The 144,179-nt window shown below is 39.2% G+C and overlaps 5 protein-coding genes across 5 annotated transcripts; 1 reads left to right on the top strand and 4 right to left on the bottom strand.

Annotated features, from left to right (window-relative positions):
* Window positions 1–65,141: 65,141 nt before the first annotated feature.
* On the bottom strand, window positions 65,142–72,767 carry dsc2l (desmocollin 2 like). The gene is made up of 16 exons (XM_004542737.6): window positions 72,332–72,767; window positions 72,105–72,195; window positions 71,788–71,996; window positions 71,591–71,695; window positions 71,096–71,251; window positions 70,701–70,845; window positions 70,459–70,613; window positions 70,198–70,332; window positions 69,878–70,063; window positions 69,484–69,731; window positions 69,244–69,386; window positions 68,527–68,745; window positions 67,733–67,954; window positions 67,416–67,531; window positions 66,962–67,291; window positions 65,142–66,589 (listed from the first exon to the last, which is right to left on the bottom strand). Exons 1-16 carry the CDS (start codon window positions 72,368–72,370, stop codon window positions 66,392–66,394), a joined length of 2,697 nt encoding a protein of 898 aa, XP_004542794.3. The 5' UTR covers window positions 72,371–72,767; the 3' UTR covers window positions 65,142–66,391.
* Window positions 72,768–78,841: 6,074 nt separating this feature from the next.
* Window positions 78,842–83,870, bottom strand: LOC101483295 (desmocollin 2-like protein). Its single transcript, XM_024806046.2, has 10 exons — window positions 83,731–83,870; window positions 82,835–82,925; window positions 82,520–82,728; window positions 82,323–82,427; window positions 81,828–81,983; window positions 81,432–81,576; window positions 81,190–81,344; window positions 80,954–81,088; window positions 80,622–80,807; window positions 78,842–79,700 (listed from the first exon to the last, which is right to left on the bottom strand). The coding sequence occupies exons 1-10, from the start codon at window positions 83,767–83,769 to the stop codon at window positions 79,506–79,508; spliced, it is 1,416 nt and encodes a 471-aa protein (XP_024661814.2). The 5' UTR covers window positions 83,770–83,870; the 3' UTR covers window positions 78,842–79,505.
* A 2,890-nt stretch (window positions 83,871–86,760) lies between these two features.
* Window positions 86,761–94,540, top strand: dsg2l (desmoglein 2 like). Its single transcript, XM_004542738.5, has 14 exons — window positions 86,761–86,939; window positions 87,464–87,586; window positions 88,221–88,376; window positions 88,453–88,594; window positions 88,710–88,873; window positions 89,142–89,276; window positions 89,409–89,594; window positions 89,684–89,964; window positions 90,071–90,213; window positions 90,310–90,531; window positions 90,787–91,017; window positions 91,307–91,434; window positions 91,527–91,865; window positions 91,970–94,540. The coding sequence occupies exons 1-14, from the start codon at window positions 86,886–86,888 to the stop codon at window positions 92,981–92,983; spliced, it is 3,318 nt and encodes a 1,105-aa protein (XP_004542795.2). The 5' UTR covers window positions 86,761–86,885; the 3' UTR covers window positions 92,984–94,540.
* Window positions 94,541–96,716: 2,176 nt separating this feature from the next.
* On the bottom strand, window positions 96,717–101,266 carry LOC101473957 (tubulin beta-2A chain). The gene is made up of 4 exons (XM_004542740.5): window positions 101,044–101,266; window positions 100,532–100,640; window positions 99,324–99,434; window positions 96,717–98,109 (listed from the first exon to the last, which is right to left on the bottom strand). Exons 1-4 carry the CDS (start codon window positions 101,098–101,100, stop codon window positions 97,025–97,027), a joined length of 1,362 nt encoding a protein of 453 aa, XP_004542797.1. The 5' UTR covers window positions 101,101–101,266; the 3' UTR covers window positions 96,717–97,024.
* A 779-nt stretch (window positions 101,267–102,045) lies between these two features.
* LOC101474448 (solute carrier family 22 member 23) lies at window positions 102,046–140,051 on the bottom strand. Its single transcript, XM_004542741.4, has 10 exons — window positions 139,272–140,051; window positions 131,420–131,523; window positions 131,165–131,319; window positions 114,741–114,909; window positions 112,619–112,746; window positions 110,787–110,889; window positions 109,062–109,297; window positions 108,122–108,154; window positions 107,206–107,329; window positions 102,046–106,501 (listed from the first exon to the last, which is right to left on the bottom strand). The coding sequence occupies exons 1-10, from the start codon at window positions 139,704–139,706 to the stop codon at window positions 105,109–105,111; spliced, it is 2,880 nt and encodes a 959-aa protein (XP_004542798.2). The 5' UTR covers window positions 139,707–140,051; the 3' UTR covers window positions 102,046–105,108.
* Window positions 140,052–144,179: the final 4,128 nt, after the last annotated feature.

The raw sequence follows: 144,179 nt of genomic DNA, 5'->3' as shown, positions 1-144,179 counted from the left end.
ATGACACATGGCATACCCTACCAATCATCTCCTGTTATAAATGACTCTGTCCTGTGAAACAATGCCATTTATATGCCTTAACATGAAAGTCCACATGGGATTAAAAAGAAAAAAGAAGAAGAAATTAAAGCAAGTAGTTACATTGCCTTGCTTCTTGTCACATGTAATGATGGTTGAATAGCTAGACTGTGTTGGTCGATGGGCTTGCCCAAGCGCATGCCAGCTCTGGCCTTAATTGGCTATGATTATAACTAATGGCTATATTGATGTACATTTTCTCCCCAGCAAAATTGTTCAGTTAGGATCAAGCAAATTCTGTAGCTCCTCAGGCAGTCCCCGAACCCTCCTTTTTTCCACACTGTATTTAGCCAAGATAGCGCATTAGTGCACATCTGCTGTGCGAGTTTGCGTTTGTGTGTCTGTGCCAGTGCATAAGACAGAGAGAGAGAGAAAACAAGAAAGAGTGTGTTTATAATAGGGTTTAACTGTATAGCTGGTCACCTGCTTACCTTTAACCCGCAATCAAAACTCATATAAACCTTTTTCTCAAAACCAGCTTTGAAATGACTTCCTACATTGTGAAACCTCTAAAAATGAGTGCTATTAGGTTTGTTTACAACATTACAGGGTTATATATTCTCTCATTAGTAATGCTAGATCATACGCAGTACTGAAATGATACCTTTCTGGTGTTTTGTTTCTCCATAAATGAAAACGCTGATGTTTTTTTAAACATTTAGCTCATACAGCCCTGGCATATTAAAATTAAGAGAATCATGTACAAATATGTGCTGTAAGGATTTCACCAATTTTGTTAGATGGCTGCATTATTCATCAAACAAGAATTGCCTCTGGTAAAATTCTCAACCCTGCAACTTTGAAAGTTGTTTTTGTTTGTGGAAAAACCTCTCTATCGCTTACAACCACATCCTCTCAGGCACTGCTTGCTTTGGGCCAATAACACAGTGTGTCAGATTCATAGTGTGTTTCATTGGATCAATTACAGCTCTTTGGGAAAAGAGTTGAACAAACCCGTATTGTATTAAAATCAGCATGTTGCCGTTATTGGTATATTGTTATTGGTAATTCTTATCATATAGAATGGGTATTTAAACTAATAAAGGTTTTTAGGGTTTACTTTCAGCTATCTCTCTTTTCTACTAGCTTCTACTCTCATAAACATATTCTCATGTACACACAGATATACACATTGTACTCATCAAATCAAGCCATGTCTCCATGGAAACTGGAGTTGAATAAAGAGATTGCCTTAATCACTTGATAAGTAGTACAAACTCTGCTCTCGTCTTGCCAAAGACATTCACTTTCCAATATAATTTCAAATTCACTGTGTGAAATATGTGGAGCCATTTCATTCTATTACCCAGAGTTATACATGGTGACATCTGGGACAGCTCTCCAATATGTTGTACTTGAGGTTAATTAAAAATGTAATGGTCAAGTCTGTATTTCTAATAGAGCTGACAGGAGCTCATAATTCATTCAGATTGATTAGATATTAAACCATTGATCTGTATAACAGTAGTTGCAGATTAGGATATATATATATATATATATATATATATATATATATATATATATATATATATATATATATATATATATATATATATATATATATATATATATATATACATATATATATATATATATATCCTAATTGTGCATTAGTATCTAGTTGTATATAACAAGATGCTTTTCAAGTAGTGCCTGCTCAGGATTTTTGCATAAACGTTCACCTCCAGTTTAAACCACAAACAAAGGTACTTTGCATAAAATTGCTTCTTTGCATCTACTTTAGAAGCTACTTGATGTTGAACTTAGAGGCTAAAAACATACTGGTAAGCAATCAAGACAAATTTCTCCAAGGCCCCAGATGGCAAATTGCACTGTCAAATCTTTAGGTATAAAATAGTGGTTAATGATTTGTCACATTTCTATTGTGCTGAGCTGATAATTGAACAGAGCTCTCTGAATTTAACTGACTGTTACAAATGCTTATTATGAGAAATGACAACCTAGGTGCTGTTGACCCTTTTATTAGAATTGTTAATGTGCAAGTGTGTATTATGAGAAAGTAACAAACGTGATTTACTGCTTTTAGCAGGCAAAAAATAAAATAAAAATAAAAAAACACTGATTGATGTGCCAGTTTTTAAAGTCTTTCTACACATCACAAACAGAACTACACAGACTCTATCTGTGGTACCCATCTCCCTCCCCTGAGGCATTGCTCTGATGTGGATAAAGTGAAGAATTATCACTTGCCTGCTGTACCTGGGTTTCATTGCATATTTTCATTCCGGTGTGATTTATTGCATTAAAAGGAGAAAGAATGACAAGTAATGAAAAGGGAGGGCTGAATTTCTGGTTTGCACATTAACAAAATTTCGCAAATCCTTTTCAGACATAGATAACAACATTGGGGTAATCCTAAAACCAGTCTCAAAGATTTAGAAAGGCAATTCTGCAAGTGTCTTCACACTTGTTCACCATGTTTGCTTGTTTTTTTAACTATTATACATTTGAATATGGAGAATGCAGCAGAAGTCCATTTTTATTTTAATTTACCTTTTATTTGTAATCAAACTGTCAAAAGCCCACAGTAGTTTTTTTCATTCTTTATGCTTGTGAATGGTTATTGTTTATTCTGAAACCAGATTTAACACGACTTGATAAACCAAAGGATAAGATATGGAAGTTTGAAGGCTAAAATTAATTCCTCTTTGAAATGCTGTGCTTCTTTTCTTCTGAAAGGCAAAAGAGAAAATATCATTTGTTTCATGTAAACACTGCAAGACACATTTCCTTCTTCGCCACTAAGATTTAGTCATGGAAGCTTGCACTTCTGAGCAGAGTGATTTCAGGCACAAGCTCATATTTTCTTCCGCTCATGCTTTGGCAAAAGACATTATACCTGTCCAAATATAAGTAAAACAACATTTTACGTGTATGGAAAAACTAATGAACAATAACAGGGAAAATACCTCCACTAAAATCCACTAAAAGCATAAATATCAGGCCACATTTCCAAAGTGATTATAGCATTGTAAAAATATGCCTTTTTCTTCATGCTAGTGGCAAACACTAGAATATTGTTAACGCTTCATTAAAATACTGTCCTGAGCATAGACCATTTAAAAGATGGATGTAGCTAGTATGAGTCACCCACTGGTTTGTGAAATCCCATTTCGAAGCATTGAGGTGAACGTCTTCACTGCTGCTGCTTTTGGTGTTTCGATGTGATGAGAAGGGGAAAGCCTGAGTGTAAAACTGCGTGCTCATTGGTTAAAGACTTGTTAATCACAAGTTGTTACCCAGTGGACATACCCCGGATAGTCCTCCTTTCCAAGACACAATATGACCAAAATTTTAAAATTAGACTTTTTATGACCTGAACTGAGCAACTGAACCCACAAACTCATTATAAGTGTTTACCACATGTATCACCCACTGGTGATCATTAAAAAGAATATAGGTTTAAGGCACATTCTTGTCAAGCGACCAGATCAGTTCCAGAGTTTGAACTTCCTGGGATTCTGATTAATAGATTTTACAGTCTTCATGTAAAGAGTGTAAGAAATGAAGGCCTGAGTAAAAGAAAAAGTAAACTAATTACTAACTAAAAGTATCATATTTCGAAAATCGGGCTTATAGTTCATTGAAGCAAACTATAAATTCACCTCTAACTTCAGTTTGTAGGCAGCACTGCAAAATTTGAGGCACATACACCAAATTTTAATGGGTTCTTTCCCTTTCTCATCTCTCCATTAACTTCCATGTAAATAAGTTGAGTACTTTTTGTGTAATCCTACTAGAAGTCAATGTGGCAAACAAATAGTAATGCAAACATAACCTCCTTGGCAGAAGCAATAAAAACTCTCATTAAGTCAAGGAGTGAAATGGATCTGCAGCACTTAAGCTTAAACCCGAAAAAGACGGAAGACAAATCATGAATAACAAGTAATATCGTAAATAACATTTGGGAATGAATGAAGCTGTCCGTCTTCACTAAAAGTTAGATGAGCATAAAAACCAAAAATCTAAGCTGACAAGCTTGAACAGGTGACACATTTTACTTATGCAAAGTGTTCATTTAGTGGAATAATAGGCAGCGCCTTCTCAGTGATCTGATCCTGTATTCAGCATGTGTCTACAACAGCGTCACTTTGCAACCATGCAAAACATTTTTAGTTCTTCATCAATTTTTTCAAGTGTCTGCACCTCAAGCAGCCCAGTGACAACAATGGACTGAAATGAGAGGTAAGTAACCTTTTTAACTGTACATACCAGTTTTCTAAAACTGAGGTACTCTGTGATCAAACCAGGTTCAAAGAAATGTTAATCAGTCTTATCAAACACCTCAGTTATCTCAAATCATATTAAAATGTTCAGTGGCATTGTCACTGTCACTGTAATTTCATTATGCTTGTATAATGGCACTGTAAAGTCTTGATCATAATCTTTTTTTGTGAGTTTTTGCCATAATTAAAATGGGCACAAATGATCTATTACCATCTGCACGCCACTGTTGTCCCCTCTTTGTTCACAAAAACATGTCCGAGTTATCTGTTATTCCTAAAGCTAGCAAATTTTTTTCCCCTGAACAACACATTTGTTGCCAAATTGTTGTGGCCAAAATCATCTCCAAGATGCAAGGACAGCAAAAGTGTCTGCATGTTGTGTGCTTATCTTTTTATTTTATGTTGATGTGATTTTGCTTAGTTGTTTTTTGTGGCATGTACATATGTCAGGTGACTTATGTTGCAAGCCAATTTCCCCAAGAAGACAAATAACTGTAACCATCTATCTGATCGTCAGACCAAGATTAAAGAAATCTACTACTTCTTACAAGCTACACTCAAATTCAAATGCATGTATTGCGATACTGACTATTTTATTTATTAATAAATCTACGTAGAGTGCACACACACATGCATTCACAGCAAAAGATGCTAATGGTAATGACAGTAGTCTCTATATAATCCCACCTAGCTCACATTTTGTAACATGTCTATTGCTGCACTGACAAGATTTGCTTTTGAGAACACTGTGTTTGGAGCACTGCTACATTATTTTCAGACTTAGGGGTGCTTACAGATGCAAGGCAATCCCCAGTTTCCCACTCTCCTGCCCCCACCATTCATTTGAAAGACAAACAGACTTTCCATCTGTCTAAAAGAAGCTGTCCACTCTAATCAATGTCTATGTGACACCTTCTCCCTCTTCTTAGCTTAGTCTTAGCAAAGACAGGACATCTGTGAGAAAGAACAGGTGGAAGACACAGTAAATGCCCTCAGGGTGGAATCAAACCCCGGACTCTGCATTAGCTTCATGGCATATGGCTAATGGCCACTGGTATACTTCACCCCAGTGAGCTGTACCAGTGCCCATGAATATACATATTAGGCCATAAAACTATCCAATAACTTATTTATGCACATATTACAAAATGCAGCACCTTATCATTAAGGTTCTCTTAGGGAACTAAACCCAACTGTATAAAGTTAGTCACGCTAGGCTATCCTACTAGCTAAGTTAACTAAAGTAAACAAAATAAACAATGTGATGCTACTGGGAGTCACAAAGTTCGACCGTTTGGGAGTGATGGGAAAGAGAAGAGAGCAGGGAGAGACAGGACAAAATAGGAGAGAGACAGAGCCAGAGTTTCATAATTGCTAATGATTAAATACAGCAGTGGTGTGTAAACACACAGGGAGTGAAAAGAGGTAATGGCTTCACGAGAAGCCCTCCCAGCAGCCTATTGCAACATAACTAAGGTATGGTTAAGGGTCACCTGATCCAGCCCTACCTATAAGCTTTATCAAAAAGAGAAGTTTTAAGCTTAATCTCAACAGCACAGAGTGTTTGTCTCCTCAATCCAAACTGGGAGCTTGTTTCATAGTTAAGCCCCCTATAGTTAAAGGCTGGTTATTGAACTTTTACAAACTCCAGAAATCACCAGTAAGCCAGCACTGTGAGAGCGATTTGCTTTGTTTGGATTATTATAATGTACTGTGAGGTCTTTAAGATATGAAAGGGGCATTAATATTCAATCTTTTATATGTGAAGCTAAAGATATTAAATTGAAGTCTGAATGTAACGGGGAGCTAATAAAGGGAAGTTAACATGGGAGATGTATGATCTCTCTTTTTAGTCTGACATAATACTGTCAGTGTAGCATTCTGGATCAACCAAAAACTTTTCAGGAAACTAAATAACTAATCTTGACTGGTTTCTCTTTTTTTGTTTTACTGCAATCATACAATCAATTCCTTTTGAAGGGAAACCTCTTGCAGTGGCAGTTACAAAGTTTCAATAAAAAAATAAATAGCTATATTTAAACACATGGAGACACAAAAGTATATAGACACTCAGTCACACAAAGTTTCCCCTTTGTGTGAAAAATTATTCCATATTACTAAAAATGTAACTAGCTCCTGTGAGCTTTTCAAGGTTTGAAGGCATTCTGAAGATTTTAGGATCATTTTTGCCTTTTTCATCAGTCTAAAATTAAATCCAAGCGCAGTCAGCTGACTCATGCTTTCCTTTACAAATCACGCAAAGCAACTTCCAGCGTGTCACCATGCATGAGTACATCAGCAATGTACATTCTATATTTTCTAAATCACAAATGTTTAAAGTGCTTTAAAATTTGTTCAGTTTCAAACACAAATGTTTGACGCGAAGCTTCAGCATATAAATAACACCAACATAACACTCGCAGTCTGCTACGCAGCAGCTGTAGTAGCAACAGGACACAGCAATATAGCTGTAAGTTTAGACAGGTCATTTATCACATGTAACACAGCATGTGCTCGTCATCTGTATGTGGCTGGTAGAGTAATGGTTAGAAAAAGATATTGCAGCAATTAAGAGCTTCTTTTATGTAGCTGAAAATCACGCAAGCCTCAAGGCACGCTCACAATAAGTTCGGGTCTTCCAGTCAATTCCATGGCCACAGGTGTGAAAACCAAACACGTAGGCGTGCAGACTGCTTCTACAAACATTTGCAAATGAATGGGTCGCTCTCAGGAGCTCAGTGAATTCCAGCATGGTGCTCTGATAGGATGCCACCTGTGCAACAAGTCCAGTTGTGAAATTTCCTCGCTACTAAATATTTCACAGTCAGCTGTTAGTGGTATTACAACAAAGTGGAAAAGACTGGGCCAACTCAGCCACAAAGTCATAGGCCATGTAAATCACAGAGCGGGCTCAACGGATGCTGAGGTGCATAGTGTGCAAATTTGACCAACTTTTCCAAACTTCATGTGACCTTCACATTAGCTCAATAACAGTTTGTAGAGAAATTCATGGAATGGGTTTCCATGGCTGAGCAGCTGCATTCATGCCTTACATCACCAAGTGCAAGGATAGCGTCGGCTGCAGTGGTATAAAGCACTCTGCCAAGGGACACTAGAGCAGTGGAGACTTGTTCTATGGAAGGATAAATCATGCTTCTCCATCTACTCTAATCTGATGGCCGAGTCTGGGTTTGGTGGTTGCTAGGCAATGGCACTAGTCTGACTGTATTGTGCCAAGTGTAAAGTAAGGTGAAGGGAGATTTATGGGGTTGTTTTTTTAGGAGTTGGGCCCGGCCCCTTAGATACAGTGAAAGGAACTCTTAACGGTTCAGCATACCAAGAAATTTTGGACAATTTCATGGTCCAAACTTTGTGGGAATAGTTTGGGGATGGCCACTTCCTGTTCCAACATTACTCCGCACCAGTGCAGAAAGTAAGATCCATAAAGACATGAATGAGAAGTTTAGTGTGGAAGAACTTGACTGGCCTGCACAGAGTCCTGATCGCAACCTGACAGAACAGCTTTGGGATGAATTAGAGCAGAAACTGAAAGTCAGGCCTTCTCGTCCAACATCAGTGACTCACCTCACAAATGTGCTTCTGGAAGAAAGACCTAAAATTCCCCTAAACACTCCAAAATCTTGTGGAAAGCTTTCCCAGAAAAGTTATAGATGCAAAGCGTGGGCACACACCATATTAAACCCTATGGATTAAGAATGGAAGTTCATATACATGTAAAGGCAGACGTGTATATGAACATTTTTATTTATGTAATGTTTTCTGTGGGATAGCGTTCCTGTCTGAAGTGATGGGAAAATATTTTAATAACCTGTCTGAGAAATGTGGTGGTAAAAAAACGCTTAACTTGTAGTATGTGAGAAAATATCTGAGTAGCTTTATTCTGTGGAAATTCTGCCAAATTGAGTTTTATTATAAGCTTTGGTATCACCTGGGAAACGAGGGCTATCTGTCGACTCAACAATTGGTTGTTTTAATTGGTATTCGCCCAACAGCGCTGTCAGACTCAAGGATTTAAAAGAGAATCACAAATCATAATCCTGCTTTTACAAGATTTTAAGTTGTTGAAAGCCCCGGTGATTCTTTAAACTTTCTGTACAAGCAGACACCTCAGTGGATGCATACTACGCAGGGCCTCGAGAGCCCTCGCCACAGGGCTTCGACAGCATGCGCTTTGATGTGTGGTTAGATGCATAGACACTGAGAGAAGAAGACAGGCAGAGAGAGGGAACAAGCAAGTATTAAGTTGAAGGCCATGTTAGTTTGAATCTACACTCTCAAGCCTGAGAAAAGCCTTTCAAGTAAAGGAGTACTGAAGAAAAGTCACTGGAGGAAAAACTGCACTATCAACAAAGTGTAATCGGGTCATCTTCATAATTAGTCATTTACTGGTGTTTAGCAACCAACAGACAACAAGATGAGCCTTGCATAGCCCCTAATAATGTGTATGCTCTAAATAAAATGCTTTGCATTTGGGGGGGGGGGGGGGGGGGGGGGGGGAGGGGGGGCTGCCAGAGATTCAGTGTATTAATAAGGAAGAGTTATTTTTTTAACTTGCAACATTTTTATTTTTAAAAATCTATGAACAGCTAATGTCTATTCTCTGTAAAAAAAAAAAAAAAACAACCAACCAAACAAACAAACAAACAAAAACAAAACCCCGAAAACTATTTAATAAATAAAAGTAATAAGTGAAGAAAAAAAAGCAGTAAAATATTTTGTGATTTGTAAACAATCGAGAATCCAAACGTGTCCTCTCTTCAATATGTGGCCTGAAATATATAAATATACTGTTTTTTGTTTTGCTTTTAATATATGATTTCTTAATATACAAACATCATATGAGTTTTAAGAGATGATGCATGAGCAGCATAGCTAAGCAATGACTCCCCTAATTTGTGAGACATATGTTCCACTCACTCACATTTATAGCAATATGTCACTGCTAGTAGGACAGGTCTTGCCAACCCTTCGAGATAAAAAATATGAGGAGGGTGATTTTATTTAAAAGCTCATTTAGCATTCATGTATAGTACCTTTAGCCCAGGTTCCTAATGGCCTGTATCCCCTTGGATTTGTAAGAAGATGTATGAAAATGCAAATATATCAGCAGGAAGTGCACTCAGCTGTCTTGGCATACAAAAAGATTTGATAGAATTGCATTAAAAACTCAGACTTCAGGGGGGAACCTTTAGCTTATTTTAAACATTTAACCACTGGTTGTGTGTAATGTTAGGAGAATTGAAAATTATGACTATTCAGTACTGTTTTGATTTTATTCTAACTGATCATGTCAAATTAAAATGCAACATTCTTCTCTGACAGTTCTTTACATATCGAAAACGCCTGCAGAAAAGCTATATAAGTGCACTTTTATTTGCAACAGTACCCTTTAGATAGGCATGCAATCTATCTATCTATAAGTATTCAAGGAGAAGCTAATGCTAACATGTGTATAATGATTGAGACAAAACTCTGGAATGGAGATGCTTGAATATGAGATCTCATTATCTAATTCCTATTTCAGGCTGTTTGCAAAGCTTCTTTGCTACATTTTTCAAATAGTTGCTGTGTGGCCAAAACACACCGATTATTCCTCCTTTTTCCCTTCTCAACATTTCAGTTACCTCTAAAGCACCTAGTGCACCACTACGATGTGTGCTGGGGTATTTAAAGAGAGAAATTAATTGTTTTTCTTTCATTTTGGTGAATTAATGAAGTTTGCAGGAAACAAAGAAACTCCAGAGAATATATGTTCACAGATTATGTTATTGGGTTGTAATATTCTTTCTGACATGGAGTTTTACAGAGACACACACATCCAAATGCACTGTTCCTCCACTTTCTGTGTTTACCCAATTCAATAATGAACCTCCAGTTATATGACAGATTAAAATTGTGGGTATACTTTGCTGTGCAAAACCAGTTTAACCCTTATATATTGTAAGTGATCCAAAATACACAAAAATGAAAATATGTTAAAGTTCTAGATTGCTCTGCACATAATACAATTTTTTGTACGTTGAGGGTGTTTTGCTTCGTATTTCACAAGTATCCATTCATATGGATTTTTGATCCCCCAGACCAGTGATGGTTTTTTGTGAATTCTGAAACACTGTACATGTCATATGTGTATTTTTATGAGACAGTGGAGACAGAATTCAAGGATGAACTTGGCACTATCAGAAGACAGTGTTTTTGTTCCCATGACATTTGCCCAGATTCCCACAGAGACAGGCACCTGCTGATCTTTGAAGGATCACGGAGGAAATTTGAAACAGTGAAAGAGTAAAACAGCATAAAGGATGCTTCACATGCAATGCAACAACAGTATCGCTGCACTCTGAAACCCATTATTTCCTACGGTTTGCCCCACCCATGCACAGTTTGCACTGAGCAAAGCATGGAGCAGTACAAGCATGCTGTCCAGAGAGCACTCACACATTCAGCGACTGTGGCACACTGTGATGCATGACCATTTAAAACCAAATGTGCAGAGGCCATAAGAGCGATTATATATGGTGCATCTGCACTTAAAAGAACCTGCAATTTAACAAAATAGCCTTAAAAAAGAATGAATTTATTCTGACCTAACTGAGATTAAACCAACTGAGAGCTAATTGAGATTAAAATAGACATCAAAAGAGGGGTTAGAGGGTCATGAGAGTATAAAGGCAGCTGAGAAGCCATTTCAATGAGTGTAGGAAACCAAGTCCCACATACACACAGAGTTTCCTACCACTGCTGCTGCACAAAACAAGTGTTTCATTAAGTATTTTTTGTTTTCTAAGTGTTGATTATTACACATGATATTTATGATGACTTTTATGATATAGCAGTTAGAACATCACTGTAACGGTCATACATGATTGTATAAAAAGATCCAACAGCTTTAGAATTTGTTTTCCATTTTCTTTCAAATATATTTCAGTCATCACGGCAATTATCTTTTCATGTCTTAAGTAAAACAGTACATGTATGATAATAGATGTTTTACCTCAAAAATTACCGTTCCAAAGCCTAAAACATAGACTCTCCCAGATCACTAATGCATTTATAGATTATAAATCAATATATAGTTTAAAATTTGGTATAGACACATGACCTGGACCTATACTGTGAAAGCACTGAGTACTTATCAGGGTTATAAATGGTACTAGTGTACTAGTGGCTTGTTAAGGATTTATCCCAGAGTACTCTCTGGCTTCATACTGCTAATTACTCCAACCCTAACCAGAGGTAATACAATCCCAAATGATTTCCTTTGGACAGCTGGGACCGAATGTAGGAAACACGCTTATCAGGTGCTGTAATGTGTCTTCGCTAAGAGTTGGTTCGTGAATGTGTGGAAGTCCACTGTCTCCTTGTCAGCAGATGTCAGCTGGACGTCTGCCAAGCCGGCCCAAGCAAGCCTTTTTGTTTTTTCCTCTTTTTCTTTCTTGTTCCTTTTCACAGCAATCTCACTGTAGAGCTATGCAGAGAGAAAAAATGCAGTATTATTTCAACATAAGTTAACTTTCTTTATTGAAACAAAGCTACAAGGAACCGCTATGCATATCCAGAGTGACAAACAGACACGGTCAATTGTTACAGTATATGACTCATGTCGGAAACTCACATATTTAATGTTTTCTTGTGAGTGGACTTAAGTTAGCAAAGTAAGAGTGAACATACACCACAGAGAGCCTAATATTTGCTTGAAGTCTAGAGTTTCCCACGGTTTTCACAAGCTGTCTGATAAATGAGAGCACGCTGTGGGAGGCATATTAATCACTAAAGCTCAACACTGAGACACAAAATCCTCTTTTGTTTTTATACTCAGCCCACCTAGCTAGGTTTTATAGTACTAAGGGTCAGTCTTTAGTAACACCAGGCACACTGTTTTTTGGGGATTTCTTTTTATTTACAGCACTCAAAGGATGAGCATGTGTGCATATGTGTCTGTGTTTGTGTAAAGTTCAGGCCTCGGGTTTGTGAGCTTAAACCTTTTTCTTCTTGCACACATACTGTCAGAAACTCTGGTAAGATAAACACCTTCCATGCCTGGCAGATATCACACCTTCTGCATCGCATCTGCACTTCTTAAAGTGGGAACTTGTAAGGAGAGATGAGCAGTGCAATAATGTATAATAACCCATTTAACACTGGTGTAAAGGATCATTTCCTTGTATTTAATTTGCTGGAAAGCTGCACCAGATAAAAAAAAAGATCAGAACCAATCACCACAGGCCAATACATTCAATTTGAGCACAACTCAGTTAGGGGCACGCTGATGTTAACTGCAGAGTTTAACCTTCACCACAGATGATGATTATGAGCTGTGATTACTTATAATTCTTCAGCGGCTGATTCGAGTGCTATAAACATATTTTCCGAGTTTCTCTAAAAATAACCGTGCACTTTCTTTTTCTTCCTCTTTTCCTTCCCTTGTTTTGTCAAGTAGGAGGACCTTTACTTTCTTTTTTTTTGATTGCTTGAGCATGGCCCCTGAGTTGGGAGCTTGCTCAACTTGATCCGCTTTTTTATTCTCACTGCTTGCCAATTTTCCTGACAACTGAAGCAGAATACAGACGGAGAGGGAGAAAAGGAGGTTTGAGGCTGACGCAAAAGCATGACAGTCTGTCTCTGCCCTTTGTGATGGCTGTGGTCACCCTTTAAGCAACACCCCCAACATCCCCTCCTTTTTTCCTCCCGCTAGCCTTACCAGAACAGGGTTTATCATCTGTGATGAAGTACCCGTGGTCTGGGAGGGATCAGCCCTGGATGTTTATTACATTAGGTCAGCATGTACTAATGGAGAAACTCCTGCAGACCATGTCATCATCACAGGGCAAAAACCGATACTAAGCAGTATTACCTCTTCCTCTTCTTGCCCTTTCTGTTCTTTTCTTTTTTCTTTTCAAAAGGTTAAAAAAAGCGCACACATACACACACACATTCACATTAACACAAGAAGGGTCATAAACAGAAACAATTTTTTTATATTACAGTGTTTACTTCTGTAAATGTTTCATTATATATGAATATATAGTCCCTTTCTCTCATATGCAGTATTGCACAAAGACTTTATTTCACTAATTCATATTTTGTTAGAATAATGATAAACAGGTTTTGTGTCATGGTCCTGGGCCATGTTGGCCCAGTATTCTTGGTTCCTTGTATTTTCGCTCCTTATTTAGGCCAGGTTTTCTGAGGTGTCCTGTTGTGGTGTTCCCTAAGTGTTTTCCCTTTGTGACTCTTACCCCCTTTGTGCCCCTCTGTGTATTTATGAGCTCTCGTCTCTCTTTGTGTTTATTCCATGTTTCCCCCAGCCTGTTATGTCTGTGTTCTCCCCATGCTCTCTCTCCTCCTGTCTGAACCTCTGTGTACTTCCTGTTTTACTTTGACAGTCTCTCGTCAGTATGCGTCATGTTGTGTTCACTCCTGCCCTGTCTCGTTATGTTTATCAGTGTCACCTGTGTTCCCCACCTGTGTGTAATCTCCCTGTGTTCTCTGAGTGTATTTAAGTTGTGTCTTCTGTCATGGTAGTTGCTGGTTCGTCTGTGTTGTTTCCCCTCGGTCTCCCTGCGTCTCTCCATATGTTTTTCCCCGGACCTCCCTGCATCTTCGTTTCTGGTTTGTCTTATTAGTTTACCCAGTTTAGGTTTCTAGTTTCATGTTTTGCCACCCTTGCTGTTTGTATTGACCCACTATCATAAATAAACACTCACCTGCACCAGAACTGCCGCCCTTTTGGTCCTTACTACAAATCCACACGGCTTGCCCCGCAAACCGTGACATTTTGGGTCATTCTTATAAAAAAAATAATCATGATGCCAGTCAATCATTTTCCAGATTCTGTTGTGCAGTGGATCAAAATCTGCTCTGCATTCATCAGTTTTGATAAGATCCCCTCAAACAAGCCTCAGACCATGACAGAGCCTCCACCGTGCTTTATAGATGGCTGTAGACACTCACTGTTGTACCTCTCTCCTGACCTCCACACAGAGGGACAGCAATTTCAAATTTAGATTCATCACTCAATCTAAATTTCCATTCTCATCAGGCTTCAGCAAACAGTAGTTCTTAAGGATATAATTTTCAGATGCCGTTCATAAATAGTTCTCACTACTTCATTGGTCCTCCTTATCTGGTTTCCTTAGATTTTTTAACGACACAATGTACACCGTGCTGAGAAGTTTTTGTTAGGTGTCTTTTTATGCTAGAATGTTTCATAGGTCAGTGTTAAGTGGCATAACAAACAGAAAACATGATCAGGTACAAGGACTAGACTGAAAATAATATTTAAAAAGAAAAAAAAAACACCTAATGTCTAGGTGAAAGTGCAACTAGTCAAGACCACGTCAAAAAAAAAAATTTACAAGAAAGTGCTTAGAAGTAACACATAAACTCTATATGGTCTACTATAGACTGTCTATTATAATTTTTCACAATACTCTAAGATTCTAAATATTTGGCATGAAGTAATGAAAGAATCAGGTAAAATATTTTAAAAATCAGTGTTTAGTATACTATTGTGTTTGTCTGCTTATGTTAAATGAGAATGCACCTGTATAAGATATGCATGTGCTTTGCTCCAGCAGTGACTTTACTCTGACTTGTGCTGTTCAGGTGTTTGACAAAGAATAAGCTGCCAACTCACCGGAGGCCCACAATTAGCGCTGAGCAGCTGCTAAGCTTTCTGTGCCATAACAATTCACACTCTGTGGACACAGACTGTCAGCCTTGCAAGATCAGCTGTACAGAGCCATAAGCTTACTTGTCTTCGTTCCTAGTTTCAGTCTCCTCTCCTAGATTTGTGAATGTATGCAAAAAGGCAGTACACCTTCTACTTTTATGCTGAATGCTAAGTGCCAGTGATCCATCCCGGAGCAGGCCACACATTAAAGTGACTTTCATTCATTTTCATCAGTGTGCCTTAGGATGGACACACTCCTTCAATTTCAACTGCTTGTTGACCCTCCGCAGAACTGGCCCATAGGTAACCCTGGCCAGTGCAACATCAATAGCCATGGTGGCACCATTAATGAGACACGCTAGCTGTGTGTGATGTGAATCATAGAGAGGGCTGTAGGGTGCCTGCGCTGTGCTAGGCACACCATGTTTAATGAATATTAGGAAAGTCAGAAAAAGCCTGGACAGATGGTATCTCTTGAGGCATTTCCTGTTGGGAGCAACTGTCACAAGCAAAACTAGTTACCTTAAATCATCCAGTCAGATACTGTGGATCTGCACCAACATCATTATAAAAGTGCACAGAAAGGCATATACAGTAGCCACATGAATTTTTCTCCTGCTTAATTTAGCTGTAGTCTTTATAATATCTGACATTCTTTCAAGACATTTAGAAAGCAGCACCTCAGTTAATACGTGTAGAGTCCAGCGCTGTGGCCAAGCTGTCTCCAGGGTTACAATTCTCTCTGTTAAGAGTCAAGTCAGAATAATCCTTGTCCATGTTTCAACCACTAATACCATAAAATAAAGTAATATATTTTAAGTAATAAACAGGAATGACACTGTTTCTTCTGAAAAAGATTTGAGATGCTTTGCAAGAAATGTTAACTAGCTTGTCCAGTCTGCTTTGGTGGATGAAAGTCTGCTCAAAAGAGCGAGCACACTGAGCAACATGTCTTTTTTTTTTTTTTTAAATATGCAGTCGGCTTCCACACAATCATCTACAATAGCAGAAGCTAAGTAATCCCAAAAGCAGCTGAATGACATTTAATCGCTGGTGAAGGTACGATGCAAAACATTTGAGCTTTAAATATGCCGAAATGTATTAACAAAGACTTTATATTCAAATACCGCTTACACACACAGACATTGGATTCTGTGACACACACCGGAATAACGTGTAGTACCAGTGAGCCCGACATCATGGAGCATGAGTTACAGTAGCAATTTATGCTGGCGCTGCCAGGTGTTACTGTATAAGCCAATGTTTACATAAGTGTGTGGTGTGGAAATATCTTCAAAGCAGAACAGATAAAGGAACGCGGAATGTGTTATGCACTGTATATTGCGGTGAAAAGTATTTCCTGGAAGCAGGACAAGTACCTGCCTCGACGCCTCTTATTTTCTGTGAATTTTCTCTCGAAGGTGTGAAGGTGCGTATCTGCTCAGAGAGAGAAAACATGTTGCTACCGTAGCAAAACAAACAGGATAAATCTCACCAGCAGAGGCAGTCGTGCAGAGACGAGCCTGACAACAGCCACAGGGCCCAGCGACTACTGCACTCTGCCTAATCAAGCAGTCATTTGAAAACGTTATCACTTGTAACATGGTAAAAAGAAGAGTGTGGAAATACAGTTTCGGGTGTCCTTGCAAACAATAGAAAGATATTTAAAAAAGAGTGAGGGCTTTGTTTGTTTCTTTGTTTTATGAGCAGCAGCAGAGCAGAGCTTAGAAAAGAGGAATACAAGCATGATTAGTAGAAAACTGGGCCCGATTCATTGCAATGAGCATTTCAAGAAAAACAAAGTGTGCAAAGTTTTGAATGTCGTCATGTGACCACTGAATAGCAGTTTTCAGGGCAATTAACAGCGCCTCTGCCAGTTAGTGTAGACTTACCCCGTCTCTTTATCTACTGTAAAATCTAAATGGCAACGAATGAGCATCGGAATATGCCAAATGTGGATTTAGACAAAAAAAAATGTTTAAAACCTTGAAAGCTAACCTTAGTGACCAAAAATCCTCAATATGGCTCCAAAAAGTATTCTTAAATGACTTTAAGATAAAAAAAAAAAAAGAAGAACTTGTGATGAAGGACGGTCATTCTTTTCATTGACATGTCCTCTCTGTAGCCATGAGACGAGGTTCAACCTTTCATCTTCAACACAGAAATAATTCTCTACCTTGGGGAGATATTTTATTTTCGCTCCCAAACACATCACTGAGATGTTCATTGTAATGTTATGGGAAGATGACTGGTTCAGTCATGTGCTATTTTGTATATTATCACCGTTTAGAGACTATGAATTGGAAAAAGGTCCCATACTTGGCACAGAAATATATAATGAAGATTTTAAAATAGATCACATTGACTTTCCTGACGGTTTAAAAACAATACCACTGTTACAATTCTGCTTGAATTATTTCATTTCTTTTGGTACACCTGCATTCCTGTAAAGCATTTATTCCTTCAGTGTTTTTTTTTTCTAGTGTTGCATGATGCAGTGAGACAGCAATAGCAAATGACCTTCTACTTTTTTTCTTTCCCCCCAGTTAAGGGTCTCATAATTACTGGCCTTTACTGCCACTGCATTTCAATGACTCTCTTTCAAGTCAAAATAACTCAAGGTTTAAGTTTAATCATTTATTCTAAATAATTTCATTAAACCCATCATGGTGAAAAGTCCACAATTACATTAAAAGGAAGGAAATTCATTGAAAGAGAAAAAGAAATAGTAAAAGTGGGAACTGTGGAAGAATGTTCAGTACAGTCCACCTTCTTTGAATCTTAACAATAAAGCTTTAAAGTCTGTCTGCTTCATATTTTGCTACATTCCCTCTTAGCTGTAGTATTGAATCTATACACTTTCATAGTCTAAGACCAAGCCAAGAATTTTCTAACTTGTGCTAAAAAAAAAAAAAAGATAAATACAAAGAGGATAAGCTGGCTGTAAACCATTACTTAGCCAGCTGTCTAAGCCCCAGTCACACAGGCCTAGAGACCAGTCGGTGACCATCTGGTGGCCACTGGTTACGATGTTAAAAATGTTTATTCCCCAGCTGATTAGCGAGTGGTTGCTAGAAGTTGTTGGCAATTTCTAGGGTAAAATTGGTCAAAAAGAGGTACATAGTGCTGCACTGAAAAAATGTACAATTAATTTGGTTGCTAGCAGACAACTTGTATGTAAACTGAATCTGTGAAAAGTGTGATGCAAACCAGAAACAGACAACTGCTCTCAAAATAAAAGCTGAGCAACTAGCACTTTTAAAAAGACACAACTTTTAATGTGAAGGAGAGTGGTCTTTTAGTTTGTTAAGCTACTGCTCAGAGAATTAATGGCAAGCGTTTTGTAGACAAATAGGGGTCTTCCATCAGATGACCCTGAGCCACCTTTGGCTATGCTGCTATAGGCTAAGGCTGCTATGGGACTGCCCATGATGCACAGATATTCTTCTTCAGTTAGGGATATTCAAACACTTGGGGAGTGAAAAGATCTATTGCCATTTTTTTTCCTTCTCGCTCCTGTTGTTTGTTTCTCCTTTATTTCTTTCCCCTCACTCCCCAAGCAGATAACTACCCCCTCACTGAGCCTAGTACTTGCTCACAGGGTTGTGCACCACTGTTGTTATTTGGTGCTACATTTTAGCATTTGTTATGCGAAGCACTTTGTGATATTTATCCTGAAGCCTATAATATTTTTTTCCCTCAATTACTTACTTTACTTGCTATGTAAATAAAAGTATAGGGGGCAGCCCACATCATATCCAAATAACACATTTATTTGGTTTAAAAGCAGGCACTGGGATATTTCAATCTCATTTGAATGCCATTCTCCTTGCCTATAACCAAAGCTAGCATCATAAGATAAATCATTCACACGATAAAATGTTGTCAAAAGAGCAGCGCTCAACTTGGGGACATGATGTTGCTGACACAATATATGAGGCCAAACCTCTGCATGTTGTACTCATTCATATCTTAATTATCCATTGAAGAGACCGTATTATACTTTTTTATTATTGTATTTTCTTCTCTTTCATGCAGCACACTCTCTTTGGAGTCAAGAGATTTCCCACTTCCTTTCTGCAATGTATCCTTGTGCTAAATGAAAAAGAAAATTACTTTAAATAACTATTAGCCATCATTAGCAATCAGCTAGTAAGTAATCCAAAGGAAACACGTCTGTTAGAATAACAGACATTGGGGAGAAAAAAAAATCTTGCATGTGTAGATGCATTCGCCAAAGCTGAGGACTTAATGGAAACCATGTTTATAGCTCCCAGTTCTTGTGTCTGTGGTACCAGTGTTTCCATCAAGTACGCCTCTCTGCAGAAAATCCTTCAGCCTTACCAAGCTTTGTAGGGCAAATTAAACAATGTTCAAATTTAGCCTCTCCACCCTCCAGCTGAAGAAAGACGACTTTTGTTCTTCTCCCACCCATGAAAAACGTAGAGCAACAAACTTGCTGTGAAAATAAAAATAAGGTTCATGTGAGGAGATGAAAGAAAAACTCGGGAACATCTGGCAAGCAGATGATGGCAGGTTAAGGTAAATAGAATGTCCTTTTATGGTAGTACTCCTACTCTCCTCAGAATCAGAGGTATGATGTGGAACACCTTCAAAGGAGCGAGGGGCCAGCACATCTTGTTTCAATTTTTCCTCTCACTGGCAGACATGCTCTTTGGCCATAATACACCCCTCTAAAGAGTACACTAGACATAGTCTCATACAACTGTGCACTTAATAGGGAGCCGTGCCTGCTTTTCCCCAAAACAAACGCTTTAGTCAAAATATGCATGTGATACAATGCAGACATTCCCAGCCTTGCATATTTTCAGTGTGACCTTCTGAGGGACCGGAGCGGGAGTAGATTAATTAGTTCACGGCCAGCCCTGGAAACCTCATGCCAGACCTGCATGTCAGCCTGTACAACATCTGGCAGCAGGCATCTGGTGCCATACATCAAACTAGCTCCTCCACGTTCCACGCCCAACACACTGAATGCTGGCCCGATCAAACTAACTTCTAAAACTAACATTTGTTTTACAGAGGAAAAGGGGCACTGAAGGGTCCAGAGGCAGAACAAGAATCTTTTTAAAGGTCGATGCCAGTCCAAGAAGTGCAAGTCTACTGCATCTGCCTGGTTTTAGGCGAAATATTGAAAAAGAGGAAATGTGTGCATAGGAATGCTTGTTCATCTAGTTTGCGTGTGTGCGTGCATGTGTAGGTGTGTATGCAACCAATTCCAAGCTAAGGCTCCCACCCCGATACCCCCAGCTGCTCCGTGTATCCCCCGTGCCAAAGCCTTTGATTTGACTAGCAGAAATGTCATGAACCTACAAGCACTCCAACCGCTTAGAAAGCTCTAATGAACAGAATAAAAACACAACCCCTAAATCAGTGAGCAGGCAGCAGCATCCCTGTAGCTGTCACACTGATATCAGAGCAGGTCTGCCCTCCATGCCGAAGCTGCAGGAGAAAAAACCCTTCCCCTGTGATAATAGGTAGCAGGCTTAGGGCTGTTAAACTGGGTCATTTAGTGGCACGTGTAACAGTAGAGTTCTCCTCTCCTTTGTCTCATTTTTCTCATTTTCGCTCTTCACCCCATAGTCCTTTTATTGCTTCAGCAGAGCAACACCACCCACTATCGCCCCCAACCCCTGATAAAATTAACTACATTCCTCTCCAGTGATACCACCAAGTATTGCTGCTGGTTATAGAGAACATGTCTGACTGCCGTGTTTTTTATCATCACGAAGCGCCGTGCTGAATGGAGCGGCCTGTCTGTCTCCTCGTGTGTGGTATTCCATTATCATATTCCATTGAGTTATGGCTTTCTTATTCTGTAATGGGGGAAAAAAGAGATTGTTACCTCTGCTGCTTTTTCCTGGTGTGCATGGTGCTATACTCAGCGGTGGAGTATAATTGAATGATTTTGTGAGGGGATCAATGAGATTAGGGATTGTGTTTATTCCTCTGTCGCTCTGGATTAGTGGTCGTTTTATATCTGTCTTGAAGAATACTAGGTACAGTACACACATTTAACACACACATACACATATGTACAATGGTTGATAGCAATGAGGTGCTAAAGCTATACATGTGCTTTTCAAAGAGCAAAGGAATTTCTTTTTAAATTACAGCAAATTATGAGTCATCTTCATGTTTATGTAAGAAACCTATACATTTTTATTTTGGTTGTATTTGTACGTCGAGGCTTTCCGTATGCTTTGTTATTGTGCTTGTATGTACCTTGGTACACGTGTTAGCATTCTCCGGGGTATCAAAGCAGCTTTAGAGAGAGCGTTCTGGGAATTTTTCTCATGGACTGCATTCTAAAAGACTGGGGTAGGCTCAGACGTTTATAATGTAGGGAAAGCCCCGAGGCCGGTCTATCTGGTGTTATACGGGTAAAAGGAGAGTTTGCTATTATTAACCTTGCTATGAATCACTTTCCTTCTATCAATCCACCAGTAATCCTAATAATCCAAGCTTGTGCTCCCATCCCTGTGTAATAAGTGCCAGATGCCGATAGTACAGATAAACAGCAAACCTGTGTTTTTATCCAAGAAAAATAAAGCAGAGAGGCCCACTGGAATCCACATGCTGTGATGAAAGAATGTGAAAACAAAAGCACGCATAAGAGGAGAAAATCTCTCAATACTGAGAAAATAACCCTCATAACACTCATGTGGACAGATTTGTTTTTAAGTGGCACTAAATTATTTGAGAATATTTTGGTTTTTACAACCCCAGTTTCTGGGAACCAGTGATGTTAAAGATCATATCTTAGCAATAGGCATCAGCTCTTACTTAAATAGCATTCATTATGTTTAAGTAAGCAAGTTATGGCAAGTTAAGAGAGTTTAGCTGAAGTTGGACCAGCTAAACAAGGAAACCTAAAGGGAAAAAGAGGAAAAAAAGAGGGCACATTTGCACTTTAGGCAAAAAATGTGCGCATTAAGAAACATACTTGATGGTGCTTAAATATTATAGTGATTTGTGTGATTCTGTACTGCAGGCACTTGAACAGCTACTCAGAATCTACAATTTAAAGAGACAGTATTAGCCACAAATGTAACTGATTATCACCTGGGTCAAAAAAGTGTAGGTAATGTATTTGTGCAATTTTTGTGAATACGGACGCTGATTTTAGGGCATGTGGATTTCTGGCTTAGCAATCACTCACCTGCTATGTCCTTTGTCCTCTCCAGGGTCTGGGGAAATGTGTCCCTGGGGGTCTAACCGTATTTAAAGATCATGGGATAAACCAAGTAGGAAGTTGGGCGGGGGGAGTTGCTTGGCATTTCTAAGTGCTGTTTGAGATTTGTAGGATTATATTGTTTAAATGAAAATATAGGGTTTATGGGTGCTTTTGGCTGATTGTCTTAATTATAAATTATAATATACAAAATGGTTATATGGCTTAATTGCCTGTTTGGGAATTTTGGAAACACCCCTGGCATATTATGAGCAAAATGTTGCCCATCAGCAGCAGGGTATAAAAGGCTGCCAATTACAGCGGAATTTCTTTTTTGCTGCTGGTATAGGGCACCAGTGCTCCACAGAGCTGTCATGTTAAGCTTTGTAAATTAAAGCTTTGATAAATAAAATAGCAAACTTGGGCTGTATTAAATCCTGTCTTTGCCTGCAGTGATTGTAGCCTGGCTGCTCAATGTGGGTGTAACACATCTAATGCTTACTATAATCACATTTTCCAACAATGCAAAAATGCATTACTGTACTAGATTTTAGTAATCACAATACATCTACACTTATGTCACTCCTGGCAGTACAAAGATTCTTCAGTTATATGCACAGTGGGTAGATAAAATACATAAAGAAATAAAAATAAAGAAACCAAACATGCCCTTCTCTTCCTTCTGACTTTCACTGCAAACAGCTGATTTCAGCTTGTGTGCAGGGAAGAGAAAAATAGTGCAGTGTCTAAAACTTTTGAGGACGGGAGATATGGGCAATGTTTTTTTGTTTTGTTTTGTTTTTATTGCAGGAAAAGATAAGAGCACAGGGGTTGACTGCAAAGTGCATCAAGTACAGAAAATTCAGTCAGAGCTGAGCATAAGCCCATCTCAGCTCAGCACCCAGAGCCTGATCGTCATCAGGTAACAAAGGCAATAATGAACAGCTTGTGGTATTGCGGCCTCCATTTCTCCCTGTAAATGTTGCTATGGTAGAAGCATCACTCTGAAGTCTCTTTGGGCTGGATTTCAGCTTTGCTGAGTGTTGTCAGCTTTGTCTTTAAACTAAAAGAAACACTACAAAAAAGACAGTTTTTATGTCCTCATTAGGATAGTGATTTGTGTAGGTGTGTGGGACTAAGGTTCATATTGTTAACTGGTAATTATGTGCAAGTGCATTTCAGCGCATGTTACAGAGTAATGCAAAAGTATTATAACAGGTAGCGTAACAAATTAACTTCTTCAGAGAGCATTTAAGTCCCATAATGCATTACTGCATAAAAATGTAATGTATTGCATTTTTTTTGAGTGATGACCAAAAAACCCCCAAAACATCTCAAAAAACGACTGACTTGTGCTAGCGTCAAAACCCTGGCACCAGCACAACACCATATAATTGTCAGGGCTAAATTTGGAAAGTTGGAACCGCTGACGTCAGTAGCAACGGGAGCTGCTACTGCAATAAATTCACCCGTAGTTAACAGATGCAGCCTGCAGTTTTTGTCTACCATGATGTTCTTTCCACGGCAATTATCCCAACATCTACTCTGTATGTAACATTTGCTTCAAGAAACTCCAAGTGAGAGTCTCTTGGTTCTCAAAAGGCACCAAAGCAGAACTAGTTCTGGTATGGGCACTGAGTCAGCGCAAAATAGGTAAGACAGAGCGTAAAGCAGTGGAGCATTTTTCAGAGGTCTTTTTGGATTGCATGTACTGGAGTCCAGTGGGATAGAAGTTTAAAGAGAAGAGTACTTGGGGTGCAACAAAAAAAGAGGACTTTTCTGTTCATATAGCTCACAAATGCTCAACGAGGAATCCTGATGCACAGCTTGTAAAGACAGCGCTTTAGTTCAGTGGAATTCTTTTTGGTTTACACTGAAACAATGAAACATTTCAGTGGGAAAGAAAAAACGAAATGTTGGCTACTTTTATATGGGACCTACAACTAAGTGACACTTTTTCAAGTGAGCCAGTTAATTAAACTAATTCTCAGAAACGTCACTTCAGGAGCACGTCTCAGTAGATGTTATTGAATTGTTTCTTTTGTCTCTTCTGACAGTGATTCATTTTGGGAGGCGAAAGAGGCGAAAGAGTCCATCTGACCCACTTAGAGGAATGCTTTGTTTCCTTTTTCCTTACAGCTGAAAAATACTTTGGCCTTGACTAATACTCCCACACAGTACCTTGCCTTTAAGGTTTTTACATGGCCCGTGCTCACACACTGTTCAGCGCTGTCTTGTGATCTGAGACACGCCAACAATGCATTTCCAGCATTTTTTTTTCATCCTTCGTGAATTCAAGGCCCACTGTGTTTAAGGTGAAATATAAGAATTTTAAGTTGTAGAAAGTGCAGCACAATATGGGCGAATTTGCATAAAATAGCTACTTCAAAGTGGGTTGAAGACAAGTTTGATTGCAGTGATGAAGAGGGTAATAATGACATCCAAGCACTGATGTCTATGAAGATGAAATGCAGATGTCTTAATAGTCCCACCGCTGTTTTAATTCCAAATATATCTTTTTAACACAACAGAATGCTAAGTCGCGGTCTTCAGTTTGCATTGTTTAAGCATTAACTACGCCTTTGTTTACCACCTACCAGCCTATCAGCATCCTTCCTCCATAGACAGGAAAAACAAGAGAACGGATAGCGAGGAAGAATCGATCATAGTAATGGTTTTTCCCTGTGGCGAGTGAAGCCCGGGCAGGTGACATATCCACCCCCATCATACACATCACAGCACTCCATCACCTCTGTCAGCCACAACACCAGACTGCTCATTCTATCCAGTATATTGGCCCTTTACCTTATCTCTCTGACCAATCCTTTTTGGTCTTTATCCCACCCCCTCAACCAATTTAAATTCTCAAGCTTCACTTTAACCAAGTCAGAAGCCCTTTATCAAACCAAGCGGTCAAATTAATAGCCGCTACCTTTACATATAACATCAGAAGGATAAGCAAGGCAAGTGGGACAAAGGCATGCCTCCTGCTGCTGTTCTTCAATACCCTTCAAGCACAAGAATCATTTGCACGGTTAAAGAAACATGTAATATTATGGTGTTTTCTTGGTGGACATGGAGTCCACATTGCACTCATTAAAACTCTAAAGTAATTAATCTAGTTTCACATTTTCACACTTTTGCAGCGCTTGTTAACGCTCAGTCATCCTAATCAGCTGAAATAAATTACATTAGACTTGAAAAGAAGTTGTGCAATTAATTCAAGTCGCATTTGGTCCTTTTTATCACATAAGAAAAAATAATCAAAGCAACTTTCTGTCGCTTAAGACATATTTTCAAATAAAATATCAAGAGCTAAATAACTATACTCATTTATAAGATGTAACTTCTCTTTGATCTCACCATTCTGTTAAATAAAATGTATGAGTATGACCGAGCACCGTCTGCTTTGTTGAACGGATGATAATGGCGATGACTTGTTCACATGGTATCTTTATGTCTGGCTAATGGTGGCCCCCATTAGTCAGAAATGTGTAATTGCATGAGTCAGAAAGCTAACAGCTTCTTCATGTCTCCCTTCTTGTCAGTCTGTATATCACACCGACTACAGAAGAGGGCAGTCTGCCAGCTCAAACTGCAGAGTCCTGATTCTTTATCTGATCTGTGTGTGTGTTTGTGCGTGCGTGCGTGCGTGTGTGTATGTGTGAGGGCGCCTCTGTAATTGTGTGCATATGTGCTCATTTCATGCTCACTTCTTATTTATTGATCTTTTTGTCTCATTATTTGTATATTTGTCTTCAGTCCAGCATTATTGCTAATAATTGCCCTCTGGAATAAATCATCCAGGAGGCTATAAAGTAGTCAGCCCATGTACTGTACAATGAAGCATATCTCAGATACATATTAACTAAATTGTGATTAGCACAGTAAGGATAATTGTATAAGCAGCTGACCAATGAGATGAAACCAAACAGGTTCAAGCAGCCTCACAAAGACTGAAAGTGTGCTGAGATTATTTCTATAAGCAGCAGTTTTAGTGACTTTTCAACGGAAAACAAATGAGCTCATTTGTACTTGAAAGCCTCTCTCCAATATTACAAATTACTGGAGTAAAAATAGCATTTATTCATTTATCCCTTGTGAAGATGCGAGATATTACATAAACCTTTCTCAAAGCACATGTAACTGGAGAAGGAGAGCTGCACTCTGTGTTTGTTTGTTTTTTTAAGTTTAATTGTAATTTTAATCAAATGTAATCAGACATCATATAGTGAAAACAATTAGCATGAGTATAACTTTTGTATGCACTCATAATGTGAAATTTTGCTTTTCTAAAAAACATTACTTCATTGCTGCACATTAATCAGTCAGAAAAAGAAACTGTAAAGTTTAAAAGCTGCTCGGGTCCTTTTTGCTTGTTCAGCTTGTGAACGAGTGGCGTTCTCTCTTTTCATCTTTTCAAAGTCCTTTGCAGTTTTGGTCATGTCACGTTACATGTTATTTGGCACTCAGACACAATGGCACCAGTGTCTGCTTACCTTCAAAAATATAGAGGTTGGCATCTACGCCTACTACTTCATCTTATCCCTTCTTAACCCAGTGGTATTGTGAATACTCCTATTACAACCATGTCAGTTACACAAGGAAGCCACATCTGACAGGAGTCCCTATGCAGTTTGAAATAAAACTGTCCCTTAGCTAAAATATTGCTGCTTATAAATAATTAATGTGATGGCATTTCCTATTTTTTTCCTTGTTTTTCTTCCTTTTTTTTTGAGGCATAATTAAAATCTCAGGAGCCCTCTGACTGTGCTGGGGATTAATCTCCCATGGCAGGTCTCCATCTGCAGACTGGATCATCAGCCATCCCTCTCTGCATTAGCCCCCAACTGTGCAACTGTCTGCCCATCCCTTTATCATCAGGCTTTAGCGTGATGCAGAGGGGCTCACTTGGGAAAGGAGTGGGAGATGCGAGAGAAGGTAATAAGAAGGCAACAGAAAGAAGGAGATGTTGATAGAGGTTGCTGTTGAACAGCAGCAATAAGTCATTATTTTTGAGCTTCATTTTCCCCTAAATGACCTTCTCCACAATGATAGCTTCCTAATAGTAGATACATTTTTTAATGCAAATAGTTGAGAGTGTGATTGTAAATTTCTCTTTCTTGTAATGTTACTCTTAGGGTGGTGAGGCTGGAAGCCTTTCAGAAAGTCCATCTGAACTTGCTATGAAGATATCAATACACCAATAGGGCAATTATTTATTTATCTTTTTTTTAATTGAAAAAAAAAAAAGATAAAATGGAGCAAATTTTGAGTAAAATGCAAACTTTATCGGTTGAGCTAATTGAGCATAGCATTAGTTCAGGCAGACCACAATCTCAGTTCTTCGGCTGATATTCATGCTGGTGATTGGTACATTTGTGTATTTTTAGTGGCTGAGATAATATTTTTTCCCAGTCCGCTGCCAATTCCTCTGCCGGGCAAATTTGGACTCGTTTGGCATCAAAATACACAACGACAGGTTTGCTACATTCAAAACATAGCTACACAATAGCAACAAGCAGTATGTAGGTTTGGTAAATATGTGTAAGTGGAACAGAAAGCATTCCTTAAATGAGCAATGCAATATGACAGCAGTCAGTCACAGGGACTCATGGGTTTATAATTCTCCCAGGCTTTGAATTGGAAACCGTCTCTTCATCTAAATAGCCAAGTATTTGGCTGCATCACAGTCCAGGCGATTTAGCAAGCCCTGGGCTCCAGCATGCAAGATATGGTTGATCCAATTTAGGCCATGCTCAATCAACCTAATTCTACAGGGGACACGGTGGCTGGATACTGCAGTGTGTGCAAGAATGGATTGCTCAACAAAGCAGCTTTTAAAGGTCATGTTTTCGCTGCAGCCATGCCTACAAGATCCTTATAGAAGGCACATTTTGGAAACCGAGTCCTGTATGTAAATTCATTTTAAGTCTCTGTATTAACAGTGATTTATGCTGCGAGCCTAAGGGGCCTCAGTTTTGACTCAGAAAGAAAGTGTGAAATGCTGTATGACATCAGCAAGGCCCCGTTTATGGAAGGCGCACGTCTCTGCGAATAACACTGACACTACAAGTATCCGAAGCACTTCTGAATAAATAAATAAAAGCAGCAAGCTCTTGTTTCCCTGTTTACTCTCGCTTTCTTTCTCCTGTTGACACAACGTAATTACTTGCTAATGCTGTAACTTGTCACAAACGTATGCATGTGCGCACGTCAACAAGGTTTCCACGTTTCTTCCTAAGATCGTCATCTTTCTCATGGGGAGAACGGTGTCATGCTTTTGCTTCTGCCATACAAGGAGCCAATTATATTATCAGCGTGGGACCTCGGCTTGACATCGCATGTCCTGATGGTATAATGAAATAAAAGAGGTTTCACATACATGCCCCCACTGTGTCCTTGACGTTTGGATATGTCTACTTTGCAGTTTCTGTAATTTGCGTGAAAGGTATGTTTTCAAAGATACCGTGGAGATGAGCGTTCTCCACAGGGGAGCGGCGACCCTGGCAACCAATTCGAGGGGCAGCTTGTGGAGGCAGAGAATGCTATACTCCACATTTTGAAATTCGCTTTTGTGGTCCATATTTTTTTTTTTAAGTTGAATTGGAAAGAATATTGTAGGAATGGAAGAGCTGCATGATCAGTATTGTCCTTAACTTGATCTGCTTATAAAACTTAAATAGTCAGTTTAAATAACAAATAAAGAAAGAAATACCTAACATGAACAACAACATATGACATATTACACTGTGTCACATAACAAATATCAAGCCATAATGCAAAAACAGCCTTTGAAAAAACCAAGTACACTCCTACTGCTCCATAGGAATTAAGAGTGTAAATAGCAGCCAGGTACTTCTAATCAGAAGCACTTGTTTAACTGATCATCAGCAAGTGTGAGCACGTCTATAATAGCAGATGTTTTGGCAGGTCTGGAACATTCAGGTGTGTGCCAACACAATGCTAAGGTTATTTACTCATTAAAGACATCAACAGTCGTAGATGGGTTATAAGCCTGTTTCCAAACAATTTCGAGTCCGTCATTCTAAATTGAGAACTATTATTCACAAGTAGAAAACATTTAAGACAGATGCCGATCTTCCTAGGAGTGGATGCTCCAGCAAATTCACCCAAATATCAGACCATAAGAAGAAAATGCAAAATACGAAAAAGCTACATATCAGACTCTACAGGTATGTTAAAATTTAAATTCTTTTAATTTCACAAAGTCTACATATTTGTGGCTTTTTTTGGAAGGTTTATAAGGAGAGTTGCAGCTGAATAAAAAAAAATAACAACTCATAAGATACATAAGATTCCAACTGTCAAGCACAGTGGAGGAGGGGGGATGATTTGGCCTTGTTTCCGAGCCACAGCCTTTGAGACGACTGTAAACCAACGTATTTTAGAGTCAAATGTGAGGCCATCTGTCCAACAGCTAAAGCCGGGCCCAAATTGAGGTCATGTTCTCAAGGACAGTGGTAAATCAAGAACAGAATGGCTAAAAAGGAAAATAATCAAGCTCTTGCAGTTGTCCAGTCAAAGTCCAGACCTCAACATAACTGAAATGCTATGGTTTTAATCTTTAAGACAGCTTATGTGCATAAACGAAAAACTTGAAAAACTCAATGAACTGAAGTGACACCGTAAGGAAAAGTGGGCTAAAGTTTCTCCACACTGATATAATAAGACATGACTAATAAGGTCATGCAGGAAATGATTACTTCGTTTTATTACTGATAAACATGGTCTACAAACTACCAGGCTATGGGTTATACCTAGATTTCCCCAAATAAATTCAGTTTGACTTTCTTAGTTAAATAAATGCCATGGTGTAATATGTCATTTGCTCATTTGAGGTTGTATTTACCTAATATTAAGACCTGGTAAGATACTGACTGGTACTTATGCCAGTCTATGTATTCTACTTTTCTACTGCAGGCTTCATTCACCCAATCACACGCACACAGTCCACAGTTACAGAAGTGCTTTCCTCTATGTCTAAGCACTTTTTTATCTAACATTCACACACACACATATTCAGCCTTCATTTTCTTCCCCAAAGATACTTTGACATACAGACTATAGAAGAGGGGGATTGAGCCACTGATTGGTGGACGATCTGCTCAAGCTCCTGAACCACAGCTGCCCCTGAGCCAGAACCAGATGATGTTTCATTATGTCCTGATATGTAAAACCTTATTTTTACCATGATTATAATATAGTGCTCTAAATGTTATAAGTCAGTAGGAGTTTCCCAGTTCTGTCCTGCTTTCTGATACTCACTGTTGGATGTTTGTCTTCCTGCAAATTCATCCACTTCACATAGTTTCTGCATTTCTCTCAAAGGTGTCATTCCAAAATTGGTCAATCTCAGCTCTGGCCTTTTTATTTTCTGCCCTTTTTCCCCCCTTGCAGCTGGGAGTTCACCCAAGATGTTTCTTCTTTTATTTTCTAGGCCCCAGCTTTTTGCATGTATTTTTTCAGCCTATGAGCCAGAGTATGGAGTGCATTTTTGGCTGTTTCTAAAACATCACTGATAAACATCTTCCTGTAGTTCGTATCCATCCTGGAACCAAGAACATGTCTGTTTTCATCCCTAGTTTATTTACAGTTTCAATTTGTCACTTGCAGAGTACTTGGCTTGCATCTTTTCACAGACAAGTTGTATCTTATAAGGTAAAGTACTGCATAGCAAATCACATTGGCAATTTGAATTTGCAACGTGAAACAAAGGTTGACATCGAAATCATCGTCTTGATGACAAGGAGAATTTTACTGACTGTTGGAAGTCGTTTAATCTAACATACAAAGTTTTACCGCAGTCAGGAATGTTTGTTGTAAATGTTCAACATGCTGCTATAAAATGTGCCAAGCAGTGCTTGGTGCTGGCGCTTAAAACATGCTTGTTATAATGAGATCTCCCACCAACAAACAGATGTGGCGAACCAGCATTATGTGAAGTTAACATCTGTAGATAATTGGATGGTGTAGCTTTTTGTGGAAAACATATTGTGGGCCCCTGTTCCTCAGTGAGAAGTCATTATCAATGTTTATGTTAATAGCTTTGCCATACCAAAGCAGCATGTGTTCTTGGACTGAAGGGGGTTTGGACGACTATTTTTGTTTTCCATTTCTTAGTCATAGGTGCATTGCTGCTTAGATTTTCAAAAGTGCTGAATATCAAATTTCACTTCACTCACTAGATGGCTTGACTTCAAAACTAAACTTACAATTTTAAGTCTTTTTAAAACAGCTATATTAACCTATACTCAAAATGTATGAGGACAGAAACTATTTTAATGGACAGCATCACCCATCTTGTATCCTCTTTTTATGTCTTTCTCAATAAGGTTTGCACTCGACTGTAGTTTTATCACATTTACATTCAGCTTGATGGTAAATTCAATGCATCATTCATCCATTTCACATAATAAGAGTAACCAAGGACTAGGCATGAAACATGAATGCAGCACGATAGGCAATTGAAAATGTTTGCGGTTGAGCTTGGAATGAAGGTAATTTAACATTTCAAGCAATGAAAATGACTTGAAGTGATGAAGGCTGCAATAGGTAATCATTTGTTTTCAGTCTCCTCCTGAACACTAACAGCTCACACATCCATCCAGTCATTTCCTTGTAAATAAACCTCAAGTATAAAGCGTGCAGACAGCTGTGGCCAGTTCATTTCCTGCTTGACTAAATGTTAAGATGGGCAAGTTGTGATATACTGTAAATGATTCAAACTTGTGTTGTGTGTGTAGAGAGGTGGCCAATATGCCTCTAGCATCTCTGAATACTCTGTGACCTCAAGCACCCTTGGGGTTTTCATGCAGCAGATCTTTTAGAAAAACAGAAAAAGATGCCTGAGAGAGAAGTCCTGCTTTGGTGTAGGAAACAAGGGGGAACCGCAGGGCACATTTAAGCTAAACATAGGTAAATAGCTTCATACGCTGATGTTCACAGTGGCAATGTGGAGAAGCCAGAGTGTTATTTTGCTTGAGGACCAAATATGCAATTTTGTATTACTTCATTCAGTCAGTCTGGTAGTGTGTGCACATGCCATTAGCAATTTAGGAGCTTTGTTTCTACTATTAGCTTTAACAGAACTGACCTGTGTGTTGATCACAATGATATCTTGCTATACCGGTAAAATAGAAAGTCATACAACTCTTATTTCAATCAATCCAGCACTCTTAACAGAGGGAGGTAACATCGCAGATTTTACTCCTACTAAATATAAAGTTGGGATCTGGGTGCTTCCCAATCGTGTGTGAGCTAGAAATCCATCCTCAATGCCTCCTGTGTTTATGCAGAGACTAAACTGCTGTTCTTTTGCAGAGATCATTCTCAATCTATGCTGTCTGTGCACACACCCCGCCAGCAGAACTCTTCTGACCATTCAAGGTAAACTAACTGAAAATGGGCACACCACCAAACCCATAATTGTGGGACAAATAAAAAAATAATCTAAGCTGTGATTGAGAGCAGATGCTTTAGTCTACTCTGTGTTAAATATATACAATGGAAGGATAACGCATTAAAACAGGTGTCATCCAAACAGAGTTAAAGACCATGGCAGCAACTTTTGTTTACTCCTTCCCGGCTCACAATCTGAATCCATGCCCGGAAGATTTCAGCCTGTTTTGTAGACAAATGTTGGTTTACATCTTTACCATTCGAAGTAACAGGCGAGCTAATTAAAAGTGAGAACAAGAGACTCCTGAGCTTCAGTGGTTGCTGGCATACTTGAACATGCTTAGTACTCATACAGCTGTAAAGTGTTATTTAATATGGTTCCATGTATTTCTGATAAATGAAATCAAAACCCTATTTTATGGATTGACAGGCAATTACAAAGATGTGAAGGACAGATTTTTTTTTAACTAGGTTCAAAGTAAACACATTTAACACTTTTAAAAAAGTGCTCCAAATTAATTAGATGTATTAGACAATATATTCACATCAGGTACCAGCCCATCTGGTACCAAGAACCATGCCATGTTCAAAGTCACAAATCACCTTTCTTCTCTATTCTGGTGCTCGGTTTGGACTTCAGTGGGTCATCTTGACTATGCTGACATGCATAAATGCATTGAGTTGCTGCCATGTGTTTGGCTGATTAGACATTTGCATTAACAAGCAGTTGAATAGGCGTACCTAACAAAGTGACTTGTGAGTGTGTGTAAGTATACTGAGTCCGAGTGTAGCTTTAGGTTTAAGTCAGTCTTTAAAGTCTTTCAACAAACTGATACAAAATGACTATATAAATAAAGCAATGAAGTCATATTTCAGTGTTTATCCGTGGTGTTTACACGTTTCATAGTAATGTCATAGAATACACTAAGAAAACAGAAAATTAACAATTTAACAAAAATAATAAATAAATAAAACATTAAGCAGTCACTCAGCCCAAAAGAAGGCAGTACTGAGGTAAAAAAAAAAAAAAAAAGAAAGAAAGAAAAAAAGGTAGTGTTTCTACTGAAGATGTGAATATCACTGGATGAAAATCTAGGTATGTTTAGCTTTTGTGTTCAAGGCAGCCTTTGTGTTTTGCCTAACTTATATTAGTTATATACAATAAATGACTTAAACTTAGTATTTTTTTATTGTAGTGAAAGTTTCTTCATAATCAGGAATGGGTCATATAGTCATCTGCTTTGACACCTATGATGCTGTAACTTGTTCTAAACAGGCAAAGTTTTAATTGTTTTCAACATGAATTATATTGACAGAAGTACCTGAAGAAATGTTTTGTAATGGCAATAGAGTGATAGAGCATGTAATTATCTCCCACTGTCTTGGGCTGATAAGGAAAAAAAAATGCCAAGTGTCAAAAATGTTAATCTGGGTATTAGACGAGAGGGAAGATGCATGTCTCAGTCTGGGAATTAATTTTCAAACACTTTCATTTGGGCGCTGCGATTGAAATAACTCCCTGACTGAAAAAAAGAAACTTTTCAACGAATTTCACTTGTTTTAATAGCAAAAAACACCCAAACAAACAAACTCAGCAGTGTTTGCACTGTAACTGTGTAACTTTATAGTGGTAAAAACTTGTTCAGATTGCAAAGAGTGCAGAGATTGCAGTTTTTGGATATAAACAGGCCATAACTGCTATCGTGGAATATCTGAGAAAATGTGTTGTTATCTGTTAAAGCTTTTAAGCCATTGTCTAAAGCCAATGTTTAATGGCCAAATAAAACTGGAAGGGCAGATTTGAATGTTTTCAGAATAATGTGGTATTACTGATGTATTAATCTTATTTGACAGCAGTTTGAAAAAATCTCAATTAGGCAACACAAAGTGCTTCTGTTAACAAAGAAAGACCACTGAACAATCTGAACAAGCATAAGAGCCTACAATTCAGCAAATGTATTCTATTTTATTCCAGATTTTCTCTCCATGATTATGACCTTTCTTTGGACTTTTCCTATAGCTAAGCAAATAAAAGTATATAGCAATATTTTCTGTGAAGTCTTGCAGTTTTTTTATGCAAGCTATACAAAGCGCATAAAAAAAATTCTGGCCATAAAATTTATTATCGCAATCGATATCAAAGGGCAGTCCTGGGGGAATACAATGCCAACTGGGAACAGGTATGACTTATTGCCGGCAGCGTAGACCAAGCTCTCACTACAGTTGCACGGGGACTAAATAGCCAATAACAGCATTCCCAGTACTCCATACTCCCATGGCACTTACCACAGGACAACCAGAGTGATACGGTTGATGCTTTTTTCAAGACCACAAATCAGACGGGTTCAGTAAATCTATATATTCCCTCAAGTGTCCTTGAAAGGATAAAGAGTTGCTCCAGTGTTAAATTCAGAACCAGGTGATGATCAGCTGGCAGCTCACTTCCTTTCTTCACTGAGTGTCCAAGACATACAGCTACAGATGTGAAGATATGATTTCAAAATCAGTCATCAGCCTCTGACCTAGGGTGTCCTGGTGCCAACTCGAGACGGCACGATACCACTTTTTAATGTCCGATACCGATTCCGATATCATAAATTTGGATATCTGCCGATACCGATATGAATTCGATATTTTGTAATCAATAAAACAGTTTTTTATATATATCTTGATGCATTTATATAAGTTTATTATCACGTTTTAAAAAACAAGAGACTGAAGCTATTCTGGCATAGCTGTATGCAAAACATACACTGCACCCAAAACATTTTATAGTTCAGCAACACTGATCAATCTGATTGATTATCGTGGCTCAAGAGTTGGGAGTTCGCCTTGTAATCGGAAGGTTGCCGGTTCGAGCCCCGGCTTGGACAGTCTCGGTCGTTGTGTCCTTGGGCAAGACACTTCACCCGTTGCCTACTGGTGGTGGTCAGAGGGCCCGGTGGCGCCAGTGTCCGGCAGCCTCGCCTCTGTCAGTGCGCCCCAGGGTGGCTGTGGCTACAATGTAGCTTGCCATCACCAGTGTGTGAATGTGTGGATGACTGGATATGTAAAGTGCTTTGGGGTCCTTAGGGACTAGTAAAGCGCTATATAAATACAGGCCATTTACCATCAATCTACTAAATTTAAACCTACACCATTCCCCCTATTCTGGTATTTTTCTGGTATTTTAAAGAGTACTTAGTGAAAATATTAAGCAACCTATCTAATAGGGTTGCCAACTCCCAGCAAAAATATTAGGGAACCACCCCCCGCCCTCATCTCATGATGCTTAATCGATGTAATCAACTTTAATTTAATGCAAGTGTAAAACAAATGCACAGGAATGAATTAATTTTCTACAATAATTAAATATATTCAACATCTTTCTTCAACAGAATTGCAGACTACACAGATGGTACCTTCCCAAAGAAAATAGTACTATAGCTTACTGAGGTGTATATATGACTTATTCCTTACTATATACAATAATGGATTTCTATACATTTAATCAGATGACCACTTTTGTTGTAAGATTCAGATAATTATTTATTCAAAGTTTTTAAATGACATAACAAAGAAAAGTATTTCTTTGTGCCCCCCTTTCCCTGTTAATGTCCAACCTGGCCCCCCTGGCAAAACTTTGCTAGACCCGCCCCTGCACAGTTACCAGCTGTCAGGTTAGTGACTCCTGAGATTAGGCACAAAACAGGTTTTAATTTTCTAAAATATATTTTTGGGTTTTTCAAAAACATATTTATATATAATTGTTACACAAAGTTTTGGCTGTCTCACCATGTTTTGGTACAATCTCCCAGGTGTAACATTTTTTAATAATTTATGTTTTTGCTGGAGAAGAGCAAGGTTTTTTGTCAACACCGTCAGACACAAAGAAATGCAAAAATATATATTTTAAATTAAGTTGTTTCAGCTATTTTGGCTATTAGCAGCTTCTCTATTCTATTGTTTATGCACATATGTTTTCAAAGTAATTATACCACATTTAAAAGTAAGATTGTTTTGGGTTTTTATTATTAGAGTTACAGTCATACATATTTTCAGAAGCTTGTATTTAATCTCTATAAGAAACAATCATATTAAGCAGAATGGAAATTACACATTTACTGAGAAAATTACGTATTTTATTGGGAGATCATGAGGGAGGAAACTATATGGTTCTCCAAAAGAGAAAAATAAACCAAAACTCCATATTATGGAGTTGACAAGGTGCTGACGATGGTGACACAAATCTGACGGTGGTGACACACTAGTAGAAAACAAGATATTATTTCTTTCAAAATGACCATTAAACCTTAGCAACCTTTGTAATATCACAAGACATATAATAACAATTCTGTTTTTGCACATGTCAAGTTCTACACCTTAACAGTTCACCAGCAAGTAGCTACCTACTACTCCTTGATTCCTAAAGTACTCTGTGGTTGTGTGTTTAGACCCTGCTGGACTTTCTTTCCTTTTGTCTCTCTGTGCTTTCTTCCAAAACCTTCTCTTCTGCCTTTTTTCTCTTTCCTTCAGATCACTGATGTTCTTTATTTTTCTCTTTTTCACTCTATTTCTCCATCTTTCCCTTTCCTTTATGAGAAACTCTTTCTTCAACTTGGGCTGGCTGTTATTTTTTTCTCTCCTTCTTTTTTGATCATCCCTGTTCCTTCTCTTTTGTTCCTCTACTGACAGGTTCCCCTTTGCTATTCTAGCCTGAAATGTACCATTTTGTAATTACTATAATTTTTTGAACCTTATGCTTTTTTACAGATTAAGGATGAATATTCACAACACAATTATGCATTAAGCAATAGAGATGCTATCCGGTCTTTAAGTCTGATGTCATTAGCCGTTTCCAGGTCCAAACTCCGCTGCAGATCCCAAACTCAAAGGAACTCTGCGGCATCACTGAGAGTTACAATCTGTCTAAATTATTTCATCTTTAATAAAATGATCAGTGTGGCTGCTCTACCAGGTGTAACATCCAGGCATCCATGAAAACAGAATATATGAAATTTAACAGAGTTAGAAGGTAGATTGCTTGTTTCCACCTGAACATGATATACCAGCTCTGCTACCACTTCCAACATAAATGGAGACAGAAAACTAAACAGCAGTGACTATTGTCAGGTTACTGAAGTTGGGCTAACTGGTATATAGTGATGTGCTACATGATCGCTAGCGACACAGCTATGTTAGCATAATATAAACACAGTGAAGCTGGAGGATGAATGCTAACTTTTTTCCACTTGATAAAAGTTAACGTGAGGGTTCCCAATGGTTAGGCTGACAGTGATCGCTGACTGTTTTTAGGGGCTTGTTCAGATGTAATAGAACAAGATAAAAAGCATTAAAACATTTTAACAGCACAACAGGCTTGATAAACACATGTAGTTTAGGCCCGGAAGCAGGAAACATACATCATCACTTAAAGACCAACTCTCGGGGCACAGCTAGCTCAGTAGATGCCACATGATCGGAAGGTTGGGCGTTCAAATCCAACGAACAGCGGCTATCCTGGATTTGTAGCTGCCCACTGCATCACTGAGTGAATGGGTTAAATGCAGAGTACTAAGCATTTTCCTACAGGATTAATAATGTATACATAAACAATGAGATTCAAGATTAGACAAATTTGATAATATTTGACACATCTGTGAAGCAGAAATATCAGTAAAATACACAGGAAGTAATATATCTGAAATATTAGTAAAAAATAACTTAATATAAATGGTGAATAGCACACTTTGGCATTTGTCAACAACATTAGAAAAAGGGTCAACACCGTCAGACAAAAATCCTGATGGTGTTGACAAAATACCCTACTTTCTCTCATAACACAGGTTTTTCTGACAGAAGCCACATTTACAAAAAAAGCCTTTTTACAAAAAAAAATAATTAAATCTTGGATTACATCGACTTTGGTGTTGACGCACTATGGTTGTGACGCAGAGTTTTATCAGAAAGGTGTGCAATAAATGAAATTAAAATTAAAAAAAATTATCACAGCAGTGACCTCATGGCATGTGTATGAAACAGGAAGTGGTAAAGGGGTCCTCAGAGTGTAAGCTACCCACAATAATTCCTGATTTTTTTGTACTTTTAAAAAAATCTGATGGTGTTGACAAAAACTCTGGACACGATTTTAATCACTTAAAAAATATGTAAAAATACATTTTCAATTGCATATTTTGATATTATATAAGGTATTGACTTAAATACTTAGTGACGAGAGCCATGATGTTAAATTTTACATTACTTTTAATTTTTTTTCTGTATTTTAATATTATCACACCTGCTTCTGGACAATGGATTTTTAAGGTACTGGTAATGTATTGTACCATTTAAAATAAATATATATGTAAAAAAAAAAAAATGCAAAATCATACTTTTGTTGTATAAAAATTGCCTTGGTTTGTCTTTTAGGCAGTTGGGTTAACACTTGTATGCATATTTTTAACCACAAAATTGGGTTTTATCTGCCGGACATGTTTTGTCCCTTATCTCAAGAATCACTGAGCTACACAGAAAAGGATCCTGGTGTTATTTGTCTCTCAGAAACAGTTCATAACTTCCCTTCAACTCATTCGTGTCACCTAAAAGGTAAACCTGTTTCTCCATCATTGTTCAGCTCTGATGATTCAGTAAGGACATCTCCTGGTTTCATCTTCATGTTTCCCTCTCATCACATATCCAAACCAATGTCATGACCAGCAGCTTTTACAGCCGTGGCTCCAGCAAACCTCAGCTGATACTAGGAAGTAATATTAAATACATTCTAACAACAGCTTATCAAGCTTAAACGTGCTGCTGTTGTTGTGCTGAAGTACGGGACAAAATCGCTTCCTTTTCACCTCAATATGGAACTCCGATGGCCAGTCCAGCTGTGGCTCAATATATCAGTTGTTAAGCTTAACGTGGAAATACTGTGCAAACATTCAGGGATGAACTTACACACTTGCTTTACTTCTCTGGGACAGTTTTCGCCGAGATGAAATGCCGCGGTTAGGAAGTATGTAGCGAGGCTCCAAATGCTCCAAGAGACCGCCGACAGGTCACGCTCTATCACGTGACACATACTGCTCCGATGCGCCGAGCTGGGTTGCGCCGAGCTGGGTTAAGCCAAGTAGCGCGTTTTGTGAGGTGATTTTGTGATACTTCGGATCGGATTACATTTTTGATTTCTCTCCAATATCCGATCCAGTAATTTAGGTCAGTATCGGACCGATACGATACGTAATATCGGATCGGTCCATCTCTAGTGCCAACTGCACTTATGAACACCCTTGTGCTCAAACATGCTGTACAGGTAGGGGGCAATGAAGTCCTTACAAGGGGCAAGAGGTGGGAAGTAACAGAGAAGATATATATATATTTCATTTAAGCATTCTCTTAATATCTTTGAGCATTTCCTTTCTATGAAAGTAAACAACTGATCTATAAAGCACTCTTTAGCAAGATTCTTCAAGAGCTAATGAGCAGTTGTGAGGTACCAAATAATAGTATGGCACAAGCAAGAATTTAGACTAGTTGAACATAAATAGCAGTAATCTTATGCTGCCTTTAATTAGACTTAGACAATTTTATACCACCAGCAGTGCTAATAAGTGTTACCGTGGTAAGCGTCAATGTAGACTACATATTATCCACCTACGCACTCTTCATCAGCTCACCAGCACCCTCCACCTACTGATGAAGCTGTCACAGCCACTATCATTGTTTTTTGTTTTGCAACAGTGGGAACCTGTGGGAACAGCTGTGCATGCTCATGTGAAATAAAGGCTATATATGTGCTTGTATGTGAGTGTGTGTGAATGAAAAAATCTAAAGCTCTGTGTTGGCGTGATGAATTAGAGTTGCATGATCTTATGTTTAAGACCTTAAGAAAATCCTGTCATACAACAACGCAGTCTTTTTTTTTAATAATCTCCACACTAAGTCATGACAGAGAGATAAAATTAGAGATCCATTATGTGCGGATGTCTCTTTTAAATACTTCTATCTTACTGATGTGTACTCAGCCCGCACTATCGCCCCACTCACCCCGACCCTCCACTCGCACTGCTTCTCTCCGTCTCTTTATTAGACTTAATGCTGATAAATGAGCCGGTTCTTACCCATTTCTCATTCTGAGCAGCTTCGTTGGATTTACTTCACAATATCTTTTCCCTTCTTTAGTTATGTACTTGATCATAAAAGGTTTTCTTAATTTCACCAAAGGTCATGTGTTATACGCCTAACAAGACAAAAATTAGCCTTTTTATACTAGAAGCTGGTGCAAGACAAATCAGATCATTTTAAAAAATATTTTTATTACACAATAGTCTTTTTTTTCCCTGTATGTAACTGTATGGCATGATCATCAGAAAACATTTCAAAATGTTAAAAGGAAAAATACTGGAGTAGTTGCAGATTAGAAAAGAACACTACAATTGCTAATTTTTACCTTGGAGACCTAAACTCTTTAAAGCATTCCCATTTATGTAAATGAACACTATTATTCTCCCAACAGTTTTCGAGAACATTATTATAATTACCATAATTATATACTGTGGAAAAAAAAGGGGGGGGGGGGGGGGGGGGACTGAAGAAGTGTCTCGACTGCCTCACTGTGCAGTGTACACTTGCACAATTTTCTTCAGATACACTAACTCTTTTCAAAAACTTCTTCTGTCTCTCTGCAGCGTTTTTCTCTGTAGCTCTACAGAAGGCGCAACGGTAACAGAAAGAACTTTGTTCAAGCAAGAGAGAGGTGACGTGCTTTACTGATGTTGCTGGCTGCTGCTGTGTGATGCTGGGATGCCATAACTAGGTCAGGCCTCCCAGCCTGATTTAGGCATCATGTGAGATTCCACGGAGAGTTCTCTTTAATACTAACATGGGTGAGAAGAAGATGGATTTGTGAGAACATCTTGTTCTGCGGGTGTGGCATGGTAGATAAACACTTCCTGGTGAGATAGCTGAGCAGAGATTCATCAGCAGCTCAGTGGGTCTAAGACATTCACAGTCCAGCTGGTATTCTCTCACAGCTAGTGATGCCACAGAATTACACTTGAAATCTTACCACTTGTGTCCACCTTGGTCGGTAGTTTGTTTCTAACACAGATAAAAGGCGGCAGTCTACAACCTTCACCCACCCTACAGCGCCTTGCCCTTGGGTTACCTCTGGGTTGCAGAGCTGTTCATGTACATAGTTTAATCAAACTGGCAGGGCAGCTACTGCTGACAGGGTTGGTTATTTGAGCACACTGTGTTCTGTTGCTGGGTATTCAACTCTCTTCGTTCCTTAACACTGGAATCAACGTTTAGGGTTACAAAGACAGATTAGCTACACCTTCGATCACAGAGTCAAGAGTACACGACAGGAACGTTCTCCTGCGCTTGTTGATCTAACATTTCAGGAAGGTTTCTGCTTCATTACAGTCATCAGACATAGGTGATAGTATAAGAATTTAAACTGCGGTCGCATGCAAGAATCTTCTTTGATTAAAGCTCCTAATAGCATTTTGTCTTCTGTCACTGAGTGAGAATATTTTAGACCTCAAGCACTTTAATTTAAAATGTCACGATTCCTCTCAGTGGTACCTCGAGCTTCTCGTGCATTCAAGTGGAAGCATTTGACTGTATTTGCAAGCAGGCACAGTTTCTGCGCATGATCTGGGTGCCTGCACAGTGGGGAGTGGAAATGTGGGAGAACACATTAACCTATCATGTGTTAGAGCTTCCTGCTGAAGCTCATTGGTAGCAGGTGAAAGGAAGCTGCTGATAACGCCACGTGTCACGTAAATAGCACATGATCGTCTATAGCTCTGCTACAATTACTGCAGGGCACGAGAGACGGAGCACACTTAGAGTGAAACTCTGTGAAGAAAACTGTTTTATTCCTCACTTGTGGGTTGACTGAATGCTGTAGCTTTCCATGTGTTGTTAATTAAAAAATTCTGCTTGACCTTGCCAAACAACAGATTTTGAGAGGAAAAACTATTTCAGAGGCATTGCTTTTTTCCCCCCTTTTTTCAGAAGGGAATGTGTGTGGGCCTTGATATTTATCTGAACTTTAGAAACAGAGGTCTAAAAATAAAGCTAAATGTACTTAGAGCAGAACTGTCATGCATTAACGTATACCCAGGAAGCAAGCTAGGCTATAACTCAGTGTAATCATGTTTGAGGATGTGTATATACAAGCATGTCTCTCCTCTGCCTTTGGGAAACTAGCTTTCTCAGCAAACTGCACAATAAAGGGAAGCTGCTGTTGCTAACAGTTAACACTACAGAATGAGTGGAATGCCTTTCAGTGAAGATGTAACATTTAGGACTAAAAGAATGCAGAAAACAGGCTACTTTAGCTGTCATCCTACCCACGTATTACCAACTGAGGTCCCCAATGTCAAAAAAAAAACAATTTACTGTAAGAAGCAATCATAATAACGAAATAATAGAATAGGAAAACGTATTTCTTCTCAAGCAATATTATTTATGAAGTTAATTCCATGTTAAAAAAAAAAAGAAAGAAAGAAAGAGGCTACTGTTATTATTGCAAAGTTTAAATTAATTAAAATCTAGATTTTTCTGTAATAGAACAACCCACATTATTATTTTGCATTATATTTACGATTATTTAGCTCTAATATCACTTAGATTTCAAGTAATTTCAACTAAACATTATTTATCTTGCATTTAAATGATGAAACCAATCAGGGTGATTTTGACCTCAATATAAAATGACTGAAATAAACACACAGCCAGCCCAGAGATGTGTTTTCTCCAGCATGTTCTGGGTTTGCCCCAGGGTCTCTTAGGACATGGCTGAAACCCCTCAACTAAGAAGCACCCGCGAGGCATCCTGGTCACATACTCAACCATTTCAACTGGCTCCTTTTAATGTGGAAGAAAGGAGCCAATTCTGGCTCAATTCTGCGGCCTGGAGGAAGCTGATTTCAGACGCTTGTACCTGCAATCTCCTTCTTTCAGTCACAGTTCACAGCTCGTGGCCATAGGTAAGAGTAGGATCTTTAAATCAACAGCCTCACTCTCTCTTCATCACAACTGACTGGTACAGGGTCCACATTACTGGAGATGTTAAACCAATCCATCTGTCAATCTCCTCCTCCACTTTCTCCTCACAAGACGGAGACACTTAACTCCTCCTCTTGGGGCAGCAACTCGTTTCTGTTCCAAAGCGGCCACTCCGACTCTTTTAGTTGAGAACAGAGGTGTTCATTTTCATCCAAGCCGCTTCATACCACCCAGTGCCATCTGGAGGTCATTTATCAATGAAGCCAAGCAAACCAAATCATCTGCAAAAACCAGAGATGAGAAAGCCCAATTATCTATTTGCCACCCACTGGCAGTGCCTAAAAAATCTTTCAATACATATTATGAACAGAATCTGTTACAAAGGGCAGAGACCCTCAGCAGAGTTATTGACTTTGACTTATTGCTGGCAACGCAAACAAAGCTCTCACTATAATTGTATAGAGACTGGAATCAACTAACAGCTAAAGCTAAACACACACTACAGGCAATTATAGCACAGGATTCTCCTTATGCTATGGTCAGTCCGCGCTGGCATGTGACAGGAGGAGAAAACAGTCACTACCTTCCTATCAAGAGCAAAGGTAATACATCTTTTAAGTAGGTTTTTCCAACCAAGCCTTAGTCACAGCCAACTCACTCGTAGGAGAGTCATTGCTGTTCAGATTGGAGTTTGCAATGTAGCTCTCCTTTTCATATGTGGCATGACCAAGGAAAGCCCCAGCTTAGGTAGATGTCTCCAATGTCCTGATAACTTCCAAGTTCTCTATCTAGAAGGTGAAGGCAGCGATGGTATTTTTGCTTCTTTAAAATGACAACGTGCCCCTGCCATGTTTGATACACGGTTACTTTAATTTAGAAACCAAACATCAACAACATTATTAGTTAAAATTATTTGTGTATGTGCACTGGCTTTTCACTGGGATTCCCTGGGACTGCAAAACATTTCTATTTTTAAAAAAACATGGAAGCAGAAATAGAGAACAAAGGTGATATTATTGAATATTATTGAATTTAGAATTAAATTAACTGATACTGGTATCGGAACAGAATTTGCAGGCCCTGTTCTGTCTTATCTGCCTTGAAATGGCAGATTAGAGGGCCTATTTGAAATTATAAGATATTTTATTCTGCTGTATCATATAGGGCAATTATTTTCTCTATTGTTTTGCAGGTTATTTAGGTAGAACTGCAAAAGTGGCTTCCTTTTTTGCTATCACACCGAGGGGAATTCTACCACGCTGTAGATGAGCTTCTGTTCATTTTTCTATTTTAAGCATACGCTCCAATGTTGTGCAAGCTGGTGATCTCTGATAAACACTTTTCTTTGGCCAGACTATTAGCTCTGCTTTGTGCTTTAAACTAGTTTTAGCTCGTTTCCTGTTAGGATCATGAGTCACAAGGCCTGATCAATGAAGCCTCATACCGGGTAGTGCACAATCATTTCAATCAGATTCAGGGATGGTGGGTTGAGTGGACTGAAGAAAATCAGCACACTACCACCCACTATGGTCACCCTGCCTGGATAGCCTCTGGATGCTGGTAAATGGGCATGAGTGTGGACATCCACATGGTGAGTCAGCTTAATAAGCTTTGTAAGTGGGTAGGCAGCAGTTAGGTCATCTCAGCAGGGCTCAGATAAACATGCAGCAAAGTCTGAGGACATTACTCCTTTGGCTCTGTAATCTAGTATCGTTTATCTATGTGTCGGTATTGTAAGAACAGACAGTACAGTGTCATCCAAAAGTTTCATTAGGCATAATCGTGAGAGATTATAATGTCAAGCAATAAAGGCAGTTCAGGGGTGCAGAGTCTCTCCCTCTCTCTCTCAGACACACACTCATACAAAGAAAGGGAAATGTGCATTACAAAGGTTTCATCATCTGGTTAGCTAAAGAAAATTCTTTGAACAGAAAGGTCATATAAAACATCAACAGTTTGTGCCTTCACTGGATTTTCAAATATAATACACCTCAATCAATACTCCAAACTCCTTCCTTCCTCCTGCCTTACTTCTCTTACTCTCTCTGTATCTTCCTAAATGTACCCACATTTACAGACATGCACGCATGCATGCTTGCTCATCCCTTTTCTCCAGGACTAATTACTTTAAATGAAAAAAGCTCTCCTTTGGGGCACCAATTTCACCCAGTGTCTGATGAGCAGAAATTACATGTCTAATGGAATGGAATAGTTGTTCAAATTGAAGAAATGAAACACACTTTTTTATCTTGGTGCCACCTTAAATTAGATTTTAATTTGGACCACACTCACGCATAATAGAGTGCTGCAAGCCTTCTTTGGCACCTCTCCTAATTGCTCATGGCTTTCTTATTTCTGCAGATCGCCTGCTGTATCCGTTATCAACTCCACTGGCTGCCATGTTAAGCAAGATTGTGTGTGTGAGGCAGAAACGGGATGTCGAGACACTGGCTGAAGCAGAACCACTTCCTGTGTCCAAACCTTTCTTGAAAGTGGAACTGTGACTTAAACTGTAAGAGAAAAAAAATCACTTGGTATGACGAACAATCTGCTGATCAGAGAGATGCAGAAATATTTCCCTGCCTGTGAGGCAGAATCCTTCATCGTGGAGGAAATGCTGTATGGTCCTGCTTTTTGTTGAAGGGCCTGCCTGCTGGGTTGTACCCTGCCGACCAGAGCAATTTTGGCTTGTTTTTGACTGAATCTCTAGTTTTATGGGGAGGGGGGGGGAGTTCACCAATTGATAGCGGCCGATTTCTGCACTGCAGTGTGATTCTGCATGTTCAGAAGTGGATAATATGGCCATTTTATATTTCTTTATTTTTGAGAAATTTAATTCGTGGACAGATGTGCTTTATACACATAATGAGCTGAGATAAGGAGTATTTTAAACTGATTGATTGTAATCTGCTTGTCACATAGGCACACAGCCAGTCTGTGGGAGACGGAATTCCATCTAAGTGCACAAACTTACAAATTCAGCAGGTGATCAAATAATGATTCCCCCCACTGTAAATGTTGGACTTCACTTTGCCTTATTGCAGCTTAATAATAATAAAGCTGTTGACACATATCAGCATGAGGTAAAACTCAATTATTTGCTGGGTTGCAGTCGTATAATTAGGCAAATAAAATGCAATAAAATGCATGGTCTGTACAGTGCTATTATTACTTACTATATGTACTATATATTGACTTGTATATACTGTCAACGTTGATTCTTCACAGCACAAACTCTCTTAGTCAAGCATTCTTGTAATTTCTTTAAATTATTTTCAAGAATAGTTCTGCGAGTGTCTTGAAAGACATTCACAGCTCTTCTTTCCATTCTCTGTCAAAATGATCCCACACTGCTTCAATAATATTGACACCTGGGCTCTGGGGAGGCTCATTATGACTGCTAGTATTCCACTGTGCGTAATTCTAACCAGGTATCCTTTTACTGCACTGGCACCGTGTTTGGGTTTATTGTCATGCTGAAAAATAAGATCAGATGTACAGTGGATCAAAATCTGTCTACACTTAGAAATCATAGCGAAATGTCACTTTTTTTTCAGCCAATGATTTCTACTGGATTTAACCAACAAAATTGGAATAAATTATATGCACTTAATATGATGATTTGGTAGGAAAAGGCTACTAACACAGTGCCTAAGGATACATTTTAAAACAGGTTCTTTCTTTTTTTTAAACTAAGTTGTGTGTTTCATTAATTTGGTTAAGTTACTTGTTTATGCTAGAATTAAGTTAACAAGCAAAGAAATATTCCTGTAATCATACAACAATTGGACACAAAAATAAGAAAATTTGCTTCCGTGGAAGAAAAACATAAAGAAATGACCTCTGCACAGTGCTCTATATAGAATATGTTATTAGCCACAAAGGGTGCATGTATCTAAGATAGTAGAGCAGGTCGACTACCTACCGGAAAATCAGTGGACTGATCCCTGACTCCTCCAGTCCACATGCCGAAGTATCCTTGGACAAGACACTGAACCCTGAGTTGCCCCCGATGCATCCATCAGAGTGTGAGTGTGTGTGCAAATGTTAGAAAGTGCTAGGCATCGATGAAAGCATCGTATTAATGTGTGCGTGTGATTGGGTGAATGAGGCTTGCAGTAGAAAGCGCTTTGAGTGCTCAACTAAGTAGAGGGACGCCATATAAGTACCAGTCCATTTACCATTCAAAGCTGTGAAGCCAGCCATTAGTTGGTGAAGTTTTGACTGCGAATAAATTTTAATGAGTCACTAAAATGCACGAACAACTAGCAGCAGGCATTGGTAAGACAGTTTTAAAGCCGTTATCTTTTACAAGTTAGCTTTTGCACCCATATGGTGGCCATGAAGTAGATTGCACATTTTGGCACCTTGGGGTTAAGTTTTCAGCCCCAGAGGCTCCCAATTATTCTAAAAACATTATGCAAACCACAACATGACATATAATCTGCAATGCTTAATTATAGTAGGAAAGGTTTAGAATAAACTTTAATTAATTATTTATTTTGTAGAGGGGGGTGTTACTGTTGAGTGCTGGTCAGTAGTCATTTTACTGGATTTACTTGATTATCAGAGGTAGTGAGCCATCTGTTGGTCGCATTTCCTGACTCATGGGTCTAGTTAAGCAAAGAAGAGTGACCCACATTGTGTGAATATATTGGTAGTCTAATGCTTGGCTTGTAAATGCCTGCACTATTACCACTCGCAGCAGCACAGTGAAACACAAGGCTGTTAAATTTTAACAGGATTTCTTTTTTTCCTTGCTCTTTTGGGGGAGGAGTGGATGAAGCTGAGGAATGTTTGCTTTGCCTCCTCCATCTGAGCTTATCTGAAAACATGTCTGAGTTACAAAAAAGGGCGAAAGGAAAGACAAGATACAGATGCCAAAGTTAAAAATAAACAGAAACTGCACTTACAGGAAGAGAGCTGGAGAGCTTTATAGAGGCAGCTTCAAGAGGCTCTGACCTCATGGCCTAGAGGTCGCACTGTGTGTGTGAGAGACAGAGACAGAAGAGAGATGATTTAGAAAGTCTGCAAATTTTGAAAGTTCTGAACAAACTTTTCCAGCACAAAAGGCTGCTAAAGACAGAGTTCTGATTGAATTCAACTCATATTTTTTTCATTCTTGTATGAAAATATACAACTTCCACATTAAACACATTCAAATAGTGTATTTTATATAATATGTGTTTAAAATACAGATGATGTGCATGTGAATAAACATCAAGTTACATGGAATAAAAACGCAACAATACAAAAACATTCATTCAGTTGAATTCTTCCCCATTTTTAATGTTCATCTCCACTCAGGATTGTGGGTAACCAATTTTAATACCAGCACACTTTCAATAATAAATGAAAAATGTCTTTATCTAGTCTTATTAAGATTCTGCTGCAACCCGCTATGGGCTGGTGTATTAAAAAAAGATAGAGGGAGAAAAAAGCTTTTATGTCATACATGAGGGAATACTGGCAGCTGTCAAGATGCTTCTCTGATAATGTGAGCTGGGTAGACAAGGCAGATATGTTGAAAGAATTGCAGTAACAAAAGTAAGTTATCAACAGCACTATATCCTGGCTCTTTAGCTACACCACCTAACTGAATTAATGCCCCAGTGCTCTCTTTTGTACATTTTCTAGTTGAAGAAATGTGAAAAAATATCATACATATTGTGCAAGCAAATGAAAATTGAGTTATGTATAACTTTAACTTTAACTGTTTTGTGTTGTTTTGTGCATGTATGTGTGTCAAAATGTGATTACACAAGTCACTGAGAAAATATAATGGGACTATACTGGATAAATAGAAAGCATTCCTCTGACTCAAACACCTCCAGAAGCAAAAGTATATATTTTCGGCTTTGAGGAAAACCTCAATAGAAGGAAGATGAATTTTCTTATTTCTGATTTGGTGGTAACGTGACAGCTATATAGTGGAAAATTTGTCAACTCATTTTCATTAAAATTTATTCTGCCTCTCTTTTGGTTAATTAGTCCTCTCATTCACTTGAATTGGGAAGGTATATAATAATCAGGGAATCAGATGTATTATTATTGTTATTAATAGGAACAATTTATCCATACAACATATAGTCGGATTATTGTTTTTGGAACAATCCCAACAATTATCAAGACACCATTTTTACTAGAGGTGGGAATCACCATACATCCCACGATACGATATCATCACAATACTTAACGCATGATACGATATTATTGCAATTTTTTTTTTAATATTTTGCGATATTCAGATTCTGTACATAAAAGTAAACTTTATCAATATTCATTTTATCTAATATCAAAGTCTCGCACTCAGTCTTTCTCTCATTTCAGTCAGTTTTATTGTTGACAAACTGAACGGTTTGTATTACAGTCTAGTCCAACTTAACTGAATGCAACCATCTGGTACAATTATAGCTATTCTGAACTATGCAATTTATGAAAACTATGCAGCCCATTCAGCAACTGAAGAATTTGAAAGTAAATTAAAACAAAATATAATTTTACATTAAATAAAAAAGTTTTGAACTTAATTAAAATAAAACATGTCTTAAATTAAAATAAGTAAACTGTCATGTTTATTGCTGCCAAAAAAAAGTTAAACACATTTGGACAGTGAAGGAATGTCAGGATTCTTGCTCAGAAAAAGGATCAACATGCTCTGAAGTCAGTGGTGTGGACCCACACAGAACTTTTTTTGTAACAAAATATCGATTTCTGCTGTCCCTGTATCGATACATTATTAGCAAACAAAATATCACGATACTACACAGTATCGATTTTTTCCCCCACCCCTAATTTTTACTGTCATTATTATTATTTGTGTCCCATCTTCTGTATGAGGTTGGATGCTAGAAATTGTTTAGATCTTCACTGATTACTATAGTACATTTTACATAAAATTTGTGCGAATGTTAAAAGTATTTTTCAAACTCACCCATTCATAATGCAGCTGTCCACACGGACCATGTAATTTTACTGCATTAATTTCCAGTATTTATTTATTCTTTGTGGCTTAAGCTTGATTTTTCTTTTTTTCTTTTCTTTTTTTTTTTGCATGAGAATAAACAGATCTAACCAATCAGATGGCTGCATTTGGCAAAAATTGCTCTCAGAATTCAAAAATTGCATGGATACTAAATATACTATACTTTCAGCTCTCTACTTTTTCTTCTGCCTCCTCAGATGTGGACCGAACTCTGTCAACAAGAGCTCAAACTGCCCCGCCGACATTCTGAAATGTGTATGAAAGCAGTCGTGATACAGCTTCAACTCCTTCAACCATGAAATTCTCCCTGCTCTGCTTTCTCTTGAGAATGAGGTGGATGAACCCAGAATCTCAGTTTTCTCCTATTCTTCTTTAGAAACATCCGAACCAGCTCATCAACTCACTCAACGTAAATTTCTTTTTGCAGTGTGTTTTTTGAGTAGCAATTTTTTGCGTGTACGTATGTTACACAACACATTTGTAATTTCATGTTGTTTTTTCGCAACACATTCAGTGTCCGACTGCTGCACAATGCTTTTCTCTTCAAGTATCATCAGGAACAAAGCAAAAGGTAAACTCCTGCTAATAACATGTTATTTAAAACTTAAATCCCAAAATAATTCACCATTGTGTTAGTTTGTCATATTGGACCAAACATCAGCTATAGGATTGTAACCCTAGAAGCTGAAATGTTATTCTCAAAATAGAAGAATTAGGCTGGTGCAATATAAGCATGGGTGGAGAAGCAAACATCTTGTTGTGGTAGAGAGAGGTAAGCCACTGAGATATTGTTTCATGTGAGTTTTAATACCTATAAATAAAGTGCACATCAGGCTATTCTTTTTTTAAGTTTTGCTTCAGTTATGTGTTGGCTGTAACATGAGAATTTCATTTCCTTTATATCAACTGATTGTTTGCCCAGCTTACCTACACTCCTGTCTGCCTACATAATTTCCCCAGCACAGTGAAAAACGACTGGCATTTTCAGCCATATAATGCTTGCGGGATGAATGCAGATGCTACTCTAAACTATTTGGTTGAAGGACAAAAGAAGAAATGCATTACATTTACAAATACAGAATAAAGTGTGTTGCATGGAGAATTACCTGCAATAAATGAAAGTGCAAGCAGGAGAGGAAGAGATAAAGTGAGAGGGTAAAAATAGAGGAGTGCTCCCACCATTTGCAGATTTGTTGTGTGAAATAGCGGGCCATTATCTGGACAGCCAGGAAGGTTTAGCACAGTGTGAGGAATGCGAAGGTGAGTCCTGGCGTGTAATTAACAGATAAAACTGTTGGTTCATTAAATGCATATGCAGTGTCATGCATTTACTATGCCAGTATTGATCGTCCGGACATCTCCACGCACCTCCCTGCTCACCGGACTTCTGACACACTACATCCATCACGCCACCTACCTCCACCATATTTATAGAATTTTAATTAGCTCTGAGCTCAAGCCAACATCATTAGCTTTTCTGTCTTGTTTTCTTTTTTTTCAGCAAACAGCCGTGCACGGTAATAATGGTGCTCTTAAGAAGTGGGTACAAGGACACAGCATCACAGAGATATAGCACAGGAAAAAAGGTTGACAGTTTAAAATGACTATGAAAAATGGAAGCTATAGAGGTAAAAAAAAAAAAAAAAAAAAAAAAAAACCAGCATGTGGAATGCATTCAGTAATGTCACCTTGGAATAATTTCAGTATGATTAAATGAGTAGCTCAAACAATACCTGTGTGATGACAGCATCTAAAAAAAGTAAAGAAGCTGGGCGCGAAATTCTTCTATCTCCACCCTAAAAGACAAGACTGTCATGTTTAGCCTTCAAACATGACCTGACTTACATAAAAAGATGTTGGAAACAAACTATATTGTACAGAATACATCTTCTAAACAATACCAGTTCTACTAGTACACGTGTTATGCATTTTAAAATCCATTTTTGCACGTGAAAAAAAAGAAGACAGGAACACAGTCTTTGGTTTAAGTCAACTTTTTTACTGTAATCACGCTCAGCTATTGAGGTAATGCAATCAGAGACCACCAAAGAGACAATCACCAGAAATTTAAAATATAAACTTGCATGTTACAAAAAAAAAAAACCTTAGTCCTCAGTGTTCTATCATATGCACCACAAAACGATGAAAAACAGCTGTTGACTCATAACTAATTGTGTGCGTGAAAGCAGTCTCATTGTGTATGCTTTCCTAAATTTGCCCTTGGCCGTACAGAGAGGCACTTTTCAGCACCCCCACTGTACATTCACTCTGATCCTGTGATTCATGGATATGACCCCGTGGTCTGTTGGGAGATAGTTTTCACACACACACATTCACTCATGGCCATTATGAACGCATACTATCACACAATGCTCACTTAAGGGTGACCTAATTAAGCCCGCAGATAGGTGTAATTACTGGCAACCTTGATCTGCCCCATTTTCCATTGTTGTGGCTACTTGCTGGCAATGGACTGAGTCACTGCGTGCCATTGCAGCTTTCGCTCAGACTTCTTTTTTTGTCCATTAGATGCACGAGTCCACGGGCACACAAATAACAGCTATAGATAAATTTAGCCCTGCCATGCTGCCTTTCATTGACTGTTTCATAGAACTCTGTATAAGATTGCATGAGGGCCTCTTCACTTGATTTGATATTGAAAAAGTTCTGAAACAGTTATTCAAATAAATTAAGGTTCCCTTTTATTTGCGAGCAACTCTTGTTTCCCTCTTCTCTGAGCATGTGCATTATGTGCGTTTGAATTTAATATGCTGATATATTGTATGCACAGATTTGAAATAGGTACCAACCTAGAGCCTGGTATTGCATACTTGCTGTTTACACACAGTGGAGCTCTTCAAAGCTACATATCTTGCTCTGGCAACAACCTTGAATTTCACATTCTAGCAATGATTCCAGAGTGTGTACATAAAATACTGATATCAAGTCAAAACTGAATATTTGACTCTCCTTAAGATGCGGAGCTAAAAGTCAAATATTCAGTGGTTCTTATAGAGAGCATTTCTACACTGAGCACTCGAAACACTTTATACAACTTGTTTCATTCACCAAAGCAGTTTTTTTCTAAGGTTTTTGCTTTCTATGTAATATTCATACACAGATGCATTTTTTACTCAAGGATATTTGGCATGCAGACAGGAGCAGCCAGAGATCAAACCACCAACCTTCTGATTAGTAGACTACCTGCTCTACCTCCTGAGCTACAGCCACCCCAGACAGACAGATGGATTTTTTTTTAATAATCTGCAACTGATTGCAAGTAGTTGTTGCAACCAACTGATCACCCAGATGTTGAGTGTGCAGTCCCCCATCAACCTCTGGATGACCACTTTCAGATGCAAGGTAATTCCACAGGTCACTTGGTGGGAGGCAGCCTGATTCCAAGCAATCCCAGTCTAACATGGACTGCAGTCGTTCAGCGTCAGAGCCAGTCTGTACCAATGAGAGCAACTTATCTATGATGCGCCTCTTTTCAATGGGGGACTTGACTTGATTGTTAAGAGCGGACAGAAGGACGGACCCACACTGGACCCACACTGGAATGTTTTCACAAGTTTTCACTGCTATCTTGGCTTACAGGTCTCTGGATTTGTGAAGAGGTGTGGACAGAAAGAGTGATTAACCCAGGGCAAGATGAACAGACAGACAGAGCAGACTGAGGCCAAGCATGTTACCTGGCTTATGTAGCAACATGGCAATGACCAAGTCTGTGCTTCACCCTTAAATAATCTGCTTCCAGAGCCACTGATGTGTTGCAGGTGAGTTCATTACTAAATGCTTACAGGTGAGTGACTTACTGGGAGGCGGTTAAAAAACAGGAAGGAGTCACTTCAAAGGTAAATAACACACACCCATTAAAACACATACACACACATACATTTAGACAGAGAGAGATAGAGAGAACAAGAATGAGCAAAAAACCAAGGGCACGAGGAAAAAGAAAAAAACAGACAGGACAACACGAGAGACCACAGGGACCATGACAACAATGGGTTGTTAGCTGGTTTAATTTGGGTTAGATCCCTGTATAAAAAACAAGATCACCAAGCACCTGTGACATATAGCAGTGAAATTGCCATTCTGCAGCAACTATGTCACTATTTGCATCACAATTTCTGAATCTCTGTTTCAGATATATGAGGTTTTGGTTAGACTGAACAAACGCAGTTAATGTGAATTTCTATTTGAATTAAATTCATGTGAATTTAGACAAATTTGCAGTTTACCCCAGTTTATCACAATTAGTCACTGTAGGCATGTAATTGCTGACTTGACCTCATTCAGTCACAAACTAATAGCAGCCTGATAGGAGACTGACTCCATCATTTTGTCGTTTTCACGCAGTGCACAAAAGAAGATGGCATCTGACTGCGAGCGGTCACAGGGACGGCCTCTCCCTTTGAAGCAACCATTTCAAAGGCGACAAGACTGCAAGTTCATTCCACACAATCACATTAATTGTTGGTGTGTGCGATTTATGTAAATTGCGGATGGGCTGAGGGAGATCGCCAATATGAAAAGTTATCACACAAGCTGACATCTGTGGTACCTATTCGCTGTAGGCCCTGCAAGTAATTAATCACAGGCACCTGGTAATGTATTCATTCAGTGACAGTGACCCTCAAAAGGTGAAACTTCCCAAGGTGCCGGTCACTCTTTGAGATGTGTATTTGCACTATGCAATGAGTGCTCCTCACTCAGAACCACTTAATCAATATGTACATATTAAGAAGGTCCCTTGCAAGACTGAAATTTAATGCGCTTAAAAGAACCCTATTAATGTACAGAAATTATTCACTGGATAACTGGCAATCTACAACATTTAAAAGAAACTATTTACTTTCTTACCAATCTCTTATTTGCTTCTTATTTTTAAGCATTAAATGTTTTATTAAAATAGTTTTTCTAGTTTTGGAAAAGAGCCACATGCAGACACATTTCACACCACTGAGTAGAATTAAAGCAAAATGCTACATTCATTCCCTACTTGTTGGAACTGCTGATAGCGATGCTTTGATTTGACCTCTTGGTAGAGAGGATGAAAGGTTAGAGAAAAGGAATGACTGCCAAATGTACTTGCATTGATTTCTCCTCCTCCATTATTCGTCTACCTGCCACTCACAGTGGATGGAGTGATTTCTGGGATGTTGGTCTGGCAATCAATGAAAGAAGAAGAAGTACCTCTTCTTCTTGGTGTGCAGGAGAAAAGGGAAAAAAGGAACCTTGTCCCTGTTTAAAGGGAAAGGCACAGACAGAGAGGAACAGCAGGGGAACAGGTGATCCTGCATGTTAAGCAAATACAATAGGTCGAGGTTGCCTCTTTGCAGAATGAGATGTGTGTGGTGAGCAGATGTGGAAAGTGAAACATTGTGACAAAGGGTAATTACTAAGGCTGACAACAGCACTGCATTAGATTACCTTGCGGCCAGTGAGATGGAGGTTAAAATGACCAACCAGTAGCAGTGCAAAATCCCCACACCAACACAAATCTGTTCAATTCTGTTTATCCATATAAAAAACGATTTGCCATTTTCAGAGTTATGTCACAGACTGTTTCTGAGCAACTGCCAGACATCCTGTGGAGACTCCAGGAAATTACTGCATCCAGCCAAGAAAGAGTCCGGCACACAACCCCGTGCAAAATGGCAAATTGTCGTCCGTGCACAACCATTGAGATTTAGAGAGCTGCTGGTAGACAGATTTTGTTCTCTCTGCAACATCTATACAAAAGGCATAGCGTGTGTGTTTGTGTGCTTGTATGTGGTTGTCTACGTGTGTGTATATGTGCATGACTTCATAGTGGGGGATCACTCAGAGAACTGGGCTACAGGTCACCTACATTTTGGCATCACTGTACACACAATTTCTGTAAAGAAGTGAAGAAAATCGAGGGAAAACTGACTTAAAGCATAAAAATACACTTTTACATACATAAATCACAGATGAATTGTGAATCGTTATATACCACTCTATCGTTACCACTCTATGCGGCTGCAAGGATTTTAATATAGACACAGCTTTAAACAGAGCCTGAATAGCAGTTTTGCCCTATTTCTAATCTTTGTGCCAAGCCAAACTAATTGCCTGCCTTTTCTGCAGTTTACACACCACAGATGTGAGAGCAATTTCAATCTCATCATCAAATTCTGTAGCAGAAATAATTTTATTTGTCCATTTTTTAGTCAGTTTTTGACTTTTATTATGAACAGACCTCTTTTTTAAAATGCTATAAAGCAGCGGTATGGAGGGGAATGTTTGTGCACATAAATGGTTTCTGGATTTGATAAACATAGTTGTTAAAATTGATTAAAATCCACCAAACTGACCTTGCTGGAAGATGCTAAACTTTCCAGAAAAGAAGATGCATCTGTTGAAGTACAGTGCAATACTCTGATTCTTTTTTTTTTTTTTTATCAATTGATTATTCAATATAGCTATTCCGTTGAATCAGGTCTTCACAGACATCTATCACTTGGTTGTCAATCGTCTGGGAACGCAAGATGAGTGAACTCAATGGGGCACCGCAGATTTTAGTGATGTTACTACTTTTGAGTCACTTTAATGAGATATGGGGTCAAACCCTATGTTTTCCTCAGTAAACATCATCATTTTTCTCTATCTCTGCTCTGCTCCTTATCTGATGGCACTGCTGTTACATTAAAAGCCTTTGGATAGGAGGATGAAGGCTGACAGCAAATCAATAAATTGTATACTGTTGGAATCAGTGTTGGTGGATTTATATATATATATATTAAGAAAGTCTTTAGAGCTCAGTTTCAGAACATGAAAGGGATCAACATGTAAGGAGTGTTGGTGTGCTTTAACTTCTCCAGACTTTGGTATAAAGAAACAGCAAAGTGGTCACAGGGCTTAGTAGGAGATTTGCCGCTGTGCCATATTGGATTTTTTGCTACCATGGTGGATATATTTATTCAAAGATAATGAAGTTGCAAACTTATGCGTCCTTATATGCATGCTGTGTTTGCAGCTTTTACTTATTTTGTCCCACTGAGCCTTGTCAATAACCTCAGAAAGGGTCAGTCCCAGTTGATGCTCATGTTTGGCATGGTATTTTCAGAATAAGTGGAAAGGGATGCGTTTGTTTGAAAACACTAAACAAAAGGCAAATTCCTGAAATGGTTAATATTTTATATTTACCTCAGTAATCTTATTTATTTTTCTTTTTTTTAATTTGAGTAGTTACTTATGGCTTAAAACTTCCTCAAGTATCCTCATCAATATGTAAATTTTTTGTTATGGCCATTGAGCTTAGAGATTTGAGGGGGCTGAGATTTGGCTGCACGCTTTTTGCTCATCCTGTTTTGACACCTACGGTGTCAAAATACTCCCCGAGTAAAACGCGCAATGCACCAATTAAATTCCACATTAAAACTGTGTGGTTATCAGGGCATAACCCCTTGGCGAGATTATGTTTTGTAGTCAGCTGAAGTCTCTTTCTGCATCCAGCTAAGAGACAGGCGGTGAGGCAAGAAGTAGCAGCTCCCGCAGAAGGTGGTCTGATCAGCCTTATAGATCTTCACTGCAGGGGTTGCGCACTGAGAGCCTAGTTAGACGAGTCTTTGCACCAACTTAATGCCTAACATCAGTCCCCGAAATCAACTCACTCCCATGAAAATTGTCTCCCCTCTTCGGGTGCGTATGTCAGGCACTCTGCCTGTCTTCTTTATGCTCTTAATCTACCTGTTTATCCTCCCCTCCTCTGCCTGTCTGAACCACCTACATCTAATTCTTTTTACTCAGGCAACTTGCTCAGTGCTGATCCTTGCATGTTCAGCTGTTAAATTCTAGCAGTTTGTCAAACACGACACCAAGATTTTGCAGAGGGCTCACTTTGTTCGTGATAACTACACAAGAAAACACTTTGTCAGGTCCCCTTTTTTTCCATTTCATCAAAGCAAATGTATCGGGGCCACTGTACTAATATGCGGCGCTTTTGACGGGCAGCATCACACAGAGGCTTGGTTAGATGTTCCTTCTTTTCTGGAGTCTGCCTGCACTAATAATGCCCTACTGATATTACATTTATTGTCTGTGTTTTGTGTGTGTGCGGGGGCAATCATGAAACAGATTATGACGTGCTGACTTTTGAAAGACAAAAGTTGTGGAAATGATTTCAGCATCATACCAGCAAGACCAAAACAAGCTGTGAGTTTCCCTCAGAACATCGTTCAAAGCTTAACCACCTATCCCAAAGTGAGATGTGTGTATACCTCAGCTGGATGAACAGTAATGAACAGGAACCACACTTTATGATCATCATGCCTGCTGCTGCACTCTAGCATTCGACTTATTGTACTTCTGTATTGTGTTCAACAAAGGCCAACACAAGCAGGATCCTCAACCACAAATCTAAACAGTAATCTGAGTGTGGAGCTTAAGGTATCAGTTTGAGGCTTGTTGCTGTGATGGACACCTAAAACAGTTTATTCTCACTATCTTATTACTCACTATATTGTTGTGTCACTAACTGTTTTGAGGGGAAAACAATTTGTCACCAAGCTTAACTAATTACTTCACCATATTCCCAATACGAGTCAATGGCGTCCTTGTGTCCACTGATTACAACAAAGCAACAACCTGCCACAATGGAAAATTAAGCCAGCATGAAAATACCAGAAACTGCATCCCCTTTGGTGGCCACTTATGTGCGGCTCCAAAAAGTGAGTCAATTCCCACAGACCGCCCAGGCAGTTCAATAAGGAGAGATCATTTGGAAGAATTGAACATGATTTACTGAGATTCAGAATTCAATTAAGCTGCCTGGCTATTAGACTCCGATGACTCATCACAGCAGAACAGAATCGGCAATAGGAATTAGGACAGGACCCCTCCAGAGTCTAGACGCTGGTGGTGGTGAAGATGAAGATGGAGGCTTGGCGATGGGGAGGAAGTGAGTTGCACAAAGGAGAGTCTAAAAGGCAGAGTTACAGAAGAGCAGTGAGATTTAAAGTACCCAGAACAGAAGCTGATTGACTCAGAGCAGGAAGGCAGGAAGATGGTTGACTAGAGCAATGATGTCAGCGCTGAATTTGAAAGCGTGGGAAAGGGGAAGTGCAGAACACCCAGGAAAGCAGGCAGGGGAGCTTCATTATTAAAGTTAAACTGAGCAACTTCATCATCGCCATCTTGGTATTTTGAAACTGGACTTTAACCAATCAGTATGCACTTTACAATGTTCTTTACCTGAAGTTTTATTTTGTATGGCATTAGTGTGTAAAATAGAGTAAGACCATAAACTCATAAGTATTTACTGAGATCATCCACACTCAATAGAACATAATGACAAAATCAAAACTAATTGATTAAAAATTAAAAACGAAAGTTTCCCATTGATCAGATCACCTGATCTAATGATTTGTAGCAGTCTCTATGGCAGATATTACAGCTTCGGGCCCTCTTGGGTAAGTCTCTATCAGTTTTGCAATCCTGCATTTTTGCACTTTTTCCCATCCTCCTGGAAGAACCTGTGAAGGTTCATAAGTTATGAAGTGAAGCATCTGCGAAGTGTTATCTTCAGGTCTCTTCACAGATATTCTGGAGCTTTCAAGTCTGCACTTGGCTGTGGTACTCAAAGACAGACAGTGACTTGTTCAGAAGACATTCCAGAATTGCCTTCACTGCACACTTTGGTTCACGATTGTGCACAGAAAGAATCTCAGGTCAGGGAGGGGGGGTTTTCATCAAAGACTTCTCTGTTTTTGGCTGCATTTATTCTTTCTTCGGTTTTCAGTAACTCAAATTGGCTGGCCTCTCATCTGAACAGGGAAGAGCCTTGGTGGTTCAAAGCCAGTGTGCTGCTGAGAACACCCAAAACTATATAAAACAAACAAGTTTTATATCTTTGTCATGATCTAATCCTTGCCCATTTCTATTACAGGGGTGTAAATAGAATTCCTTGGACTTATAATTACATTTTTGTCCTGGAATCTTTTATGAATAGCCTACAAAAATATGTTTCTCTGTTCTTTTTCCAGATAATTCAATTTACCACAGGTTTACTCCAAGTATGGATGCATCTCAGGGATATTTAAAGCCAACAAGATGCATTTAAGAGAAATTTTGTAGTTTTGTTATTTTGAGCTATTTAGTGTGGATTCATGAAAAAAGAATCCATATGGCACTGTTGCCTTCCACCAAGAAGATTCTGGGTTTGAATCTAGCAGCCAGCTGAGGCCTGTGTGGAATTTGCATGTGCTCCCTGTGCCTGCGTGGGTTCTTTCCAGTTATTCTGGCTTCCTCCCACAGTCCAAAGAGATGCAGGTGTGAAGGTGAACATGACTGGCGACTTGTCCATGTTGTACCCCGCCTCTCACTCTGTGACAGTTGGGATAAGCTCCAACACCCCCATGTGACCTTAAATTTCATGAGCAGTTAAAATATAGATGAATAGATGGATGGTGTTTCATACCTTAATTAACTGTGGAGAAAGTGAATGAATCTCAGTACTTTCTGAAGTAACTGTAATATTGTATTAATCACAGATTAATATCAGCACAGCAAATAAAAAGTAAAATAAAATAACTGATTTTGTCTTGCAATAAAACAAGAGAATGAATTCTGTGTAGGTACTCTACTGTCAGTAATTACAGGTTCATTTCAATTAATTAATATAGCATTTTTACATATATTCCTTAGACTGCTTTTTATTTTAACCTTTTTGACTAATTAAGACCAAGATATCTCACCGAGGCTTTCTGCTGCCGGGCAGAATTATCTAATTAATATGTAAGTCGCACAGTGCACTTGAGTTTCAGTGATACAGAACTCCAGGAAGAAAAACAATACCTCAAGCAAATAATGTAACAAGTGCTTTAGGGTCTATGAAAGTACAAGTTTAAATCAGCACATTCTGCTCAATTGTATTTTAAAATAAGAGTTAAGATGACAGTCAAACCCACACATAAAAATATTTAGTAAAAATATCTTCTCTAATTATCTTCTCTCTAGGAAAATCGATATAGTTATTAGAAATGTACATACATTAAAAAATAGCCATACACATTTTATGCCATGCCCACCATCCATACACCACTAACAGTGGTAAAATGTCTGAATCAGTGAAACTACGAGCTTTAAATAGACTATAATTACTTTAGTCGCTTTCACTCACTCCATTGGCAGAGAATCTTGTTAGGTTAAGTGACACCAAATAACATTAAAGAGTGTATACAGTCTGGCGCATGCCACATCAGAGTATGATGAGGCTTCTGCCACAACTCCTCAAATCGTTTCCCTATCGAGACCTCAAAGACTAATTGAAGTGATTTCAGGTGTTCAGTAACACATGTGACAGACAGCGAGGAGTCTTTACAAAAATCAGCCATCTTCTATAAGTAGTCCCCAAAGCTGCCTCTTCAGGTGGTGCTTTACTCACATAAAGGGAAAGTGTGACATCTAGTGTCTCTCATAGTAATAACATCTTGGATTTGTGCAGCTAAATCATACATGGTTATTCTATCTGCACTGGGATGCACATTATTTCAGTCTGGTTCTAAATGATACAACCAAATCAGTACCTCAGGAAGTCTGTTTCTTTTCTTCACTTGAGAAGCTATGCATCTTCATGTCAGGCTCATGCATTCACAAATAGCTATATGTTCAGCAAGAAATATATAGATGCCCACCCAGAGAGCTTCACCCAAGCTTAGATGGTATGGAGGCATTTTGCACAATATGATGGACAGGCTACTTACAGTGCTCCATGTTCTCGAAGATGCTGCTAATGGGAGAAGTGGGGAAAGGTCTGTGGAGGCTTGGGGCTCTATCAAAAGCTGTTCAGCTTGTTGAAGTACTTCAGGACACATCTCAGAATTAAAAAGATGACTCAGTTTTTGATGAGTTATGGAGAGAGGTCTTAGGCAGCTCACAAACACAGTATTAGTATTGGAATAGTGGGGGCGGAAAGGCATCAGATGACCAGCACCAGACTAAAAGGCTCAGCTGTTGGTAAGCGTGACCAATAGGACAAAGATGGTTTAAGAAATTGCATCTTCAATCCAATCCTTGACTCTTTGACTGGTGACTTGCAGAAGCATTTCTTCAAGCCCAACTGCAATTTGAGAGGTGTTCAGACACTCCATCCTAACAGTGACAGCTTTTTATAAGAACTTCTGTTTTGTTTTCTTATTTGCAGAGATATATGACTTGGATGATCTCAAACATGAGCTGCACACAAGTCAAAAGGATTTTGCAAAAACTGACCAGGATACTGGAAATACTTTCTTTCTTGAACCTTTCAAAAAGGCGTAAGTTAATCATACAAGTAATTTGATGAGATTATGTGGTCTGTAGACTTTTAAATTATGCATATCTACTGAGCACTTGTATTTATGCACAACACAACAGAGGAACTATTAGCACTCTTGCAGCCCTACACCTTTTTGAATGTACTGCGACAATACATACAAAATGTATGTACAGTGCCCCAGGAAGGCACTACTCCATATTGAACTCGGATTTAGCCAAGTGTCCTCAGACAGTCTGTTGGAAGGAGAAAACATCCTATCTGGAAAGATTGTTTTCACAGTATGACAAAAACTAATTACAAGCAATAAATTAATTTCACGCTACTGCTTTAAAATTAATTGCATCCTTACAGAAGTAACTGGAAGTGATGGTTCAAACGGGCCTGATAAGGGTGGACACACAAAATAGTCTATTGAATTTTGTGGCTTATCAGTGTCATTGCTTTGCGTAGGAAGGCATTTCATAGCAATTAAAGAAAATTATCTAAAATTCTCTTTGTTGTTATTTTAATTGCTGGTTGGGTATTTTTGTCATGCATTTCCAGCAGCACGTATTGCATTAGGGCGGCTGTGCATGCTGTTTTGTACAGCAGGCCCTTCTTATGTTTGTTATGGGGGGTTTTTGTTTTGTTTTTATATATAAAAATGTGTGAAAATAAAATCTTTGTAGTGAACTAGTAAGGCAGGATGAGGTCTTTTTCATTTTGATGAAACTGCCACGTCAATCTCTCCCACCCTGCTTCTCAGTTTAAACATACTTGAGACATATCACAGTCATTGAGTGGTCAGCACCTATAATTAAACTGTCAAATGATTTTGCTTATCAGCTATCTTTCACACCCTTGACCTCGGGGCTTAGTCATCACTGTGAGCAATTCCAGAGTCATGAGTTCATGACAGCAAAAGAGTTGCTATATTAGCAAGTTTTAAACATCTAAACTGCTTGAAAAGAAAAGAATCAGGGTTATGGCTTTAAAAATACTTAGGAATCTGAAATAAAGACACTTTTTATTGCAGATTACTACAAGATCAGTCATCAACAAAAGGGTTTTACCTTAGTAGAGAACAGTTCCTTTTTCAAATATGGGTAGAAGAGCTGCTATCTCTGCTTGGATCGCATTCTTCAGATTTTTGGGTTAAGCTTTTTTTTTTTGTGGAGGGGGGTCATTATTTTCAGTTAGGCGACTTATGTTCAAGATCACCTAATTAGTCCCTTTGGGATTTTGAGCAAAAACCCTTCATGTTCACATGTTGTTCACATCTTCCCATAATTGTGACAGTATTATTTTAATCTGTACAGATATTGTTGCGTTTCTAACAAGATTTTACTGTTTGATCGGGGTGACATTTTTTCCAGGAATTAATTTCACCATTTATTCTTCTCTCTGCCATCATATTTTATACTCATCATCACAATGTGACAGATGGCCCTTTCCAGAGCCTGCGATTGCATATTTCAAGCCTCAGGTGTCCTTTGTACGTCATCATATTGATAAATTGCATCAGAGACTGGTGACTTGTTTATAACTTCAGTGCGTATTTACATTATCTATAAATTAATCCAAAGTGTTACGAGAACTCTGGGGAATTTCAGTTGAGGTTTCAATACATTTTTCATTGAATATTATTTATTTACAGAGGTTTTTGAATAACAAAGCAAAGTCTGTTATCTATACTATCTGACAATTTAAAACTAATTATTGATAATTGTTAAATTACACTAATTGGGCCATTGCATAAATTTCCTGTAACCGGAAACTTTATGTCTAAAGAAGTCATTTACTGTTTACAAAATAGAGTTTGTTACCATGATTACAGTTAGAACATTTTAACAATAGGGTAGAACAATGTTGCCATAATAACACCGTGCACCAACTGGATCTGCCAAAGACTGAAAGTAATTATTAGCCAAGGAGTTGGAACATTGAACTCATTGTATTACGCAAGCTATCTGTGCCCCACCCTGTAAAACATTCACCAGGGTGCACACAAAGCCCGAGCACAATAAGCAACCAGACTGCGACCTTTCTGTACAACCAGAAAAAAGAATAAGGAACGTTTTTTTAAAACAAACTAAAATTTAAATAAACAGTGAAGACTATAAGCACAAACAGTAGTGCTTACAGTTGTACAGCTACATAAATGCTTATTGCATGTGTGCTATGGTATTTTATAATCTTCATCTTGCACTTATAGTTCCTTTAAATGTAGAAAAAGAAAAAAAAACAACTGCTACTGTTGCAAAAATTAAACAACACTCTTTAATGTTAATGTCAAATTACAACTAAAACCACATAATATACATATAAGGTATACAGTTTTTGACTGGGTTTTTCCTGTGCAGCCAGTTATATTTAGTTTCGGGCAGTGTCAGTAACACCTTACCCCTCCGGTTCACACCCTTGTGCAGATTTAAACAGGACTACTGTTGGGAATGTTGCAATAACCTGACTGACAAGCGAGCTCAAACTGCACCCGTCTGACAGTCAGGGAGTTGAAGTAAATCATGGTTACACACAATTTCTGTGGCACTGGGAAATTGTGCAGAAGTAAATCAACACTGTTTAAAATAGACCATTATAAATGTGTAGTTTTACATTAAATATTGTGAAATATTAGAAAAGATTATTTTGTTTCATTATTTGTTTTACTTCAAATATATCGACAAAGCCTGAAATTCAATAAGGATAAAAAAAAACAGCAACATGACTGAAATAGAAATGCATTCTTTTTTTATACCAGACAACGATTAATAAACAAAGTTGTTTTTTTTAAATACCGAAGTTCCTACTAACAAACATGTTAATACTCAGTAGCCGCATTTCAACCCAAAATAACAAGAAGTTCTAGTCCCAAGAGCTTTTTTGTCTGTACTCCCACCAATGTATTCAGACCCACAAAGCTTAAGCAGACGTCGTGCAATTAAATATGAAAAAGCAACACCAGTTTTGTTGTTCTCCATCTCCCTTCACTGCTCTCTGATGTAAGTTTAAGTTAATGATTACCAACAATTTATGTGGTAAACCTTGAAGGCAGTGTGATTTTTATGAGAAGTTGCTTTCCAACCAGAAACAGTGCAATCCCTGGACCAAAGGCTCCTGAAGTGTCACAAAGTGCTACCCTCCAAAAATATAAAGATATGAAATCACTTTTCCAAGAACTTCATTTAGACCTTGGTTCCTGAGGTACAAACCTCCAAAAGACTGCAGTCCCTGTGGTGGAAACGCGGCTATTGACATACAACATAAAGTATGCACAACCAACAGCATCTACATCATTTTCAGTGCAAATGACTTTTACATAAAAAAAACTAAAATAACAACAACAAAGACATAAAGCAACTAAGAGCAATAGCATATACACACCAGCACCACCTGCCTGTTCTTTTTTTATATTCTTACCCCAGTAACAAGCCAAGCATTCAAGCCCAATCTGCATCTTTTACAGCTTTAAAGTAAACAATATTATCTGGAGTGTCACTTTTCATGTCTTTCTGCAGACCTCTGCAAGAGTTTTGAACTTTGGTCCGAGTGTGTTCAGAAAGTCAAGGTTATCATTGTCATTATTATCACTGCAGCATCCGACAGAGCCAGCTACAGAGCCACGTCCCTCGAACCCGTAGGAGTGGATGATATCATCTGCGTATCGCCCATCCTCCACTGTTCCCATTTGGATCAATTTCTGGAAGACACAGGCAGTTTGTTATTACTCCTTGGACTAAGCCTGGATGATAGGAGCAAGCATACAACACTTTCAAAGCTGCTCGGGATATGACTGACGGACGGATATTACACATCGAGCAAACAGATCTCCAACAGGTTAGAGAAATAATATCTTTCACCAAAGGTGAGAAATATTGAGGTTTACACAGGATGCTATCACAGCTTAGAGAAGAAGATAATATTACAAATAGGAGTTAACTTATCTGTAACAGGTAACACATTATTAAACCGCAGAAAAAGAAACTTCTGCTGCTCTCTTTTTGACTTTTTATGCAAACTTCTGCCACTAAAACAAATAAATAATATGTTTGTAATCATAAAATAACAATACCTGATGTAGATAGCGGCCATTTGTTTCCCAATTATACAGAAGAGCTGGGTCCATATTGTGTTGTCTGTAGTCAAAGTCTACACCACTACCAACAAGCTGACCATAGGATTGACGATCTATGGTCATGTCATACTGGCCGGTATAGTAATCCTGCATATTAGCTGCAGAAATATCAGTCCTTCCATGCATCCCATTCTCGTGAACACCAAGGGTTCCAATAGTGCTTCCACTCTTGTTCCCGATCCATGAAGGATTCATCATTACACCCTTGACAGAACCCTTTACTGCTTGGTCAATCTCAAATGGGGGACCATTGATGAGACTTGCATCCTGTCAATCAAAGCAAACGTGGCAATTAAATAAATGAAGCAGAAGGGGAAAAGAAAAGAAGCAAATATGGTTTCCTTGTGAGTAACGGTAAGCCAAGGCAATGCTTCCGCATTACTGTCCTTACCACTTCGTCCCCTGGGGCCTCCGTGTTGGATTTGAGTAGGATTCCTCCAGTGTCTGTTGAGTCGTCAAGTTGCAACTTCTCTCTCTTTGTTAGACAGAAAAATGCAAGGAGCAGGACTGCAACAATAAAGCAAGCGTGTTCAAAATGATAGCTCACAGAGTACTTTTATGTGCGGTAAGCGTCACAAGAATGAGCATAGCAGCATTATACACTACACTATTGTATGCAAAATTGCTTTTTGCATATTGGAAACTGAACAAACTACGAAAGAACCTCCAGCTAACCCTTACTACTTATAATTACAGTGGAAGACTCACAGAGCAGTAGGAGGAGGGCCACAGGCAACAGCATAGTCAGTATTCCCAGCGGTCCGAGCGACACGGACCTGTCCTTGCCAGGGCAGACGCCATTCTTGCACTTGCAGACTCTCAGATTCACTGTCTGTGTTTTGCCACTACCCTGAAGATCTGTAACAGTCAGGTCAACGGTGTGCATCCCCAAATAAAGCGGTTTGAGCTGCTCCAATGTAGCTGCAGTGTCTAAGAAGGAAACACGTGATAATTATAAAGAGACTCAAGCTTAACCAAGAAAAGCACCAAAAAAAGACTGAAGAATATTGTTTCAGGCTACATCATGTGACTTTAACATATACTTAATACTAAGATTTGTAATAAAATATTTATACTTCATAAAACAGAGTATTACTGTGTGAATGTATGTGATTTATGATTTTACTGTCCATGCAGTAAAACCCATGTCCACATTTTTAGCCCCCAACATATACTAATCTACTCGTTTTAAAAAGTGCACAAACAAAACAAAAGATGCGTCGACAAGTTCACGCAGTTCCAAGTCTTTTTCTCAACTACATTTGTTCTTCATTACATATTTACTTCTGAAAACAGAGTATTCACAGAGTTGTGAAACAAAACAACTCCACAACACCCTCACATATTTGTTTCTTTTCTCACCACTGGAATGATACCATGTCACTTTTTGGATCATGCTGTACATAGGGTACTACAAACATTTGTAAAAAAAAATCTTTTCGTTCACATTTGATTAAAAAGATACACTTTGCGCTTCATCGTGTACAAAGACAGCCACTTACCATTAAGACTTTTCACAGACCATGTGCCATCATTGTTATTTGGTAAACTGAAGGTGAATGGGGAAGAAAAGGGACTCTGATCTTTGTCTTCGGCCACCACCACCACAGAGCCGAGCACTCCATCCTCCTGACAAAACGTGAGCTCACTAGGAATCGTAGGAATGTTGTCGTTTTCATCCTCCACCCAAATGACAACTGTTCCTGTTGCTGACTTGGAGCCTGAAACACAACAGCATTACTGGTTCTCACGTAGTCATGTGGACATGTTGGCACACAGGAACAATGGAATACACCATTTTCATTACAATAACGCGGTGTCACCTAAGTGCAAGTTTTAAGTTCTGCCAAGCACTGGGATATGTGCCCAATTTCCACAAAACACTCAAAGGAACATGAGTCATTGTAAATGACTAGCCACTTGATTTTTTTTCCAACAGGTTTTATCTTGTCAACAGGTGTTCTCATGAAAAATAAAGCCGCTCAGACAAACAGCTCAAGGTGGAGCTTGTACTTTTAACAACTTTCGGATTGTTTGACACACCGCAAGAAGAAATGAAGGAACGGCAATAAGGTTTATTTAGTCACACAAGGCACTACCTCAAATGATCTGGCAAATATCCATCAGGTAATATAGAATTGAGTACAGAAAGGACCACTTGTGTATTGTTGAAGGTTGTGTTTTCTTCATCAGTACTGAAGTGCCTACAAAAAACTTACTAGCATCAACAGCCCTCACTGTGATGTTGTAAAACCCATCGTGAACAAGCGGTGACTCTCTGTCAATTGTGTTTGCCACCCTCAGCTCTCCCGTGTCTCTGTCAACATTGATCCAGGAGCCCGGGTCTGTGATCTTGAAATACCTAAGAGACAAAAAAGTACTTGTGCATTACTCGCATGTTCACTCTTGTAGTCCAAGTCACGAGAACAAGTGTTATTGGGGCAAATTGAAGTCCTTACTTGATGCCTTTGCTGCTCTTGGTCTCAGGGTCTGTAGCTGTATAAGTTCCTATCACTGTGCCATTTGGTGTGTTCTCTTTGACATTGAAGCGGATCGAAGGAGCAGAGAATTCTGGGCCTTCATCGACATCGGTGACACTGACCTTCACAGGGATGGAGTTCCAACTGGCGCTGCTGCCACTCAGCGGTGCTTGATTTTGTGCCGTGATCTGAAGCTGTACACTGTTCGTCTTCTCATAATCTAATGGCTGAAAAAAAAAGAAAGACATTTAAAAGTTTATGACTATAAATCAGTTTTATAAAGGCGGACTTTCCGTTAGATGTGATCCATGTAAAATGCTACTACCAACATTACTAAATGATAATAACGAATTTAATAAGAAGTCAGTCTCACCTTTGAGACGTACAGAAGCCCTTCATTTGTTTGGGGGTCAGTAACAATCCTGAAATTTCCATTTTCATTTCCTTGAGTAATGACAAACTTTGATATCCAGTTTGGTGTGTTTATCAAATCTTTATCTTGAACTGGAATCCGAAGTAGAAGTTTTTCACTTTCATTCTCTTGCACAGCGACATCATACTAAAAGAAAAAACACGTTTTTGGGGGGGAGGGGAGATTACTAAACAACCAATGTTCATGGAAAATAAGTATGACAAATGTAAGTATTAGTTATTCAGCCAGATTACATACTGACAGTTTTTTCAAACACTTACAGATGTTTTCATGAAGGTTGGCGGGTTGTCATTGATGTCACTCAGAACAATTGTTGCTGTTGATGTGGCAACCAGACCACTTGGTGCACCATTCATATCCTGGATTTGTACAACCACCAAATGGATGTCTTTTAACTTAAAAAGAAATGTTGCAAAATATCATAAGGAAAATATGTTGGAAAGCACTTGTATCATCTTCTTCAAAGCTATTTTCATTTAAATAAATTTCACAGGTATCACTGATGCAGAAGCAGTGCTCACCTCTCTGTCTAGGGTGTTGGTTTTTGTTGTGATGACACCTGTTTCCGCATGAATGGCAAACATGGCTGTTCCAGTTAGGAGTGTATACCTAATCTTCACATGGTCGGTGCCAATTTGGTCTTTGTCGGTTGTATTCACCTTTCCCACCACAGTCCCTGTATTGGAAACCACGATCATTTAGAGCAACTGCACTGAGGCCAAACACCACAGATTTATCTGTTACTCTATTTTGCTTTTCTCACCTACACTACAGTGCTCAGGAACCATAAACTGTAGAGGACCTACAAACTCCGGTGGATTGTCATTTACATCATCTACAACCACTTTCAATGGCAGATTCTCATCTGTCTCCTTGTTTGTGACCGTGTCCCAAGAACGCACCACAAACTATAAACGAAAAAGACAAACGTGTAAGCAAAGTTAAAGGCAAAAACATTATAAGACATATATAAATTGTGTCACTTCCAGGTTTGAGTGAACAATATAAAAAAATGCGTAATAGAGAATCAAAACTCAAAACTAACAAGTTGACAATCTGTCATTATTTTATTTAATGATAAATCGTTCTTTTTGAATGACTGCTGAACAATAATGCAACTGACTAAAAACCTTAAATCATTTTCATGTTCACACTCACACTATATACTGGGAACGCCTCACGGTCCACTGCTTTGAGCAAGAACAGATCCCCTGTGTCTCTGTTCAGGTTGAACACTCCAGTTGGATACTTATCGAATCCTTCTCCTTCGACAGTGTAGAACAATTTATATTTGGCTGAGGTATCTGACACCAGCTACAGGAGAAACCAAATAAAACACACATATTAAAGAAAACAAAAACAACAAAAATTCTGTTATTCAATTTTCATAAAGCAGCCTACTGTGAGCTCTTTCAGCTCGTAGCGTTTTTAAATAGATCAAAACTGTAGACAGTTCCCAATCTGACATGCTGGTAATGTAACTTAAAAAAGAACATCAAAGGAAATAATCACTGAATTTAATTAACAGGCGTGACTCCTGAAATAATCAGATAATTTGAGGGGGGAAGTGAGAAAAGAGAACAATGTGTACTGAAAATAAACATTTGAATAGCACAGTGCTTATAAATGATATGAATTATACATTTAATTTACCCTTTCAATTAGTTTTGGATAGGGTCCTACGTAATTCTCCACTACGGTGAGGTTCGGAGGTGCCCAGCGTCTTTTAGACCGAATCAGGAATCCTTGGCCTCGTTGCTGTGACATTCCAACAAGTCAGGATATGTTAGAAAAAAACGCATCGTGCTTTCTGAGCTGTATAAACGGCTCACAATATGCAGTTGTCTTACATGTTTTGTCGGCATTGTACTGCGGACAAGGTGAACTTTCATCTTACTTTCCGGTCTACTATTGTCCTGAGCGCACACAAAAAATGTCCGTCCTCTTTCTGCCACTGAGACAGACGTTAAAGCTACCACTGCTCCATTACTGTTTATTGTAAAACTCGGGTCCTTCACAGTTAACAGCGTTGATTTGGCATCACAGCCGACGGTTTCAACTGAAAACCGAGAAAGGGAAAGTTAAAAAGAGCCATAAAACACAAAACAGTCGGCCTACAACACTTTTTCACACAGACGGAATGAAAAAAAAGTAAGCAGAGCAGCACCTTTTGCTACTTGGTATTCAGGTGGAATTGTTTCAGGTACAATTACGTAGAGAGACCTCGGGAGAGAGCACGACTCCACACAGGACAGGATCTGAAGGTGAAAGTGAGTTTCAAACGGGCTTGTCGCGTTTAAATGTTGCTATAGCAAACAGCATTGACAGAAGTAACAGACAGCAAAGCGTATTGGTGATGTAGGAGTGCTTTAAAACCAAACTAGAAGCACTTACCAGCATTAGGCAGATGGTGGAAATTAAAACTCTCCCCATCTTTGGAAGAAAAAAACAGTAAAAGGCTGACTTTGTCCTGGGTCCAAGTGGGGAGAGTCCGGTTAGTGTTTCAGAGAGTAATAGAAAACAAATGCGTCTAGTCTACTCGAGAGTTTCGTCTCTTGTCTGTTGCTTCACTTCTCTGTTAATGCGAAAAGGCAGGCGTTTCTCAGACGGCTCTATCTGTCGCTGTTGGGTGAGTCAGCGGACACACCTTTGCTGACACACCCAAGTGAAATTTCAAACAAGCGAAGTACCTTTGGGCTGTGCTCGCTGGTGTCTGCTGAGAAAGCCAACTCCCTCAAAGCTGCTGATATTCGCGTTTTTCCCGCCAGCAGGGGGAAACATTACTCTTTTACTGGAAGACATTAAACCGCTCTTTTATTTCCAATTAAAGAGTTTTAGCAGGAGCATAAGAGCTAAAATACATGTAATTAAAGCTTTAAGCACTATTTGTATAAATCCATGCATATAACGCAAAAACAATAGTCGTATAACACTAGCGCATGCTGCAGGTACACTTATTTGAAGAAATACTGGTCTGTCTGCCTTTTGTCAAGACTTGTCCCAGGTCTACACAGAAAATTGACCCCTACGTCCTCCTCTCTCCTTTAGCTCTCCGCTGTAGGAGGAGCACATTTGAGCTCCTCTCTGCACACCACAGGAATTTGAGCCGAATGAAACCCTGGTATGGGAGAGGCTGTGGTTCCCACAGCAAAACGCTCACAATCTTTATAAACTGCTGATAAAAGTGAAGAGACAAAAACGATGGACCTACGTTTTTTTAAAGTATGTCCATCTGGATATACTTTAATAGTTAGATTGTTATTAAAGGAGCTTTTTGAAAGCAGGGTATATGGGTCTGTAACAGGAAAGGTGAGAAAAATGTCAGGAAGACAGTGGGAGTCATGGGCGTGGACATAATGAAGACTTTAAGGCTTTAACGCTTTACCAGCAAATACAAAACAGACACAGTAAAACCCCATGTGATGTTATTCCCGAGATAAAAAAGTAAAAGCTAACTGCTGTCGTACTTAGGCTTCTGTGTGTTCCCAGAATTAAAAGTCTAAACAAGCCTATGTGTAACAAACGTATCATATTTCCAGTTATTCAGCTGGTTTAATCATTACTGATGAAACATCCCCCACAGTATCCTGATAAGATTACTCATAACTGATGTTTTTAGATTGTACTTTTGCTTTTGCAGAGTTGTGCAGTGACGAGAAAGCATAAATGTAACCTTTCTCTGGAAGACATTTTCTTTTTTTTTTAGCTTCAAATGAAATTCCTAAGATGTCTTGGTGTCATTGCCATATGACCTCATGCATTTTACTCCCAAAGTGCAGTTTTCTGTTAGTTTGAACTCATCTGTTATGAAATGGTGTGTTTTGCCAAGACTCCACGTAAATGCTGGGGAGCTATGACAGGATGTTGTGAGATGCAGTGTTTTAAAGGAAGTGAAAATCTTACAGAGGGAGTATAAAGGTATCTGAGCTGCCACTTCACTGGGTGTGGACAACACATGTTCAAGTCCCACACATGCAAGGTTTCCTGCCACTGCTTTGAAAGCACACACCAGTATGCATTAAGCAGGTTTTGTGTTCTAAGTGCTTATTAATGTTGCATTAATGCTGATAATTAGATGCCAGTTATGAGGATTCTTCAATGAAATTGAATATTTTTATTTCATTTGTTAACATTTAATCCCAAAAAATACTCTTGCCATGCAACCCTGCTTTAATTAAAGATTAATCTTGTGTTTATTAATGTCAGATAGGCTTGCTATATATTCTAAATAGTTCTATAGTTCAAAATTTAATATAAAAACTTAATATCAGCAAATTATTGACTTGAGTCAAGTTTGATCCTGAACATACTGCGAGGACATGAAATATGAACAGTACACAAGGGTTAATTCAGCGGCTCGGTTTATGACTGTGACACACGTGCTTGACATTACAAAGTTTCTGGATCCACCCAAAGCAGCTACAACACCCAGCTTTCTCCACCCTTTGCATGAGTATCAAATACAGTACTCGCGTCATCACGTGTACGAGAGTAGTATTCTACTGAAACCATTTGAGGATTAATTCACTGATGCCAAAGTCATTATTACTAATACCTTTGTGATTTGTAGCATGTACTCTGTAATCTAGACTGGTCATTCTGAAACGTGAAATGATTTCCTCAAAGATTTTCCTCTAGAGCAGTCATGCGTGTCTACATAGACATGTTGAATTAGTCTGTGTTCATAAGAACTAATGCATCAACCAGTTATTTGATCAGTGCATAAGCAAATATCCTTCTTTATGTATTCCTGAATGTGTACTGCACTCAAATCGGCCAAAGAAGTTTCAGTGTTGTTGTTTTTCTCAGAGTTTCAGTGTTGTCAGCTTACTTCTGCTGCATTTCAAAACTCAGTTTTAGTTTGGCACCGCATAATTTGAGAGCCTCGTTTTTTTCTGTCTCCTGCTTTTCATGATGTTATAAATAATCTGTCATAAATCATGTGACACCATCAAAACCACTCTCTGTTTTATTTAAATGCTAAGAAAACCATGAAATGAATGATTGATTGCTTATAAAAATTAAAACAAAACAGCAATTGCATAATTCCCCCATATTATGTGATATATTGCCTCCGTGGTGCTCCCTACCACCCAAAAGTCATTGGGAATTCTTGGTAACAGCCAATGGTTTTTCAGTCTGCTGCTACAGATCTATCAGCATTCAGAGTTGTGGCCAACCAGCACTTGTATCACCACCAAGATTTCACTTAGACTCCACCAAGAATTTCCGATCTATTCACAAACTAAGACATTTAAAAAAAAAAAAGTCAGTTATAATATTTCTCATTGCAAATAATACCAGCATAAGCTATGTTTGCTACTTGTGATACCATATATCACAACCTATTGTATAGCTTGTTGCAAAAAATATGCGTATATGGCACAAAACATCAGGACCGACATAACAAGGTGGTCATGACTAGATATAAATGGTGATAATATAATATACACAGGTGGCTCAAGCCAAATTCTTGGAAGTTTTCTTTTTTTTCTGGCATTTCTTTCTCACCATTGTGGTTGTGAATCTTACTTCATGGGATAGGTAGTCTAAATCGAAATCAAGCAAGGTTAGAGAGAGCAATGAAGGAACGCCATGGCCATAATCCATGATGCCAGAGAGAACCCTGAATAGCATAAAAATGTGTGAAAATGAAAAGAAGAAGACCACAGATTCATGCATATATATATAGGAGGACATGCAGAGGGTGTCATGGTCCTGGGTCGTGTGACCCAGTGTTTTATGTATCTTTTGTATTCATTTATGCTTTAGCTTAGTTAATTTCTAGGGTGCTGTTTAGCCTTTTGTTTCTTAGTTGTTTATGTCATCTCCCTGTACTCAGTCTCCCTGGTTCGTGCGTCTACCTGTCATGCGTCATGTCTGCGTGGTTATGTTTAGTTCATGTCATGTCTAATCTCCATGTTTGCTGTTTTAGTTTGAAAGTCTGTATTCAATGTCAGTGTATTTAGTTTCACTTCTCCTGTCCTGTATTTAGGTTCATGTGTGTCAGCAGTGCTCCCATGTGTGGCCACTTCCCCTGATCATCCCTCATATGTATTTAGTCTCTGTGTTTCATGCAGTCTGTGTCGCGTCGTCTGTGTTCCCGCCCTCCATGGGCTCACAGCCAGTCTTTACAGTCATCGTCATGGTTTTCTGAGTCTTCATAGCTTATCTGCTTCCAGTTTAGTTTAAGTTCAGTTTAGTCACGGTATTTCTGCTTTGTTTGAAACCTGTCATCAGCCATAATAAAGGCTCGCTTTCAGTTTAAGTTTACTCCGGTCTACTCTCTTGTGTTCGCACCTGGGTCCACCACACACACCACCACATGGTCTGTCTCCTCAGATCGTGACAGAGGGCTTGTGTGTGAGAGGAGGATAACAGGGATAATGTGAGATGGAGGCAGATGATCCATAGTGGCGACCCTTAAGGGTACAGTCAAAAAAGAAGATTATTATTTCAACCTGAGATTCCTTGCCTTTGGCCCATTTTGTGTGAAGAACATATAAAATATTTTAAGTGGCTTCAAACTCTCACCGACCCACCCAGCCCTCACATGTTTGAGTCCACTGAACCGAAGGGTCATACAAGGCTAGAAGCACTTTCACCCTGTCCTCCTCCTAGATCACCTGCTATTAGCATTTCTGTGTAAATTTGGTCCGTGTGTCTGTGTGAGTGTGTGTGTTTATTGTTCTAAGGTGAATCTACCTTCACATCTCACCTACTATTGTTAAGTTGTTGCCATGGTTTAACTGTTGTAAATTTTAAGATGGTAAACAATACTGAGATATATAATCACAGCCCTAAATACACTCCATTTACTTTATATACAAACTAGTGTGGCTTCAGGGCAGTAACCAGCTAAAATAAACAAAACAGCAATGAACCAGTTAAACCTACTGTGCAATCCTACGACTGACTCCTTATCAAAGTGAAACTGGAAAAATGACAAAACAAACAAAGTCTACACAATCTCTTAGGGCAGCAGATCAGCACGTCCCTGTAAAAAATAAAAAGTAAATGAAAATTGCTGTATGGCAGTTGTAAACCTGAGTTAAGACTTGTATTGATAATAGCAATAACAAATTGAAATTTGGGTAACTGTCAATATTAGAGATATTTTTACCCAGAATCCATTTTGCAGAATATCGACTGCTGGATTTTTATTTGTGTTCTCGATCTTTATTGTCACAGTGTTAATGCCTTTGTGGATGTTTGGTTCTCCAAGCTCACCACTTTTACACTTTAAGAATTTAACGGGCAGTTTCTCAAAACATATTACCTGGAACCCTCCAAACCTCTTCGTTTTGCACAGTCTTTGTTTTTAATAAAATGCTGACTGGACTCGTATGATTCTCCACCAGAAGGACGACAGTTCCTGTTGTTGTCATGGAGCCTGCAATATAACAGTAATGTAGAAAATGTGTACATGTTGGCACACAGGAACAATTGCAATTACGAAGTGTCACCTACAGTGCCTCCTTCTTGATTCCATATTTTTTGCACACATGTCACAATTCCATGTTTCAGATCATCAATGTTGATTTAATGTTCGACAAAGATAATCTGAGTAAATACAATATCCTGTATTTTGTTTTTGTTTTGTCTTGTATGTTGTTTTTCATTTATTAAGTGAAATATGTTATCCAAACCTGTCTGGCCCTGTGTGAAAAGGTAATTGCTCCTAAACAAAATAATTGGTTGGGGCAATTATCTTAGCACCAAGAACTGCATGCAGTCAAGCAACTAGAATAACTGGGATTGAGTCTTTCACATCACTGCGGAGAAATTTTGTCCCACTGTTCTTTGCAAAATTGTTTTGATTCAACCACATTCGAGGGTTTTCAGGCATGAATGGCCAATTTCAGTTGAGAAAGCTAAGACTTTGACTAGGTCACTCCAGTCAGAGATGGACTTGTTGATGCGTTTCAGATCATTGTCGTGCTACATAATACAAATGCACTTGAACTTTATGCAACAAAGTGACAAACGGACATTCTCCTTCAGGATTTTCTAGTACAAAGCAGAATTCATGGTTCCATCAATTACAAGAAGGCATCCGGGTCCTGAAGCAGCAAAGGAGCCCCAGACCATCACAGCATGGTCTCACCATATTTGACTGCTGGTATCATGGTTTTTCTGGTTTTTCTTAATTGTGTGTTTGATGCTAGATGTAAAAGAACTTAAACCTTCCAAAAGATACTTTTGTCTCGTCAGTCCATGGAATATTTTCCCCAATGTCTTTCCAGAAGATGTTTTTGGAAAATATGAGATGAGCCTTTGTGATCTTTTTGGTCAGCACTGAGTTTACCTTGGAACTTTCTCATGGATGCCATTTTTACTCAGTCTCTTTCTTATTGTTGACTCATGAACTCTGACCTTAACTGAGGCAAGTGAGGCCTTCGGTTCTTTAATGTTGTTCTGGGTTCTTTTGGGACCTCCTGGATGAGTAGTCGATGGACTCTTGGAGTAATTTTGGTCGGCCAGCAATTCCTGGGAAGATTCACCACTATTCCAGGATTTCTCCAATTGTGAATAACGGCTCTCACCGTGGTTCTCTGGAGTCCCAAAGCCATAGAAATGGCATTGTAAGACTTGCTGCTTCTTTAGGTGGTGAAACAATGTGTAGATTTTTGAGGTTTTTAGCATGCTTTACTTTGTCAGAGAGGGTTCCATTTAACTCTTTAAGACCTACCATAGAACCAAGTCCGTCAGAGCTTATATTATATTTTTACATGTTGTAGAGCCATTTTGGGGAGCATTTCAAGTTGATATACATCAATACAACCATTATAGCCCACATTTTAATAATATGTCTGCATTAAGTGCATAGTAATTACATAAATTGCAAAAATTTAAGAAGCTTATCCCTCAAAACTTTAAATACAAAAAAGTTGCACAAAATAGTTTCCCACCACAGGAAATTTATTTTAAGTGTCTTCATAGTTTTATTTTTGAAATACACCAATTTTTATATACTGCAGGAAAAACGAAAATGAATATTATAATGCAAATTTGCAAAAAAAAATAAACAGCATATGCATCAAAATAAACTGTTTCCAGCAGTGCAATATGAGTCCTCAGCATCCCAGAAACGACACAGAAAGTCATAAAGTCAAACATAACTTAAAAACACCAGTATAGGCTCATAAGGCCCTGATGAGTAAAAAGCTACATTTCAGCAAAATGATGTCACTTTTGGTTTCGGGCAGGTCATGGCGGACATGCGATAGTTTGCGCTGATGGACGTAGGAAGTGTTACGAACAGCTGATCGGCTCGGCAAAGCGTGTTTCTGGAATATTATGTTTTTGTTGCTGCCAGTGCTTTTTATGCAGTTTTTGCAAAGCTATATGTGGAAGGAAACTGTGACCTAGGACAAGCTGATGGCATAAGATGTAAGTACAACTCCTCCGGTTTCATATGCAAAAAAAATTATTGCGCTAGCTTACGTGGTTGCAGTGCTACCGGGATTTAAAAATAGTTAGCAAAACGGAGCGTGCCCGCTCCAACCGGCTTTAAAGGGTTAAGGGATTTGCTGCTCTTCGTCTCAGGATCCGTAGCTATATAAGTTCATATCACTGTGCCATTTGGTGTGTTCTCTTTGACAATGAAGCGGATCGAAGGAGCAGAGAATTCTGGGCCTTCATTGGTGACACTGACATTCACAGGGATGGATTGCCAACTGGCACTGCTGCCATTCAGCGGTGCTTGATTTTGTGCTGTGATCTGAAGCTGCACATTGTTGGTCTTCTCATAATCTAATGGCTGAAAAAAAGAAAGACATTTAAAAGTTCATGAATATAAATTAGTTTTATAAAGGCGGACTTTCCGTTAAATGTGATCCATGATCCATGTAAAATGCTACTACCAACATTACTACAACCATTCGCACTCACATTCACACCTAGTGGCAATTTGGATTATCCAATCAACCCATCCCCACAACTTGCATGTCTTTGGACGGTGGGAGGAAGCCGGAGTACCCGGAGAGAACCCACGCAAACATGGGGAGAACATGCAAACTCCACACAGAAAGACCCCGGCCTGATGGTGGAATTGAACTCAGGACCTTTTTGCTGTGCAGCAACAGTGCTAACCACCTTGCCACCGTGCTGCCCCGTACTAAAACATTTGACAGATTTTCGAGCGCCGTGTACCGCATAAAATCGTTTCGAGGTCAGTAAACACAACCAGAATTCATACATAAGTCCCACAGGATTATAAGGGGCACTGTCGATTTTCAGAAAAATCAAAGGATTGATTTTAAGTGTCCCGTATTTTCCAAAAAACACGGTAATAACGACAGACCAAAAATAGTGCTTTGTTGTGTCTCGGATGGACGAAAGCTAAACCAGTTCCACACCACTGAAGTTGCAGCATTTTTACAAACCAATTCTGGTTCATCCGTTTCATTCAACGATTTGCTTTCGCCGCCATGCTTTTTCCGACGTGTGGGTATGAAAACAAAGGCACTGCGCATGCGCGTTTTACCCATATTCTATCGCGATATTTCATTTTTCTATCGTTGCCCAAAATTATACCGGTATTACCGTGAAGGGTATGATATAGCCCAGCCCTAGCGCCAAATCACAACAACAGTCGCCTCAAGGCGCTTTATATTGTACCGTACAATAATATAAGATTGTTATAATGATAATAACAAATTTAATAAGAAGTCAGTCTCACCTTTGAGACGTACAGAAGCCCTTCATTTGTTTGGGGGTCAGTAACAATCCTGAAATTTCCATTTTCATTTCCTTGAGTAATGACAAACTTTGATATCCAGTTTGGTGTGTTTATCAAATCTTTATCTTGAACTGGAATCCGAAGTAGAAGTTTTTCACTTTCATTCTCTTGCACAGCGACATCATACTAAAACAGTGAGGATGTTATGTTATCAGACAACAAATGTTCTTGAAAATTAAGTACAAAAAAGTCCTTAAAACGATTATTGTTCAACAAATATGATTTCACTTATTCAGCCAGATTACATACTGACAGTTTTTTCAAACACTTACAGATGTTTTCATGAAGGTTGGCGGGTTGTCATTGATGTCACTCAGAACAATTGTTGCTGTTGATGTGGCAACCAGACCACTTGGTGCACCATTCATATCCTGGATTTGTACAACCACCAAATGGTTGTCTTTTAACTTAAAAAGAAATGTTGCAAAATATCATAAGGAGAACATGTCAATGCTATTGTCATTTAAATAAAGTTCACAGGTTTCACTGATGCAGAAGCAGTGCTCACCTCTCTGTCTAGGGTGTTGTTTGTTGTTGAAATGACACCTGTTTCCGCATGAATGGCAAACATGTCTGTTCCAGTTAGGAGTGTATACCTAATCTTCACATGGTCGGTGCCAATTTGGTCTTTGTCGGTTGTATTCACCTTTCCCACCACAGTCCCTGTATTGGAAACCACGATCATTTAGAGCAACTGCACTGAGGCCAAACACCACAGATTTATCTGTTACTCTATTTTGCTTTTCTCACCTACACTACAGTGCTCAGGAACCATAAACTGTAGAAGACCTACAAACTCCGGTGGATTGTCATTTACATCATCTACAACCACTTTCAATGGCAGATTCTCATCTGTCTCCTTGTTTGTGACCGTGTCCCAAGAACGCACCACAAACTATAAACAAAAAAGACAAACGTGTAAGCAAAGTTAAAGGCAAAAACATTATAAGACATATATAAATTGTGTCACTTCCAGGTTTGAGTGAACAATATAAAAAAAATGCGTAATAGAGAATCAAAACTCAAAACTAACAAGTTGACAATCTGTCATTATTTTATTTAATGATAAATCGTTCTTTTTGAATGACTGCTGAACAATAATGCAACTGACTAAAAACCTTAAATCATTTTCATGTTCACACTCACACTATATACTGGGAACGCCTCACGGTCCACTGCTTTGAGCAAGAACAGATCCCCTGTGTCTCTGTTCAGGTTGAACACTCCAGTTGGATACTTATTGAATCCTTCTCCTTCGACAGTGTAGAACAATTTATATCTGGCTGAGGTATCTGACACCAGCTACAGGAGAAACCAAATAAAACACACATATTAAAGAAAACAAAAACAACAAAAATTCTGTTATTCAATTTTCATAAAGCAGCCTACTGTGAGCTCTTTCAGCTCGTAGCGTTTTTAAATAGATCAAAACTGTAGACAGTTCCCAATCTGACATGCTGGTAATGTAACTTAAAAAAGAACATCAAAGGAAATAATCACTGAATTTAATTAACAGGCGTGACTCCTGAAATAATCAGATAATTTGAGGGGGGAAGTGAGAAAAGAGAACAATGTGTACTGAAAATAAACATTTGAATAGCACAGTGCTTATAAATGATATGAATTATACATTTAATTTACCCTTTCAATTAGTTTTGGATAGGGTCCTACGTAATTCTCCACTACGGTGAGGTTCGGAGGTGCCCAGCGTCTTTTAGATCGAATCAGGAATCCTTGGCCTCGTTGCTGTGACATTCCAACAAGTTAGGATATGTTAGAAAAAAACGCATCGTGCTTTCTGAGCTGTATAAACGGCTCACAATATGCAGTTGTCTTACATGTTTTGTCGGCATTGTACTGCGGACAAGGTGAACTTTCATCTTACTTTCCGGTCTACTATTGTCCTGAGCGCACACAAAAAATGTCCGTCCTCTTTCTGCCACTGAGACAGACGTTAAAGCTACCACTGCTCCATTACTGTTTATTGTAAAACTCGGGTCCTTCACAGTTAACAGCGTTGATTTGGCATCACAGCCGACGGTTTCAACTGAAAACCGAGAAAGGGAAAGTTAAAAAGAGCCATAAAACACAAAACAGTCGGCCTACAACACTTTTTCAAAAAAAAAAAAAAAAAAAAGTAAGCAGAGCAGCACCTTTTGCTACTTGGTATTCAGGTGGAATTGTTTCAGGTACAATTACGTAGAGAGACCTCGGGAGAGAGCACGACTCCACACAGGACAGGATCTGAAGGTGAAAGTGAGTTTCAAACGGGCTTGTCGCATTTAAATGTTGTTAATGCTTCTGGGCATTAACATTTTTGCTATAGCAAACAGCACTGACAGAAGTAACAGACAGCAAGCATTAAGAGAAATGTATTGTAGGCGAGACTGAGGATGACTGCAGCCCTTTGTGTATATGCAATTACAGCTCACAGAATATTTGTGCTGGGATTGTTACATATTGACATTAAAAATAGCCTTGTGTATCAACTACAAATTGGCAATATTTATCAGTATATCACAATTATAATTCAGTTCATTTCCCTCTCACAGCGATAATGCTTTTATCACCGACTGTCTTGAAAAGCTGAAAAATGAGTAGTACTGGGAAAATGTAGTTATTTGTTATCCGTAGGATAGCTTTAACACTTTTTAATATGATTTTACAATCCTCCCTACCCCAGTCATGCATACTTAAAACTAGTTGTAGCAGTATAGTGGTTTAAAGTTAGCATAGTTGGAATGCCTTAAATTTTACCTAAGACGTGGCTCTTTAAAAGAATACAGGTTACACGACTTAACAAGTATCAGTACTAATCAAAGTAGACAAGTGATGAAATAAAATACTGGAAATCATCGATTTTACTGTAAACTCTGAATTCTTCTTCACACAGCTTTGCAATTTCACTTGCAAGGTCAGAGTGAGTTTTCGTACATGGAACTAATTACATGTTAGGTAATCCCTACTTACTTAGCTTTTGCGTTGAACCTTTGTTATAATACCCATGGTCATCCCTAACAGTGGAATAAAGAAAACTAGAAACACTTACCAACATTAGGCAGGTGCTGGAAATAAAACATTTTGCCATTTTTGAATAAAAAACAAGGAGCTTTGTCACTTGTCTGTGCCCCCGCTTCTAACAGGTGGTCATTTATCAGCTGCAGTATCTGTTGCAACAAGTGAAATTTCAAACAAGCACAGTACCTTTGGACTGTGCTCCTCATTGCCAACTGTGAAAAACAACTCCTCCCAAAAGTTCCAAATATTTTTACGATATATATATATATAGTTTTTTCCCTGAAACATTACTCTTTTACTGCAATACACAACTAAAAATGTAATTTTCCCTTGCTACAAAAACACGTGAGACATGTTGCATTTATCAAAGTGACCAGGTCTCCAAAAAAGTAAATGTGAGCCAAACACTGTATTTGTGTCTGTCAATGTGGGACATGTCAGAAATGACAGGGGGTGGACAGTTTGGTGTCCAAATTAAAAAATAAAAAGGATATATATAAATGTACCAGTATACCAGATTTGTATTTAGCATGTAAAGGTCAAATAAACGATGGTCAACTCCTTTGCTAAGTAAGGGTAAAGTGAATTTGTTCTTGTGGTCTCATTTGATACTCTTTATATACCCCTCTATTTTTTTCTAGTTGCTTAACTGTCTGGGAACCATCATTGGACTTCAATATGCATCCATAGACTATCAGTGTACTTCTTTTCTTGGTCTCATCCTCCCCACATGCTGTTTAAACCAGTGTTCTGTGTTTCCCCTTTAATTTCCCAGTTTGGTGTCTTTGTTTCATATTTTCTGTAAGCTCCAGCAGTAAAGCTGTGTTTTTTTAGTTTAGTTCTGCTTCTGAGTCTTGCATTTGGATCCATATTATACAAAGCAGGACACTGTTGACAGTGCAGTTACATCAGATCACCCCATGCATTTTGCATATGAATGCATCAGTACAAAGCAATAGTAATGGTCTTATAACACTATGGCATGCTACAAGTATAGGCGCTTGAAGAAATACTGGTCTGTCTGCTTGTTTGTGGTGGCTTATCTCAGGTCTACACAGAGACTGACCCCTGCTTGCTCCTCCTCTCTTGACTGCAGCTCTACTGTGTAGGAGGAACAAACTTGAGCTCCACTCTGAACACCACAGGAATTTGATCTGAATGAAGCCTGGTGTGGGGGAGACTGTGTAACCACAGCGAAACACTCATTATCTCTATAAACTGTTGATAAAAGTAAAGCAGCAGAAACACTGGCCCTACGTCATTTAAAATACGTCCAGTTCAGAAATACTCTACTGGCTTGACCTTGTTTATGAAAGCATTTTGAAGGCAGGATATATGGGCCTGCAACAGGAAAGGTGAGAAAAATGTCAGGAAGACTTTTGGTGGGAGTCATGGGCGTGGACATAATGAAAGTGCTTACCGCTTTAACGCTTTACCAGCAAATGCAAAACAGACACAGCAAAATACCATGTGATTTTATTATATAAAAAAAAAGGTTAATTATCGCTGTGCTCAGGCTTCTGTGTGTTTACAGAATTTAGAGTCTAAGCGAGCCTGTGTGGAAGAAACCTATTGTACTTTTGGTTATTCAGCCGGTCTCCCTATTTCTGACTACTTTTTCCCTACAGTATCCTGGTAAGATTAGTCATAACAGATGTTTTTACATTCTAAAATAACCAACTTTTTGCTTTTGCTGAGTTGTGCAGTTTGGAGAAACCGAAAATGTGAACTTTCTCTGAAATATTTTCAGCCATTTTTCTCACTTCCGATTAAATTCACCCAGTGTCTTTTCTGTCATTAAAACATGTCTTCATCCAGTTAGCTCTTCTAGTTTGAACACGTCAATTGCAAAATGATGACGAAGAAATCTCCTTGTTTGTTTGCCAGGATTCCACCCAAATGCTGCAGGGCTGAGACCAAATGTTTTGAGAAGCAAAGTTTTAAAGGTACCGAGTGCTAGCACTAATTGAACAGCTCACTTTGCAACAGTGACACACATGTCCCCGAGGTAAGAAAGTTCTTCAATCCACCTAAAACACCTACCACACCCAACTTTCATCACCCTTTGGATGAGTGCCAAATGAGGCATTCACGTCATGTGTAGGAGAGAAGTATTCAGGTGAAACTAGATGCTTAAGAGGATTGAATCACTAATACTAGTGTATTATTACTAACAACTACGTGTTTGGGAGTGTGTGCTGGACAAACTGAAGAATGTGAGGTGTCATAATCAAAAATGTTCCTCAAAGACTGTCACATGTGTCTGCTTAAAAAGTTGAACTAGCCTTTGTTCATAAGGACTACTAAATTAAACAATTATTTGGTCATTATCTAAGATAGAACCTTTATTAGCAGGTATTAGCACCCTCAGACTTTTTATGATGTTTTTTGTCATAAATCATGACACAATCGAAACCATCCACCTCTGTGTTGTGTTTTTAAATGCTCACCAAGAAAGGTATTACATAAATTTTAGTCTTAATTAAAAGAAAGAAAGAAAGATTTTTGTAATTTTTGTTTTGTAATTCCAGTATTATCAGAAACATGTCTGATTCATTCGTTAATGCAAAATAAGTAATCCGATTAAATTCCCATTGTACTGTCGCAACACGCCTTGACCATTCAGGATAAACCTTGCGTGTAGCCTGGCAACCAAACTGTGAGTGTGCCAACAGCTAGTCGAGCTGGGAACCCAGAAACTAGCGGTGCACTCTTTAGGAATTTCACGGGCACTGGTAAAGTTTTTCATATAAGTGGGAAAGCACGATAGCCAAAAGGACTGTGATACATTTTTAGGTGCACAAAAAAGGAAAGAAAATAAAAAAGAATGTAGTGTGGAAGTGGAAATGTAAAATTGCAGTTTTAGATGGTCAAACGTGAATAGTTTGGATTCACGCGGTCCATTTTGGAGACTTTCATATTGTTTTTCATAACAAACAATGGGCTGCTCGGAGATATTACAGACCAGAACAAAATGGACATAGGACTCCACCTTTCTCCGCCTGCTATCAGCAGTCATGAGTAACCTGAGTGGGGGGGGAAGAACCGCCCAGCGCTGTAAAACTTCGTCCTACCCCTCGGACGGTCAAAGTGTAAACGCAGTTAACAATAGGCTGCAGATGCAGTCAAACTGAAGCCGAACTCTTACTCGAGGATTGACAACGTTTTGTTTTATTTCTAGACGCGATGGGATCACTACTGAAAAGCAGCATTTTTATTCTCCTGGCGTTCTTTCAAGCTGTAAGTAACACATTCAGTACGTGCAATGTATTGCTACGCATTTAGTGTCGAATGGAGAAAAGCGGATCTATACAGGTGTGGCTCTGGCTTGTGGTGTGTATGTGAGCGCTAAAGATGCCGAAGATGATATGTCCTTAATCTTCCTGTTAAAAAAGAGAAAGAAAAAAAGAGAAGCGTTTTCATCACTTTTATTCGAAAGTCACAGGACAGTTCATTTGGTTTATTTCGCCATACGGGACGTGGGAGGAAAGTTTCGGGGAACAAAGTCTTAATCAGGTCCACTTGTAAGGCAGACGTAATGATTACATTATTAGATATTCTGCTACATCATAACACAGTGGGAATAATGTGCAGCAAGTGGGGTGGACTTCACATTAGATAGATAGATAGATAGATAGATAGATAGATAGATAGATAGATAGATAGATAGATAGATAGATAGATAGATAGATAGATAGATAGATAGATAGATAGATAGATTTGTATAATAATGTCCCTTTTCCTCGCTTTTTGTTCATTTGCAGCTTGTTCCTGTGGGAGCAGAAGGAAATGGACGACTGCTGCACAGGCAGAAGAGACACTGGATCGCACCGCCCCGAAAGCTAATTGAGAACTATGATTACACCGGCCTTGATTGCGTTGCTAGAGTGTGTATTTATTTTCTGAAGAATTCCATTGTAAAATTAATGTTTTTCATCTTACAAATATAAATATACATATTTATATGTATATTATTTTCCACAGTCATACAAATATATTTTTTTATGCTGGCAAAGCAACAGTTTAATGTGTTTTAATGTATTTTACTGTGTGAAACAAATCATTTTCAAAAGCTGCATGTCCTTCAGCCACCTTTGCTTTTCACTTACTTGCATATGTGAGAGTTGCTTCAGAGGCAGACACTGGCAGACTGCCATGTTCATAATGAGTCAGTTCAGACACAGAGACAAATGACAGATACTGCTTTGTGTGCTGCTTTTTTTACACAACCCTGTTTATTGTTCTAAAGTGTATTAATCTTCATAACTCACCTACTAATGTTAAGTAACGGCAGAGTTTAACTGATGTATGCACAGATGGTCTCAAAGCAGTCTGAATGAGAACCTGCAATATTTGTCATGCTTATATTTATCATAAATATATTCTACTATAATTATGATTTTAAAAATACAACTTTTTAAATATATGGTATAATATGTTCAGTAAATGTTTTCTTACGTTGTTAACTGAAGGTTTTGGCCTTCCAGATGGATTCATTCTGTTTGTGTATCTGAATTTCAGATTCGCTCTGATAAGGAGGAGTATGCGAAGATGCTCTACTATATAACAGGGCCTGGCGCTGACCAGGACCCTATTGGTAGATTTCGTATTGACCATAGCACCGGCTGTTTGAGAGTCTATTCCATTCTGGATCGAGAGGAGATTGCCTTCTATCGTGTAAGAGTCAAATCCTCTTTATAAAGAGCCATGAGTTACAAAGTGAATCAGTTTTTAATACAGTTGTGCTTTATAGTTAAGAGGTGTGGCAAGATACACCAATGGGACCCAGGCTGAAAACTACATTGACCTTAATATCACCGTTGATGATGAGAATGACAACGCGCCAGTCATTCAATTACAGCAATTTGGATATGTCAATGAATCTAGTCGATCAGGTATGTTAAGATTTGTTTGTGTCTTTTTTTATTTGATGGATCACAAAAACAATCCTGTCCTTAACTGAATTCATTTACCGGAGTTGCTATTTTTCATTTACCTTCGATTTCCTAGGTGTTGTTATCATGAAAATAATCGCTACTGATGCCGATGATGAGAGAACAGAGAATGCCCAGCTCTCATACAGCATTGTTGAGCAGGCTAACACAGCTGGGTTGTTCTGGATGAACTCTCGCACTGGAGAGCTCATGGTTCAAAGTACCTCACTGGATCGGGAGGTGAGCTCATTTATGACCTTTTAGGTATTGTGAAAATCATCTTGTGCCTCTACAATTATTTAATGGAAAAGCTTGCAACTCACAAGACTGTAGTCAAATCAGTAACAGTATGTAGATTTTGTCACAGCCCCCAAGTTCATCGTTATAGTACGACCTCATATTATAAACGTAATTTGTAAGAAATTAGTCAAATTTTATTCACCACACTGCATGTACATATTCCAACATATTCATCTGTGAAATAATCATTTCTAACTTTTGTTTTTAGAAACAAGATACATATAAGTTAATGATTAAAGTCTGTGATTTAAATGGACGCCCAGGAGGACGAACGTCAACTGGAGAAGTTGAGATCCGACTTCTCGACATAAATGACAACATTCCAACGCTGGAAAAAGAAATAGTAGGTCTTCCACCTTTACCACATCCAGCCCATCTATTCTTGTGTAAAGTTTTTCTTGTTTTTTGTTTTCATAGTGGTCAACAGTAAGCTTTTTTCAAAAACAGTTGTTGTTCATGTGCACTTTATTTGCAGTATGAAGGGCGTATTGAAGAGAACACTGTCGGTGTGGAAGTTATGAGGATAAAAGCCATTGATATGGACCTAATTCACACAGACAACTGGCTGGCTGCTTTCCAAATTGTTTCAGGCAATGAGGGAGGTTATTTCGATATCACTACGGATGAAAAAACCAATGAGGGAATTATCATGGTTCGGAAGGTAAAGAGTGCTGTGTAAATTAGAGGTAAAAGGAAAAATGTGTTTCGACCAGAAGAGTCAAAATTCATGGATTACCCTTTTATATACAGGCTCTCGACTATGAGGAACTGAAGGTGATGAACTTGCGTGTCATGGTTTCCAACAAAGCAGCGTATAATTTTGGCAGCAGTCAGTCTGTGACAGGGGCAACAGGTATCAAAACCTACCCAGTCACAATTAATGTGGTCAATCAGAAGGAGGGACCTCGTTTCCAACCAAGTGTAAAAGTGGTGACTGTCTCAGAGGAGTACACATCCACCTCCCTCAGCAAAATCATAACTAATTACGCTGCTATTGACACTGACACACAAAAGATTGCCACCAACGTGAGGTACAGTTAAACTGAAAGTGTCGCCTGCGCATATATCAACCGATTCTTACACTGAATATGAAAAGTTTATTTTTGTTCTTACATTAATTTACGTGTGTTCTTCAAGGTATGCCAAACACCGTGACATTGACAACTGGTTGATTATCGATGAAAAGACAGCAGACATCAGGCTGAGTAAACTCCCTGACCGAGAGTCCGTGCACTTGATCAATGGAACATATTACGCAGAAATTATATGCATCAGCAATGGTGAGTTCTGTTAACACGGCAGCAAACATCAGTCTAATCAGGAGTAATATCGTGCCCAACAGATTAATATTGATCTTACATTCCACTGGCTTTCAGATCTGCCCTCAAAAACTGCTACGGGGACCATAGCTATTCAGGTGGAGGACTTCAATGATCACTGCCCAAGACTGACCTCTAAAACTCAGACCATGTGCCTTCAGGATAGCGTGATCTATGTCACTGCTGTAGATGAAGACCACTTCCCCAATTCATCACCATTTGAATTTACTGTGGTTGAAGAGAGCACCACAGGGAAGTGGAGAGTGGAGCATTTTAATGGTAATGCCATGTAAACAATCACTGTACGGCAAAATCCAGCAAACGCTTGTTAGATCAACCGTCTGAGCTTCCTTTGAGAGTAAAGGCATTTATGGACAAATTGTATATTGTGTTTTAGAAAAAAAATTGTTTCTTGCTATTTTTTTAAGCATTTATTTTGAGTGTTATCCATGTGCACTTCCTTACACATTGCAAGACAAAAAGTAAACACTTTGTGCAGTATTTTTTTCTTAATTTACTAATTTATTTCTTCAGAAACTACAGTCATTCTGCGAGAAGAAAACTATGTGTGGCCTGGCGTCCACAAAGTGACACTGAAGATCACAGACCAGCAGGGAAAGTCATGTGCTGATGCTCAGATAATAGATTTGACTGTATGTACCTGCAATAAAAACACCAAATCCTGTGTGTCGCGCTCTACGTCGACTGCAACTTTTGGAGCTGCGGGTATTCTGCTGATGTTGCTGGGACTGCTGCTGCTGCTTTGTGAGTAGAGCCCTTGTTTGAGGATTTTACTCTTCCTATTTTATGGGGGGGGGGGTGTTCTCCATACTTTCACTTAAAAGGTTGCCTAATCGTACATGTTGTAGCAGGCCTAGAGAGACTGACTAATGTGAGTAGTTGTGTCACGCACAGATGCCGGTTTTTTCATAAATACATTCCTTTCCTGTTAAATCTGTTTATTCAGTTAAAGTAATTCATTGATTATTGGACTTAATTTGACCTAATCAGTCGAGCCTATTTTGATCTAGTGGAAAATGTGCCTGTTTTTCAGTGGTGCCTCTCCTGTTGCTCTTCTGCCTGTGTGGGAGTACAGCGGCTATCGGCGATTTCAAGTCTATTCCATACGACACAAAGCAACAGCTGATCTCATATCACACTGAGGGACAGGGAGAAGACAAGGTATTACTGTAGTTTTGATGTGTGCAGGCACCTTCAACTCTGAACGTTTGATAATCAAATTTATCTGACTGGATCCCACACTTCTCTTGCAGGAGGTTCCTCTTATGCATGTCCCAGTGGAGGTTGATGGTGGTGCAGTGACTAAGGATGTCAACATGTTTGAGGGACATGGATACTTTGGAGGGCTGGCTGAGTTAGGAGGAGGAGCAGGTGGAAGAGGGCCCTATAAAGGCAGTGCTATATACACATCCAATATGACAGCTGACAACATGAACCTGTACAACCAGTACAAATACTCCAGTGGACAGAATATGGACTTCCTGAATACAGGAACGATGGCCAGACAAGATATGAATTTCTCTCAATACAGAGGTGGGGGATGGGATGGCATAGCTCTATCTGAGGAATTTCTATGGGACTACTATTCAAGAGTAAGTGATCCCTAAGTTAAGTTGAAATTGCAGTCTTTCAGGTCAGATAAAGACATTATGTCTGAAGCTGTAATATATTCTTTTTCATCCCCACTTCTTTGCAGAAATCCGATCATGCTGCACAGCAACCTCAGGTGAAGGACAGTATGCTGATCTACAACTATGAGGGACAAGAGTCGCTGGCAGGTTCTGTAGGCTGCTGCAGCCTTCTTGAAAATGATGATGATCTTGCATTCCTTAATGACCTCGGGCCTAAATTCAAAACCCTGGCTGAGATTTGCCAGGGGTCAACCATGGTCACTGAATCTGTAGATGTGGCAGTTTCTTCCACTCCAGTCAGACCCGTCTCTCCTTTCAGGCCTTCCACATCCACACACACACATGTCCGTAGTCACACAGAAACCATCAGGGACAGGGATCGCGTCAATATTAACACCCTAAATACCTCCAATGTATCATCCGGCTCTTCTACCGTTATCCAGGAGGAACGTATCACTGGGAGAGCACAGAGTTCAGCAACTCTTCCCAATGTACACGTCCAGGACAACATAGTGATTCCCAGTCAGACACTGCTCATACAGCAACCTGCTATGTACTATGCTGCTACGCCCATGTACGTAGTCGAGTCCAAGCCCCAAGTAATGCTTGTGGCAGGAGGCACGCAGCAGGCAGTGGGTTCAGTAGGCCAAGCTGGGCTAGGTCATGGGCTGGTGCAAGTTGGTGGCCTCCAAAGTTCCCAGGGTGTGGTACTTGTCGATAGACAGGGAGGAATGGGTGAAGCAACAGGGCAGGCAGCACAAGGACTTTCACGAGGAACCATCTCCAGGTCTAGACAACTATTAGTGGTGGAGAATGGATCCTCAGGAGGGGAGCAAGGTGTGCATTTAGCGCAGGGCGTTGTGCAGACTGGACAAAGGTCTGCAGAGCAGGGCTTTGAAGTCCGAAGTGTGCCAGTGAAAGCTCAGGGTTTTTCAGTGGGGTCGCACAGTTCTCTAGGGTCAAATGAGGAAGCTAAGCTGACAGTCACACCCAAGTCACATGGGACCAAGAGAGTGGTTGTGCAGCAGAAAAAGGTCTTGGTGACAGAGAGAAATTTGGAGTCTAGTTCAAGAGCTTAGAGCAACCATTTTCTGTAGCCTCGCTACAAATATTACTCCTGTTTTGACATGTAATGATATACTGACTGGACTGGAATGTACTACAGTACATCAACATGCTGTATTTCTATTAATGCAGATTATTAATTGCGTTATAAACTGGAGTTTGGTCTGCTTGACCTAAAGTCTTATACTGTAGGTTCTCATCCACCGACCTGAGAAGTTAGTATGTAATACAGACTGTAAGGTGCACTTAGCCATCAGAGGCTGGAATTTCAAACTGAAACTAGTTAAAATAACATCTCCTCTTTTTCTATACCAAGCTTGTATTTGTTTTGAATGATATGTCAAAATTCAGTTCTGTCAACAGCAGGGGAATACAATACAGTGTTGACTATAGAGAGGGAAAAAAGGGTAACATTTCTACACAGTCTTACATGACTTGTGTTATTAGAACCCAACCGAGGGAAAAAAAACAAAACACTGAGTGCACTTAACAGACCTATATGTGCTACATTTTTTCAGGTACAAAACTAATATGGCTTCGGGGCAGTAAAACAACTAGTCCTAAACCAGTTTTACGTAAACTTTACTTTCTCTTTTTAAAGGACACAAAGTAAAAACAAGTCTACACCCTTACCTTGGGCAGCAATAGCTGTCAGATCATTGCATCTCCTGTCTATTCAGCCTGCCAAGCTGCTATAGGAGCTGCTGCACTGTTTTTAAGTGGTTACGGTACTGAATTAGTCAATAGCCAGAAATCACATGCATGAACTTGATATTCAATTAAAGCGCAACAGATAGGTCTAAACAGATACATCCACACCAAAAAAAACACAACGTGAGCGCTATAAATCATAGTAAAGCCTTTTTGCAATGAAAATTCCCACACAAGAGTGTTCTCTGCTTAGCGATAATTTTTTAACATATAATGTATATATAATTAGTCTTCAAACGAACACGGTTTTTCGCAGAGGGAGAGGCTGTAGATTTTTCATTTATCTTTAAAGGCTGTCAATATTAGATTTATTGCACAGACTGATGTATTATTTTAGTGTGTTGTGATTTTTAAGGTGCTTAATTTGTACATTGGTATATTTGTTTAGCCATGACTAAAGTTGTCGTGCTAACTGTTAGATTGTTCGCCTACTTCATAATGTGTTCAGAAGCTGTACAGAAACTAGATAAATACTGAGTGTGCTCAAATAACACATCCTCTATTTGAATTGTTGCACTATTTTTATATTTTTCCTGAAAGTATGCATTTTTTATATATATATATATATATATAAGTATTAATTCCATGAGATCTAAGTGCCAAAGCTGAAGAAATGTGTTTTGTGGGATCATTACCAGATTGATTTTGTGTGTGTGTGGCTGTGTGTGTGTGTGTAATGGGATGGGATGAGCTTGCCAGTTTAATGCTGCTGTTCTTGCTACTGACCTGTATTTTTAAACCTGCTTTCTAAAATGCTGTAAGAATATAGCAGTGCAGTGCTAATCCACGGGGATAATGAAGATGTTTTTATTTTAAGGGGTTTTTCAACTTGTATCACAATAAACTCAAACAGAAAAGAATCTGCTTGACACTTTTTACTTTCTGATTTCACACATGACACGATTTATCGTACATCTTTGAGTTAAAAAAAAGTTAAGAACTATGTTTCAGAAATTACTTGCATATCACCCTAACTGTTCTTTTTACAACATTATAAGCTTTTGGATGTCATGTGATATGCAAAATTATACTATTTGCCAGATAGAATGAAAATGAGCATTAATTGGTATTTCATTGTTATTGTTAAGTTATTTATATAAACATATTTGTAATATATTTTATTATATATTTCATATATAAACAATTTAGTTTCAGATTCTTTGGTTACATTTGAAAATGTTTATACAATAGTAAACATAAATGGAAGTCCTTATTTAAATCTGACCATAAGCTGATATAATATTTCTACATAGTTTGTTAATTGAAAGAGACAGTGTATGTAAAGCAATTCTTCAAAGTTAAAAACTTTTTTTTCCCAATAATGTGTTTTAAGCATATGGCTTGGTGATCACCAACAAATTAACTGCATATTTGCATGTCAACTAAAACATGCCACAGGTAGAGACGTTAAACTGTAAGCATTAGCTTCAGGATTTTCCAACCCGACAGGAGTGTTTCTGCATAGAAGGGATACAACAGGTTTCTCTGTGGTTGACTGACAAAGGTTCATTCATGCTTCACATAAACAGAGGAGAAAGTAAAGTAGAAACTCAGGTTTCAGTTACTGATAATGCAGGAACAGCGCTTTCCTTTTTTTGTGTCTTTTTTTCCCTTGGAGAAACAAAGTAAGCATTATATGCTCGCTATCTGTGAAGTGCACAAAGTAAGAGGGTGTTCTGCCTTTAGCTCAAATTTCAGATAGCAGTCTGTCCGCATAGGGTGTCTGGGTGTTAATGCTTGACCGACTGAGCTAGTGTGTGGTATGGAAACAAACAAACAGTAGTTACAACTTCAAATGTGTCATTAAATGTCAGGAATAGTAATCAAATTAAGAAAACAGTACTGTTCAATAACTTCAAGTGCTAGAGAATACATTAGCATCACAGAGGCTGCTCAGCTGCACAGGGGAGAGATCACAGCCTGTCAAGTATGTGTATTTGAGAAGCCGAGGCTCAGTTTATCCATATTGAATGTGGGGAAGCATTGTTTCGAGCTCTCAGAGGGTTCTTGACGTATGGCCTTTTTGATGTGGAAGAAGGCAGCTCTTGTTGCAACTGAAATCCAAAATTGGCATTAACGTTATAATCATTAAACATGTTTTTTAAAATTATCGGGGGTTGTCTTGTTTACTTCCCAAAATAAAATGTAGTTGTGATACATAGTTTATTCAACAGTTCCAACCGTCTTTTTTAAACCCATTTAATGTTTTGTTTCTGGCGACAATGTACTGCTTTGTTTCTTTGCTCCTCTGTGGACAGAAGTGGATCACTTGCAAAGTTTTTCTTTTCAAACCTCAGTCTGAGCTGTCAACATACAAAGCATTAAAGTAGACACAGCTCTGAGCAACTTTGCTAATCAACTTTTCTTCTTTTGTGACATACAAGAAAAAGGTGGCTCAATTTATGACCTGTAATTTGTAATTTGGCCCCATGTAAGGTAATCTGACTAAAAGCTTGTAACGAGCCAGATCTGTTTCTCAGTCATAAAAACAACTTCCTTGTTTTCTTTCCTTTGGGATAACTGGTTCAGAGTAGTATTCTGTGTTATTCCCTGGATGATTTACCCAAAATAAAATTTTTATTTATTGACATTCTGTCTGTCTCCTTTTTTTCTCTCTCTCTCCAATGGAAAATTTTGGATTCACAGTTCAGACTAGGGTGTGTCAAGAAGCATAAAATATTTTAAAAGTTTAAAAAACTTTTCACGCACTTTGAAAGGTGTGTGTGTGAAAGTCACAACCCTGACATGTTCCTTTGATATTACGCATTATAGTGTGAGATTATCAGCGATCACTGTGTGCTTTGAAATTATTTTTTAACCTTTCCTTTGTGCACTGTACAGGCTGTTTATTCGCTGTTGCTGGGAACCTTCCTACTTGGGCTGGGCTTCTTTGTCGTTGATTGGATGGGTGGCAATCTGATACCTGCTTGCAAAACAAGGCAATAGATCAAGATGTCATGAGCTATGTGGGTTGTACATATTTCGACGTAGCTTTTGCACATTATGTACCTTTGAAAAAAGAAACCTGACAAGACGTACAGACTGGATCTTTTATTAGAGACATGAGGAAAAGAATGCACATTTGAGTTATTGTTACAAAACTGTACTTGCTTGTTGACACTGACATAGCATGACTTGGATAACTTTAGATTCTAACACCATTCACTGTCGTTGTCAGTAAAGGCTATATTTATATTCAGCGCAATATAGGCTAAACAAGTATAGTTGACCATAATCTGCACACCACAACATTTATTGAAATCAGCATCCCTAGTGTACATCTTGTGGTCTCATTGCACTCCAACAGCTGTTATTATTAGGAACTGGCTCGTTGTGTTTTAGAATCAGTGGTGAACATCATGGCGGACTTCTTCATCATCCTCCATTTCATCTTCTTCGTATTCACCCATTTCATCAGCGGTGGCATCCTGGTACTGCTGATACTCAGACACAAGGTCATTCATGTTGCTCTCGGCCTCAGTGAACTCCATCTCATCCATTCCCTCCCCTGTGTACCAGTGGAGGAAAGCCTTGCGGCGGAACATGGCGGTGAACTGCTCTGAGATCCTCCTGAACAGCTCCTGGATGGCGGTGCTGTTGCCAATGAAGGTGGCGGACATCTTGAGGCCACGGGGCGGAATGTCGCAAACTGCAGTCTTGACATTATTTGGAATCCATTCCACAAAGTAGCTGCTGTTTTTGTTTTGCACACTCAGCATCTGCTCATCCACTTCTTTCATTGACATACGGCCACGGAAGATGGCTGCCACGGTGAGGTAGCGTCCGTGACGGGGGTCACACGCTGCCATCATGTTCTTGGCATCGAACATTTGCTGTGTGAGCTCTGGCACGGAGAGGGCACGATACTGCTGACTGCCCCTGCTTGTCAGAGGTGCAAAGCCCGGCATGAAGAAATGCAAGCGGGGGAAGGGCACCATGTTGACAGCTAGCTTACGGAGGTCAGCGTTGAGCTGTCCAGGGAAGCGGAGACACGTTGTCACACCACTCATGGTGGCTGATACCAGGTGGTTAAGATCTCCATAGGTGGGTGTGGTTAGCTTTAAAGTGCGGAAGCAGATATCATACAAAGCTTCGTTATCAATGCTAAAGGTCTCATCTGTATTTTCCACTAGCTGGTGTACAGAGAGAGTGGCATTGTAGGGCTCCACCACAGTGTCAGACACTTTCGGGGAAGGCATGACACTGAAGGTGTTCATAATGCGATCAGGATACTCCTCACGGATTTTGCTGATGAGCAGTGTGCCCATTCCTGAACCTGTGCCTCCACCCAGGGAGTGGGTGAGCTGAAAGCCCTGAAGGCAGTCACAGTTTTCGGACTCCTTTCTCACCACATCTAGCACAGAGTCCACCAGCTCAGCTCCTTCGGTGTAGTGACCTTTAGCCCAGTTATTTCCTGCTCCACTTTGACCTGCATGAAATAATTTTTAAAGACAATTGATGTTGAAAAATATTGTTTTAGTTAATACATCTAGGTTTTACACATAAAGGTTTTACATTTGTGACCAAAGAATGAATTGACTGACACGAAGTCTTGCACAGACAATAGTGATACGCAATGGATCATAATAAATTAGTGATTATATAACTTTTTATCTGGCATCAAGATGAAGTTGATAGTTTTGATATGTCTTGTCAGTTGTTGGATACAAAATATGTTACAGTTATTCATAATTATAGCCCAACAATTTATCGATACGTTGATACTATCAGCTGATATTTTCTATTTGCCAGTCTATCGGTATCAGCATTAATAAAAGAGACAGGAGAAACACCCTTCAACCATGTTATGAGTGTTGTGGCTGCATAGTTTGTCCACCAGAGGGCACTCTTCAACTTCCCTGTACGCAGTAGATATTCACAGCACTACAAAGATCATAGAATATCGGTATCTATATTGGTCTTGAAAATCATCGACTGGATGGTTCGCCATGAAATTAAGACCAGTGGTCAACACCTGCCATAATTTTGTCAAACGTTGCCAAATGAAACTGGCAAGATAATAAAGGTTCCCACTTGTCTGATATGTATCGACAAGCTAAGAAAACAGCAGCTGTTGTGAAATTTTAGATCTTCTAAGTAACAACATCAGCATTGCCATCTTAATAATATTTCCATGTGTGCACTACCAGTTCACTCAAAACAAAAGTGAGCCTTGGTGTAGTTTTACAAAACTTCTTAGAAAGCTGATTAAAACTTGGCAACCAATTTGTAATTCAAAATAACTTATTTCTCTGGAAAGCATCAGTAAGTGATTTATCTGCCATTTTCAACTTGTTAGCACTTGTTATCCAGTGACAAAATAGATTGTCATCTTGGGATAAATGTTTTTGGCCCTCATATTATTATTTGCTTTGTGTTCTGCTGCAGAATCTCCACATAGACTGTATTTTTGCTAAGTCACCACAAGAGCTGTCTCAGTCGACACATGGGCAATGCATCACCGAGGGACTGCAGGAGCTGTGTGCTCAGAATATATAGTACTGTGCAGTGCAGTGGAAACGAAGTGCAGCTTCATTGTCTGTGACAGTAGGTCAGACACATGCTGCACACATGCACGGATGACTCACACATGTGGAGTCGGTTCAGGATGAATGGTCTGATCCAGATTTATTGTCAACTCACCGAAAACAAAGTTGTCAGGCCTGAATAGCTGCCCAAATGGACCAGAGCGAACTGAATCCATGGTTCCTGGTTCCAGGTCCACCAGAATGGCTCGGGGCACAAATTTGCTGCCTTTGAATACGAGGACAGGGAGGGATGTGGAGGGGTAATGGATGGAAATATCAACAGTCTCAGTAACCTCAGCAACACCGGCAGTAAACCATGAAGAAAAACCTCAGCATATTTCAAAAGATTCGCAAGCAGCATTTCCTTAAAGATACAAGCCTCTCAATTAAGCTGGGAATTCAAAGCGTCTTCTGTTCTTTTCTTGCTTTTTGTCTTGCCCCACCCTTTCTGCCTGTCACCCTTCTTGCAAAACTGGTGCAGCGTGCTGCACAGCTTAATCTAAACCAGTGGGGTTTTCAAAGTGCTGAGTCTTGCAGGATGTATTCAGACACAGAAGCAGTCTTCCTTGACTTTGCCTCGTTTCACTTTCTTGCTCAGTGCTGAAGTTTTAATGTTGCTTATGAATCTGCACTTTTTATTTTAAGGACAATTTGTTTTGTTCAGTCTGCATTAGGTAGTTACCCCCCCGTGACACTGAAGCCGGCATGCAACATGGAAACAAAGAATCAATAATGCATGCTGCTGGGAAATAGGATATGGGTAGATTGTTGTCCTTTATTGCCAATGCAGATGAGTAAAAGGTTGGATCAACCCTGGGTGCATGTGGATTGAGATGTTGACCGAAAACATGAGGCCTAATGATGAAACACAAATACTAATTCTTTATTATCCCTGCGCCTTTATTTACCAGGCACTGATTGGCTGCTTGATGTACGACAGCTGTGAGCAACAAAGCAGGTTGTATTTAGAAGGACCTGCAACACAGGCACCAGTAAAATCAGATACTGAGCATGAGTTCAGCTATACTGAGACTGCAGATACCTGTGCTCCCTATAGAGAGACAGAGGGGGAGGGGTGAGACAAGGACACAGAAAAAGAGATTTTTAGCAGGTGCACTGTCCTCATTTGTGTCCCTTCACTCATAGCAGAACCCAGTTTCCACTGCAGCTAAATTAGTGACATGAGCAAACTGTGACAGTCAAATGAGGTCTGTGTAGCATAAGGCCATGCAAGAATAATGATCAGTGGTTAAAAAAGCTGCTTTGTGTATAGTGGAAAATTCAAGCATGTGGTTTATATTAAAGCAACATTTTCCTTCTCACCTGATGCCTCATTGTAGTAGACATTTATCCTCTCCAACTGCAGCTCACTGTCACCTTGGTAACTACCGGTTGGATCGATGCCATGTTCATCACTTATCACCTCCCAGAACTAAGACAAAGCCATTACTATTCATTAGCATTTTAAAAAAATCATTAATTTACTTATTTTTTTAGAGTAACACAGCAAAAACGAAAACATGAAGCAAGTTTGACGTGTGTGCGTCAGGCCTTGTTTTAGTTTTTGCGCATCTGGTGGCACAATGACGCGCAGCAGCGCAGGCCACATCACCTGAAAGATCAACCAGACTGAACCGCTCCATATAGGTATGTTAATCCGTGATTGATCGATATTAAACTCTTAAAGACAGATTTGTAATCACTTCGATTTAAATGTGCCGAACTAACAGCGCTTTGTAAACTATTAAGGCACACAAACGCGGTGACGTTCCACATTTAAATGAAAATTACTCCTTTAGATCCCTTCTTCAGAGATTAAATGAAGACATTTATACCTTGGCCCCAATCTGATTTCCGCACTGACCAGCCTGGATGTGAACGATTTCCCTCATGGTGAACTGCGGATGCGTGCAGGCAGCGTCCTTTCTCGACTTTAACTGGCGTCCACTCTTCAGCGTCTTGCCGCGGTGTTTCTCAAAATCAGGACTTGCCTCATTTCTCGGGTGAGTGTTGAGCCGGCGAGATAGATAAACGTGCTGCTGGTCAGATGACGTTATACACAACGCAGCATCCTCAGCATCCCTGTTAGCCAATGGGAGCGCCCCGGTTTGATGCAGTGGACCAGCGGATCATGCCGCATCATGGCCCTGACATCACCCTGTCCCATACAGGCAAGCATAAAAAAAAGGGCTGCTTTCTCACTCGAATGGGGATGTTTTAAAAGATCCACATAATTAATTTCGCTATTAGAAGATGTCAGACTTTACCAGTTTAATGCTCCAGACTGCAGCTGCTGATTCATCCCAGTCGTCTATTAAAGCAGCTACCTGTAGAAACGAGCCCAGTTTTTAAGGCTTTTGTGGGTTTTAAGACTTAGCTAAGGCTAGTAGCGAACCTTTCCTTAGAAGGCACAGATTCTCCAGCTAGTTGTGCCACTGTATGTTACCTAAATGTATTAAATAACCGACTCTATGTAGGACTGGTCCTCAAGAGATAAGAGGTAAAAGTCAACCCTAGGGAACTTTCCATGTGACTATACCTCCATTACTTTGATGCAGGCTAAAAAGGAAAATATCTTAACATTCAGGAAACGTGAGGAGTTATAAATCCTACTTTCTGATGCCATTGATTGCGAAATGTCTCAGCTTGTCTATAACGACTTGAAGCCTAAGGGCTTCGAGTCATAATAGACTGCATTCAAGTTCGCCCATTCCCCCCTTCTTCATCTTCTTTGAACGCCATTATTAGAATACTTGAATAGACTTTAACTTTAAAATGATTTTTTTAAAAGACACAGAGAAGTCATAAATGTCATAAAAACACATCAATATCAACAGTTGATCAATAAATAGTGGTTTATTTTAACAACAGGTATGGCTTATATACAAGTGCATGATGACTGTTAAACTGAAAACAATATGAAACCAAACAACTGGAATTTATAAATGGTACAATCCATGTTTTTGTTTTTTTTGTTATCATTTTATTTATTTATTTTACATTCATTTAAATCTCCCCTTTAAAGAGATCTTAAGTCGCATGGTTAAGAGAAGCAACACCTGAAATGTGTATACTGGGGCCGTCCTATGTGAGACTTTCATCTGCCGGGTTCAAAACAAGTCCTTGCTAAGATCCAGGATCCTTCATCTCATTTAAGCTCGATGTTTCCACACATTTACCGTATTTACAAAAGACATAATCTTCTTCTTCCTCCTCTTTTTTGCTTGCTTTTCCAACAATTAAAAAATCCTATTCTATCGCTGGTGCTAACATTGCTTTGGATTACTTTCACTAAACTTTCATTTTGCTTCAAACAGAGTCAAATAAAAGGATTATTAACAAAAAGTGTAGTTACTCCCATCTGCATGGGAGAAAAGTGAGGAAGCAACATATCTCAGAAGACACTGGTTGCATCGTGCTGTGTCATTAACGTTACAGATGTCGCGTGGGATTTAGTTGATACACACTTCAATTTTTGCAATACACACTGAAATAGAGAGATCAACATTCACCGAGGAGGATTCCGAGTAAAATGAAGCTACTGACCACTGCAGCCCACCCACTCTCAACTGCAGATGCCAAGATTTCCTTATTAAATCTAGTGTCAACACCCTTTTCAACATTGTAGACTGCATGCTGATCTATTGCGTGCAGTCTACAATGTTGAAAAGTGTGTTGTCAACCCCAACAAAATCTGACATCACACGATTGCAGGTCATTGTGCTTTCACGTGTAGCAGCACAGCATACACAGGTTTAAATGATCTCAAGAAATATTTAAACAATATTAATGACTAGATGGTCGTCGTTCACAGCCACCCTAGATCAATCAAAAAGTGGAGCCATCGTGGTGCGATTTAAGCTGCATTTGAGTAAAACAACCACAGGTAGGCTTTCGCAATCATTCAAATAAATATCAAAGGATATGCAGGATTTAGTCAGTGCAAAGTTGAGTTTGATAAAAGCAAAACTTAATTCTAGTGACTGAAGTAGCTGTAAGGTTTACGGAAAATCTTCCGTCAAGTCGGCTGTTGCGTTTGACTCCTGAATGACACCTTAATAGAACTCCAAATACTCCCTGGATATAAGTAATTATGATACACTGTGATCATTTTAGCACATTTGAAATGACAACACATCACTCAGTTGGCTCTAAAGTTTTACAGTACAGTGTAATTATTATTATTATTAATAATAATGATCATTATTACGAGGATTGTTGTAAACAGTGGATTATCTGTAATCACACATCCTTCCTTAGACAAATATTACAACCTCCAAAGCACAAAGTACTACAACAACTGTCAAGTTTCACACACATTTAAGTCAAGTATAATGTTGTCCGCAGACGGACATGGGCTTTGGAAGGAAAAGTGCCTCCTCAAGCAAAAGTCTATCAATTTAAGAATATCAGTCGGTTAATCTGACTGAACGGTTGTGACCTGTATTTTTAAAATGTCGTTTTGACAAATGTAAGAAGTATTGCATTTTTTTTTCCTTCTTTTAAGGTAAACTTAGTTGTGCATGTGAAAGTATGAACACCCCGACGTTAGTAAGCTCTTAATGTCGGACCACGATTCGGAAAACACAAGGTTAGTGGTGCTGCGACATTTGGCAATCGCGTCAAACATTTTCGGGTTTAGGTTCAAAAATAATTTTTTTTTAGGAAATGATTTTTTTTTTCTTCTTCTTCTTTTTTTTAAGCTTTTTTGTTTGTTGCCGACACATTCACAATAAATTTTCATGCTTAGTCCCCACTTCGAAAGATAAAGTGCCACCACACCGAGGTGCCACAAATACTGTAAGAATGAAGTATAGCTCTGTACAATAAGGGCACGCCATGAGAGATTATTCAAAACAATACTTTGAATTTAAAAAAAACAAAACAATCAAGCGTAACAAGTAATTATCAATATACTTACATTAATACATTTACAAAAAAAAATCAAAAAACATTTGCATACCATAAATTTCATTGGCTTGAATGATTGGAAAAATAAAAGTTTCTTCTGACCGACAAAATGTGGGTCATTCTTTTTCACCAGTATCACTGCTCATATGCATCACAGATATGCTTTCTGTCAATTTTAATTCATCAAATGGTGATAAATTGTTCATTCTTCTTCTTTACTTCCTAGTTTTGGAATAGGTATCCACATATAGCCTATAGCAGGAGAGAGCACTTAACAGTATTCTCCCAAACAGGCAAATACTATATCACTAAAGTTTTGGCACTATTTCTACACTTTATTTTGGTCAGGGTAGTTTTTTGGCATTTTCTTTTTAAGAAAAAAAAAAAAACTATTCCAATTCTGATTGCTTACCTCTATAGCAACAAAAAGCACTTTGTAACATTCAGATTTACTTGTCCATACATATAAAGCAACCTTTTTGTACAAATATCTTGACATTACCTTTGAGCACAAGTACCAGTGATTTTTGTTTGTTTGTTTGCTATTAGTACCATTGCATTTCTTCCCCAGTGCTGATGACACGTCTCAGTAATTATGGGAATTGCTTTAAGTCTCTTACATTTACGTCAGAGTAGTTAAAACGCTGGTGATTTCCAGTGACATTCAACGAAGCGCAGAAGTTACTGTCACATTGTCACATACCAGCCTGTGGCATTCTCCCGCTTGCATGGTCTCATTAGGTGGCTAAATGCACAGAAGGGTGCAGCAGCACTGAAAAAACTAAATACAAAAACACCCAAAACAAAACAAAACCAAAAAAAAATGAAACTTTGCAAACATGTTAACTCAACTCCAGGTGGGGAACAGTCTTCATTAAGTGCCTGCAGTCTAAGCAGGCCAGTTCCTGTTCCCATTGATGCAATGTTCATGTGGGTGGCTGCCTCCTGGTGAGACAATTAAAGCTTCAATTCCTGGCTGAAGAAGTGGATCACGATGATGCCATGCCGTTGACAGTGCTGTTTTCTGTGCTGGCACTGTCCCTGTCCCTGATCGAGAGAACACCCGAGTCTATGGGGGAGGACACCGTCCAGTCCATTAGAGAGGAGGGAGTTGCGTCTGTGGAGGCTGAATCTGTGATGGAAGATGGTACTGAATCTAAGACGAGGCGAGCGGCTGATCGTGGTTCAGTGTCTGTGACAGTCAGAGTGGTTGATTCTAGAGTGGAGCTACGTGCAATGTCTGTGACGGGGAGAATGGAAGGAGACTGTGCTGCATTGTTGACTGTATTTATGACAGCGCGAGTGGAAGAGTCCTCTGAGTCAATGCATGGAGGAGGTGTGTTTGGAGGTAAAACGTATTTTTCTTCAACGCAGGGAGAGGTAGAATCTAACTGAGGTGGCCGGGAGTCTATGAGAAGGAGGGTGGGTTGATCTCTTACGGAAGGAGGAGATAAATCCTCATCTCCTCCATCCATAGAAGAAGGAGGACTGTCTCTTATGGAAGGGGGAGAAGGAGAACCCGCTGAAGTGGCGTGAGTATCCTTGAGCAAAGGCGGGTCAGATGTTGTGCTTATATTTTCGATGTCATTATCCAGCGGGTTCGGAGATTTTAAAGTGGAGCTCGGTGGGGGCTCGATGATGGGCGTGGTGCAGATCAGCAAAGAGGAGGGTACAGTTTGAGGGACGGGGGGAGTGGAAGAATCCAATGAAGCAGCAGGTGTAATTTCTGCTTCTCTTGTTGGGGATTCACCACTGTCATTCATTTCAGGTAGGGATGAATCTAACAGTGGTTCCACAGACTCCAGGACGATTGCAGGAGGTTCTTCTGCAGCAGCTAAAAGTGGGTCTGTGACACATGGGGCTTTGTGTAAAGGAGTGGAAGACAGCAGGTGCTCTTTACTGCCCTGTGTGACGGCGTCTTTACCCAGTGTCATCATGTTGCCCGCAGATGAAGATGAAACCGAGTGACCGTTGGGATCTTTAGGGCCAGCCACAAAGGAGTGCATCTCGATGAACTGCATACCTCCAGTCAAATCAATAGCTGAAGAGGCAGTAGAGTCCATGATGATGATGGGCGCTTCATGAAGTGGTGTGTCACGCACTCTTGTGTAGTCCCTGGTGCTGTCAGACGTGTGCAGCAATCCAGGTTTCCTCGGGGGAAGCAGGGGTGGACGGGTGTAGTTCTCGACATCAGCCAGGGTCTCGGGGAGTGGCTGATTGCGTGTTTCAGGCAACAGGAGAATGCAGATGATACAGATGAGAGTGCAGCAGGCAAAAATTATGTGATGAAGGAAATAGCCCTTCTGATTGTGGAGTTCCATGATGGGTTCAGTAAGCATGCCAAAGCCAGCGCTGGCCAGGACCAAGCCTAAACCACCACCCCTATGGGAAGACAGAATATTTATTAGCTTGTAATATCAATAGAAAATTGGGATGACCTCACAAACCTTTAAAACCTCTCACAAATATTGAAATTACTGCAATTTAAGTGAATCACAACCTGCACGTTGTTCTGGAAAGCTAAATCTGGTATTTAAAAGCAGTTTTGTTTTACCCTCCTCTTCTTTTCTGCCTTTTTCCCGAGGAGCAGCAGAGAGTGCTGCAGCACCGTCTACACCCTCTACCCCATGTTCAAATTCGCTTTCCTGTCATTGCCAAAGTTGGCCACTAGATGGTGCACTTCACACATTGTTAGCAGAGCAATGCTTTAAAAAAAACTATATTTTTATACATCAAGTGCTGTGTCACACATCCTCAAAAGGCTAGATAATTTGTGCAAGTTGTGGATTACATTTGATACGGAGTTGTGAGTCTGTCTTTTCCAGCAGTTCAGGAATTTCATACCGATATTAAACAGGAGGAGGAGCAGAATGGATGGTCACGATTAAAAACAAAAACAACAGCTACACTAAAAAATGAATTATAAGTTCTCCAGAACAATGAAACAGATTTTTAAAACAAAGATTTTGAATTGTGAAACACTTGTCAGCCTGAATATTGTTTTACTCCTCTGCAAAATAAGAACACATTTTCCACATTATCTCCCCTCCTCTGGTGGTACGGTCTTGCTCTTGCAGTGGGTTTACCTGATCACAGTGGGAGTGATCTCAGCACAGAAGAAGATGCTCAGGGCGCTGACTGCGTGGGAGGAGAACATACCGATAGCGGAGAAGCCAATGGTGAAATGCGTATTCATTGTACTTGTGGTATCTGCAACAGAATCAGGAGACACAAACATGGAGATTCTTCACTCAGTATGCTGTGTAATCAGTGAAAGGACAACAGTGGTTTATATGTAAAAATGTGTTAAATTTACTTTTCAGGGAAAATGATTGCAAGTATTTGCCAAAATTAGTATTTTCAAAAATTATAATGTTACAACAATTCTGGTAAATTCAATGGAGTTAGATCAGGCAATGCAATGACAACAAAGGCTATTATTTTAGCTTTTGTTTTGATGTAAATTCAACAAAAAGAGATATAGAATGAGGAGCTGTTGAGAAATGAATCTGCAAACAATGAGCCAATTTAGCCCAAAGACGGTTTAAATAGGGTGTTTTACAAATAAGACATACTAAAGATGGCATAATGGCATAAAGAGGTGTAGAGGAGAACTACCCTGAAATCAGCTCTCGCTTACCACAGGGGGATTAGTGTGGAGAGATTACAGGCGATGGATAAACAGAAGAGAAAAGTAAAGGAAGGCTGGTGGTGAGTTCATGGTTCTGTAACAAAGAGGCTCGCCCTCTTTAACATAAGGGGATAAATAAATAAATAAAAAGAGAGCCTAGAACTTCATCATGAGTCTCCACAAGGCTTGCATAGGCCTGACAAAATGCTGGGTATCTGCATGAAGCATATTTTCCTAAACCTCAAGGAATGCAACAGTCTGAGTTATGAGATTGAGATATATATATATGAAACATAAGCTAATATTTTTACAAAATGCAACACTTATGAATATATATGAATATATGAGTATATATGAACAGATAGACTTACTTATTTTCAGGTGTTCACTGTATTTCCCCAACACTAGAAAAATATTGAAAATATGAGGAATCATTAGAAAAGAGTGACAAATAGTGAGAATTAACACATGTTGAGCTAAGCCTTTCAGCACAGCGTAACAAAGGGAAAATAGAACATGAGCATAACCTTGATGTGTTGACTCAGGTTAAACATTAAGTGTAACCCGTTTGTAACTGAATAAACTGTTGCTGGCTGTTTTGATCATCTGAGGCACTTCTGGTACTCACTGACAATGTAATCAAGTTCAGGGACTGAACAGGGACAAAACAACTAAAGGTAGCAAATCTCGTAACAACCATCATGTTTAATGTGTCCATGAATAGCAAAAATGTAGGACTTTTTTTTTTTTTTTAGATGTATGCACTTGTAAGCATGTGTCATTTACACAACATTTGTAAAAATGTTAGAATTGGGAGAAGGAATAGCTCAGTATTAGGTAGCATGACAATTACATTTATTACTCACAGTTGTTCTTTAAAAATATCTGTGAAGTATACACATTTCTATGGGTTCTGTTTTTGTTGCTGTTGTTACTTTTGCTTTGTTTATATTGAGTAAATTACCTTATAGTTACCACTGTAGTTATTGATACAAGCATAACAATGTGCTCTCCATGTGGCCTTTTTTCATTTACACAGCCAGGCTGGCTGGTTGGCCTTGCTTTTTGCTAACTCTGTTGAGTTGAGACTGCATTTTAACTAACAGATCTCAGATTTTGCTGATTTTGATCTAACTTTATTTCCCAAAATGTTAAACTATTGCTTCGATTTATGTGACTAAGAGTTCTTTTTGGGGGGTTTTATATTGTGGACTTTAGACCATAGTCAATCTCAATAAACTGCATGAGAGTGGCCTCCTCAAGAACCGCTAGAGCTTTTTCATGTTATAGGAGTTCCTATGTAATACTCACAGTTAAGTAGACCCAACTGCAGCAGAGATGCGAGGGCAGTGATGATCATAAACAGAAGAAGGCCACCGCGACGGCCCATCAGGCAGACCGCTGGACATAGTGCAATGCATGATGCAACCGCGATGCCTGCCATTGTGTAATAGTGTGTATAGAAGTCAGGGAATATGGTGGTTCCCTGAGCTTCAGGATCCATCATGCTGCGGGCAAAGCAGTGGTGGATCCCATAACCAGTTAACCTGAATAAAAAAACAGAGAAAAGAGAAAAGCAAGTCAAAAAAAGCGACATCTCAAGCAATACAACGGCTACATCAGGAGACACTGAACTACATCTTTCGTAAGGGTACTAAGTAAACTGTGTAAAGCAGTGAAGAGCCGCTTTATTTCATGCTTTCTCTAATCTCAGTGTATTTTGAAAAAAAAAAAACCAAAAACCTCACATGTGTAAACATGGATTTATTGGCACACAGAAACACACCCTATGTACACACAAAAAAACAAAACAAAAGCAAGCCCTCACACCCTCCTTCTGAGTTGTCTAATGTTTCATAAGGACAAAGCTCATGTAAAATTTATGCAAACAGGGAATCAGGGACACTGTGCACCAAAGCAGAGGTAGAGCTCGGTCTGCCAGACAAGAGATGAGGTCTCAGATCGAAGGAAGAGTCCATTGGAGATGAAAAGAGAGAGCAGCACAAATATGGAAGGACAAAAGAAGAAACAGCTAAAGATCAATCCTCTATCCAGCCCGCAGGTTAATAGTGGCATCTTGACTCCACAAAATGGCAGGTCTGAGTGGCATTGCACTCCAAGTACCTGTATTATATACATCTTTTCAAGTCCTGACACACTCACAAACACACACACACCCTCGTTAGCACACTGACACATATAACCCTGTTCTCAAAAAGGCAGAATAGACTGGAAAAAGCAAAAAGCAGACCCTTTATTGGATCCTATGTTGGACTGAAAATGAACTTTATGTACATTAGACTACATGTGTTAGAAACAGGAAATGATGTTTCTGTGTGTCTTGGGTTAAAGAGGAGGGTGATTGGCTTGTTACCAGTATACACGTCTGTGTTTTTTTTCCTTTTTAAATCAATCACTATTGCGCCAAACTTCAAAAGCAATTATCTAAAAGGCTTTAAGAGGGCATTAGTGCACTTGGCATGGAAAACAAACACATCTGCAAAGGCACTGTTAGCGCTGTATATTATTACAGTACATGGGTTTTGGAGAGATGATTGTCCCCATTCACATGTTTTTTAGCGAAATACTTGCTCATTACACAGTACACATGTATTACAACTGCATAAGTCTGCAGTACAAGAGTCCAGAGGCTAAACCAGCGTGCCTGTAGTCGAGTACTGTGACCGACTGAAAAATGTGAATCATTACATTATAAAACTAAAAATATGACAGAAAAGAGTCTGCAAACTGCAGCCGAAATCCTATATCAAGGAAGCAAAGCATTATGCTTTCATAACCACACACTTGGCTTCATGCTTACAGAGTGTTAAAATGCATTAAAATTAAGAACTCTCTTTTTAAATGATCCTAGCATCAAATTCAAGGTGAACAATTATCAGAAAAAGTTAGAGACACAAATAAAGATACAGCTTCTTGATTTATGTCACTGATCTACCATTTCAAATAATTACATGATTTAAATGATTTGCATTCTTTAACACAGAATTATTTTTACATTTTAAGACAGCCACTTACGAGGTGACACAGAGCACAACGATATTCTTCCAAAGGGTCCTCGTCCCAACCATTTTCACAATGCATGTTTTCTTGGGCCTCTGTTGAAGAGATCTTTGTAGTTCTGGGAACAGGAAAACACAGATATTATTAAAGCTTTGCCAAAAATAAAAAATAAAAAATCATAAAAATTATAGAACTCACATTTGTTTCTTTTCCCTCCCTATTTACTGTTTCACATATACAACCGGGCTGGTTCTTATTTCCCCACTGAGGGACATTAAATAAAGGATACTTCTATTCAATTCTATTCTATTCTTATATAACACTATTCTACTCCTCTTGAGCACTCAAAGCACTTTATACAAGTTGCCTCATTCACCAAGTGCTTCCTATCTAACATTAGAGAAATTAACAAACTGTTATTTATTTAATAAATACATTGAAAAAGGAATGAAATGAAAGTGAAAGTGGTAGAATATTTCTTTTTTTTTTCCTGGCATTTCGATTGAAAAGTCAACATCCATCTGTTGTTGCACTGCAGTACAGTAGTACACAAACCTGAATAATAAACTAAGTAGAATTACCTTAAAGTGTAGGCAAAATTCAAATGTTTCAAACCCTTCTAAAGAATAGGGTTCTGGAAAGTTTTGTATTTGAATGACAGTACTGTAAATATAATGAGTAAAAGTTGGACAGTTATCTGGGTTTGAAACCACAGAAACTCTATGTTTTGGTGAGCTCATTCATTCCACACAGGTACCATCCCACAGCTTTGTCAAACAGGTATGGTAACACTAACAGGAGAGCAGCTACCAGCGGGCAACACCCCTGAGCTGCTCGTGATACATGATATAACACACTTAATGTTTTGGTATCAGTCTGCAGGTTGCCACAGTAACACACCTCTGCCTCATGCTAATTCATTTTTCACATTGACTCAGGCATGCGAAGGTTATCTCTGGCTAACCACTCAGGTTTTCCAGTGATCCCCTGAGTAAGATCAACTGTGCTCAGAGCTGTGCAAATCATTCCACTTTTTCAAAGGGGATCAAGTAAATTGTTCTACATGAATAAGACATGCTTCAGTCTGCTTCTATAGCATAATTTAGTGCTGAGCAATTGAAAGTAGAGAAATAGCTCATGCTTCTCTACCGTATGGGGAAGTTTGTACATAAAAAAAAAAGATAAATCTACGTCTATGGTAATGCACGTATGTCCCTAAATGCTAAGAGTCAGCACAGAGACTCCGACTTCTAAAAATATGCAGTCAATTTCACACTGTGGCTCCTCTTAAAGCCTTTTATCTCATAGTGGCACTTCCCTTCCATCATTTTTCAAAAAGGAGTGATAACTACGCAATGGCAGGACAAAAACAGGGAAACAAAGTATATATAATAAACAAACACTTATACAAATCTGCTATTGATTTTCACAACAACACAATCCAAACTGCTTTGTTCTGGCTGGTCTGAGTACAGTTAACATGGGGTCAAATGCCTGACCTACAACCATCTGCCATCTGCCCACTATTGTGTCAGCTCATGTCCACCCATCCAAGCTATAATGATATTAATGAACATTTGAGAGTGCCATAATCCAATGTTCAACACCCAATGCTACCTTTGTAGTGGATTATTTCTGTGTTAGCAAGATGGGAAATGTATATAACCTTGTCAATCTGTCTCATTTGGATAAGCGAAGCTGGGAATAACAATGCAGACCACGCCATTCAAAATAAAGGCCTAGCAGACACCTTTGCAGGGAAGCAGTATGTCGCGCAAAACATATCAAAATATAAAATGCAGACATTGAGTCTGATATCTTTAAATTACTGTTGAAGGATTCATTACCTGTGAGGATGTTCTCTGGGTCAAGCTCCACGTTCACTTGATTTTTCTCTACTATGTGTCCCATGATCCACTTGGAGCGACTGTACTGCTGAGTGGCGAGCAGCCAACGCAGTGACTCAGGGAAGATCCTGTCAAAAAGATGGGGGATGTCCTTGTTAATATGACATGAAAAATGAGTCAGGGGAAAAAATGAGTCAAGGTATCAGCTTGCAGAAAGAGTACATGTGTATATGAAGACAGTCAATAACATAACGACTGGTGCTGCATTTGGATGAACCTCTGTCTACAAAGTAGATGTGCAGGTTTCATCATTTTCCACATGTGTGGTTTGCAACTATCCCTCTCCCCCCCCCTCACCCAACGTCATTAGATCACCTGCAGCGTTTAAATTTTCAACCTAATCATGTCATGGTCCTGGGCCGTGTTGGCCCAGTATTCTTAGTTCTCTTGTATTTTTGTATTCAGTTCCCTGTTTAGGTTCTGTTTCCTGAGTTGCCCTGTTATGTTGTTCCCTGTGTGCTTTCCCTTTGTGACTCTCACCCCCTGTGTGCCCCTCTATGTATTCATGAGCCCTTGCCCCCTTTCGTGTTTTATTCCATGTTTCCCCCAGCCTGTTATGTCTGTGTTCTCCCCGTGCTCTCTCCTCCTGTCTGAACCTCTGTGTACTTCCTGTTTTACTTTGACAGTCTCTCGTCAGTATGCGTCATGTTGTGTTCACTCCTGCCCTGTCTCGTTATGATTATCTGTGTCAGCTGTGTTCCCCGTGTGCTCCCACTTCCCTCGTTAACCCTCTGTGTATTTATGTCTGCGTCTCCCTCAGTTCTGTGTCGTAGTCTCCCTCATAGCTGCGTGGATTTCCCTGTGTCTCTCTGCAAGTGTTAGTTATTGTTCCCGGTTTAAGTTTTGTATTTCTTGTGATCTGCCTTCCAGCATTAAAGCTGTGATTTTGAGTTTATCCCCTGAGTCCGTGAGTTTGCATTTTGGGTCCTCATCCTGCCTGCCACACAGCTATCATGACAAATCAGCTGTATTCCAGATGTTTGCAGAGTCAGCCACAGTTAATCAGGAAAGTTAACACAGCTTTGGAAATTACCTTAAAGGCTCTTGCCAACTTTTGTGTGCTAAAAAAAATGTGTGCTGTGTGACAGAGACATCACACTTTGATGACACAGTATCACATGACAGATTGTTAGATTGCTGGATTGATAATAAAAGTTTACAGAGAACCTCTCGGGCTGAGTTCACCGTGCAATGTCCAAACTTGTGATATCAACAGAAGTTCCACAAGTTTCACAACCTGCTTCATGTCCTTGAATTGTGTAGTCTTTAGCAAACAAAGCCATGATTGCGTCACAGCATACAACTGTTGCAAATCCCATTCAACAGCTGAGCCATCAAAATGCTGAGTGATAATGAATGCTGTATTTTTTTTTTTTTTATGATCAGAACAATGGAACTGAGGACATATCAACATTTTCTTATTTACCAAATCACAATGACTAACCTGACATGTGCCCGAGGTGTATTTCCATCCCTTCTCCACACTGTTTCTTATGCTAATGAAAGTGTATTGCATGACAAAGACTGATGTTTGACAAGATGTTTGCTTTGGATTACTTCTGACTGTTACTGAACAGAACCCCCTTTGTTTTGCAGGGACATCAAAGATACCAAGGCCTTTGAAACTCTGGCAAAATCTATATTATATATAAAGAACCTTGAACCTATTCCTGCCATCTTTGTAGACATCAGCAGTATTACAGAACTGTGTTCAGTGAGGTAGAATAAATGGTGTATTTATTGCTTATGCTTTGGAAAAAGTCAAAGCAGAGGTTTAAGTGTAAAAGATACCTCAGCTTGGACTTTAGTACTATTTTTAAGCTTGTAAAAATAATAATAAGAAGAAAAACCTCTGCAAGTGTATCTTTTGTTAAACAGTGCTTAATTTACTGAAAGGAAAATCAATAAATCAAGTCACACCTGATCGCCGTGGATGCATCTATGTGTCTTTTTTTAAACTGTTGTGTAACTGAAAAAAATATTTTAAGTTTAACAGAATATCAAAATCAAGATAAGATAACCCGGTACCAAAGTGCAGCGAATGCTAAGGTCTTTTCCTTACCAAATGTAGGACAGCATAAGCAGCAGGGGACAGATGATGACAGCTTGAAGTACCTGCCAGTTGCGACAGAGGTACGCCACTCCAGGCATCAAGAGCCGACCACCCAAAACCACAAAGCTGGCCACCATGGTCATGGAAAATCGCCATCCTGGCAGGCACAGCTCGATCCCTGGCAAAGAGAACGACGAAAAGGGAAAAAAGTACAATGTGTTTTTTTTCTAGTCGAGACATATTTAGAAAAATGATATAAAACGAGTGGAAATACCAGAATTTTAAAATTTCTTGGGAAGATGACACATGGGACTGACACTAGTTTTTGTATGTTCAAACTAGCTAAAATCTTTGGAAATTTTGGAGCACAAAATAAAATGAAGTTGCTTCAAATAAAAGGGTTCCCATAAATGAGTTGTTCTGAGATGTTTGTACCCATTCATATGCAGTTGAATTACCTGGCAAATGTAACATTATAATGATGATATTTACCTTTTTGCAATGAAGAAAAATATTTTCAATCACTTTAGAGAAAACTGAGAACAGCATAATGCGTTCATTGACTTTTGGGGGAATGAAATGTGCAATCTAGAGCAAAGTTGATGAGTAAACGGGAAAAAAAAACAGAGCAACAACTCTGACTAGGCGAGGCAGGCAGGTCAGAACAGGGATCCTGGCACTGTCATCAGCAAATGAGGTTTATTGTTTCAATGCAACACATCCTAAAATCCAGAAATTACTGCTGTTGCAGCGTGGCTTTTTACACAGAGTAAAACTAAGTTGACACCAAAAACACTCACACATCCGAGAAAATTGTTATCTTTTTAATAAGTCTGGAATATTCCTAGTTTCTCAAAACAGGAGGATGGAAGCTACGTTATTGTGCTAATCTTAGTTTTTGAGATTTAATTAATGAAACGCTTAAGTCATCAGTCAGAAAATTATATAACTCCAGTGCTTACTGTGTACAGTTTTTTTTTTTTATTCTGAGACAGTACAGAGATGAAGACAGTAGGCTGCTGAACAAACAAGAAAGGGGTTCCTTGTGCTTCTTTCCCCTCGATCAGAATGGCACTGATTCATTCACTCGGTCATTAGCATGCACACCCCACTGGCAGCAAGCAACCACAGACAGTTCAGCCCTTTAGTTACTGCAGTACAGAGGAGAAGTTCACACCACACCATAGAAAGCCAATGCTGCTGTAATGCCGCTTCTCTCATACAACCAGAATCTTTTGTCTTGCTTCATTGGTCCCTTTTGTTATACATCACTTTTCTTCTACCCAGGAATTTTAACCGTCTCCAGTGGGCCTTTCAAGGTGACAGGCCCAGGATAATACAGTGGATGTCGGCTGCTTCACTTCATTCCAGTGGAAAAGACTGGAATTTCAATTAGGACTTGCCCCCCTCTGAGGACATGAATAATGCTCTCTGTTCACAGACACTATCGCAGCTGGTATGACAAAGCCAATGAGTGGAGAGCAGGGCGATGGGTGCAAGACCTGCTGAGTTTGAACCAACTAACCTCAAGACTCCTTCACTGTGTGCCTGTGGGAGAATAGCACCGGCTCACTGGTTAAGGACCGCATGGGATTTGAATTCTTTGGTTTTGTATTTATGTACGCAAGGCATGAGGCACTGAGACTCATGCACTCTGACCAGAAAAGTACATCCCGTGGTGAGGTGTGGAAAAGCGTTAGGCAAAGCGGCACAAACTTCATTAAGATATCAATTATGACAATAAGGATATTTAATTAAACTAAATGCAGAATAAGAAGCAGAAGCTGTGGAAAAGAGGCCTGAGCTTCTTACTCATGTTGACCCTAATCCTCCACAACCTGCTAGATCAGCATTCCCATAATGCTCTGTGGCAGAGTCTGTCCTACTGACATAAATCTACCAATTACAAATCTAATGTTACATATAAGAAATTGACTAAACTTGGAAACCAAAGGCCTCCCGAGGGTGGCGGAAAAGTGACACATAAAAGATAATAGGAAAAAAAAAAACATTTAAATGTATTTGTACCACTCCCATTAGTAAAAATAGAAATTACATCATCAATGATTAGGCTAAAAATCCAATTAATGACAATGATAATCCCCAAAGAAGATTTGGCTGGTTTGCTGACTTTGGCAATGTGAGAATGTGAATCACACTCAAGCACAAAGTGCAGCAGCTCACCAGTAGCTCATGAGTCCCTCTTTGTAACAGGGATTTAAATGCGTCTTCTGAGATCTGGTCACAACTCAGACTGCAGAATGAGCGAGAACGTAACCAAGATACATTGAGGATACATTAAGATGTGACCACTCAGAACACCTCAGAGTGGTCCAGGCCACATATGGCTTTATCCTTTTAGCGGCACGCGTGCATGTTTCCTGTTCCACATTACAGTACAATACTACACTGATATGTGTGTGTGTGCCACTGCTGAAAAACAATAGATTTGGCAGTCTTGCACCCTCAGCTGTTATTTCACAACTGCCTTGCATAAAGCTGCTAGCTAATTGCATAAATAAAAGTAAAACCCTTTAAGAAGATTGACTGTGTAGCCTATGTGTTTAATCATCAGCTCATCAAAGTTATTAATGGGGTGAAGCAGATCCGGCATTTGTCTTTTAGCCCTCTTGCAGGCATCACAAGGCACAAGGCTGCCATTGATCAATTACGCCCTTCTTCTCATCACGTTTCCCACACTTTGCTCTGAATACCTACGCTTCAGCATCAATATATTTTGATTTTGAATCACCAAGGAGTTCTCGGATTCACTCAGCAATTAAAACACATCTCGCTTCTGCTCATTAAATATCATTTCCCCCGACTAAAGAAACAATGAATCAATTACAGCGCTCCTGGTGGGTTAAAAAGGGACAAAAAAAAAAAAAAAAGTCATATACTTGTAAAGCAAGCTATAGTCACATACAGCAGTGAAAGGAAATAATCACAGTGAAATCAGGAATGGGATCAACTCAGCTGTACATCTGTCACACAGCTGAAATCTGCATATTTCTTTGCTAATTGTTTTAAAAGAAGGCACCAAAAATAGTTGTCGCCACAGCTTCCGCATCAAGTGAAAAGGAAATAGGCAGGGTGTGCATATCCCTTTGCTACTAATTCCTTACTAAACACAAATAACATCCCACACAGAAATGAGTTAAAATGAACAGACTATGAGGCTGTGTCAGTGCCTCCAGCAGTTCCAATCAATCCTGGACCGTAACGTTTATAGCTTGCAGATTCTAACCAATATCCTGAAGAATCTCTTAACATTTTAGTTAAACAGTATTTCCAAATGGAATTCCTTCAGTGTGTGTAGTGATAATAGTTGGAGCACACTCTCTGGAGATTGTGGTATGCTTAAAGTGGTTTACAGAGTGCATTGTCTGATTACATGGTAAGGCAAAAAAAGGTTACAGATAGTCTGAGTGACCACATTAAAAAGTAAGGTAAGAAACCTACAATAAACATTTGATACTTTGCCTTTGGCAACACCATAAATGCTGTCAAAGTTAAAAAAAAAAAAAAATCTAAATTAAAAAGCACAGTGCAGCCTAGGCGGAGTAGTCGAACGCAGATTCACTGAGCGCAGGGCAAGCTAGCGAGACAGAAGTTAAGCTCTCCTTGCAACATGGCAAATTGAACCTCCCCCACCCTCATTCAGATCTGCCGTTTGGAACCATTTTGGTTTTCATGTGACATATGACCCTGAAGGTAAGCGCGTAATGGACAAAAGTAAAACAATATGTTGGATGTGCCACGCAATGCTCAATTACATTGATGGGTACTAGTGCGTTAGCGCAGTTAGCTCGTTAACGTGTTGGCCGTCCAGTCCCACGCACGGGGTGATCCGCGGTGTGTGTGTGTGTGTGTGTGTGTGTGTGTGTGTGTGTGTGTGTGTGTGTGTGTGTGTGTGTGTGTGTATATATATACATACATACATACATACATATACATACATATACATACATACACACACACACACACACACACACACACACACACACACACACAGTGGGGCAAAAAAGTATTTAGTCAGCCACCGATTGTGCAAGTTCCCCCACTTAAAATGATGACAGAGGTCAGTAATTTGCACCAGAGATACACTTCAACTGTGAGAGACAGAATGTGAAAAAAAAAAATCCATGAATCCACATGGTAGGATTTGTAAAGAATTTATACGTAAATTAGGGTGGAAAATAAGTATTTGGTCACCTCAAACAAGGAAAATCTCTGGCTCTCACAGACCTGTAACGTCTTCTGTAAGAAGCTTTTCTGTCCCCCACTCGTTACCTGTATGAATGGCACCTGTTTGAACTCATCTGTATAAAAGACACCTGTCCACAGCCTCAAACAGTCAGACTCCAAACTCCGCCATGGCCAAGACCAAAGAGCTTTTGAAGGACACCAGGTAAAGTATTGTAGACCTGCACCAGACTGGGAAGAGTGAATCTACAATAGGCAAGCAGCTTGGTGTGAAAAAATCAACTGTGGGAGCAATCATCAGAAAATGGAAGACATACAAGACCACTGATAATCTCCCTCGATCTGGGGCTCCACGCAAGATCTCATCCCGTGGGGTCAAAATGATCATGAGAACGGTGAGCAAAGATCCCAGAACCACACGGGGGGACCTGGTGAATGACCTGCAGAGAGCTGGGACCAAAGTAACAAAGGTCACCATCAGTAACACACTACAACGGCAGGGAATCAAATCCCGCAGTGCCAGACGTGTTCCGCTGCTGAAGCCAGTGCATGTCCAGGCTCGTCTGAAGTTTGCCAGAGAGCACATGGATGATACAGCAGAGGATTGGGAGAATGTCATGTGGTCAGATGAAACCAAAGTAGAACTTTTTGGTATAAACTCAACTCGTCGTGTTTGGAGGAAGAAGAATACTGAGTTGCATCCCAAGAACACCATACCTACTGTGAAGCATGGGGGTGGAAACATCATGCTATGGGGCTGTTTTTCTGCCAAGGGGACAGGACGACTGATCCGTGTTAAGGACAGAATGAATGGGGCCATGTATCGTGAGATTTTGAGCCAAAACCTCCTTCCATCAGTGAGAACTCTGAAGATGAAACGAGGCTGGGTCTTCCAACTTGACAATGATCCAAAACACACCGCCCGGGCAACAAAGGAGTGGCTCCGTAAGAAGCATTTGAAAGTCCTGGAGTGGCCTAGCCAGTCTCCAGACCTCAACCCCATAGAAAATCTGTGGTGGGAGTTGAAAGTCCGTGTTGCTCGGCGACAGCCCCAAAACATCACTGCTCTCGAGAAGATCTGCATGGAGGAATGGGCCAAAATACCAGCTACTGTGTGTGCAAACCTGGTAAAGACCTATAGTAAACGTTTGACCTCTGTTATTGCCAACAAAGGTTATGTTACAAAGTATTGAGTTGTATTTTTGTTATTGACCAAATACTTATTTTCCACCCTGATTTACGAATAAATTCTTTACAAATCCTACCATGTGGATTCATGGATTTTTTTTTCACATTCTGTCTCTCACAGTTGAAGTGTACCTCTGGTGCAAATTACTGACCTCTGTCATCATTTTAGGTGGGGGAACTTGCACAATCGGTGGCTGACTAAATACTTTTTTGCCCCACTGTATATATATATGAATGATCAGCCCCTGCGCCACCAGGCTGATCCAAACCTTACTGGGCAGGTATGCCATTCACTGCATGATCAATACACCATTAAAGTTCAAAGGATGGATGGTCACAGATGGAAATGCCTAGTGAGGCTAAACTCAAATCAGGCATGTTTAAAGTTTCTGATGAACGTCTGAAGCATTTCTTCTGAGTGGCAGACCAGTGAAGCATTGTCAGCAAACAGCATTTCCCTGATTAGGGTGAACTGGCTGGCATTACTATAGATCAAATAAGGTGTTTTTCCCCCAATAGGGGTAAACTCTATCCTTTGTGGAGGACATCTAGAAGAAATAAAATATTACTGGCATAGATGTACAAGCTGTTTGCCATGCAGTTAGCCATGAAAGTCTGTGAGAAAAAAGGAATGTCGCTCTTAAGATATCCTTCATATTTTAGTACAACATAATCACCTAAGAAGACATGGCAGAAAGCCAGTTCTCTAACAGAGCATGAAAACATTTATCTTGACAAGGTTAAAGGCCTGGGTCAATTAAAGGGCAAAGTAAAACTATCTTGTCTCTCTCTCCTGTGGCCTTTCTTTAGAATTAGTGCAGTTAGACAATTGTACTAATTGTACTACCGTAATTCTGGGTATAAATGAACAAGAGCAAACTGATAAGTCATTCTGGTAAATAACCTTGATACTTTATTTTTTCTGCCTGCTGTGTATTTTTATACACACAAAAATGTTGATGTCTCCTCTCTCCCTTTTTTCAAGCTCCAAATAGGGGCTATTGACTAAGAATAAGGTCATGCTTATTGATTAGTCTCAGGAGCCGAGCAGAATGTCAAACAATTCCAGCTATCCACAAGCCCTTTCCTTTGATTCATGTCCTCAAATTCTCAGTAATCAGGACAGTAAATCCCCACCTGGAGAGTATATTCTTGTGTTAGTGTGCTGTGTTGGCGCACAGCATATTCCAAAACCACTCCATTAAAGAAAGATCAACACAAAACAACCTCCTGGCTGTTCAGAAGACACTGTTTGTGAGTGACTGAGCTTACATTTGTCACAGTCCTAGATTTGCTTAACTAAACACAACTTCAGCCTAACCAAAGAAGAACTGAAACTGCATTGATTTTTTTTTTTCTTCCACTCATCAAAAGAAAGTGCAAAGGTTGCCAGTAAAGATTTTACCAGTTACTGGACTTCACTCAGGAATTTGTGGTTTGAGATAGTTTGAGGTTATGTCATGCAACAAAGGTTTAAAATTATTTCCACTCCGGGCCAATTAGAACATGACCCTTAGGTCAGTACTACTGCTTTAAAACTTAAAAATAAATGCAGCCTAACGTTTTAGCAAAGTGCATTTGCTGAGCCACCAAAAATGTAATCTTAGCACAAAAGGGAACTTTAACCCTGCTCAGAGTTTAACCCTCCACTCATTTATCAGCAGACAGCTAAAGTGGATCATGAGGAAGACTGTGGTCAGTGTTTCATCAGCAACAATTGTTTTTTGTTTGTTTTTTGAGTGAAAGAATTTCCACTCAATACCCGGACTGCCTCTTTAGGGTATTTCACCGTTCAGTTTCTTTAATTCATTCTAAGCATACAGAATGAAAAGACAGTTGAATTAGCATGGTCTGCCAAATGTTGGTAAACTATATTAGCAGTGGTGTGAGGCAGACCTAGCTGTGATTTTAGGGAACATAGCTACTTGGTGCTTAACGAAAAAATTCTGTTTTTAATAGTCCAGATCTTGCCCACACTGAGCAATAATTACATGAACAGTAAGGAGAATAAGCAGACCAACAAAGAACGCCGTCTGTCAAAGCAGGAATTCGCCCCAGACACAAAGGAAATCACTGAGGATAAATGAATTTGCAGAGACCTGTTTGTTTTTGGGTTTTTTTGTGCCTTGAGTATCTTTATGAGTGAAAGAGATAAATGTTTGCTGTAAGTGGAGGGTGCCACTGACAGGAAGCACCTTATATCAGCTAACAGAGGAGAGAGATGAGAAAAGGGTTAGCCTGGCCTGGCTAAACTGACAAAAGGCAGCAGAGCACTGCAGCAGGAAGTGTAAAAGACCGATCATCCAGCCTGACCAGAAGAGCATTGCCACTCTGTTGAAAGAAGGAAAAAAATCCCAGCAGAGAACTAAAGGGACACTGTGCAACATCAAATCTCACAATGGCATGTTGTAAAAATATCAACCAATTTTTTTTGCTCTGGGCATTTAAAAAAGAAAATTCCTCTGACACCCTATTTCTGAATTTTTTCCACACCGTATGACTTTTAAAAAAATGTGCTGAAGAGTGCTATGATACAGTTCATGTCATGCAGTTTGTACTTCCCCTTTCTGTCCATCTAGATAATTTCCAGTTGCACCTGTGTACTTACCAGCTACACATATAAGCCCAGTGCATATACCAAAGGTGTGACAGTAAAAACAATATCCACACAGCGAGTCTCTCGGCATGTCAGCAGCAATATTTCCACACTGATGCAAATAAAAACAATGCCCCTTTTCCCCAAAGTAACCACTGCTGCTGAAATTTATAGCTAAACAAAAGCCAAGTCTTTTTGGGACAACACAGTGTGTAGTGTGCATTTTATCTAAGAGCAAATATGAAAGAAAAAAAAAAACTTTCAGTGCAGAACTTAATAATAATTTTTTCTGTCAAAGTCCCACTTTAACATAAGATATACTACGTAACCAAGCAAAGTGTGTGTGTTGTTTTTTTCATCTGGTGAGGCTGTAACCAGTAATTTATTTTTTAAATGGTAGCAACCATTTTCATACACTAGACTTTGGAGGTGCCAGATCCCAGCTGAAGTGAACATGAGTGAACAGTGATTTCAGGATTGATGTGTTTGACAGTACTCGCCATCAAAATGAGGGGATATCTTTTTCTGGAGCAATGGTTTTCCACTCTTCTGATAGAGACTCAATGCTGTAATGCATTTGTAGACTTATTCTGGCAGCATATGTTGGCTCAAACCCTTAGAGACACTTTGTGCTGGTTTTTAGTTTGCAAATCTGTAAATATACAAAAAGGTGGACTAGCAAATCAAGCTAACAAACAATGCGCTAAAAACTAGTTAGCTGCGCCAGCTAACAACTGTGAGTTCTCCATTATCCCCCAAACCACACGAGTCATGAAGACTACAACATTCAGATGGGCTCTACGTGGAAAACAGATAAACGTCTGTCATTTTTTTTCTCCGTCGCTTTTCATTTCTCTCTCTATTAAGGCATCTAGGCTCTTATACACACACCCATGACATGATTAGACATGCAAATAATTCAGAAAGTGAGCAAGCATTCTTCTTCATAAGGTAAGCTTGATGCAAACTAGTCCTTCTTTCATAACAGTAAGATGAAAAACATTGAGCTAGTGTGCACAGTTATACATACAAAAACATTTAATCTGGCAGTGTTTTGTAACAGAGAGAAACTACTTTAACTCATAAATGTTTCACACAGTCATAAGGGCTGTGGACTACTGCCCTAGATCAGAATCACTGTGCTCTCAACCTGATCACAAAATTCCCCAGCAGCCTGTGCAGTCTGCTACCATGACTCAGCTAGCTGAAGCCTGTTTGTAAGTGGGGGGGCGGGGGTTGGAAACTGTGTGGCAGGGGTAAGGGAGGGGTTTGATGTTTACTGTAAAAATGCATTAGTGCGCAGCACCACAAAGCTATAAGCACAATGAGGCCTGTGGCGTGATGCTAAAAAGACTAGCTTACACTGATGGAGCAGTGGGGTATAAATAGCAGCGCTGCATCAGATGACTTTCTATAGCCATTGGCCTTTCTTTTGTGCTCGTTATACTTCGAATCAGTGAAGTAGAGAGATGCATCAACTTGGTTGATATATGAAAGAGGCTAATGTTAATATACAAAACACTTCACTTGTGGCGTTGCTGTAATTGCATCACACTATCTCTTAGTCAAGCATTCTTCAGATGTGAAAAATGCTACTCTAGCAGCTGTGCAACTTCCACAAATCTCTCAATCTTCTTGATCGGTTTATTTTATTTTAGCCTAATCAACCTTTCCCACAACCTGCCTTATTCCACACAACCAGAAAATGCTCCTTTTAAATTTATTGTGTCTCTTTTGTAAGAGTCATATAGCTGTCACTCTGCATCTGCTATGTTGGACCATGCAGTGAGACGGAGTTTGACTGGGAACCCTAGCACAACAGAGAAGATATGTATCAGTCGCTCCACAGTCTTACAACAGTCAAAGACTAATGGATTTCCTGAATGATGCCTCAAAGGCACAAGGAAATAATATACACGGGTGGGTGGGAAGGAGCTGTATTCTATTAACTCCATTAGCATATACTAGCTAAATAAAGATGATTAAAACTTTCAGTCAAATTAAACAGGAAGATTGCAATCATCATAAGATTTTCTAGATCAAAATTATTGCACATGATGTTTCTCACTCTCCATGGTGCATATAATGAAACTAGCACATGGATGGATGAGAAATGGGGGATTAGTGTAATGTCTCCAGTGCAAACACAGCTGAACTTGGGATTTGACTCTGGCTTCCTGTTGAAAGCAGGATAAAACAAAGCAAGCCACAAACGAAGGTCATGTGGTTTACAATGCTGCATGTGATATGACTGAGTGTCAAGACTACAATGTTTCCTAAACTTTTAAATATGTGACACACTTGCGAAGGCAATGCATGTTTTCCACAAAATAAAATGATCCATTCTCTCTAACAACATGTTACTGCATGACCGTGTTCCTACTCTTCGAGCAGCTGTAGAGCAGTTTTGTCAATACAGAGTGGCTGCAGGGAAAATATCACGTGACAGGGGCCGAACATTATTAGAAATAAGGGCGGCAGTATGGCAACACAAAACCTGCACAAAGATCAAACATACAGCTGTCCAGCTAATCCCTGCGCAACCTGAGTGTATTACATCTTACAGTGCAGCAGGACTACAAAGATCTGTAGTATAAAAGGATAATCATAACGATGTTAGAAAGATACAAATCCTACTGAAACTGATTTGTTGTTTTTTTGCTAAGGAATGTGTTTTTAATAAGTATGGAATGAAATGGGAAACCCTGCACCATCATGGAAGGATTATTATATAATACTGTAAGACTGCTGTTTGGGTTTAACTGCCTCATTTTTATATGTAAATGAGGAACTAGTAATCTTTATTCTAATGACAGACTGAAGCAAGTTAACTGAGAAGATTCTCTGTTTACAGTTAATGCAAATGGATCAACATCAATGATTGCGTTATCCACCTCCAGTCCTGGCCCTGGGGATTTATGATGAACCCAACTACCTCTAGGGTTAGTTTTCTATCAAGCTATAAAGACTCTAAATATAATGTTTGATATATTATTGGCAAACACTAGACCTCCCAGAAAGGAGAAGGAACACATCAAATTACAGCATGTTTATGACAACTTTATTCACTTTACTACCATTTAGATTGCAATAAAGTTAAGCCAAAGTTAAGTTATATTAGATCAAATACGAAAAAGTATTGAATGCGATTAAAGTGGAAAACATCTAACAGTAATCTGTGTGCATATTTTATGCTGTAGGTTATGTAGAATGTGCGCTACGTCTTATAGCGCCTCTGCAAAAAACTAAAATTTCCTCTCTTGATCAGAATAGCTACTTCAACGAGGAAGTGTATAACTAATTTTTATGCACTTGTGTGTTCACTGGAACCAGGGGAACAAATGTTATCTTGGTCTCTGACTAGAGATGATTCATTAAAATGGTTCTGGAATGTTGCAATGAAGCTTTTGAGATGATCCCATTTTATTTACAAATGACTAGCTCAACTATTCAATAATTACTCTTCTTGTTTTGTTTGACTCTCCGTTTTGCAGTCTGTTTAATGATGACAAATATAACAAAAAAAAAGAATGTAAAAAAGAGAGCGAGAGGGGAGGAAAAAACATAAAAAAATAAATATGATGACTCCAAAACTCTCCAACCACTCTACTGAGGATGATTAAACCACAAACTTGTTGAAAACGATGACTAAATGTCAGGTTAATTTAAATTTGATGGGTTCAAGTCTACCCCTTTGCCTCTTTCCATCTCACCCCTTTGTACTGGGAGCAGACAAAAACAGTCCCACCATTCTGGGTGTGCTGTAAAGCTTTTCAAGGTACGCAGCGTGGATTAAATTAGAATGACAAGGATGCTGAGGGCCCCGTCCTTCATCATCTCGTCCTTGCTCCCTCTCTCTCATTTGTCCTTTTTCCCTTGCCTCTGCACTGGTCAATTACTGTAGCCAAAGAGGCTCTTAAGGATCCACCGCTGAGCCGAGAACGTTCATCAACTGCATCGCCAATTACTAGGACGCAGCACAGCACAACATATTCACAAACTATTACTTTACCGTTCAGATTGAAGGTCACATTAAGAGAGATGATTTATCTCCAGAAATATTACAGTGTCTACAGACTCTTCCTGCAGTGATGGGAAAGTGTAGTGAAGACAACCACTTTTGTCCTTATTAGATTATTGATTAGAAGTAACAAAGATTAAAGGAGGAAAAAAATGGTGGTTCACGTAAATGAAAATGAAAGAGTTCAATTTAGAGCTAAGCAGGTTGGTAGTTTGTAAGTAATGAGAATTTATGCCCGCATAGGCATTCAGTTTAATAGATGTTAATAGGTTAGTGCAACATAATTACTCTTCTTTCAGCTGATCACTATCCTCGGCTACAGGCAAGTATTAAAGTGGAATACCTTCAATTCAATTCAATTTTATTTATATAGCGCCAAATCACAACAACAGTTGCCTCAAGGTGCTTTATATTGTACAGTAGATCGTACAATAATAGATACAGAGAAAAACCCAACAATCATATGACCCCCTATGGGCAAGCACTTTGGAGACAGTGGGAAGGAAAAACTTCCTTTTAAACAGGAAGAAACCACCGGCAAATCTGCTGCGACCAATTGGGATGAGAGAAGGAAAACAGGATAAAGACATAATGTGGAAGAGAGAAAGATTTATAACAGATATGATTCAATGCAGAGAGGTCTATTAACACATAGTAAGTGAGAAAGGTGACTAGAAAGGAAAAACTCAACGCATCAGGGGAATCCCCCGGCAGCCTACGTCTATTGCAGCATAACTAAGGGAGATTCAGGGTCACCTGGTCCAGCCCTAACTATATGCTTTATCACATAGGAAAGTTTTAAGACTAATCTTAAAAGTAGAGATAGTGTTTGTCTCCCGAATCCAAACTGGAAGCTGGTTCCACAGAAGAGGGGCCTGAAAACTGAAGGCTCTGACACCCATTCTACTTTTAAATACTCTAGGAACAACAAGTAGGCCTGCAGTGCGAGAGCGAAGTGCTCTAATAGGGTGGTATGGTACTACAAGGTCATTAAGATAAGATGGGGCCTGATTATTTAAGACCTTGTATGTGAGGAGCAGGATTTTGAATTCAATTCTGGATTTAACAGGAAGCCAATGAAGGGAAGCCAAAACAGGAGAAATGTGCTCTCTCTTTCGGGTCCCTGTCAGTACCTCTTGCAATTTGGATTAACCGAAGGCTTTTCAGGGAATAATTTTTTATTTATTTATTTTTTGGGGGTGGGGGGGGGGGGGGGGGGGGGGGGAGACAAGCATGTAAGCTTGTTAGTAAAAACAGTGACAGTGTCGCAAAGAGGGAACAGATAGACAGAGACACCGAAGCAAACACGTATTTGTATGATGTATATAGACTTAATACACCTGATTCGCACAGTATCAACAAGGAACTCTGATCATGATGTGTAAACAAACTGGCTCTTACTTCCTCTGCAAGCAGCCAAACCGAAAACAAACCAGTTTAACTAAACCACCAAGACCAACAAGTAACCAATATGTTATTTAGGAATGAACAGAGGAGTGAAAGGGAAGATTTTGATTTGTTAACAAGCAGTTCTTGCATTGGACACTGTGAATAACTGTTGAGTGATCTACTGCTTTTTTACATTAATGTTTTTACTTTATCATTATTAAAAAACAAAAACAAGTACTATGAATACACTGGTTTTCATATGCAGTAAGCATTTGCATGAGCAGTTAAGTAATTTGGCACCTAGTAAAAGTTCAAATCCAGGTACACACTGTAAACAAATTATCTTTGTAGCACATTTAATTAAGTATGGTGATGGCACTGGGTCGTGCCCTTAACATGATTTACAGAAGTTTAATTACAGTCCAGCCAAAAAGCGCTTTTAATCAGCAGACTCTTTTCAAGGCAACATTCTTATAAAATTATGAGCTCTTTCAGAAAGCTGTTAGCTTAAACCTATTTCCATTAACATTACTTAGCTACAGTCACATGAAAAAGAAAGTACTCCAGAAAGGACTACACAGTCATGTGAAAAATCAAGTACACCCTTACTGCTTCCATAGGAATTAAGAGGGTACGCAGCAAGCAGCCAGATGCTGCTAATCAAGCCCACTTGATTAACTCATCATTAATAAGTGTGACCACTTCAATGAAAGCAGAGGTTTGGGCAGTTCGCTGGTATGGGGTATTCAGATAAGTGTTAACACAACCACAGTCTTTCCTGGAAATGTACCCGAAGACTGTGCACTGCTCAGAAACCTGCAAAAGGTCTGTAGAACCTGAGCTACATACCAGATTATACAGATTTAGAATCTGTAGAACACTGAGAAAAAGAGTGAATCAGTATAGGTTAGGCTCAGCCTAGTTTTTAAAGTTGCATCTGAACAAACCATAAAATGTCTGGAATAATGTCCTTTGGACAGATGAGACTAAAGACGCCAGTGTTTGGCCATGACGCACAGTGCCATGTTTGGTGAAAAGCAAACAAAAGATATCAGACCTCAAGACCTCATACTGACTGTCAAGCACGGAGGTGGAGGGGTGATGAATTGGCATTTTCTTTGCAGCCACAGGACATGTGCACCCTGCAGTCATTAGGCTGACCATGAACTCTTCTGTTTACCAAAGTAATCTAGAGTCAAATGCCTGACATCTAAACCTTGACCAAAAGTGAGTAACGCAACAGGACAACGCTCCTCATTTACTAGTATGTGTGTGGAAACATTCTTACCCTTAGCCAAAAATACGTGCGTACAAAATAAATTACTGTCAGATTTATGAAGCATGCGCACCAACCTATTTTCTTTCTTATGTGTATGGTAGTAAATCAGAATCATTCCAGACCAACAGCCTGGTGCAATCTGCATACCAACTGCCACACTCAAATTTCTCTATAAGGAAGGTGTTTAGGAAGGCAGAAAAGGCACAGCGTTCCAGAGAGTCATCACTCCCATGGAAAAAAAAAAGTGAGCCTCAGGCTTAAATATTGGTCTTTGAAATGACTTTTGGCCTAAGACATTCAATTTGGCCTAAGTGGGGGCATCAAATAAGAAAATAAATAAATAAATCAGCAGTCACTTAGTCAAAAAATTAGACTAACTGATGACATCCAACAATGGTAGAAGTCACTGTTGATAAGATGATATAGGAGAATAATGTAATATATTTAAACCAAAGGATTAAAGCCTGTTTTTTTAAATGGTGGAGTCCAAGTATTTTGTGGCTTATGGTGTTTGTGAAAATTATAAATAATGACCAAAAACTAGCAATCATATTATTAGTATTAGTAGCATTAATATTAGTAACAATAGTAGCAGTAGTAGTAATAGTATTCAACCTGAATTTATTCTAATTTACCTACTACTAGTACTAACAAATAAACTCGGGTAAGAAAATTTTGGTAAATCACAGATTTATGTGTGACACTTTTGTACGTGCAAATTGTGCACAGATTTTTGTGTAAGTACTTTTAGTGAATGAGGGCCTAAGGTCCCAAGCACAGCCTAAAATCTGCAGATTTTCTACAAAAAAAAAAAAAAAAAAAAAAAAGAATTAAGGTGTTGCAATCAATGGCCCACTCAAGTCCAGGCCTCATCCTGCAAGAAATGTTGTGGCAGAACGTCAGGAGAGCTGTGCATAATTGAATGCCTACAAACCTCAAAGAAATGAAGCAATACAGTGAGCCAAAATTCCTCCACAAGCAAGTGAGGGACTGATTAAGTCAAGCAGAAATCCATTACTTCAAGTTATTGCTCCTAAAGGTGGCCGTACAAGATACTGATTCATGACGTGTACTTAGTTCTTTATGACTGTGTATAACCATCATATGAATATTTAAACAGCTGTATGAAGTTGGACTTGTGAAAAAGAGCAACTTGGAGGTTGAAATTTTCAAATAACACAACAGAGTGTAAGTTAGCCAACTAACAAGCTACCTACAGGTAAGATTTTCTAACAATGTGTTTATATATCAGTCTACATTTAATCATAGATTATTATTAATGTCTGGCTCTCTTTCACAGCGTGCCTTTTGTCCTGTCTTTGTTCCTTCACCTCCAACTGGCAGGCAGCTGAGTGCATCTCCCTAACCCTGTTTCTGCAGGGAGAAATTTCTCTCCTGAGATTTCTTTCCACTAAAAGAGTTTCTCCTTCCCACTGTCGCCAAAGCGCTTGCTGATAGGGGGTCATCTGATTGTTGGGGTTTCTCTGCTCTCTCTGTATTATTGTAGGGTCTTTACTTGACACTGTAAAGCTTGGGGTGACTTCTGTGGCGATTTTGCGCTATATAAATAAAACCCGAATTGAATTGAAAAGCTGCCGTTTCATGTAACAAAACTGTTATTGTGTTTTTCTAGGAAACCTTCCATTGTTTTCTTTCATGTAATGAACAAACAACCTTAGCAACTACCTGAGGATATAAGGTGTTTGACAAAGGAACCCAAGGGACTTTTAGTAGGGAGTAACTGAATTACTTACTAAGGACGTAGAGAGAAAGGGTGATTCCTGCCAGGCAGAAGCCCTCAAAGAAACGCAATGTGCTGAACATGGGGGCGTTCCTAGAAAAGGCCACAGTAAAACCAAACACCAACATGAACAGTACTGATATGATCAGCACTGGGTGGCGGCCAAACCTACAGAATAAGGTAAGAGCAAAAATGACACTTGTAATAAGCATAAAACACCTTTAAGGTTTGCATGATCTTTCAATTAAGGATGGTGTGAAAGTCTTACCAGTCTGCTAATATTCCAAACACCAGATATCCAAAGATGGATCCAACCAACAGAGAAAACTTTGCAATATGGACTTTCCATGCTGACTCACCAATCAGACTCCACTGTAGAGACAAATAAACAGGTATTAGTTTCAAGAAAATGATGCTGTGTAGATAATGTAGAGGACAAAGATCAATATTATTTTTTGAGTATGCTGCATTTTTATCTCTTGATTAACATTCACCTCTAAGTTTGTCTAATTCATTGACAAATATCATCACTCATAACGCTTTGATATGTAAGAAGGATATACCCTGCAACAGAAGAGCTTCTTGGTATTTAGTCTATAGCAACACTGACACAATATCAACATATTTTTTTTCTGTTATTTAATCCCGACAAGACACCAATGCTCCAAAACAGAGCATCTTGCCAAACATGATATTTCGCTATAGTTCACTTATGATTACTTATTTAAGCACAAATTCTTCAATTACATTCTGCCTGGTTCAAAAGCAATGCAATATATATATGATGAATTACACATTAGGCGTTTTCCTTTATTAGTTGGAGAACCTTACTTAAGTCGATAATCAAGGTTAACTCCACATAAGCAAACACTTTCTTATTACATCATTTATTTTTGTTTCTATGTAGGCTGTCAAGATGGTGACCTATAATACAGTAACTCTACTTTTACTTTGTGACTGAATCCCTGCAAAAAAAAAAAAAGAGAAAAAAAAGTGATTCCTAGAATATGACAACGATGTGGTGTAGACTTGTCTCTGCATGTAGGTACACCCTGTTTTTTTCTCTCCAGCAAGAGGTTGTGACAAGCAGACTCAACACGCACGTTTTAGATTTGAACTTACAGCTTTGACTATCACTGGCATTGTAATGATTATGCATCTGAGGAAGGGGTAAAAGTTGGCACGTTTACAAAAAATGTACTAATGTGTGTGTAAGCATATGTGGAAATGCGGTATATAAAGGCAAAAACTGAATTTGTATAATCTATGAAAAGTTATTATTTAGTCTGCCCATCTTTATTCTTTAACAGCGTTTATTCAAAAGCCTGAACTCTCTTAAGTGTGATTTAGAGATACAATGTAGATTTTTTTTTTTTTGTGTGTGTAACTTGTGTTGTAACCAGAAACCCCTTTTAACCTTTCACCTTAACCTTCCAAGCCATTCAGTCATTGTGGGCTGTGTCATCCCGACGTGTAGTTATACTTTTCAGGAGCTGCATGTCAGGTCACATGGAAGGTTAGGTTGTAGGGTTAAAAGGAGTTTCCAGTTACCTTAGGCATGCTTTCTTGTAAATTCTTTTAAGCAGTCCTCAGGAGTCCCCAGGCTGCTTGAAGTACATTCAAATGGACGTGGGCTGCCTTTTGTTTCCTTTTCTGTGATGATAATTTGCAACCGCTTCAATAATGTTGAGGTTCTGGGGAGGTCAATCCATGAGTGGAAGTGTTACATTGTACGCTTTTCTGTACAAGTTTTGACAAGATCCCCAACACCACTGGCTGAAATACAGCCCCACTTCTTGTGTAATTTGGCATATCACAGCCTTTTCCCCCCAGTTTTGCTTCTTTAAGAATGGCTTCTTGATAGCCACTGAGACCATTTATAATAAAGCATTAGTGAAGAGTATATGGCCCAGCTGAAGGATTAGATGTATCTCCCAGGTCCTGTGTCAGGTCTTAGCAGTTTTTATTTTTTAGATCTCTGAAGGACATTACTTTAAGATCATCTGCTGTAGCAGTAGTAGTTTGGATGGGGGGAGGGGCTTTTTTCAAATTTACATAAAGGTTGGCTCAGGCAAGTCTATGTATGTAGTAAGTCTACCATACGCTCAAGTACAAAGTGAAATTAGCAAAAGGCTTTTTGTTTCTTTTACTTTTGTATTTGGGTTGTTTCTGAAGGGTCATAACCTATCGTAAACTCTACCATAGTGACGTGCTCAAAATGGAATGCCCCAGGAATTACACAGAGCCACCAAGCAGTCACATGACTCACACATGCCACTCATGCATGGTTTCAGTATCGATGTCAGACACAGAAAAACGCAGAGGAGAAAACAAGTTTCTTTTGCGCAACCACAAGACAGCAAAGACTATAAAAAACAGAAACTGGAAGCTGGAGAGACTACCAAAATAAAACTCGCATTTCAATCTACAGTAAAACACACTATGACGACATGTATCAGCAGAGCTGGAAGACTGGTGACTGAGCAGAACTGACATATGTAGGCGACCACAGACAGATGACCAGTGTTATAAAACACGAACATCAGCATTCCCCAAATCACACGCTACAGACAAAGCAGCAATGTCTTACGTGTGTTAAAGGCATTTAAACTGTCTGTGGCTTCATTTAGATTGCTTGGCATCATTAATGTGCTTTATTTCAAAGCCTTCATTAACTTTAACGGTAATTAAAAGTTTTGGAAAAGAGAATCCTACAAATTACAAAAAGCGGGGTTACATACTTTGCTCAATGCTTTTAATATACCAGGCTGTTTTATGCAACCTTTATAAAAGTGACCAAACCAGTCTAGAATATGAATGTTAGTTAAAAAATAAAATTAAAAAATGGAATTTACAAAAAGAATATAACTTACTAGTCAGGAAATGGACTGACTAATAAATAAGCTCACCCTGCTGTCTGCTCATATTTTTACTTTAACCATTGCCTTCATTTGGACAAAGTCAGCCTAAAAATGAAACAGGGATCATTTTTAAAGGTTGGTAATAGAGCAGCACTCAACATGAGGAAGTAACCACTGCAGACAGAGTTACACAACAACCACTTGGATCATTTCAATATAACAAATTATCTTTATTTATAGAGCATTTTTCTAAAGACTCAGTGCAAGTACACACAAGGCAACAAATTTATAGGAGCATATAAAAACATTCATAATGTATCTGTAGATTTAATGTAAAGAAGAAGAAAAAACAGCTCACACACTGTGGAATTCCTATTTTGCCCATTTATTTTGCATGTGAATTAAAAAAAAAACAAAAACCTGCTGAATGTCAAAAATATCTGCATTTTAACACGCTTTAACAGAAGCAGGAAAACACGGGTGTAATTTGCATGATGGCTTCTGTCACTTATCAGTTGTATTACATGCTTGTTCCCAGGGAGAGTCAGCTAACATGTCTCTTTGAATTGTTGGACCGTATTATCGGCCTTCCTTTCATAAAGTATGTGTCCCTGTATCCTGTGTTCATAAAGGACCTTTCTACAGTAGAAGGCTTGACCAGCTGTTATTAAGGTTACTTCTAGATCATTTAACTCTGTTTCGAACTTTGACTAAAACCTTGTTCTTTATCTGTGCAACAGCCATTACTGGGCATACGGTTTTTAGAAAAGCCAGGGAGACATGGGATGACAAATATTTAAGCCATAACAGAAAAATAGCATCTTTAAAATTTAGATTCATCATCACCTTGAGTCAGATCCATGCTTTTTGTCAGGTTTGATTTGTCACTTGTTTCCTTGCTATTGTCTTGCTCATTTTGTGAGTAATGAATAGAAGTCAGTGAGAGAGACTGCTTCTGTACACATGAATCACTTAGCTGAGATAAGATGCAAACCATGAAAGGGCTAAGATCAAATCAGTCAAAATCTCAAGGAAATCTGTTGATCTCTTACAAAAGAACGACCACCAGTGATCAGTCTAGACCATCGAGTCCACTGAGATGAAGATGCTCAACCACAGCTGCACATTTTTGCACTCGCTGAACTACACAGTGGTGGGTGGGGGTTTCAAAGGAGAGGGAGCAGGCCACAGAGGAGGGAGGGGGGGAGAGAGAGATGAAGGCAAGCACAGGGGGAAGGAGGCATAATTGTACAATGTAACCACAGAACATACAAAGATATGGAGGGAGAAGCAAAAAAATAAAGCAGGGAACACATTTATGCAAAAGATAACTGGATAGAAAGAGACAGAGAGAGAGAGAGAGAGACAGAGAGAGGGAAAGAAATGCTCAAAAGCAGTTGTGAGGAGACAGCAGAAAACACAGGGAGAGACTGCTGCATAGTTACTGCCTAGCAACAGACCATCACTGAGGTTATCTGACTCTGTCTGCTTCCAAGTGCAAGTTTTACCACCGCTGGAGGGGTGAAACCCTATATTGTGGTGGTAGCTGGGTGAGGATATAACAAACTATTGTATAAGGAGGGTGAGTTCTTGGAAAAACATAGACCTATAGTATGCGTCCCATAACACACTGAAAATATGGGGTAAAAGAAGTCAAAAAAGGGAACATTACACATGTGATGCTGGATCTGCAGCCTTAGGGACTGAACCTGATGTCACATTATCAGTGTGAACATGTTTCAGATGCAGGCTATGCTAAACATTACATAAGATACCATACCATGTTTGACAAGTTGGCTGATGGCAGTGTTATTTTACTGTGATCAACAGTGACAGCTTGTGAAACAACAAACCTTTGCCTGACCATGTATTATTCATGCCCTCCTGTTGTTGATAGTTAGCACAACTACATATATCTGTCAACAGTCAGACTTCATATGTATTGAAAAGCCATTACTCCTATTACCCAAATTCCATCACACCATCCATAGAAAACACAAACTTAAACCATAGCAAAGGGTCACAGCTTTCACCCCTCCCTGTTCCAAAACAGCACTTATCAGAAAAGAGCGGCACAGCACACATTCTTGTCACACACACACAGCGCCTCAGCAGAGTTTTATCATCTGGTCACACAAGCATCTTTCCTCCCAGCTGACACTGTGAGAGGCTGTCATTGTGTGCTGACTGGGTATCTGCAGCGGGGTCGTCGCCTTTCGACAGCTGAGGCTATTTCAAAGTGTCCCGCACTGATCCAGAGTCTGTGGAAGGAGCCAACCAGCTGGGTAAACAGCATGAAGGGACACAGAGCAGAGGGGCCTGCATGGGTGTTCAGCTACAGTATCATCTTTCAGATCTATGGGTGTGCAGCCTCGAGTTAGAGATACCGTGTCTGGGTGTACCCACCAAGGCTTTTAAAACATAGCGTCCTTATCACATTCATAAGAACCTAACCTACACTACGAGGAGAACAACATGAAGATGGCACAGTTGTATGAGTGCAGTACGGGCACAGCTAAACAGTTGTTTGATTGGTTAATCAATCCGTCTGCTCCTAACAGTTATTCTAATGTTCTCAATTATATTTCTCAATTATTAAATAAAGCGCGGGGCTCCAATTAACTAACTGATTAACTGGCTAACCATTTCAGCTCAGCAATCAGCAGTTCTTTATTTAATCATTTAGGTCATTTATTATTTAAAAATGCCATTTCTTGTTGATTTCAGTGCGAGGAATACACAACTGGTTTACAATGCAATGCAGTGCAATTTAGAGACACATCAGGAGATACTTCATCTTTTTTTTTTTTTTTTTAAGTTTTTGACAATGAAAAAGTAATTCTTTTTTAAAGTGTCATGATAGTCCAATTCCCAAGAGGAGAATCCATCATGTAAATATTACATCATCATCAGTCCTTTACTGCCCGGTGCATCCGATTATCATACAACAACCAAATTGATAAAGCATGAGTTAGAGAGGTTAATCTGTCATTTGAAGAGGTTCTCAGGCCACTATTTCAGGCAGTATGTGCAGCTGCTGCCCATCCCAAAGCAAGATGAGTAGGGTAGGTTGCACAGAGACTGTGTCTGAGTAATGGTATATTCTGATTTCAAAGGCTCGGTTCAATTAAGAAGGACCCTGAGGAGAGCTTTGACTCAATTAGGATGGGTCTCCACATTAACCACTTTGGATCTTTCAACGCTGTCTTCTTTCTGTGTCACCCTGAGAAAGCACTGTGTGAGCAGTGGCACCTCATCACGTGTCAAGTTCGGAAAAATGGCACAGAGTTTGAATATCTACAAGTATTTAAGTGCCGACCTCGTGCAGAGCAGTGTGGGATTAGATTGTCTTCAGACAGTGTGTAAGAGACACTAAGGCGTTTCGTCAGAATTGGCACTCTGTTCTGCTTTTTAGGGATAGTGTGTCATGGATAGCTCAGACCCAGGGATGTGCAGTTTTTCTGTGGCAATCCAAACACAGGGATAAAAGCCAAGTCATCACTTCCTATTCGAGTGCTACATTCTATAGTTTGTGTTCTATGGTGGGGGAGCAAAAAAGGAGGCCTGGAAGACTGAGGGACAGTGTCAAAATAGAAAAAGAAAATGACAAGTACAAGCACAAGAGATATTTTTGCTTCAATTTCGGATTTTGACAGCGTGCCATTCGATTCAGCTTCTCCTCACCGTGACCTTGTCTGAATGTGGACAGCCAGGAGTTAGAGAAGACGAGCATTACCAGACACTTTTAGCAACTGTCCAGGCCCGTTACTGATCTGCAGAGGTGGTAGTGTCAACACAAATCTTAGCATGTACAAAATTGCAACAGCAGCGTGAGCAGAGAGCAATGACTGTTTTCAAATCATCAGCCTTCATATGGGAAACCTGTTTTCAGCTTTAGCCACAGGGAAACTGAAATGTTCTGATTATTAGTAATTTGCATCCACCCAGTCAAATTCTTTCACGTATGACTTTATATTCAGCTGCACTTGTGAGAATCCCCTAGTGCGTGACAACAGTTTATCACGCTGGCCTTTTATGCAGCCCCGGCCCTCAAATTACCCTGTGGACAGCAAATGAAATCAAGATTTCAACTGCCCCAGCTCCCACAGCTAAATTAAAATGCCACAGCTGCATTTTATTTGCTTTATTGTAATAAGGGACATTATCAATGAAAAGCAGACACCACAATGGAGGCGAGCAGTGTGCAATACAGTGAAGCTTCCAAGCTCATCCTTTTTTTAAAAACCCTTGAAAAGGTACAGCTGCTGCCAGCTAGAATGTGACTTGCTGTGCTCTTCAACTGAGTGTGTGTGTGACAGCAATAGTGGACATTAAAGGTTTTAAACAAACTGATTATACAACATTTAGATTATTTCTAAGGTTTAATTGCACCTTGTTCTAAGAATTAATAAGTATTATTTTTTGCATATTTCCAATAATGAAAAAGGTCTGCTCTTCTTTTTTCTTGTACAAAAATAATAATGTTTGTATCCTCATATGCACATGCAGCATCTGCAGCTGGAGACAAGCAGACTGGCAAAAGGAGATATAAAATGTTCCTCCTGCAGCTTGCAGTCCAACTACAAAGACTGCAGGCACAGATGTTGGAATGCAAAGGCCTCAATCCTGAGTCACAAACAACCCGAAAGTGTCCAATATGAGAGCCATAAGATTATCTTACTGCTGTTTGGTTAGGACAGCAATTGGCCGAGTGATGTTTGATCAGGGATGGGGTTGCATTATTCTAGAGAGTACAGTGATGACCTTTGCTCCAAATCAAATGCTCCCTGTCTATTATATCCATTACGACAACCGACCGGCAAATTCCACTAGCCCTGGCAGTTTGCCCCATGTGCCAATGGTGGCTTGTTTCTGTGACAGGTCACCCATTGTGTCAGATGGTGCGATGACTCACTGTCAGCACCATGCATGCCCTCACCTGAATCCTACTACTTTTAGGTCCAACGTGAGCCAATTCGTGGCTGTGTAAATCCGCACTGGAGATGACGGTGCTAGACGCCCCAAAGTGGAGAGAAGACTGCAACAATGGAGGCATAACCACAACCACTACCGAGGTGCTTTCACAACACAATCAGACAGAATTTTAACCTGGCCGTTTAAGGCTAACCGTTTTGTTTTTTCACTGTAACTGCAGCGTTAATAAGCGCATCTTACTAATGTAATATCGACCCTATTATTAGGATGCATAACAAATTATACAAAGGACCCCCCACCCTATCCTCAAGATGGATAGCTTACCTTAGTAACCACATTTTCCTTAAGTCCTGTGTGCAGCTCGAATGTCAACTCATTGTTGTTACAAGACATTCTGGTCGTGATGTTGTTTGTGGAACTTCCATTGACATAAATTGGATCCGGTCGCTCACTAATGTTTTTTGGCCTGCCTAACAGCGAGGAATGAGCTCTACTATGGTTAGTCAGATTTGCCAAAGGCTGGATACAAGTGCTGTTTGGCTGGGCGAGGAGGAAATTATCAGAGAACTGACTGAATCCAATAAATAACGCCGGAATCCATGTCAGCACAATCAGCTGTTTCTGGTACTTCCCAAATCCACCTAGAAATGGCAGAACGGAGCTGTCGATGCGTGTCAGCAAATCCGGCGACGTGGTTTCGGGTGACACGAAGCCGTTCTCAGGTTGATGGTCCCCCGTTTCGAGCTGCACCACGGCCATCGCGGTTTCCCCTACAGATGCCTCCGTTGTGTAGCGAAGCCGGGGTTGCAGTGCTACCCCCTGTCGACTCCACAATGCGTCAATACCTCCAGTTCCGGCGGTGAAAGCCGTGCGCAGTCAATCACTGGAATGGAAATAAGACGCACCTCCTTATTATCAGGAAGCACTTCCCTCCGTCTGACACCAAAACCCGTGCGGGAGTGACTGCAGACACGCGTCCTGAAACAAAAGGCGGATTGCGATGAATTGGGAAACGACGACATAAACTATCCCACGCTTTTTTCTGTCGGCTGATTCTGTTTGTGTAGGTGAGCTGTAGCACCAGAGCGAAAGAATTGCTTCCTGGGAAAGCCACAGGTAACGCACCTGCCCATGTAGGATGTGGCTAATCACTTTAACCTAACGTGGCCACTTGTAACCAGTGGTAACTACCACTTTCTCTTGCAGTCAGACAATGAACCGTAATGTAATCACATAGGTTAAAATAGGCCCTGCATAAAGAAAAAAAAAGGAATTAGTACAAAGTTTGTCTGAGTGATGCTATATATTTTTGATAAACGGCCACATTGCTGTCTCGGTGTTCTTTGTAGCCTATTTATATATTTCTATAATTTAAGGATTGGGTATAATAAAGTAGTCTAAGCGTAAACCATAGATAAAAACCACATATTCTCAGATTTAAAACATCAACAACAGGTAAGATTATGTTCTGTAATGGGAAGGGGGAGGGACTGTAGTGTTGTCCCCGCCTATATTTCCAGCAAACAAAACAACTGTGCGTGCCAGCAATTTAAGCAAACAATATTACGCGCAATAAGAAGTAGTGCTTCAAGTCTACACAAATATGACCAATTAGTGGGCTGATTTTTAACTGATGACTCGGGACAATTAAGTGAGTGGGAGCAGGTTTTAATTTGCTTTCAAACTGAAAGTAAACGGAGTTCGTTTTCTCCTAGTTAACTGTAGCCTGACTCCAAGAGAGACGGGGAAATCAATAATTTACCTTGTCTAAGACTGAACTGTAGCACATAACGTTTATTTAGAAGCTTGGGACGATGACCACAAACTGCTGTCTTATTGTAATTAAAAACTCACGTAGGTTTTCTTCTAAACACTGGCAGCCCCTGATTCCCTGTGTGGTATGTTTATAACTAAGATATAAACTAGTATGTTCAAGTGTACTTAAACCAATGCTCATATGGTACGGATAAAATATTTTTATTTTTTTTCTTCTTAAAGTAGTGAAAATAATCATCGATTTTTTTTTTCACCACCAGATTTGAGGTTATTAAATTGTATAAATGATTTGGCCACCTCCAGCAGCTCAGGTTTGTGTTCCAGATTTTTTTTAGTGCCTTATATCAACCTAACATCACCCCAGAACCCCAGATGGATGATTACTTTGCTTTTAAAATGTTTAATCAAAACATGGACTACAGCTTAGAAACGGTTTTGCAGTAATCACTAGTAAGCATCACCACATTAAATAGCAACCATTTTACTCAGTGAAATTTTGAGTAAATCCCTTTTTTTAAACCTTGAAGATATGTTCATAACTCACTATGATAATTATTATCAGGGCCCACAGTCACAAAATTAAAGACTACATTTACTTGGTCACTTAGTCCCCCCCCCCCCCCCCCAATATACAAATTCAACATCACAGACATGTTGAATAAATAACTTTCTTTTTCTCGGTTAATTGTCGGGGAGGTTCGATTCATATCTTCATAACCTATATTTATCTGACCATGTGATGGTAGACTCCTTATCTACACCACATGTGCATTTGGCAATGCCTCACCCTCCTGGCCGTTATGTGCTAGTGCATGTGTATTTTTATTTATTTATTTTTGTCTCTCTTTTTTAAAATCTTTTTTAAAACTTTTTAACAGTATTTTTTCTTCGTTTCTCAAATAAGGCATTTACTACTTACTTAGTTTGTTTTTATTATTATTTCAGGTGTGTACAGTTCCTCCTAAACGATTAATAATAAAGCAATTATAATAAATATATTTAGGTAAACTTTGATGTCATGCAAACATCTTTTATATATGACCCATATTGTACATTATACATTTTACCGTGGGTTGGAAGCGTGACCATTTTTTGGAGGGCAATGGAAGGACGATTAAGGGTGCAAATGGGCTGCGGTGTCTTGTAGTCTTTTGTTGCACACTGATGTCCCCTGGCGGCAGACTGGAACAACAGCACTGCTGTTTTCTCATTGTAGTGTATGCAGACCATTTTTAAACCACGCAACATCCAAAGCAAAAATATTTTTATTATTATTATTATTATTTACAGAAAAGTCAGTGCTGGTGAAATATGAACATGTTCATAATGTTTGTGGTGTCACCTGACTGTTACATACAGTCTAAAATTCTCCCAAAATACAGGAAAACATATTTCTCATGGTTAAAGGCCTGTTATTAATTATCATTGTATTGTGCAACATCTAATGAGTGAATTAGAAATCTACTTTATCTTGACCTTTCCTCTTTTGTCTTTTTATGTACTCTACTATGTCTACCAGGTAACAAAAAAATAAATCATTAATCACAGGGTTTATTTTCTGTATCCTATCCAAATGTTCCATTCACACAATGCTTTTGATTGTAATCCAGCATGCTTGTGAGTCAACAGAAACCAGTCAATCCTTGTACCATCACTTCATTGCGGCGGTGCTGTTTGTTATCATTCAAGCTCGCTTATTACTCCCTAGCAACTCATACAGGTGTGTCCAGGATCCGCCCCTTATGATGATATGAGTCAGCTCATGTCTGCATGAACAGGTGTGATGCTGTTCTGGCTGTCGGTGTCTGTATCACAAACCAGCTAGTGACACATGAGCTGCAAAATGTTATCACTGCAGTTTCACAGCACTCAGTATTCCAGAACTAAGTAATCTCACGTAGGCCACATTTAATGTGCTCAAATACTGCAATCCAATAATGTCCTGATCAAAACCATAGGATAACCTTTCACAGAGACAAAAAGAGCCATCATGATAGTGTTTTAGTGCAGTTTGGATTCAAAGTCTAACACAGAGTAAATGTTTGATTTATTCTTTAGGGGTCATCGTCAAAGTAAGTAAAGTAATAAAATCATAGACAATGAGAATGATTGTGGACACTATCACTGCAAAATGATAAACACACATCATGACATTAAAGCATCTTGGTTTTAAAATTCTTTCAAATATTATTGAAGAAATGAAATGACAAAAAAAGGAGGCTCATTATGAAATAGCCTATTTTGGGAACTGACGACTGAGGCATGGTCATTATGCTGTTTCTGGCTAAGGTCATGTCCTCTGTTATAGTGTCAGGAATTTGGGGGAGTTTAATGACCTGCTAAAGGATTGGCCTTTTCAAGGCTAATTATGTTTATTTATTTATTTTTATTCCAAACAAAGCCTTAAAAAAAGTGAGCAGAGTTTCTGTTTTTCTATTGCTGGGTTAACAAGCGTGACAATCCCAGATCCCTGACTCATGCACTACAGCATTTTGTTTTTTGTTTTTCTTGTAAGTTATCTTGAGGAAATGTCTCTTTTACAGTATTGTTCTGCACACTGGAAAGTCTGAAGAACCATCTGTGTGGACAAGAGGTTAATGGGTGACACAGTGTCACTTGCCTGCAGTTAAATATACCAGCTGTCAGGGTTCATTTTTCCTGTTTACTCAGCGCATGATGTCAGTATCAGTGTCTGGAAATGATATCAAATGTGTGAGGTTACAGTATTAGCTGGTATCAGGGTAAGTGTGACTAATTAGACATAATGTTGGAACGTATTTGGATGGTTGAGTGAACTTATTCTTATTCAGCTTTTGCATTTGATTTAGTGACCTTCACATCTGTGTACTAGCAAAGTCCATGATGGATTTGAGACCTGGAAACAAACATTAGGTTATATATTTACTATAAGGTGAACTAAAGAGAAAGTCAACAGCCTGCTTACTTTCACCAGCGTCTCTTCCATGTATATCTGAATGAATCATGCAGACGGAAAGAATAAAGGGTGGCTTCTCCACTGCACGATGACAGATGAGTATTACCAAATCTGACTTAATGAACCATGTCTGCAGCAGTTGCAACACCTTGACTTATCTGATGCAACAAAAAGATTCCAGAGGAATTATCCTGCAGGGTAAAATGTCAGAATATCTAATGACAGAGTACAGAAAGTCCACCATCCCAGTTTTCACTTTATTGCTTTTAAAACAAAAGCTGTTACTAGACTGGTTTTAGACAAACTCTACAAGTTCAGTCTTGCAGTGTCTTTTGTTTGGGTATCATGTATCACACACACACACACACACACACACAACCCACCTGAGCTTCGATATAGGGTGTGTCTTTCCAGAGTGGGACTCTGGACTTTCGAGAAACATTTATTATCACATATTCATTTTGTGTTGCTTTGCGTTTATAAATGAAACCATATCTCGGTGAAACATTTGCACTACTGCT

The sequence above is a fragment of the Maylandia zebra genome, linkage group LG18, assembly GCF_041146795.1.
Source record: "Maylandia zebra isolate NMK-2024a linkage group LG18, Mzebra_GT3a, whole genome shotgun sequence".
Taxonomy (NCBI): Eukaryota; Metazoa; Chordata; class Actinopteri; order Cichliformes; family Cichlidae; genus Maylandia; species Maylandia zebra.
Note: the sequence above shows the minus strand (reverse complement) of the source record. Positions and strands in the feature narration are given on the sequence as shown.

Bases quoted from the DNA above. Each gene is read 5' to 3' on its own strand.
- dsc2l (XM_004542737.6), bottom strand. From the start codon at position 72,370: ATGGGGAGAGTTTTAATTTCCACCATCTGCCTAATGCTG. The intron at 71,696-71,787 runs GTAAGACAACTG...GGAATGTCACAG, and splicing joins GTACAATGCCGACAAAACAT to CAACGAGGCCAAGGATTCCT. The intron at 68,746-69,243 runs GTAAGTTTTTTG...GTTGTGTTTCAG, and splicing joins AGTGAGGGCTGTTGATGCTA to GCTCCAAGTCAGCAACAGGA.
- LOC101483295 (XM_024806046.2), bottom strand. From the start codon at position 83,769: ATGGCAAAATGTTTTATTTCCAGCACCTGCCTAATGTTG. The intron at 81,577-81,827 runs GTGAGTGTGAAC...TTTTGTTTATAG, and splicing joins AGGCGTTCCCAGTATATAGT to TTTGTGGTGCGTTCTTGGGA. The intron at 80,808-80,953 runs GTAAGTGTTTGA...TCACTGTTTTAG, and splicing joins CAACCTTCATGAAAACATCT to TATGATGTCGCTGTGCAAGA.
- dsg2l (XM_004542738.5), top strand. From the start codon at position 86,886: ATGGGATCACTACTGAAAAGCAGCATTTTTATTCTCCTGGCGTTCTTT. The intron at 89,595-89,683 runs GTAAAGAGTGCT...TTTTATATACAG, and splicing joins GAATTATCATGGTTCGGAAG to GCTCTCGACTATGAGGAACT. The intron at 90,532-90,786 runs GTAATGCCATGT...TTATTTCTTCAG, and splicing joins GAGAGTGGAGCATTTTAATG to AAACTACAGTCATTCTGCGA.
- LOC101473957 (XM_004542740.5), bottom strand. From the start codon at position 101,100: ATGAGGGAAATCGTTCACATCCAGGCTGGTCAGTGCGGAAATCAGATT. The intron at 99,435-100,531 runs GTGAGAAGGAAA...TCGTATTCAAAG, and splicing joins CTACTACAATGAGGCATCAG to GCAGCAAATTTGTGCCCCGA. The intron at 98,110-99,323 runs GTGAGTTGACAA...TATTTCATGCAG, and splicing joins GCCTGACAACTTTGTTTTCG to GTCAAAGTGGAGCAGGAAAT.
- LOC101474448 (XM_004542741.4), bottom strand. From the start codon at position 139,706: ATGGCCGTGGTGCAGCTCGAAACGGGGGACCATCAACCTGAGAACGGC. The intron at 131,320-131,419 runs GTAAGACTTTCA...CTTATTCTGTAG, and splicing joins TTTGGAATATTAGCAGACTG to GTTTGGCCGCCACCCAGTGC. The intron at 106,502-107,205 runs GTAAACCCACTG...GTCTTCCCATAG, and splicing joins ATCACTCCCACTGTGATCAG to GGGTGGTGGTTTAGGCTTGG.